The sequence below is a fragment of the Natrix helvetica genome (genome assembly GCF_964273705.1).
Source record: "Natrix helvetica genome assembly, chromosome: 5".
NCBI lineage: Eukaryota > Metazoa > Chordata > Lepidosauria > Squamata > Natricidae > Natrix > Natrix helvetica.
This window is the reverse complement of record NC_138551.1, coordinates 6945787-7089965: the sequence shown is the minus strand read 5'-3', so window position 1 is coordinate 7089965 and position 144179 is coordinate 6945787. Positions and strand designations below refer to the sequence as shown.

At 45.4% G+C, this 144179-nt stretch overlaps 2 protein-coding genes across 2 annotated transcripts in view; one reads left to right on the top strand and one right to left on the bottom strand.

Annotated features, from left to right (window-relative positions):
• Window positions 1-45326, bottom strand: part of ABCF3 (ATP binding cassette subfamily F member 3) — a 46062-nt gene extending 736 nt beyond the window's left edge. Inside the window, exons 1-21 of the mRNA XM_081955289.1 lie at window positions 45172-45326; window positions 41726-41873; window positions 40357-40436; window positions 36566-36618; window positions 34126-34223; window positions 31974-32096; window positions 30016-30282; window positions 28204-28284; window positions 25349-25408; window positions 24988-25044; window positions 22495-22517; window positions 20246-20301; window positions 19372-19572; window positions 16778-16854; window positions 15262-15306; window positions 13895-14027; window positions 7994-8082; window positions 5675-5766; window positions 4190-4322; window positions 1823-1910; window positions 1-504 (exon numbers count right to left, since the gene is read on the bottom strand). The exon at window positions 1-504 is cut by the window's left edge and continues 736 nt beyond it. Coding sequence (XP_081811415.1) covers window positions 346-504; window positions 1823-1910; window positions 4190-4322; window positions 5675-5766; window positions 7994-8082; window positions 13895-14027; window positions 15262-15306; window positions 16778-16854; window positions 19372-19572; window positions 20246-20301; window positions 22495-22517; window positions 24988-25044; window positions 25349-25408; window positions 28204-28284; window positions 30016-30282; window positions 31974-32096; window positions 34126-34223; window positions 36566-36618; window positions 40357-40436; window positions 41726-41873; window positions 45172-45247 — 2139 coding nt within the window. The 5' untranslated portion in view covers window positions 45248-45326 and the 3' untranslated portion in view covers window positions 1-345. The remainder of the gene's footprint in view (window positions 505-1822; window positions 1911-4189; window positions 4323-5674; window positions 5767-7993; window positions 8083-13894; window positions 14028-15261; window positions 15307-16777; window positions 16855-19371; window positions 19573-20245; window positions 20302-22494; window positions 22518-24987; window positions 25045-25348; window positions 25409-28203; window positions 28285-30015; window positions 30283-31973; window positions 32097-34125; window positions 34224-36565; window positions 36619-40356; window positions 40437-41725; window positions 41874-45171) is intronic.
• A 28679-nt stretch (window positions 45327-74005) lies between these two features.
• LOC309393805 (cytochrome P450 2J2-like) lies at window positions 74006-112111 on the top strand (the record flags this gene model as incomplete). The annotated part of the gene is made up of 8 exons (XM_081956300.1): window positions 74006-74111; window positions 83605-83754; window positions 86843-87003; window positions 89621-89797; window positions 106836-106977; window positions 108675-108859; window positions 109661-109802; window positions 111921-112111. The coding sequence occupies exons 2-8, from the start codon at window positions 83664-83666 to the stop codon at window positions 112109-112111; spliced, it is 1089 nt and encodes a 362-aa protein (XP_081812426.1). The 5' UTR covers window positions 74006-74111; window positions 83605-83663.
• Window positions 112112-144179: the final 32068 nt, after the last annotated feature.

The following is a 144179-nucleotide window of genomic DNA, read 5'->3' as shown; positions in this document are numbered from 1 at the left end:
CAGCTTGGAGCAGCGATGTCTCTTCCCCCATCCCTTCGCTAAATCAGCCCTGGGCGGAACCCCCCCCCCCACCTCTCCCTTCAGCTGTCCTTCCGTCCCCGCCCAGCAGAGACTTGGCACAGATCCAGCAGCGGAGTTGGCAACTTGGGTTCCTTCCGTCCTCTCTTTCCCAGCGGATGCTGAGTTTCCCGGGTGGAAGGAGGGGGATCAGCTCGGCGGCTGGCACGGCCGACGTTCGCCCGATGGCAGTGGAATCCCCCCTGGCGACTCCATGGGGCGAGCGGGAGGGCTGCTGCAAGGGCGTGTTCTGCTCCCCACCAGCTCACGCACCCCAGTCTGGCGGCTTTATAGGAAACCTTCTTTCCGGAACTGCTCTTGCAGGATGTCTCTGTACTCGTCGAAGCCGCCCTCGATGCGCTGGACTGTGCCATTGCCGCACACCCATAGCTCCTTGCACACCAGCCGGATAAACCGCTCGTCGTGCGAAACTAGGATCAAGCCGCCCTAAAACAAGAGGGAGGGAAGGAACCTCACTTTAGAACTGGGGAGAGTGTAGCCTCCAGGCCAACTGTTCCCGCACGACAACTTTCTTGCCATTTGGCTTTGAATACGATAAAAACCCCTTGGTGCTCTCTGAGCTTGGTTGATTTCTTGCAGATGTTTCGATACCATGGGTGGGATTCTACCTGTTCGGACCGGTTCGAGTGAACTAGTAGCTCTGCCGGTCAGATGGCAATGAACCGGTAGCTCCGATTAGCAGCTGGCCCCGCCCACTCGCCCCTGCTCTATCCTGTCCTTTATTTCCTGCTTTCTAGCTCATCGCAATTGCATGGCACAGCTGATCCCCCCCCAGCTGTTTTACGTACCCTTGCTGACTTGGAAGGTAAGCAGCGGAGCTTCTAAATCAGTGGTTCTCAACCTGTGGGTCGGGACCCCTTTGGGGGTCGAACAACCCTTTCACAGGAGTCGCCTAAGACCATCGGAAAACACGATGGCCTTTAGGAACCGAGACACCAATTTTATGGTTGGGGGTCACCACAACATGGGGAACTGTATTAAAGGGTCGCGGCATTGGGAAGGTTGAGAACCACTGGTCTAAATGCTCCATTTTCAGCACTGCACGGGTGTGCAAAGCACACACTCACCGAATCGGTTGTTCAACCAGCAGCATTCCACCACTGTTTGATACCTAAACCGGGTAACATCATCTGTCAACCTAACACTGATGATGTTATCTAGTTTGGGTAATGAAACGTCTGTAAGAAAACAGCTAGGCTAGAGATCACCTCATTTCAACCTTGAGCTACAAATATTCTCCTTTAGCAATAGCACTTAGACTTAGCTAGCTGCAGTTCAAATCTCACGGGCTCAAGGTTGACTCAGCCTTCCATCCTTCCGGGGTCGGTAAAATGAGGACAGAGATTGCTGGCCATGGGGGGGGGGGGGGGGGGGGGGGCGCTGTAAACTGCTTAGAGAGGGCTGTAAAACCATTATGAAGTGGTATATAAATCTAAGTGTTATTGCTATATACCGCTTCATAGTGATCTACAGCACTACGTTTGATAGCAGGGATGTCAAATTAGATTTCATTGAGGGTTGCATCAGGATTGTGTTTGACCTTGGGGGACTGGGTGGGTGTGGCCTGGGTGGGTGTGGCCAGCTCAACTTCACTCCTGTTAGGGATGCCTTGGGTGACCCAAGCGCTCTGCTAGCGAAAGCAGGCTCCCGAACTCTGTTTTCAGGTGCAATGGCCTCGTGCAACCCTGCCAGCAAAAATGGCGCTCGGCAATACTAACATGCAAAGTCAAGTCTGCAGACTTACCCGGAATTTGTTGAGTGCTTTCGCTAGAGCTTCAATGGTTTCCATGTCCAGGTGGTTGGTTGGTTCATCCAGTATGTAGAAGTTGGGGCTACAAGGGGAGGAAAATGGCAATTACAGTACAGGACATTCTTGATTTACAACTTTGAGGCTGGGATGATCACTAACATTCCATCATGTTGGTCATTAAGTGGGACATCCCAGGGGCCTGCCTGATTTTAACTCCCTTTTTGGAGGTGTTCGTTAAGGACACGTGATGGTCGCAAAGGAAATGCAGCTGTCGCCAAGCAAAGCCAATGTCTACAATGGGTGGGTTTTTTTTTTCTTTTGTCGGAAAATGGAAAACGAATGCCGGCTTCTGGCAAAAAAAAAAAAAAAACACTCTCTGCCCACTATTTGTTTTTTTCCATTTAAAAAAAAATACAAATATAATCTTTGCAAGATTTCCACATTGTTAAGCCTCCATTATACTCTTTTTATCCGTACATACATACCTTTATATATCTATATATCTATTTTTACACATTTTTCATCTACTCATATGATAATTTACACTGATATTTCTTCTATACAGATTACTCTTTCAATGTACTTATTTCTATAGCATCCAGCTTATGTCATTCTATGTACATATATTTCTCTTATAATTCTTATTGTGTACTATTTTATTTACAATCGATCTTACATATCCCCCACTCTTGTTAATTATGCAGTTTTATGATAGTTTTCAAATTTCTTAATCTTTTTTCCCCCTTTAATGCTTTCTTATTCCCCCTTTAATGCTTTCTTATTCTTTGCCTCTTTCCTCTAGCCATTTGTACCATAAATTCCATACTACCGTGTTTTCCTGAAATTACAACATGTCCTAATAAGGCCATGCTACACTTTTCTGGTGGGCAAAAATATAAGCCCTCCCCCGCAAATAAGCCCCCTGGACAACCCTCCACCTCCGGCCAGGCAGAGCGCGGCTCACCAACCTAGCGGGTATCCCGAAGGTGCCAAACCGCGGGAACTGGGGGGGGGGGGGAGGAGGCAAAGGTGATCGCGTTGCTTAGCGCCTTCAGGATACCGCTAGGTTGGTGAGCGGCTCTCTGCCCAGCTGAAGAGGGGGGTTGCTGGGCAGCTGCTCTCTTGTGAGCGGGCTGCCAAAGAGCCGTGCACAGCCTCATGGGTGAATGGCTGTGTTGCGCTGCTGCGACAGCGCAACACAGCAGCCATGAAGTGACCATGCTCATGAGCAGCCACCTGGCAAACCCCCTTTCCAGTCGGGCACAGCGCCATTCACTGACCTCTGGTATTGCCAAGCCGCGTGAGCACCTGTTCGCCGCCGCCTGGCTCCCACGGCTTGGTGCCTTCGAAATGGCGGTGAATGGCGCTCTGCACAGCTGGAGAGGGGATTGCGCGAGCGGCTGTTCTGCTCTCGCTCGCGCACCTCCCAGCCTCACGATGCCCTAGCCCAGCTTTCTCCGCAGAGCCAGGGGATCTCTGCTGCTGCCACCGCATGGCTTTTTCTGCGGCTTCCAAACAGAGTCTTCCGGCAGTGGCTGCTCTAGGCGTATGCCCTGCCAGAAGCTGGGCCACAACCATAGAGCATATGCCCAGAACGGCCACTGCCGGAAGACTCCATTTGGAAGCCGCAGAAAAAGCTATGCGGAGGCCCCCTGGCTTGCGCAACCCACCTCTCCAGCTGTGCAAAGCGTCATTCACTGGCATTTTGAAGGCGCAAGCCGCGGGAGCCGGGTGGCGAACAGGCGCTCACACGGCTTGGCAATACCCCTAGGTCAGTGAATGGCGCTGTGCCCGGCTGGAGAAGGGGTTTGCTGGGTGGCAGCTCATGAGTGTGGTTGCTTCATGGCTGTGCCCGGCTCCTTGGCAGCCCGCTCACAAGAGAGCAGCTGCCCGGTAACCCCAAAACAATAAACCCTCCCCTCAAAATAAGGCCCCAGCCGTATTTTGTGTGTAAAAAGAAAAGACCCTGTCTTATTTTCGGGGAAACACGGTAAGTAATACTCACTTTCTCCTTTGTCTTTTCTTTCTTTTATAAGTCTGTCCATTTCAGCGCATTCTAATACTTTTTAAATCATGTTTTCTTCTATTGGTGTATTTTTGTTTTTCCAGTTTTGTGCGTATGTGATTCTTGCTGCAGTTATTACATGTAATATTAAGTATTTAATTTTTTCCCCTCATAATTCCCTGTAATTATCCCTAATAAAAATAGTTCTGGTTTTGGTTCTATTGATTGTGGGGATATCTCTTCCAGCCAGTTTTTTTATTCTTGTCCAATATTCTTTTGCTTCTGTACCACTATTTGAATAATGCAAAACAACAATAACAGAAAACAAACCAACGATAACAACCCAGCAGGATTACCAAGGCATGGTCATCTGGGCAAAAGCCACTCTGCTCTTCTGCCCCCCGGACAGGCTGGCAACAGGGCGGACGGCCAATTCTCCAGAGACTCCGTAGCTCCCCAGCTGATGACGGTACTCCTCCTCTGTCTTCCCTGAATTGCGTGGGGCAGAAAGAGAGGCGTGAAATCCATGCCTAAAACGTTAGTTGTGGCCCGCCCTGCAGGCAGCCAGTGGAGCTGGCAGCAGAGTCAGATAATGAGGAAGTTGGGGAGGAACATGGGCCAGTCCTGGGGGCTGAGGAAAGCTCAGATGAGGGCTCTATGTCGGAGGCAGAGAGGGGACCACAGCCATATGCCAGGTATCAGCTGCCTTCAAGGTCAGACATCACTGAGGCAGATGAACAGCTGGAGCCTGTTCCCAGTATGCGCATGCACAGAGTTGCCAGACGAAGGGAACAGCTAAAGAACAGGGGCTGACTTGGGAGTAAGGCCACAGGTGGACGATGAATGGTCCCTCCCAGAGGAAATAAAAGAGGAGCAAAAGGGGAGTGGAGTTTCCAGGAGACCATTAGTTTGCTTAATTGGTTTGTGACTCTCCGAGACTCCTTGCCAATTTCTGCAGGTATCGGCCTGGCAGCTCTCCAAGCCAGATAAGGTCTGTGACTGAAAATCCTCCCTTGAAAGACTTGGATGTGAATGAGTAGAATTCACAGCAAATTAATAAAAGGGTTTTTTGTCGGGACTAGAAATTTGCTTCATGCTCTTGGGAAGCCTCGGTCAGAACATATATACAGTAGCTTGCCCTCCCCATGTTGGTAGGGTATGGTTTTCTCCTTGGTAGTGCCTAGTTTAGGCTATTGTTTTCTGCTTGGCTTTTTGTCTGGGGTTAATCCCTGCTTATCTGGGTGTTGGTTACAACCAACCAAATTCAGAGAGCATCAAGGGCTCCACAATTCAGCCCTGATTTCCTAAAGGAAATATTCTCCTTTATTGGTTTACAAACGCTAATGGGCAAATTTATTCACAGTGGTATGAATTTGGCCACAGTGGCTGATAGACCATGGTTTGTGGCTTGTTCAAGGAGATGCAAAAAAATGGGAGTAGAGGCCTATAAAAGCCCACCAGTATACTTTCTCTGCCTCTCAGATTCAATGAGAATAGATGAGCCAAAAGCAGAGTAATATCCCCAAATGAGGGCTTTAAGACCAATGCCATAACATCAGTACCTTTTGGACTATGGGTTTGACAAAACCCAGTGTGGCCCACTGATCAATAAAAGATGCTGCTGGCTTAACAGGTTCCAGGAACCCTTGCCAATAAACTTAGGATAAAAAGCCATGTTTTAGAATGAGGTTGTCACTCAAGTCATTGTCTTTAATCTTCAGTGTTCAATGAACAGAGCAGGGCAAAGTGCGCTCAAGGTATTTCTGATGGTTAACTGGGTAGGCCCTGAAACTGCGGGAGCTGAAATCTAATGAATTGTGAGAGGGCGTTTGGCAACTTACCTGGAAACTTTTTTGCTAGTAGTTCTGTGGCACTAATGTCCAAATCCAGTTGATCCACATGATGCTGGCTGAAATAGCCAATTTTAAGATTTCTGCCAGGCAGGAAAAAAAAACATTGTTGAAACTAGAGTTTAAAACAAATCAAAAGTTGGAATTAAGATTGCTGGGAGAAATATCAACCACCTCAGATATGCAGACGATACCACTTTAGTGGCAGAAAGCGAAGAGGAACTAAAGAGCCTCTGGATGCGGTTGAAGGAGAGTGCAAAAGTTGGCTTGAAACTCAACATTAAGAAAACAACGATCATGGCATCCGGCCCTCTCAATTCCTGGCAAATAGATGGGGAAGATGATTTTATTTTCCTGGGCTTCAAAATCACCGCAGATGGGGACCGCAGCCAAGACATTAAAATTTGCTTGCTCCTGGGGAGGAAAGCTATGGCAAATCTAGACAGCATACTAAAAAGCAGAGACATCACCCTGCCATCTAAAGGACGTATAGTCAAGGCTATGGTTTTCCCAGTTGCAATGGATGGCTGTGAAAGTTGGACCACAAGAAAGGCTGAAGGCCATCCAACCGGTCAGTCCTAGAGGAGCTCAACCCTGACTGCTCTTTAGAAGGCCAGATCCTGAAGAGGAAACTCAAATACTTTGGCCACCTAATGAGAAGGAAGGACTCTCTGGAGAAGAGCCTCATGCTGGGAACGATTGAGGGCAAAAGAAGAAGGGGATGGCAGAGAAGGAGGTGGCTGGATGGAGTCACCGAAGCAGTTGGTGTGAGCTTAAATGGACTCCGGGGGATGGTAGAGGACAGGAAGGCCTGGAGGAACATTGTCCATGGGGTCGCGATGGGTCGGACACAACTTCACAACTAACAAAAACATTATTTAAAACATTAGCCAAAGGAATAACTCCCTCTTTTGCAAGATAAATGTGCTCCCCTGCCTGAGAAGGAGAGAATAAGGAGGATAAAAATTGAACCTGGCTTCGGTTGCTTAAGGAGACATATTCCTTACTGCTGTTCTCTCCGAGCTGTGGAAAATTTCAGGATCCATTCCAAAAAGGGACTGACATAATATCTAATCTATAACTCTTCAAAGAATCCCCACATTTCCCCCCCCCCCCCTAGGATCACTCAACAGCAGCAAAGGGTTGCATTTTTTTCGAGGTCAGTCTTCCCTCCTGGTGGTTTCCGTCCACCCACCCACCCAATCCCAGGGAGGGGAGGAAGAGGAGAAGGCAAGACTGGCACTGCTCAGGGCTTGGTGTTCTGCAGCCCTTAATGGCGTTGTTTCTCAACCTTGGCCGTTTTTAAGATGGATGGACATCAACTCCCAGAATTCTCCAGCTGGCCACCTAATTTAAAGTTGCCATGGTTGAGAAACGCTGCTTTTAAGGGCTGCAGAAGAGCAGGAAAGTAGGGCAGAGACAGGAAGCAACAGCAGTGTTGCACCTCCCAGCTAACATTGAGAAGCTAAGAGTAGCAACTCCTCCCCTAAGGAAGGAAGGAGCAGCGGGGGGGTGGGGGTGGGGGAGAGGTAGCTTCATTCAGCTTTTGAGCCTACTAGGCCTTGGCCTGAGCTGAGGAGCTTATGTTGCACCCAATGTGGCCTTTAGTTAGTTAGTTTGCTTCATTGTCATTGCACATGGAGCAACGAAATTAAATGCTGTCTGCAGTGTATGTTATAACTATACAAATAAAAACACAAAACATACATCCTTTACATTCTATATAACTGAAATGGAAAACCTCAATATGGTTACTGCCCTGCAATAGCTGCTGTTTTTCAGCCCATTTGTCCTTGATTTTATTATCCTGCACCGTCCGCCAGATGGTGATAGTTCAAAAAAAAAAAAAAAAAGGGGTGGTGGTGCCCAGGATGAGATGGATCTTTAAGGATGTTTGGAACTTTCTTAAGGCAGCGGGAGCTATAAAGCTCTTCCAAAGAGGGGAGAGGGCAACCCGTGACCCTCTGGGCAATGACGTTGACCCTCTGGAGCGCTGTCCTATCTGCCACTATGCAATTGGCAAACCATACATAAGTGCAGCAAGTTAAAACTTTAAAAAATTAAGTTTAGCTTGTGAATTCAAAACCATTGTTCTAGTCCAATGTGCTGAGATTTTGCCAAAAGTTTCCCATCTTTACGGAAAGGTTAAAAGGTTATCTCCAAAGTAGACAGAAAGCAACGTAAAGGACATGTAACCCTCAGGGATCCAGGATGCTATGGATTACTTTGCAACAAGTCAGCAATTTTCTATGAGTGTGTTCTCTTCTTCTCATTCCACCCTATCTCTTGTGATGGTGGTTTGAAAGCTACCTGTGAGCGTGCCTAATCCCTTGTACAGGTGCCAGGTCTCCCATCAGGATCTTCAGCATGGTAGATTTGCCGGCTCCATTCTCTCCAACCTAGAAGTAAATGATATATATATATATAGCGTCACAACCCCTGGTATGCCCAAATGTGGGAGGGAACACACTGCTTCCCTTTTTCTGTCTTTCGGCTCACTCCAGGAGACCATCCAGGCAGAAAACCATTTTTTAATGTTGCCTTTGTTACATTTGTGTTATTTATCAGCACAAATACAACACACATACACACACATAATCACAGAAACATCCTGCCAAGCTCTATTTTAGGATTCCAGAACTCAGAGAAATGGGGGAAACCTTACTGTGATGCATGCATATTTACTTATAGCCCTTTTAATCTGCTTTCAAATGGAAGAAAAGTAGCTGATTTACAATCAAAGGAAGAAAAGTTATTTTAGAATAGAATAGAATAACAAGAGTTGGAGGGGACCTTGGAGGTCTTCTGGTCCAAGACCTTGAGGTGCAGGAGGCGGCGAGCGTGGTCACCTCATGGCTGCTGCTGTGTTGCAATATTTTTGGGGAGGGCTTATTTTCAGGGGAGGTCTTATTTTAGTGCAAGTGTTCAGCAATCCGCCTGGGTTTATTATCCGGGCAGGTCTTATTTTCAGGGAAACAGGATAAACATACCCAGTTCCTGCAACCGTTCTTTATATGTTTGAGCCTCCAGTCCCCTAATCATCTTTATTGCTCTTCTCTGTACTCTTTCTAGAGTCTCAACATCCTTTTTCCAAGTGTGGCCTTACTAAGGAATTATAAAGTGATATTAAATTAAATTTGCCTCTTCAAAAACCTTGGTGTATCTTATACTCCGGTGCGTCTTAAACTCTGAAAAATACAGTACTAATCCCTAAAAAGAATTTGTTTCGGCCAAATGAAATGATGATAAACTCTGTAATCTATTGATGCTATACACCTTGATACTTCCCTTTTTTTTACGCCAGAAAAGGTGCACATAGGTTGGAAGTAAATCAAAATGTACTGGCCAATTAAAGAAACTAGGATAAGCTATTTAAATTCAAGGAGACCTACGAAGTGTTAAACCATTATATGCCATTGGCTGAGATGGGCGGCCATAAAAACCAATCAATCAAGCCAACAAATGTGATGGGCAGTTTTATGAAAATTAGGTACATCAATCTGTCACATGCACCAGCCAAGTTCTTGGGATGTTTATTTGTCGCACAATTGTTTTGCATAAACCTTCCTTCATCAGTTAATTGAGCTTGTTTCTTAATACATAACACCACATTGGTTGCCAGTTTGCCTCCTGGGTCCAATTCAAAGTATTGGTTGAAGTCCCTTATGGCATGGGACCAGGTTATCTGAGGAACCATTTTGCTCCAAGGGGACACGCCTGCCTCAACCATGTGGGCAGAAAAGGCCTCGCTCGTGCTCTGTCGGCCAAGGAATTTCGGTTAGCGGGGGCAAAGATAAGAGTCTTCTCTGCCACGGCTCCTACCCTTTGGAACAGACGGATAGAATCAAGATCACGTGAAGGGTTAATACCACTTTATAATGCCTTAGTAAGGCCACACTTGGAATACGGCATCCAGTTTTGGTCACCACGATGTAGAAAAGATGTGGAGACTCTAGAAAGAGTGCAGAAAAGAGCAACAAAGATGATTAGGGGACTGGAGGCTAAAACATATGAAGAACGGTTGCAGGAACTGGGTATGTTTAGCTTAAGAGAAAGAAGGACTAGGGGAGACATGATAGCATTGTTCAATATCTCAGAGGTTGCCACAAAGAAGAGGGAGTCAAACTATTCTCCAAAGCACCTGAGGGTAGAACAAGAAGCAATGGGTGGAAACTAATCAAGGAGAGAAGCAACTTAGAACTAAGGAGAAATTTCCTGACAGTGAGAACAATTAATCAGTGGAACAGCTTGCCTCCAGAAGTTGTAAATGCCCCAACACTGGAAGTCTATAAGAAGATGTTGGATAGCCATTTGTCTGAAACGGTATAGGGTTTCCTGCCTAGGCAGGGGGTTGGACTAGAAGACCTCCAAGGTCCCTTCCAACTCTGCTATTGTATTGTATTGTACATCTTGCCTTCAGAGATGAGATCTGCCCTAAAATGGGGGGGGGGGGATCCAGAAGGGCCTTAAAATCAGGCTCGCTGGTTGACTTGCCCTGATGGGAATGCACTATGCCCGTGATGGCTAACCTTTGTGTTGTTCCGTGCGACAGCGCGCGTGCCCACACCCATAATACCCTATGTGCATGACACCCCCCCTCCCCGCGCCCTGCCCCCCTGCTTGAGAGATAGCTGGGGGCTGAAGTGTGTCAAGGAGCAAACTTCCCTTAATTAAGAAATACATCCAAACAGAGAGCTAATTAGTGCAAAATATTACTTTAGGTTATAAACTTTTTTTTTTTTTTTTTTTTCAAGAAGTTTTATTGGTTTTTTTAAAAACATTTATGCGGAAAAGGGTAAGTGGAATAGTTACAAATTTTGGCAGTTGCAAGTATGGCAGACGCCCCCTCCCTCCAGACTCCTAGGTTACATCAAAATATCAAACCTTATTACATAGTCATAAAAAAAATCAGCATATTAATTCTAGAAAAAATACTTTTCAATCAGTTTATATAATTATAATATATAGTCTAGTTGTAAATTCATTAATACTTTCGGTCTGTTTATAACATTGTGGTTTTCTTATTTATTTTTGTGATCTGAGCTTTCTTGGTGTTGCCCCTTCACCCCCCGCTGGCAGAGCTCCGGCCCCTCCCGTGTCCTGCATAACCGTTGTAGTGTCATCTGTTTTTTCTAGGTTCGCTTTGTTTTTTTCCATAAAGGCCTGTGCCTCTATGGGTGTGTTGATTCTGATTCTTGTCTCCTCCCAGAATATCAGCATACCTTCAGGCATCAACCATCTAAACCACACCCCCTTCTGGTATAATTTATTCGCCAATTGCGAATAGCTTTTCCTTTTTTCCCTAATTTTTTTGGGAATCTGCTTTAGAATGGTTATCTCCCTATCGTGGTATGTCAGTGTTTGCCCCCTTTGTACACCCAGAATTTCATCTCTTGTGGTTTTCCTAAGAAATTTAATATGAACCTCCCTGGGTACATTATGTGTTCTGGCATATGCTGAATTCACTCTATAAGCTAGATCTATCTCCCATTCCATCTGCTGTTTATCTTTGTGTATGTATTCAGCTAAAATGTTAGTCATAATGTCCCTTATATTTTCCCCATCTGCTTCTATTACATTTTGAAATCTAAGATAAAAGGACATTCTTTCAAACTCTGCTTTCATTTGTTGGATGTCAAGTTCTTTGTTCCCCTTCTGTAAGGCCTCTACCCCCCCCCTCGCCTCCGCCACCCCACCCTCCACAAGGTCCAGTCTCTGTGAGTTCTTAAAGATTTGGGCTTGATTCTGTTTAATTTCATCTTTCATTTCCCTTAACTGTTTCTTAATTTCCTCCTGGCCTTGTAAAATTTGTTGAAGCATTTGTTGGAAGTCTATCTCTGTAGTCTTGGGTTGCATCAGTTCTGATATCTTTGACTGTGTAGCTGGACTAGACGTTGCAGACGTTGGAGCAGAAGTAGCAAAGCCAGGCTTTCCAGGAGGTGGTCTTTTTGGAGACATGGTTTATGAAGCAAGGAGATCAGTCAAAGTAGAGACTGGGCAGCTGGAGAGGTAGAGCAGGCAGGCGAATTCAGAAGGCAGAGGATCCAAACAGATGGAGATTTCTTTAGTCACTCTAGCAGTAGATGAAAGTTTTTTTCTCCAAAGAGTTCAGAAAGTAGCAATCCACAAGGAATTCCTCTGGGTGACTCGGAGACAAAGACCGGAAGCCTGAATTTTAAAGGTGGAGTCAGGTTTCACAATTCATGAAGACAACGGAAGTGTGCCATCTTGCCCTGCCAGCTTTGGGCTCAGAGGCATAGTAAAATTTTTAAAAGTTCAAAAAGTTCTCAGTTCATCCATTAGTTCTGGAGCTAGGTCGAATGAAAATCACTTTTATAGGGGTGAGGCATCATTAGTTGGCTCTCCCCCCTCCTCCTCTCTGGGGATGGAAGGAAAGTCTTTTCAAGCCGCTTGTCCAAGGGAGGGGGGGAAATCCCCCTCCCTCTAGCCGCACCTCTAGCAGGGATCCGAAAGTTTAACTTTTTAAAAGTGCTGAAAAGTTCATCAATTCAAAAGCGAAGGAATGCAGAAAGGAAGCCTCTCACCATACTGCCGCTGCTTCGTTCGGAAGTGTGTTCTCCGATCGGCATGGGGCGAGACGCGTGCGCACGCACGTCCTCCAAAACTGCTCCCCGATGCCTAGAACGAAGCGGAGGAGCCCCCGCCAGCCGCCGCCGACGCCAGGACCCTCCGCGAGCCGTTCCTTCGGCAAGACGCCCCTCCAAGGCGTCTTGTGCCCCCCCAGAAGCGGGGGAAGCCCACCGGGAGAGCTGGAGCAGGCAGCGATCTGCCTGTCGCCGTAGCCGCCGGAACCGGAAGTCAGGTTATAAACTTTTGAGACTAAAGCTGCATGCCCGGAGCAGGCCGTGTACCGCCATTTAAGAAACTATACTGAATCGGCTCCTCAGCCTGGGGATCCTGCCATGATCAACCCTTAAATAGACTAGGCCAGGGGTCAGCAACCCGCAGCTCTGTAGCCGCATGTGGCTCTTTCATCCCTCTGCTGAAGCTCCCTGGCGCCAGTCGACATCACAATTTTGAGAGGAGCTTTTGGTTGGGGGGGGGGGGAAATAGGGCGCACCAGGAGACTCTATGGCAAAGGGGGGGGGGATTTTCAGCCAGCTCCACAATAGATAGGGCTTCAATGGCACGCCTTACAAAACTTGGATGGAGTTTTATCTTTTTTGCCTTTTACATAACCCTGCCTGTTTGGCTTATTTAGGCTCACTGAGGTGCTACTCCAAAAAAGGGTTAATTCAGGAACCAGGTTAAGCACATTGTATGCGCACAGACCAGAAATATTCCTGCTGAGCTGACAAGAGCATAGCAGCAGCAATAGTAATAGCACTTAGACTTATATACCGCTTCAGAGTGCTTTACAGCCCTGTTTAAGCGGTTTACAGAGTCAGCCTCTTGCCCCCAACAATCTGGGTCCACATTTTACTGACCTTGGAAGAAAGGCTGAGTCAATCTTGAGCCGGTCAGGATCGAACTCCTGGTGTGTGGGCAGAGTCAGCCTGCAATACTGCATTTTAACTACTGTGACAGCTCCTAGCTCTTATTAGGCCCCTCTGTTAAAAGCGCTTGTAGCATTTCTTTTTTCTTGGTCTATCCCAGTAATGGCGAAACTTTTGGTCATTGCATGCTGAAAGTATGCCCCCCCCATGCATAATGCAATGTGCGCCATGCCCCCATGCAGGGCACTCAACCCTGGTGCATGCAGCCCCGCCCCTGCCCCCTCACGCATGACCCCCACCCTCTCCCTCGCCGATTTTTGGCTTCTAGGTTGGAGCAGGAGGCTTTCCAGCCTAAAATGGGGGGGGCCTTGCACAGCGCCGCCGTGCCCCGTTTTGGCTTTCAGGTTGGTGGGCCGGAAGGCCTCCTGCACTAACCTGGAAGCCAAAATGGGGCCAGGGGCACTGTGCAAAAGGCCCCAAAATGCAATGTGAGCAGCCCCCCTGCATGCGCCCCCCCTCGCATATGCACAGCAGAGACCCGAAGTCCAGCTGACCGGCGGGAGGTGCACACGCATGCGTGGTGGAAGTGGGCTGGGGCAACAGCTGCTGTGCCACAGCTTCGCCATCACGGGTCGATCTACTGCAACAAAACAATTGCTGAAATATTGATTTTTTTGTTTGTTTGATTGCTTGTGGCGCTGAATGCTTCGTCGCTTCCACAGAATTCACCCTTTTGCCAAATATTTCATCTTACCACACAGATGCGAGAGTCCAGGTCGGCAGAGACAGAGAGGGAGCAGAAGATGTAGTTATTGGACTCGTAGTAAAAGTCCACTTCATCAAGTTGTAAGATGGGAGGAGAAAATTTCTCAAAGCCGTCTGGGAACCTACAGGGGGGAAAAAAGGGGGGGGGGGAATGAGCAAAAATGGAAGTGGTCAAAAGAGCTCTCCTTGCTTCTGTTAGATCAGGCGAATCAGCTTGGCATTAATTTCGTTTTATGAAGAATATCCTATGTTCGGAATACATTCCAATTACATTTACATACCGTATTTTTCGGAGTATAAGAGGCATCTTCCCTCCCATCCCCCCCAAAGAGGGTGAAAATTTGGATGCGTCTTATACACTGAATATAGCCCCACCCACCCACTGGCCACCACCCTTTGGTCTCTGCCTCCCTGTATCATTTCTGCCTTGCAAACTAGGCGCCCGAGGCTGGGTGATTTGCCTAAGGCAGTGTTTCTCAACCTGTCATTTTAAGAGGCATGGACTTCAACTCCCAGAATTCCCCAGCCAAATGGCAATCACATGACTGCAGGATGCTGCAAGGGCCAGAACTTTCAGGACCGCTTCCTTATGCAAATCCTGCTTCCATGGAAACCTTTCCAGGAGGCTTTTACGACCACTTATGCAGTAAGGCTTTTCTCTTATTTGGGCAAAAAAGAGGAATTGCAAAAAGAGGAATTCACTTCGATTTCCTGAAATAAGTTTTTCTTTCTTTGCAAAGCTGCTGCCTGCTTCCAAGCCATGTGCATTTGGCCTTCCCAACAGTAGATAAGTATCACTCCTTCAGCACTGTTGCAACCGTCGTTAAATGAGTATTTGCTAAGTGAGGCCTGTTTATACTGAATGTGAGAAGGCAGACGGGTGAGTAAGGAGACGTCTGGCCTTCTTTTTCTATGACAGACTAGAAAATAAGGCTTTCTTGTGCCCATCAACAGTCACTTCCTTCTGGGCATTCTCCCTGTCTGAGGGGAATGTGATCAAGAAAATTTTAAACTGCGCAGAAATGGATAGATTAACACTTGCTATTAAGGATAAAGACAAAAGTGAATACTTTTTGGTATGGGACCTATTTTATCAATGGCTAAATAATAGAAGTTAGAAAGGAGGAGATACAATTGGAAGAAATGGTAAAGGGGAGATTTGTTAAAGAAGATGATGTCAAATGTTAAATATCAATGTTATTATGTTATTATGTTATTAATATGGTGGCAAGGAATAATAACAACAAAAATGTATAATTAAGCACAATTGTACCCAGAACACACACTGTTTGATGAAAACTGAATGTTATATAAATAAAACAAATAAAACTTGAAAAAAAAAAAAGATTCACTTACTTCATTATCACTTCAGAATCTTTGTCCACTGGCTTCAGTTTTGGCCTGAAAGACAGACGCCGATCAATCTTGTTGCAGTAAGAGATAGGTATCAAATATCCAATCACTAAGCAGCCACTTAGGAAGCAGATAAACTGCCAGGACGGAGTACTTAAGAACTACTATAACTAGATTCCCTAGATCTTTTCTTCAAAAAGAGAGCTTATTTTCCTTTCCAAGTTATTTTCCCTCCTAATTCTGTCTTGTAAGTGTAAAGCAAGGGTCCCCAAACTTGGCAACTTTTAAGACGCGTGGACTTCAATTCCCAGAATTCTCCAGCCAGTCTTAACGTTACAAGTTTGAAGACCTATGGTGTAAAGGATTTCAAAGGCAGGGGAAAAAAAGGAGACCACCAATTCCTCTTGGTCAGTATGAAAATCTCTTAACACTATCATCTGAACTGTTCTTTATTTCACCTTTTATGGGAGACTAGAATTTTCTAAAATATAAATAAATTCAAATCTCCTAACTGTGGGGACAAGAGGAGGAGAAATCAAGAGAAATTATTGGGCTAAACTAGCCAATTAGCTATTTCTATTTTTTTTTTAATCAGATTTTTTTAAAAAAAAACATTTGTTGACAGTGGCTGGTGGAACTTAAAATCGGGATCTCCTCAAACGGAAGCAAACAGCTCAAGCTTTCCTGTTTCGACCAACATCGATAAGGTTTAAAGTAGGAGCCTTCAAACTTGGCAACTTTTAAGACTTGTGGACTTCAACTCCCAGAGATCTCCAACCTGCATGGCTGGCTGAGGAACTCAGGGAGTTGAAGTCCACAAGTGTGGAGAGCCCTGCTTTAAAGAGAGAAGCCTTTGCATTAGCACTGTTGATAACAGGTTGTTTCCTGCTCTAATGATAATGCAGTGATTTTTGAAAGATAGCCAGGGGCTGAAGTGTGTCAAGTAGCAAACGTCCCCTAACTAAGAAATACATCCAAGCAAAGAGCTGATTAATACAAAAATATTACTTTAGTTTATATAATTTGAGATTAATGCTGCATGCCAGAGGCAGGCCGTGTACCACCCTTTAAGAAAATGTTCTAAACCAGCTGCTCAGTCTGTAGATCCTGCACAGATCAATCCTTAAATAGATGAGGCCAGCGGGCAGCAACCTGCGGCTCTGGAGCTGCATGTGGCTCTTTCATCCCTCTGCTGCGGCTCCATCGGCAGTCGGGATCACAATTTTGAGGAGCTTACGGTTTTCGGGGGGAGGGGGGGAGCAGGGCGCACCTGTAGGAACTCTATGGCAAGGGGCAGGTTTTTCTGTCAGCTCCACAATTGATAGGGCTTTCGGTTAGGACAGGTAGAGGAAAAAGGAGGACGTGCTAGGAGGAGACTCTATGGTGGGGAAATGGCGCTTCCAGCTAGGGAACGGGGGGCTTCTGGTTAGGACCTTTGTGGCTCTTTGAGTGTTTAAGGTTGCCGACCCCTGGGCTAGGCAATCCATCCAGACGTTCATTTTTTGGGGGGGATACTCACAGCTTCTCCAACAGTTTGAGCTTGCTCTGAACTTGCGACGCCCTGTTTGCGTTATAACGGAATCGATCGATAAAGACCTGTGGGAGAAGAGCAGAGAGGATTCACGTATACAGAAGGATGCACCAGCTGCTGCAGGGACACAGTCTGGCAAAGGAAGTTGTGAGTCCGTGATTCAAACTGATTTATTTACATGAGTGTGCCACAGAGGTTTGAAGCAGAAGGGTTTTCAAACCTGCACACCCTGAAGTCAGCGGAACACAATAAGAAATGAGTCAGAGATTCTGTCCCTCTCTGATAGCCAACAAAAGCATTCGGAGGATATGCAGTGGAGGCTGAAGAAGATATACTCTGGGTGCATGTGGGTATAATATTCAAAATCATTAGTTAGAATGTTCTTATTCCTGGGTGCACAAACAAAAATCTACCGTATTTTTTCCACTATAAGACATACACCCCCCCCAGGCTGAAAATTTGGGTGCATCTTATACTCTGAATGTAGCCCCGCCCACCTGCCGGCCCCTACCCTTCGGCCTCCGCACGTCCTCTTCCTGGCTGCAGAGATTGCCACAGACAATAGCTTGTGTTTTGGGGCTCCAAATGCTCCATTTGGGACCCGTTCAAGGCTGCTGGGAACAACAGAGCACATCACCGCCGATCGCCACCTCTGCGCGTCCAATTTTTGGGTGGTGATCGGAGTGTTTGGAGGCTGAAAACGCGAGGCGTGGAGTCCAAAATGGCAACCCAGAACAGCTGCTGCCTTCTCTTACCCCTTCCGTGCTTCACCTGCTTTACTAATTGCAGCTCCCTGCGACGAGCAGCTGTGCTTTAGAAGCTTCTTTTCAGGCCCAACACACTCGCCCACAACCAGCGAACTAATGTGCTGAGGCTGTGCTGAAGGACGCTCGCCAGGTGGTGTGGCCCAACAGCGGCTGGCTGAGCTGTTGCTGGAATATGACAGCAATGAACACTATGGGACTGCCCTGGAGGCTGAGGAAGACTCTGGGGGATGTTCGGAGTCAGAGCAGGGACTAGAGAGGCCTGTTGGCCACCAGGTGGCGTCTGAGTCAGGGAGCAGTGAGGAAGAACAGAGGGAGGCTGTCCCTGACGTACGTATGCATAAGGCTGCGAAGAGGAGGGAGCAGCTTTGGAAAAAGGGTCACAGAAGGAAATAGGAACAGGTGGCTACTGATTGGCCCCTCCCGGAGAGCTTATAGGTGGGGCGACGGGAGGGGAATTTTGCAGGAAACAACAATTTACTGATCCAGCCGTAGAGAAAGATTGGGAGCATTTCGTGAGTTCAAGCCTTGCTTCATAGAGATAGCTTTCTGGGCTCCCAGCCAAGGGGTTGCTTATCCCCCTCCTTAGTTGTGGCAGACAGCCAAGTCTGCGTCCGCATATATTGTAGAGGCTTGGGACAGAACACCAGGTGAATACCTGGTAGGCAGAATTTATTTTCCTCCCCAAAAACTAAGGTCCGTTTTATACTCCGGGACATCTTATATAAAAAATAGGGTACGTTTGTGATCTGTTCTAATGAAGACAGAGAAATAAAGCTGAAACAGAATGAAAAAGAGTTACAGAAGCCTCTTTGCCATCTTCTGGAGACTTAGAACTTAAATTTGTCAGAGCCAGTTTGGTCTGATGGTTAAGGCACCATACTAAAAAATAAAGAGACTGTGAGTTCAAATCTCGCCTTAGCTATGAAAACCAGCTGAGGGACTTTGGGGCAGTCACTCTCCCTCAGTCCAACTCACCCTCACAGGGTTGTTGTCGTGGGTAAAATAGGAAGGTGCGTTGGATATGTTCGCCACCTAGAGTTATTTATAAAAAATGATGGAAGGCGGGAAGCAAACGAATAAAGTTTCAGTGTTTGTAAGCTGCCCATAGTAGTCTCGGGACAAGATGGCGGCACATACATTTAATTAATTAATTAATTAATTAAGCTGGCTCTCATGGTTATGTAGATTACATAGAGCAGGGGTGTCAAAATCGATTTCATTGAGGGGTGTATCAGGGTGGTGTTTGACCTTGGGGGACCAAGGTGGGCATGGCCAGCTCAACGTCACTGGTGCCAGACGCGCCTCTGGCAGCCCGAGTGCTCTGTCAGTGAAAACGGGCTCCTGAGCTCCGTTTTCGGCTGCAACAGCCTCTTGCGACCCTCTGCCAATGAAAATGGAACTTGGGAGGGTCACGCCTGGCCCTCGCAAACTGTTTTTGGCTGTGAAGGCATCTTGCATCCCTCTGCCAGTAAAAACGGAGCTCCATTTTTACTGGCAGAGGCACCGCGGACCAGACCTTCACTGTTTTCAGAGTGGCCCCGGGGATGAGATCTAAGCAACCCACAGGCTGGATCTGGCCCGCAGGCCTTGAGTTTGACACCCCTGACATAGAAGGAAGCATTTGAGAAGTGGCAGTCCCTTTTTTTGTGTGGTGCCCGGGATGAAAAGCCTTATTTTAAGGATCTGTTCTTTGCTTATCATATCTTATATCACATCATCTTTCATGTACAATACAGTATATCACATCATGTATCCTATCATATTTCATATGGCACTGTCAGATCAGCTGCCTCGCTAACCACTCCGCTCTCTGACCTGGATATGCTCCCGGTATTGCTGCTGGGCCTCGAATTCCCGCTGCTGGTTTTTCAGGCGTTCTTCTTTGATCTTGACAAAGTTCTCGAAGTCTCCACGGTAGCTCTCAAGGCGCTGGGAGTGCAGGTGGATGACATCAGTAGCCACAGCGTTTAAAAAGTTCCGGTCGTGAGACACTACAAGGATGGTGGACTGCCAAGTCTAGAAGGGCCCAGAATGGGGGGGGAAAAAAGTGAAGGGCAAGATTGAGGTCTCAGCCAGATCTGAAGGCCCCAAGCTCCTTAAACCAGTGGCCTTCAACCATGGCAACTTTAAGACTTGTGGACTTCAACTCCCAGAATGTGTCAGGGTTCCAAATAGCATCCAAAATTAAATCACAGTCCAAGGCAAAGGATTCCTCAAAGTTCCAATTTATTAAGAGAGCCATGTTGGCACATCTGAGAAAACCCGAATCTGAAAGCTTCCCGGTTTCCCCCACCCAGTTGAAAGTTCAAGATCTTGCCCCCATACCCACAAGTCCATCCCATGGTCCAATCTCCCACTGCCATGCTGGCAGTTCCACCCATCCAATTGCAGTCAGGTGCAGAGATGCAAAGACAAAAGGATGACCTTGGCTTTCTAGAAAGAATTTTGTTATGGCTGCATATCATCTAACTCCGTACAATCCCCCCTCCCATTTTCCCACAATAGAAAATGCCTAGTAGAATAATAGAAAGTGTGGCAGGCCAAAAATCCAAAAGAAAAGATGGCTGCAGGCCTGACGCTCTGGGAGTTGAAGTCCACAAGTCTTAAAATCGCCATGGTTGGGGACCTCTGCCTTAAACTATCCCTTGCCCCCCTCAACCGCAGATGTTTTTCCAAATTTTGGACAGACCTGCAAATAGTTTTCCAGCCAGATAATCGCCTTCACATCCAGCATGTTGGTTGGCTCTGGAAGTGAATTGAAAGGAGGCTGTTACGCAAAGCCCCTTTGGACAAAATTCACAGGGGAAAGATATAGAAGCAGTCCTCAATTTATGGCCACAATTGAGCCCACATTTTTGATGGCTAAGCAAGACCGTTGTTACATGAGTTTTGCCCCATTTTACAACCTTTTCTTGCCAGAGTTGTTAAGTGAAGCACTGCGGCTGTTAAGTTAGCATCACGGTTGTTACGTAAATCTGGCTTCCTTGTCAGAAGGTTGAAAAAGGGGATCCTGTGACACTGCAACTGTCGTAAATATGAGTCAGTTGCCAAGTGTCTGAATCTTGGTCACGTGACTGCGGGGATGCAGAATGCTTCTAAGTATGAAAAACGGTCGTAAGTCACTTTTCCAGTCCCACTGTAACTTCAAAAGGTCATTAAATGAATGGTTAAGTGTTTGTGATGCAATGGCCACATTTTGAATTAAACAGCTCAAAGAAACAAGGCTCCAGTTCTGATATGCCCAGAACATGATTAAAATCAAACAAAGAAAATGAGTTACCGTATTTTTCAGAGCATAAGACGCTCTGGAATATATTCCAAACTATATCTGGTTTTTACTCTGGAGTAAAAACCTTAGTTTTAGGGGAGGAAAATAGGGGGAAAAAAATCTGCCTCTGACTACCAGCATCCGTCGGTATTCATCTGGCTAGCCTCCTTAGCAAACAGCCTGGTCAGCTTCGGCACATTAGTTTGCTGGTTGAGAGCATGCGCCACCAGAAAACGTGACGCGCAGAGGCCTAAAAAGCGATGTGCGGAGGTGCCGATCGGCGCCGATGTACTCTGGTGATCCCCGCAGACTTGAACAGGTCTCAAACGGAGCGTTCAGAGGCTGAAAACATGAGGTGCAGACGCCAAAAACGCAAGCCACGGAGGGGGCGGTCTGTGGCAATCCCTGCAGCCTGGAACAGGCCTAAAACGCGATGGGTGGGGGCCGGTGGTTGGGCAGGGCTACATTCGGTATATAAGATGCACCCAAATTTTCACCCTGTTTGTGAGGAGGGGAGTGTGTTTTATACTCCGAAAAATACGGTAATTTAAGACAGAGATGGCCAGCTCCTTTGTAACATTAGCAAAACAGTTGAAGGAGAGAGGAGCGCCAACTTTATTTGGTGGACATTGATAAGGTTTTACTTGATGAAATGGGTGCCTAAAATCTTGCAAAGACTTCAGAATCCATCTTCCCTCTTTAACCTTTCTTTCCAATTAAGCTGGTTTTGGGATGGCGGGTTACTTTGTTAAATGGGTGCCTTAAATGAAAAGAAGGACTAGGAGTGGCATGATAGTGGTATTCCAGTTTTTGATGGGCCCGCAGAAACAAGAGAGGGCAAACTTATTTTCCAAAGCATCAGAAGGCAAGGCAAGAAACAACGGATGGCATTGAGGAGAGATGCACCCTGGAATTGAGGAGAAAACTTCCTAACAGTGAGGATAATTAACCAGTGGAACAGAAGTTGCCTTCAGAAGTTGTAGATGCTTCATCACTGGAGGTTTTTAAGAAAAGCAAGGACAGCCACCTGTCTGAAATGGTATGGGGTCTCCTGGTTGAGCAGGGGGTTGGACTAGAAGACCTCCAAGGTCCCTTAGAGCTGGAAGGAACCTTTATTCTATGCTCTATTCTGATTAATCAATTACATCTTCAAAGTTGCCCCGTACAACAGAGGCTTAAATTTTTTGGCCAACTTGTGATAGAGATGCCATGTATCTCTGACAACTCCCAATGGCAGGAAAATTGTCCACAAATCCTGGTGGGTCCTATTCATACATCTGCCAGGAATAGTTGTAGCAATGGTTTTCCAATCCAGAGAGCTTCCAAATGTTGGAAGTGCCTGACTAGGTGGCTCAGTGGCTAAGACACTGAGCCTGTCGATCAGAAAAGTTGGCAGTTTGGCGGTTCAAATCCGTAGTACAGGTCTCCTGCGTGAGCAGGGGGTTGGACTAGATGACCTCCAAGGTCCCTTCCAACTCTGTTACTGTTTACTCCACTTCCCAGAATTGGGAAGTGAAAACATGTGGAAACACTGGGTCAGAGCAATTGGGAAATAAGCAGTCCAGCAGGGGACGGAAATATGTCTACATCAGTATTCCCTGGAGAATTTTTTTGAGGTGGGTTTGCACCACCCCTTCCCTTCGGTCTACGTATGTCCAGAAAAGACTTACCATCCAGCAGAAGAAGGTCAGGCCTGGGAAAATTAAAATCAACAGAAGAGGAAAGGGAGACAGAAGTATTATTAGTGCAGCAATCACAAATTTTACTTTGGCATTGCTTTGATAGTAGATTTCTCACAAAGCTTTCTCTGCAATGACGCCCTCTTCATATTTTCATCCTCTCTGAAAGCCAATCGCAGCAAATCTTTCAAGTCCAGTTATTTTTGACAGGGAAATTCTTAAAATTTACTTAAACTGGCAATTTTTTTATACAAACCTGCACTTTTATTAACATTCGTGCAAGACTTGGCAAAAGGTTTCACTGCTCTAATATTTAATTATTACATGTATACAATGCTGATCAATCTCACAATCAAGTGACTTAGCCCCAGATTCAAATCTAAAATTTGAAGGGAAAAAAAAAAGGACTCTGCCCAACTTTTAAGTTGAGGAAAATTATTACACAGGAATTTTAAAAAGCTGAATGTATTATTCAATGAAAACGGGGTGATTTGGAAAAGTAAAGAAGAGACATTTACCGTATTTTTCGGACTATAAGACAAACCGGTGTATAAGAAAGATTTCGAAGAGGTAAGTAAGAAAATAAAGTTTTTGTCCTCCCCAGCCCCCAGGAGCACTCTGCAGGCTTCAGCAGGATCGGGGGAAGGTAAAAACGCCTTTTTTGTGAAAAACGGGCAGAAAACAGGCTGCTTTTCACAAAAACAGGGGCATTTTTGCCTTCCCTCAGCCCTGCTGAAGTCTGCAGAGTGCTTCTGGGGACTAGGGAAAGGCAAAAACGCCTCAGTTTTTGCAAAAATCAGCCCGTTTTTCGCACAAATGAGATGTGGGGGCAGGCTTCAGGAAGCCCAAAATGGCTGTACTCGGTGTGTAAGACGCACCAACATTTCCACACTCTTTTGGGGGGGGGGGGGGGAAAGGTGCGTCTTATACTCCGAAAAATACGGTAGATTAGTTTCATGCTGATGGATTAGACTGAAAGATTTTCTCACTGCCATGGAAGGCCTCTGTCCTTTTTTTTTATTTTAAAGTTTCCAATTTCACAGGAGAACCGGTGCCATGATTTAAATGTCTATAGAAATTCTCAGTCATCCAGTTATCCAAGAAGCTTCTTGGATGAGAAGCGAAATGCCTTCATTGAAAAACCAAAAGTCCAATTGCCCCTTGAAAAAAAGCACCTTTACGACTCCATGATGTAAGCATTCTTTTTCGTTTTGTCCTATAAATTCTGGAAAAACTTAACAACCATAAGTATCCCCAACTGATATGCATCTTTTTGTCAGGCCTGCGGCCATCTTTCTTTTGGCTCTCAGGCCTGCCACACTTTCTATTATTCTACTATGCATTTTCTATTGTGGGAAAACGGGAGGGGGGATTGTGCGGAGTTATATGCTATGTAGCCAAAGCAAAATTCCTTCTAGAAAACCAAGGTCATCCTTTGTCTTTCAACCTCTGCATCTGACTGGAACTGGATGGGTGGAAGCTGCCAGCATGGCAGTGGAAGGTTGGACCGTGGGATGGACTTGTGGGTGTTGGGGCAAGATCTTGAACTTTCAACTGGGTGGGGAAAACCGGGAAGCTTTCAGATTCGGGTTTTCCACAGATTGTACCAACATGTCTCTCTTAATAAATTAGAACTTTGAGCAATACTTTGCCTTGGACTCTGATTTGCTTTTGGATGCTATTTGGAACCCTGACACTTTTGTGCACAAAACACATACGGCTTAGTCCCCCACTTAATCATTCATTTAGTGAGTGTCCAAAGTTACAACGGCATTGAAAAAAGTGACCTATGATCATTTTTCATACTTAGGACCTTTGCGGTATCTCCACAGTCACATGATCAAAATTCAGGCACTCAGCAACTGGCATGTATTTAAAACTTCGTTAACTGTGAACGTTAACTAAACGAATGGTTGCAAGGCAAGGACCACCTGCAGTCCAAACACCAGTAATTTCATCTCCCCCCCCCCTCATGCAGTCGGACATCCTTCCTCAACAATGTCAGGGTTTCAAGTAATAAATCCATCGCAAGCAATATCTCTGAGGTAGATGAATTCCTCAAAGATTAGCTTGATTAAAAATGTTATATTGGCACAAAGCTGGTGAAAACTCTTATTTTCATCTAATTAAAAGTAAAAGTTTTTCCCTCAACCCCAAACAAACAGTCACATGGCCCAATCACTGCAGCAGCCGCTGGTCCAGTGACATTACTCCTCCTTTCTCCCACCAGGTGTGAGAATGTCCTTGGTTCCCAAGCGAAAGTATTTAATTTTGACTACACAAGCCCAGCTATCTCTAGTACCCTCCTCCCTATGCCTTGCTCCAGTGTGGCAACACTGAAGCTTCCAGGATGGCTTTGCCCAGGTCAGCTTCAGGATTGGCACACAGCTAATCAGGATGAAGACTTCATGTGAGGTTTCACTCCACCATTGTTAGCATCAACCCATTATCTGGAAAAGGATTTTGAGCGGAACGGAGACTCACCGGGCAAAAAGGGCACGAGCCAAAGCCAGCCTCATTCTCCAACCTCCCGAAAACTCTCTGAGGAAAAGGAAATAAAGTAGAGAGAGATCAGTTTCCCTGGGCCAGCCGGACCCCAGTTTGCCTGTAGATACGGAAGGTCGCCTTACATTTTTCAAGGATTGGTGTCAGAGATGGCCAAGTTCACTTCCCCCTCTATCAGAATTGTAATGTGAAGGGACAGCTACCAAGCTTCCTATCTCGGGAAGCGCCCCTCTGTCCCAGCACCTAGCGGTAGGCAAGATCAAAAAGAAAAAAAAATCTAGGATCCCATCGTTCAAATCACAGAAGGGAACAATTCAGTCTTGGCTTAAAGCCCACTTACTTGGTTGTCTGTTGCTGCATCTTTGCTCTGAAACCCAACCCGGCTAGGATAACGGACGCTCTGCAGGAGGAAAGGAAAGGAAAAAGAAAGGAAATGTAATTTCTGGATTCCAGAATCTGGACTAGAAGCTGACTCTGGAAGTGTCTATGAGAGTGTCAGGCCTGTAGTTATGTTTCTTTTTAGGATCTTTGGCCTGCCACACTTTTTATTATTTTCCTATGCTGTTTCATTACGGTAGTAGTTGGGAGGGGGGAATAGAAAGGAATAGGATTGTGGAATGTATTGTTATCATTCTTTTATAGAAGCCAAGGTCATCTTTTGTCTCCGCACCTCAACACCTGATTGGAAGCAGAGGGGTGTTGATGCCAGCATGGAAGATGATGATTGGAACATGGGATGGATTATGGGGTATGGGGATAGATCATGAACTTTCAACTGGGTGGAATTCCAAAAAGAACATCAGAGTTGGAATTCCATAGACGTGCTAACTTGCCTGTACAAATAAATTGGACCTTTAAGGATAACTTTGCCTTGGAAAGTGATTTAATTCTGCATGGTATTTAGAACGCCTGAAAAAGAAAGGAAATGTAATTTCTGGATTCCAGAACCTGGACTAGAAGCTGACTCTGGATGTGTCTATGAGAGACTGAAGAGTTTTAGGAAAGGCAGCGGTATCAGAACGTGAAATAAGAATTGATTGGAAGTAACGCGTTTCCCCGAAAATAAGACAAGGTGTTATTTTCTTTGGACCCCCGAAATAAGCACTTGGGCCTTATTTTCGGGGAGGTCTTATTAGTTTTGAGGTGCAGGAGGCGGCGAGTGTGGTCACCTCTTGGCTGCTGCTGTGTTGCAATATTTTCAGGGAGGGCTTATTTTAGCGCATGCACTCAAAAGCCCAATTGGGCTTATTATATGGGGAGGTCTTATTTTCGGGGAAACAGGGTAGGAGTATTTAGCTCAGGGCACTAGTCACAAAGGGCGGCATGGTGGCTGCTCAGTGATCATAATGCTTGGTTTAACCAGCTGGAAAGACCCTGGCAGCCCAGGTTCGAGACCTGAGCGCCATGCGACTGGTGAGCTCCCATCCTCGCTCCAGCTCCTGCCAACCTAGCAGTTCAAAAGCACGCAAATGCGAGTAGATAAATAGGTACCACTTTGGTGGGAAGGGAACAGCATTCTTCAACCTCATGCTGGCCGCATGACCGGAGAAATGCCTTCGGGCAGCGCTGGCTCAATGGCCTTGAAACGGAGATGAGGACTAACCCGTATAATCGGCAATGACAAGCAGAGTAAAATCTGCAGGGATTTTTTTTTTAGCTTTTTTTTTTAACTAGCCACAAACACTCCCTTCATCAAAGCACTTCAAATAACTGTGGAAAAATCTATCAAACTGCAGGAAGAGCAACTCAACACGACATCTCAAAGCTCTGATAGTGGACAGTCGTTTCTCACTAAAGCCTTCTGCTTTAACTAGGTTTCCATCGATGGAAAAGCCGAAGTAAGCTAACGGGTTTTGTATGTTCTTTAAATCAGATTTCAGGAAGATCTAACGTCCGTTCTCTTGATTTAAGATGAAAACCATTAATCCTCGACTTACAACCTTTTGTTTAGTGACCCTTTGGAATTACAAATGGCACTGAACTAAGTGATTTATGATCGGTTTTCACTTCATGACCGTTGGAGCATTGCCATGTCATGTGATCAAAATTCAGGTGCTTGTTCTGAGTCATGCGATCACCATTTCAAACTTCAATGTCTTTATTGTCATTGTACATCATGTATACAATGGAATTGGTTTATAATTTGTAATTTCAAATTTGCAACCTCCCCAGCCAGCATCTGACAAGCAACATCAATGGGAGGAGAGGGTAAGCAAAATTCACTTAACAACTGCAATATTCCCTTATTTTATTCTCCTTATGTACACTGAGAGCATATGCACCAAATTCCTTGTGTGTCCAATCACACTTGGTCAATAAAGAATTCTATTCTATCCTTTTATTCTATTCTCTTATTCCATTTTCTATTCTATTTTATTTTTCCATTTTCTATTCTATTTTTCTATTTTCTATTCTATTTTATTCTTTTTCTATTTTCTTTTCTATTTTCTTTCCTATTCTATTCTCTTTTTCTATTTTCTATTCTATTCTCTTATTCTATTCTATTCTCTTTTTCTCTTTTCTATTCTATCCTCTTATTCTATTCTCTTATTCCATTTTCTATTCTATTTTATTTTTCCATTTTCTATTCAATTTTATTTTTCCATTTTCTATTCTATTTTTCTATTTTCTATTCTATTCTATTCTTTTTCTATTTTCTTTTCTATTTTCTTTCCTATTCTATTCTCTTTTTCTATTTTCTATTCTATTCTCTTATTCTATTCTATTCTTTTTCTATTTTCTATTCTATTCTCTTATTCTATTCTATTCTCTTTTTCTATTTTCTATTCTGTTCTGTTCATATTCTATTCTATTTATATCCTATTCTATTAACAATGGCACTGATTTGTTTGTGCCAAAAAGGTCATAAAAGGGGGCGCAACTCACTTCACAACCGTTCTGCTTAGCAACAGGGCTCAACTGTGGTGGTGAAGTCAAGGGTTACCTTTGGAGAACTGGAGAAGCAGCCAATTTCCATTTGGGATTTAGGGAATTTTGAATTCTTGGTGGTGATGTATTACTCTGGGCTGATGGAGAAATTCCCTTTCCCCATCCGCATGTTATCTCCACAGACTCGTAATGCATCAGGATTTGCTATTTTAGACCTGGATTTTTGGCTCTTTTACCAAAACTCCCCGCCTACCAAGCATGTCAATTCAGAGGTGATTCTGCTCTTACAAGAGACTTTCAACTTACCTTGCTGGGGCCTTGTCTGCCTCAATCTCTTCTAGACCGGCATAGATTTCGGACAGTCGAGCACCTTCGGTGCCTACTCCCCTGGGGGGAAAAAAACGACAGAAAAGCAGCATGGTGTTTTGGAGATGGCCAAACTAGCTCTGCACCTGAATTAGATCAGAATTAGTTCCTTGGGAACAAGGTCACCTTCCAGAATGAATAGCAACAGCACTTAGACCAGGGGTGTCAAACTCAATTTCATTGAGGGCTGCATCAGTGTTTTTTTTATGGTCAATTTTTTTAAATGATACATATAATATAATCCAAAGTATACCAGTACATCTTAACAAGCATTTTATGAGTATTCAATAATATATCAATTCCTTTTGCCATTAAGCCTCTTCAATTTTTATTTGCTCTTCTGCTTTCCATGCACCATATTATAGTCTATTTCATCTTCAGCTCTCCTCCTCCCTCCCTTCTTTCTTCCCTCTGCCCTCTCTCTCTTCTCTACTTTCCCTTGCTCTCTCCCTCTCCTCTCCTCTTTCCACACCTTCCCTCTCTCCTACTCTTTACCTCCCTTCTACTTCCCTCTCTCCTGTTTCCTTTCCCTCTCTTTCCCTCTCTTTATCTTCCTTCTATTCTCTATTTTACATAGTGCATTTCCTCCTTTTAGCAAACCCCATTTAATATCAATGGCATTAATAATTGTATTCTCAAAGAAAAAAGAAAAAATATTTTCCATATTGCTAGTTTTTCTTTTAGAGGTATACCTTTATACAAATTCCATTTGTTTCCCCTCCCCACCGTAACAACCTCTTTTTTGGACGCAGTGCAAGACGGATTCAAATTTCCCGCTATCCTCATAATGCTGTTACATACTTTTACATCATTAAGTGCTCCTATTTTATCTCATCTTTTGATTTTAACTATATATTATTAGGCATATTGCCATCTTTTCCCTCCATTTTCCCCCCTCCTCTAATAACTTTCCCAACTAATGTTTTTCTTGTTTCTAACCCGGCATAATCATTTCACCTTCCATGATTGATACCTATCAGCTTACCTACTATCTTTATTCACCTTAATTCAGGGGTGTCCAAACTTGGCAACTTTAAGACTTGTGGACTTCAACTCCCAGAATTCCCCAGCCAGCTCTGCTGGCTGGGGAATTCTGGGAGTTGAAGTCCACAAGTCTTAAAGTTGCCAAGTTTGGACACCCCTGCCTTAATTAGTTTACCTTTGATTCTTTTTTTGCTTGCAGTCCTTTCTATACCACACACATATTGCATTTCAGTGTTACAGTTGAAGTTCACAATAGCCTATGCTTTACAAACAGGGCTGCATCAGTGTTGTGTTTGGGTGGGCGTGGCCAACTCAGCATCACTCGTGTTGGGGGCATCCCTCCCAGGCTCAGTTTTCGGCTGAGATGGCCTCATGCAACCCACCGTGGCCCTCCGGAGCTCTGTTTTCACAGGCAGAGGCACCGCGGGCCGGTCCTTCCATTTCCAGGGCAACCTTGCAGGCCAGATCTAACACACACACATAGCCCGGATCCGGCCCACGGGCCTTGAGTTTGACACCCCGACTTAAGACTTATATACCGCTTTACAGCCCGCTCTAAGCGGTTTTACAGAGCCAGCGTATTGCCCCCAACAATCTGGATCCTCATTTTATCAACCTCGGAAGGATGGAAGGCTGAGTCAACCTTGAGCCATTCAGAATTGAACTGCTGGCAGTGAGCAAGCCTGCAATGCTGCATTCTAACCACTGCGCCACCAACGCTCCTGAATTAGACTGAATTGGACAGTGTTCCTTGGGGAACCAAGTTACCTTCCGGAGTTAACCCGGGCAGTCAGCTCCTTTTCCTCCTTGAGCAATCCCTCACGAACCGTGTCACATTCCAGCACACTCTGCAGGGCCGGCGTCTCGTCTCCGGCCACTTCCTGCTCCACGTGAAGGATGCTGATGTGCGAGGGGATGCGCAGGTTGCGGCTGGCGATCATCTTCAACAACGTGGTCTTGCCCAACCCGTTCCGACCTACCAAGCCATATCGCCGGCCGTAAGCCAGGTTCAGGTCTGCTCCCGTGAGGAGGACCCTGAAAAGAAGAGATTAAGGAACAACTGTACCTGTGCTTTTATGAAACAAGGTGTGATGACCCAGGGTGAGACACAAAGGCAACACAGCCAGAGAACTGGTATGAGTGCATTTATTGGCACCCATTGTGCTCCCAACATCCCTTTCACACTCCAGCTTGCAGAAAAAGTCTTCCACAAACCTGCAGCCCAAACGCTGTAAGCAGAATGGCTGCAATCAATCACTCCAGTCAGGCAAGATAGGGAGTCCCAGGAATAAAAGATAATTCCAGCAAGACAAACACACAGAAGGTCGTAAATACTTCAAACAGTCGGGAGGAAGGCCAGCAAGGCAGGCCACAACTCTACACTAGATGAACACAGTGTTTGTTCCCGACAAACGGCCCTCCCAACTGCCTCTCCTTTAAACTCCATCCCCAGGTGTGCCTTGTGAAGGGAATTGGGCCCTTTCTTTCCTTGTAAGCCACGCAAAACCCGTTGCTCTCTTCTGCGTTCTTCCCTGCGTTCCCTAGGATGAGGAGGCGGGTGGGCCTTGGTCTTCATCTGAACCCCTTATTCTATCTATCCCCTGCTCTGCCCCACCCTTACCCAGTTTCCTCCACAGCCAACGGAGCCACTCTCCCGCTCTCTGTCAACTGTTCGTCTTCCATCTCAGAGTCAGACTCCGACGGGGGCATTGCAATTCACCCCTGTTCCTTCCTAAATTTCAACCTTTGACCGTGAAGCCACTGGCGACTACTGCCTTTCTTGTTTATTCATTTCCTAGGCAACATCCCTTCTCCTTATCCTCCGAGGTCATCTACACATTCTGTTACATCCCAACATGTAAATGCGCATCATAATTTCAAACAAATAAGGAGTCCAGCTTTAATGCTTATTCTATGCTCAGCTCCATTCAACAGAAATACTAACACCTTTCCTCTATAATGACGTTTGGGCTGGATACCACGGTAGGCATAACGGCGAGTTAGCTTACAGTGCTATACTGAAGAAGTGTGTTGTGGCCCGCCAGCAGAGCTGGCAGCAGAGTCAGACAGTGAGGAGGTTGGGGAGGAACATGGGCCAGTCCTGGAGTCTGGGGTAGGCTCTGATGAGGGCTCTGTGTCGGAGGCAGAGAGGGAGCCAGAGCCGTATGCCAGTTATCAGCTGCCTTCAGAGTCAGACATCAGTGAGGCAGAGGAACAGCTGGAGCCTGTTCCCAGTGTGCACATGCACAGAGCTGCCAGAAGAAAAGAACAACTCAGAAATCAGGGTTGACTTGGGAGTAAGGCCACAGGTGGATGGTGAAAGGTCTCTCCCATAGGAATTAAAAGAGGAGCGAAAGGGGAGTGCGCTTTTGCATGAAACAATTCATTCGTTCATTCGTTCGTTTCGGGAGTGTGAAGATCTGTCCGTGAATCTCAGAGACTCTGAGCCAAATCTTTCCTTGCACAGCACTGCGTTTGGAAAATATTGACATGGCAGCTTTCCAAGCTAGATAAGGTCTGTGGTCATAAATTCACCTCTGAAACATTGTTTGCCAGGCCTTTGCTGAATGTGAATGAGAGGAATTCACATTTGTTTAATAAAAGGGGTTTTGTCGGGACCAGGAATCTGCTTTGTGCTTTTTGGGGAAGCCTAGGTCAGAACAGAGCCTAAATCACCAAATCAAAAGATGCTACAAAGAGGCGTGACGCTGAACGTGGAGACTCACCGCTCGCCGAAGGACACATCAAAGTTTTCGATGCGTACATCATAGGACTTGTTCTTGCCTGACAGTTCAAGGCGGTTTTCTTTCTTACTGGCTGCTTGGCTGGCCGATGCTTCTTCAAGAACCCTGCCGTCCGGAACAAAATCACAAGCAACCGTTAAGAGCAGGGAGAGTACATGTTCCTTCCCTTTTTTTTGCAAGTGTCAGTTTCCCACGTGCAACAATGCTATTCTCTACCCTTCTGTTTCACATTTGTGTGAAATCCCTGGCTGAGGTCATCTCTTGGCTTGCAGATATGAGTATACTAGGTAAAGGTTTCCCCTCTCCTGTCAAGTCCAATTGGGTGGGGGTGGGGGGGAGTGCTCATCTCCATTTCTTATCCAATGGAGCCAGTGTTGTCCAAAGTTACTTCCATGGTCATGTGGCCACCATGATTATACACCGATGCACATGGAAAACTGTTATTTTTCTCCCAAAGTGGTACCTATTTATCTACTTGCATTTGCATCAGTGGTGGGATCCTGCCGGTTTAACAACCGGTTCAGTGATCGTGTGTTTCACATCCATGAAGTTTTTAACAAAACTTACCTTCCACGTTACTTCTGGGGAGTAAAACAGCTGAGGCGTGGCAACCTGCTCTACCACCCGAATCAGCTGAGAGGTTATAGGTAAATAAAGTGCAGGGGCAGGTGAGCAGGCCGACCTGATCATCCGAACGAACCAGTTCACTCCCAGCTGATTGCTGGAGCTACCTGTTTGCCCGAACCAGTCAGAACCGGCTGAATCCCACCCCTGATTTGCATGATTTAGAACTGCTAGGTGGACAGGAGCTGGGGCAAGGAATGGGAGCTCACCCCATTGTGTGGCACATGGGTCTTGAACCCAGGCTGCCAGAGTTCTAGCTGACAAACTCAAGTGTCTTTAGCCGCTGAGCCATTCTGCCCCCATTATCAGTATGCTGATGATACCTAATTATACATCTTGATCCTTAGTCCCTCAGGGGACATCAACATCATCTTGTTCCAGTATCTGAAAGCTACAATGATCTGGATGACGACTTACTTAATCCTGAAGATTGAATGGCTGTGGGTAGTTGGACACCCCCCCCCCCCCATGCCTAGGAACTCTCCATCTTTAGAGTTGGATGGGACAGCACTTCCTCACTCAAGACAGGTGTATAATTTGTTGGTTTTCTTGGATGTGTAGCTCCTGCTCAAAGAGCAGGAGGCAGCTGTAGCCGAGAAGACCTTTGCATAGATTCATGAACGGGCATGCCTTGGGATGCTGACCTGGCTCCATTGTTCTGCAAACTGCACAGGTTGTCAGTTGGTGCCCAGGTACCATTTGTGGCTTAGTGACTAGCTTATTTAAGGCATCACCCATCTCCCAATAGTTTCTGCCTATCCTGATGGTTAAGCAGAGTGGGTGCTGGGGGATTTCTTGGTGCTCTCTGAGCTCGATTGTTTGCTTACAGGTGTTTCAATCCCCAACCAGCAACATCATCAGTGCTAATAAGTAGCTTACCTTGCCAATGTTGGGGGAATAGTATGGTTTTCCAGCCCCTCGGTAGTGCCTGAATTAGGGAAATGCTTTCTTCTTGGACTGCTTGTCTAATGTTAATCCCTGCATATCTGGGTGTTGGTTACAACCCAGCTCAGAGAGCACCAAGGACCACACTTCAACCCTGAGCTACCGAGATTCTCTTCTGTTGGAGAATAGATGCTCTCTGCTCCCTTCAATTAAACAATGTCGTCTACAGGGACCTTGAAAGTGCACCTTCTCGATCATAGGTGCCTGCCCTCTGGAACAATTTATCCACCCAGAAATTCATATGGTTTATGGTCTGATGAAATCCAGGAACTCTTTCAAAATCTGGCTATTATCCGAGGGCTTTGGAGTTTAGATAGAAGCCAAAGTCCTGTTCAATTATATTTGGATGGAAAACGGTTGCTAAATGAGGAGAGGGTCTACTTCGATTCTACTCCATTCTATTCTCCTTTATGTCAGCCATACCCTGATCTCTTCTAGGTCCTTCCCCATAAGCAGTGGAAAGACTGATGCACTAAGATTTACTCTGGTAAAATTAGCCCTTTAGCAGACCCTCCCAATGTTGAGGAGCAGGTGCCCCACTCAAAGGTGATCCCCCTTCACTCACAATGGGTTCCCAGATTTGACGGAATCTCGCTCCTGCTTCTTGCACTGCTTTGCTTTCAGGCGGGCCTCTGCTTTCTCCAGCTTCCTAGTGTTCACCATCTGTAACGAAGGAGATGGACAGCAAGGAGTTATCAGAGAAAGCCACCAGGAGCCAGAGAGAAGACGTGAGAGGAAGTTAAAAGGAGGTACAGGTAATCCTTGACCCAAAGGTGCTTTTTCAAGAGGCAACTGGACTTTCCGGTTTTTCTTTGAAGACAGTTCTCTTCTCATCCAAGAAGTTACCTGCCTAAGCAGGGGGTTGGACTAGATCATCTCCAAGGTCCCTTCCAACTGTTGCTGTGTTTTGTTCTATTCTATTCTATTTTATTCTACTCTATTCTATTCTACCCATATTCTATTCCATTCCATTCTCTAGTCTATTCCATTCCCCATTCCATTCCGTTCACTATTCTATTTCCCTATTCTATTCTATTCTATTCCATATTCTATTCTATTTCCCTATTCTATTCTATTCCATTCTATTCCCTATTCTATTCTATTTCCCTATTCTATTCCGTATTCTATTCATATTCTATTCTATTCCATTCCCTATTCTATTCTATTTCCCTATTCTATTCTATTCCATTCCATATTCTATTCTATTCCATTCCATATTCTATTCTATTCTATTTCCCTATTCTATTCTATTCTATTCCATTCTATTCCCTATTCTATTCTATTTCCCTATTCTATTCTATTCCATTCTATTCCATTCCATATTCTATTCTATTTCCCTATTCTATTCTATTCTGTATTCTATTCATATTCTATTCTATTCCCTATTCTATTCTATTTCCCTATTCTATTCCATTCTGTATTCTATTCTATTCATATTCTATTCCATTCCATCCCATTCTCTATTCTATTCTATTTCCCTATTATATTCTATTCCATTCTGCATTCTATTCTATTCTAGTTTCTTCAGCTCTGTCCCAAAGCTGCTTCTTCAAAAGTTGGGACAACCATGACGTGGATGACTGAGAATCACCGTAGACATTTGGGTAATCCTTTCATTTAGGGATTGTTCAAAGTTACAACAAACTGAAAAAACCTGACATACGACCCTTTTTCACACTTCCAACCATTGCACCATCTCCCGTGGTCACACGATCAAACTTCAGATGCATGGCAATTAGCTCATATTTATGATGGTTGCATTGTCCCAGGGTCATGTGATCCCCTGTTGCGACCGTGACAAGCAACGTCGATGGGGGACGCCAAATTCACTTAACAACCATATGACTACCTTCACAACTGCAGTGATTCACTTAGCGACTGTGGCCAGAGGGGTCATAAAATGGGGTAAAAACCCCTCATTTAACAACCATCTCACTGAGCAACAGAAATTTTGAGTTCAGCTGTGGTCGTAAGTCGAGGACTACCTGCATTTGGTCTGCTCTAGTTACAAGGAATTTGATTGGGGGTTTTTTGGGGGGCCTCCGTCTGTATTGTGATTAAGGATGTCATCATAACTAAAGTCTGTATCTGTGGATAAGAGCTGTGGTGGCGCAGAGGTCAGAAGTATTACTGCAGGCTACTTCTGCTGACTGCTGATGCCGTCTGCCTTCAGTTCACGTTTCATCGGCTCAAGGTTGACTCAGCCTTCCATCCTTCCGAGGTGGGTAAAATAATACAATACAATAGCAGAGTTGGAAGGAACCTTGGAGGTCTTCTAGTCCAACCCCCTGCCTAGGCAGGAAACCCTATACCGTTTCAGACAAATGGCTAGCCAACATCTTCTTAAAGACTTCCAGTATTGGGGCATTCACAACTTCTGGAGGAAATTTCTGTTCCACTGATTATTTGTTCTAACTGTCAGGAAATTCCTCCTCAGTTCTAAGTTGCTTCTCTCCTTGGTTAGCCTCCACCCATTGCTTCTTGTTCTACCCTCAGGTGCCTTGGAGAATAGTTTGACTCCCTCTTCTTTGTGGCAACCCTTGAGATATTGAAACACTGCTATCATGTCTCCCCTAGTCCTTCCTTTCATTAAACTAGACATACCCAGTTCCTGCAACCGTTCTTCATGTGTTTTAGTCTCCAGTCCCCTAATCATCTTTGTTGCTCTAAGGATCCAGATTGTTGGGGACAAATATGCTGACTCTGTAAACCGCTTAGAGGGGGCTGTAAAAGCACTGTGAAGCGGTATATAAGTCTAAGTGATATTGCTATAAAAAGGTCAGGGCACAAGAGCAAAATAAGCTGTTTACTGGAGCGCTGAAGTAAATATTGGGAGGGGGGGGCATCTCCAGATGGTTTTGGACTACAGCTCCCAACATAGGAGCCAACATTAGCTGGGACAGCTAAGAGGGGCTCCAAAATGTGAGAGTTCCATCTTTGAAATCTACACAGACTCGATTGTTAGGGATCAAGAGTAAGAAAAATTGCTGTGATGATAGCCTTACCGAAGTCTGATCTCTCTTCAACAACAGTCCTGGCAACAGGTCCAAGTTAGAATCTGCAACCAGAAACAAAAATAAATAAATCTTGCTTCAAGAAGCATGAATTGAGACCCCTTTCCCCATTTATTCTATAAGAAAGTGCATATGTGTTTCTCAACCTTGGCCACTTGAAGACATCTGGACTTCAACTCCTAGAATTCCTCACTCAGCTTCACTTCTAGGAGTTGAAGTCCAGACGTCTTCAAGTGGCTAAGGTTGAGAAACACTGGCATATGCAATAAATAGAATACTTTATTGGCCAAGTGTGATTGGACACACACGGAATTTGTCTTTGGTGCATAGTGTACATAAATAAAATAGAATACATTCATCGAGAATCATAAGATACAACACTTAAGTGATCATAGGTTACTAATAAGCAATCAAATTATACTAGGAAACAAATAAAACAATATACATTTTAAAGATAGAAGCAACATGGTTATAGTCACAAGTGGAAAGAGATAGGTACTAGGAAGGAAGAGAAGAATAACAGTAATACAGTCTTAGTAGGTAATATGACAGTGTTGAGGGAATTAGTTGTTTAGCAGAGTGATGGCATTCGGAAAAAAACTGTCCTTGCATCTGGTGTGCAGTGCTCTATAGTGCCGTTTTGAGGATAGGAGTTGAAACAATTGATGTCTAGGATGCGAGGGGTCTGTAATTATTTTCACAGCCCTCTTTTTGACTAGTGCAATTTACAGGTCTTCGATGGAAGGGAGGTTGGTAGCAATTATTTTTTCTGCAGTTCTAATTATCCGTTGAAGTCTGTGTCTGTCTAGTTTGGTTGCAATACAATACAACAGCAGAGTTGGAAGGGACATTGGAGGTCTTCTAGTCCAACCCACTGCCTAGGCAGGAAAACCTATACCGTTTCAGACAAATGACTATCCAGCATCTTCTTAAAGACTTCCAGTGTTGGGGCATTCACAACTTCTAGAGGCAAGCTGTTCCACTGATTAATTGTTCTAACTGTCAGGAAGTTTCTCCTCAGTTCTAAGTTGCTTCTCTCCTTGGTTAGTTTCCACCCATTGCTTCTTGTTCTACCCTCAGGTGCCTTGGAAAATAGTTTGACTCCCTCTTCTTTGTGGCAACCCCTGAGATATTGGAAGACTGCTATCATGTCTCCCGTAGTCCTTCTTTCTATTACACTAGACATACCCAGATCCTGCAACCGTTCTTCATGTTTTAGTCTCCAGTCCCCTAATCCTCTTTGTTGCTCTTCTCTGAACTCTTTCTAGAGTCCCCACATCTTTTCTAAATTGTGGTGACCAAAGCTGAATGCTGTATTCCCAGTGTGGCTTTACCAACACATTATAAAGTGGTATTAACACTTCACGTGATCTTGATTCTACCCCTCTGTTGATGCAGCCTAGAACTGTGTTAGCTTTTTTGGCAGCTGCTGCACACGGCTGGCTCATATTTAAATGGTTCTCCACTAGGACTCCAAGATCTCTCTTACAGTTACTACTATTGAGCAAGGTATCACCTATACTGTACCTGTGCATTTCGTTTTTCTTGCCTAAATGTAGAACCTTACTCTTTTCACCACTGAATTTCATTTTATTAGATAGTGCCCAATGTTCAAGTTTGTCAAGATCCTTCTGTATCTTAAGCCTGTCTTCTGGAGTGTTGGCTATTCCTGCCAGCTTGGTGTCATCTGCAAATTTGATGAGTTCCCCATTTATTCCCTCATCCAAATCACTGATGAAGATGTTGAAGAGTACTGGGCCTAAAACAGAGCCTTGGGGTACTCCACTGCATACCTCCCTCCATGTAGATGCAGTTCCATTGAGAACTACACGTTGAGTGTGATTGGTCAGCCAGTTACGAATCCATCTGGTGGTGATGCTGTCCAAGCCACATTCTTCTACTTTATCTAGTAGTAGGTTATGGTCTACCTTATCAAATCCCTTACTGAAGTCCAAGTAAACTGTATCAACTGCATTCCTCTGGTCCACTAATTTTGTCACTTTGTCAAAGAATGCAATAAGATTAGTCTGGCACGATCTGTTTTTGACAAACCCATGTTGGCTTTTGGTTATTATTTTGTTTACTTCTAGGTGTTCGCTACTTCGTTGCTTGATTATCTTTTCCAGAATCTTTCCTGGTATTGTGGTCAGGCTGATAGGTCTGTAGTTTCCTGGATCTGTTTTTTCCCCTTTTTTGAAGATGGGAACCACATCAGCTCTTTTCCAGTCCTCTGTTAGTTCCCCGGTGCTCCAGGATCTCTGAAATATATAGTTCAGTGGTTCTGAGATCTCATCTGCCACTTTCTTCAGAACCCTGGGGTGTAATCCATCCGGTCCTGGTGGTTTGAACTCGTCTACGGTAGACAGGTGCTCACTTACCATTTTCTTCCCTATTTCAATTTGTGTTCCTAATCTGATTTTTGTGTGCTGTTTTTGATAGGTTGGACTGTATTATCCCTTTGTGTAAAGACAAGATGCAAAAAATGAGTTAAATAGTTCTGCTTTCTCCCTGTTGCTTGTCACCTTCTTGCCACTTTCTCCCAGCAATGGACCAATAGTTTCCTTAACCTTTTTCTTGTTTTTAAGAATGTTGGAAGAAGCTTTTTTTGGTTATTTTTTACTTTTGTGGCAAGCCTTTCTTCATTGTGAGCCTTAGCTTTCCTTACTTCATCTTTACAGGCTTGGGCTATTTGCTGATATTCTGCCTTAGTTATGTCCCCCTCTTTCCACTTTTTATACTTATCTTTTTGTCTTTCAATTTGTCAGAGAGTTCTTTAGCCGAAGCAGACAGTTATAGAGGTGCAGATGACAGACTCAATAATTCCTCTGTAGAACTGAATCAGCAGCTCTTTGGGCAGAACTTTCTGAGTTGGCGCAGAAAAAACATTATTTATGGATACATTAACTTTCTGGTACGTTTATCACATCAGATGTTTAACAGGTCACCCAATTCCGTGTTACCTTGATGTTTCTGGTCTCGGTATGCAGCACATCAAGGGTGTGGATCTGTATGTGTGTGTGTGTGTGTGTGTGTGTGTGTGAAATAACGGGTCAAACCTTTCCCTGCTTCTCCCACCATTTATAATTCTTATTGTTTCTAGAACTTGCTCTTCATAAAAGCGGTTGTAAAATCAAGTTCTGGTCACACAATGACTCAACTTACTGTCAAAATTCCAGACTTAACAGTGATACAAAGATTATCTGTATACCCCCCCCCCCCCCCGATTTATTTGGTAGTCTTGAAAAACTTGGGTTGTTTTTCTGAAAGCACTTTTTAAAAATTCGAAAGCATACAATCCCGAGAGAAGGAAACCACGTGCCTCTTGATGATGTCTGGTTGATGGTTGTTAAAATATTCATGACTGGGAGAGACATGGGATGAATAGGCATAGCAAATAAGTCAGCCAATGGGAGCCAAAACAGACCTGAGTCTGTGCAGAGAATTGAAACTGAAATTAGTCTGTAAATTCTGAGTCTGGTGCTCTGAGAAGTAAACTAGCAGTCTGTATGGGCTTGTCTGCTGATATAAAACTAACTACTTGTGTTTGCCTGTAACTCTCCTGCCCTGTGTTTACTTGGAAAAACCACCTGTTGGTACTGTACATTTATTCATCTGTTCTTATGTATATAAAGAAGTTAATGAATCCTGCTCCATCAGTTATCTGTTTGTGCTTCTGGATTTGAATTTATGCAACAAACTCTGTCAATAGAGGTATAGAAAAGAGTAGAATCTAGGCAGTCCTTACATTCTGAATCAACGCAAGAGACTGCTTCACTACTCACCATAATTGTCAGTGATCTTAGAAAGCTGAATTGGGGCATCCAGGAGAACCTGCCGGCTGCTCGGAGAGTTTTCATTCTCCCTGTCCAGAAACAATAGTTGTTACTTAACAAAACTCCAAGTTGTTCCCCCGTGTCCTCATCCCATCGTTGTAAACCTCTCTCACATTGGGGATGCTTATATAGTCAGTGTCATAATAGGTATCCTGGCTTCCCTGATGTTTAATTAAAATAAGGCCTGGTAGCACATTGGTTAAAGTGCAATATTGCAGGCAAACTCTGTCCACAGAGTGGAGTCCGATCCTGATGGGGCTCAAGGTTGGCTTTGCCTTCCAAACTTTTTGAGGTTGATGAAATGAGAACCCAGATTGTTGGGTGCAATATGCAAATGATGCTTACACACCCAGAGTGTGTTGTAAAGTGTTACGGGGGTGGTGGTGGGATAATAAGCCTAAATACTACAGATAGGCCTCAATTTAGGACAATTGAGCCCGAAATTTATGTTGCTGAGAAATTTGTTAAGTAAGTTTTGCCCCATTTCAAGACTTTTCTTGCCACGTTTGTTAAGTGAATCATTGCAGTTCTTGAATTAGTAACATGGTTGTTAAGTGAATCTGGCTTCTCCATTGACTTTACTTGTCCGAAGGTTGCAAAAGGGGATCACGTGACCCCGGGGCACTGCAATTGTCATAAATGTGCATCAGTTGCCAAGCATCCAAACATAAAACATGTGACCATAAAATGGTCCATAAGTCACTCTTTTCAGTACCGTTGCAACTTTGAACAGTCCCTAAATGAACTGTTGTGAGGACTGCCTGTATTGCTATAATATATAAAGGTTGCTTGCGTTCTCAAGTTCTACCCAAGGGTCTTGTTGAATTCTGTACCTCTAGTACCTGCCTTATGTATTACTAACTAATAACCTGGCGTTGCCTGGGTATTTATTTATAGGGGGGAAATACCCGGACCAAACGTAATTTCTAATGTTGGATTTTCCCCCTTACCAGGGGGAGCCCTCTTGTGGAGTACTGTGAAGCCATTACCATGGCAACCCCACTGCACTGTACAGTAGAAGCCATTTTACGGCAGTATAGTAGAAGCCATTTTATGGCACAACAGGCTGCATCTTAACAGAAGACACATACTGATGGGTGTGGGATGTCTCACCCCCACAGTATTTGTTTCCAGGGAGTAAGTCATCTGTGTACCAAGTATGGTTGAAATTGCTCGAGGTGTTCCAGAGTTATGCTGGAACATAGACACAGTCATTTATACATACATACATACATACATACATACATACATACATACAAGTGAAGAAAGCACATCTGTTTGGTTTCTCATGACCCCATTTTAATCAGAGGCAACTTACAGATGAAGGGTGTTGAACATACGCTGGCAGATGCCACGGATGTCCACATCATCTTTGGAGTCTCGGGACACGTCTTGCAAGAGCTCGCCGACAGCTTCAAATAGATCGTCCACCGTCTCAAAATCTGAGCTGCCACTGTGCAGGACCCCTGCCAAAGAAATCAATTGTTAACGCAAGGTTTCCAGCCGGGGAATTCTGGGAGTTGAAGTCCAGGCTTCTTAAAGTTGCAAAGATCGAAGAATGATTTTTTAGAGGCTGAGCTACCCAAAAGAATCTCATTTTGGCTTCCCCGTTGCCTTTGCTTGTCGGAAGGTCGCAAAAGGGGATTGTGAGACCCTGCCACCGCCATAAATACGAGTCGGTGGCCAAGCTTTTGACGTTTGGTCACGTGACCACGGGGGGATGCTGCAACCGTCCTAAGTGTGAAAAAAGGGTCTCAAGTTACTTTCTCCAGCCCTGTTGGAAACTTGAACAGTCACTAATCAAACAGTTTTAAGTCAAGAGCTACCTGCAGGCAGATTTGAAGTATAATGCTGATTCTAAAATGTAAGTTGCTACCAGTTATTTAATCCAGAATTAAACAATCTGATTATGCATAGTCTCTTGCTTCTGCCACACTTTAGCCACGTGTGATGTCTTCTATTGAAATACAAAATGGCGCATCTTGCAGAGCTTACTTAATGGAGTCATACCAGACTTGGGCTTATCCTACAATAGCTTGAAATGAGTCATGAAATGAGCCTGGCCTGTTAATTTTATCTAACTTTTAAAATGTTATTGTCATATTAATTGGGTTTGGTTTTTTGGATATTTATCTAATTTCCTTTTAACTTTTGTGATATGTGTTTTTTAATGTTGTACACCGCCCTGAGTCCTTTGGGAGAAGGGCGGCATATAAATCCAATGAAACAAACAAACGAACAAAATTAAACTTCAGAAGGGAAGCAAGAAGAAAAGGAGAAATGTTTTATCTTTGCTAAATGCCAGGCGTGGAAGAGCAGAAGCAAATCAAAGAGCAACATCTCAGGTTTTTAGTACCCTGAATTCAACTAAATAGTCACCCTAATTGAAATAATGTAGACTTGCTTCAGCGCAAATAACCTACTGAACTGTGGTGAAAATGAAATATGAAAAGAAATCTGCCAAATACTTAGCTGAGATCATCAGGTGAAAATATAGATGCAGGAAGAATTTGGGAACAAGGCCATTTAACAAGACATATATACTCTTTTTATAGCATTTCTTCCTTTATAACACGTGAGCTTTTCACGTTGGTGCTCAAATTTTTTCTGACAGAGGTCACAGGCTAAAAATACATGAGAACATCTACTCTGGAATGAGATATTGGACTTGTTTTATGAGCCCCCAGCAAATATCTGCTTACATTTATCCAGTGCTTTTGAGTATATAAATCATTTTACATTTATGACCTATAGCGTGATATGGCATTATTATCTCCATATTTCAGAGGGCTAGGAAGCAGCTGCTAAGAGTTGTGAGACCCGATGGCCAAAGAAAAGTTGGCAATAACTCTTTCCATAAGATGACCTTTGCTCCCAAACCCACACTTCCAATAATTATCCAATAAAATCTATTTTAAACCAATTTCCAATCAAGGTAGTTGAAATGGTGGATGGCAGAAGTTGTTCAATGCGCCTGTTGAAATGAAGGGAGTCTCTAATCTGAACAGGATCTTCCCTTTTTGAGCAGAATCTCTCAAATGTGGGACTTTTGGATAGGCCGCGAGAGAAACTGAGAAAGGTTAAGATACAGATTTTGTGGGACGAGCAAATTGCAGACATCAGGATCTGTCTGACTAACAACCGATCTGGATGGACACAAGCAGGAAAAAGACAGCTGCAGCCTAGGTGGGAAATATAATTTAAAATCAGAACAAGACAAAATCAAACCATTTCTGGACTGCTGGTAAGAAAACTGCAGAGCGACATCCATGAACTCATCTTGAGTCAAGCTCCTGTATAAAACAAATCCGATCTTACCTTTCTCAGGTATTTCTAAGCAAATACACAACTATGTATTTTCTTTAAGTAAATGTGAAATGGTTTGATACTGACTTCTTCTCAGGGGTCGTGGGTGGAGGGGTTGAATTCACTCTAAATTCCAGAACTAAACTAGAGAATGTTGCTCTATATCAATGTTTCTAAATTTTGGCAGGATATCAAGACTTCAAGTCCCAGAATTCCCTAGCATGACTGGCTGGGGAAATTCCAGGTATTTTAAAGTTGTAAAAAGGGATGCTTAGCTTGTCAATCAGGAAGGTCGGCAGTTTGGCGGTTCGAATCCCTAGTGCCGAGCTCCTGTTATTGTTCCAGTTTCTGCCAATCTAGCAGTTCGAAAGCACGTAAAAAATGCGAGTTTAAAAATAGGAACCACCTTTGGTGGGAAGGGAACAGTGTTCCATGCGCCTTCGGCATTGAGTCATGCCAGCCACATGAACATGGAGACATCTTTGGACAGCGCTGGCTCTTCGGCTTTGAAACCGAGATCAGCACTTCCCCCTAGAGCAGTGTTTCTCAAACTTGGCGACTTTAAGTCCTGTGGACTTCAACTCCCAGAATCCCCCAGCCAGCTATGCTGGGAATTCTGGGAGTTGAAGTCCACAGGACTTAAAGTCGCCAAGTTTGAGAAACACTGCCCTAGAGTCTGGAACGACTAGCACATATGTGCGAGGGGAACCTTTACCTTAAGTTGCAAGGCTGAGAAATGCTGCCTTATAATCTTGGAAAGTCTATAAATAAGAAGGAAGTTGGGTCATCGATTCCTCTAAATTGAGTTTTTAGGCCCTTGAGATCCAACCCTTTCCCCTCAAGCTCTGAATTTCACCCAATTTCCATCCTAAAGGTGGAAAAAATGTCCCAGGAATTGGAATTTCTTCAGAGCTTTTGAATGGGAGACCACTAAGAAATCTCAGGTATGGATGGATGCAGGAAGTTGCTAGCAGTTGGAACTCAGTAAAAATGGTGCTTTTACCAGGATTAGAGCTCGGGGAAGAAAAGCTTTTTCGTCCCTTTAGCCCGATTTAGGTTTCCCAAACCAGTCTTCCATCCTGGGAAGCGCAAACTTTCATTGATCAGGACAGCAAGCGTCACCTGGCAAAAGGCGCCCCCCCTTTCCACACATGGACTAGTCCAGGGACGCGCTGACCACAAGGGCAATGCTTCTAAGGGGATGTACCAATGCAATGGGGAAGGGGGGGGAAGAGATCCAGAAAGCTCGTGATCCTCGGAGCCCCTCGTGCGATGTTCGAGCGGTTCCTTCCTCCCCCCCCGAGCCCCCCCCCACGAGCTCCTTTCAGCTGCCCTCAGGCGGCTCCCGCCGCCCTCGACCCTCTTCAGAAGCAGGAACAGCCACCCTGGGAACGGGGCGCCGAGGCCCAGCCCGACTCCTCTAGGAGCTTAATCCTTCGCCGCCTCAGCCTCACCCACCGGTCACGTATTCGAAGACCTCTCCGTCGAGCTCCGGGAACTCCCTCCGCAAAATCTCCGCGCAGGAGACCGCCATGGCAGCCCGGCCGCTGGGCCTTCCTCCCTCAGCCGCCGGCAGCCGACTCAGCGTTGGCCGCCGCGGTGGTTCTTGGGAAACGTAGTCCTCCGTTGTAGCCGTAGGCCGGGCGCAGAGGTTTCTGGGAAACCGAGGCCGTTGGAAACTGGCGGAAAGACCCTGTTGCTTCTTTTTGGGGAGTGGGGGTGGGGGTGGGGGAGTTCAGAACAAAATGGCTTGGTGGACATCGACGTTAATAACTAGACGAGGCCTCTGTGTGTGTCTGGTGGCAATTCTTGGTGTATATCAAGGGGACTGGAGACTAAAACATGAGGAACGGTTGCAGGAACTGGGTATGTCTAGTTTAATGAAAAGAAGAACTAGGGAGACATGATAGCAGTCTTCCAATATCTCAGGGGTTGCCACAAAGAAGAAGGAGTCAAACTATTCTCCAAGGCACCTGAGGGTAGAACAAGAAGCAAGGGGTGGAAACTAATCAAGGAGAGAAGCAACTTGGAACTAAGGATAAATTTCCTGACAGTTAGAACAATGAATCAGTGGAACAGAAGTTGCCTCCAGAAGTTGTGAATGCCCCAACACTGGAAGTCTTTGAGAAGATGTTGGATAGCCATCTGTCTGAAACGGTATAGGGTTTCCTGCCTAGGCAGGGGTTTGGACTACAAGACCTCCAAGGTCCCTTCCAAGTCTGCTATTGTATTGTATTGTATTGATTAGGGGACTGGAGGCTGAAACATATGAAGAGCAGTTGCGGGAACTGGGGATGTCTAGTTTAATGAAAAGAAGGACTAGGGGAGACATGATAGCAGTCTTCCAATATCTCAGAGGTTGCCACAAAGAAGAGGGAGTCAAGCTATTCTCCAAGGCACCTGAGGGTAGAACAAGAAGCAATGGGTAGAAACTAATCAAGGATAGAAGCAACTTAGAACTAAGGAGAAATTTCCTGACAGTGAAAACAATGAATCAGTGGAACAGCTTGCCTCCAGAAGTTGTGAATGCCCCAACACTGGAAATCTTTAAGAAGATGTTGGATAGCCCTTTGTCTGAAATGGTATAGGATTTCCTGCCTAGGCAGGGGGTTGGACTGGAGGACCTCCAAGGTCCCTTCCAGCTCTACTATTGTATTGTATCCAAAAGCCAAATAAGCTCAAAGATGATGTAGTGCTAGGTTGGGAGACCATCAGACCAACATAGCAGAGGAAGTGTTAGAAGAAATGTCCTTCTGGGTTCAGTTCCAAGTGGGGAAAAAGACACTGGAAACATGGAGGCTGCTTGGAAAGATGGTTTAATGGTGGACAGGACCACATGACTTGAGGTCCAGCACAGAAAAGGTGATCCCATGCTTCCAGATGTTGGGCAGTGGTGGGTTTCAAATTTTTTTAGAATCTCTTCTGTAGGTGTGGCCTGCTTTGTGGGAGTGGCTTGTTGGCCATGTGACTGCGTGGGCGTGGCCATCTTGTAAAATGTGGTGAAACTCACTTAACAACGCTCTTGCTTAGCAACCAAAATGTTGGCTCAGAAACTCTGGCATTTGAAGCACGCAAGTCTTAAAGCTGTCAAGTTACAAGACTCTTGCACCGCTAACCCTTTAGAAAAAAAAACCCCAGGGCTGTTCAAACTTGACAGCTTTAAGACTTGTGGACTTCAACTCCCAGAATTCCTCCTCCAGTCATGTTGGCTCAGGAACTCTGCCATTGAAGTGTGCAAGTCTTAAAGCTGTCAAGTTACAAGACCCTTGCACCTCTATTCCTTTAGGGAAAAAAACCCAGGGGTGTTAAAACTTGACAGCTTTAAGACTTGTGGACTTCAACTCCCAGAATTCCTCCTCTCGCTCTTCGTCTTGATGATGTGAGGACGAGCGGGGGGAGGGAGCTGGAACCGGTTCTAAACGCACTGTAGATTTGTGGACCCTCTTCTATAGAAGAGGTTAGAACTGGCAGTAACCCACCCCTGATATTGGGTGAAGAAGAAGAGAGAGAAGAAGGGGCTTTCTGGGTTTTTTAATACTCCGTTTGGCTCCACCTGTTCCTGTGTAAGAAATGTATTCTGATTGGTTGTCAGACTCCAATGGAGCCATGCAGGGGCAACTCTCTGAGCTGTGTTTTGAGTCCCAATTTTGGTTGAGTTCTCAGATGCCCTGTGGTGAGTTGGATAAAGGGCGAATACTATCATGCCTTAACCCCATCACCCTGGAGCTGAAGGGGAGAACTCTTTATTATGTAGAATAGACTGGCTTGGGCATCTTAATGGCCCATTGACAAAGGAGGATGGGCAGGAAGCTGCTTTGTCTTTAAAACACGTTTCTCTCTTTTCACATCCAGGGAAATATAATATTCTGCCTTTTCAATATTTTCTAGGATATTTCATTTTTCTTGGAGAGGACTGGGTGCTAACTTCCTACAGATGTTAGCACCCACCCCTCTCTTAGAAGAATGAAATATTCTTGAATTAGTAACAAGGTTGTAATATGATTGGTTGTGTGGTTGTATCATGATTGGTTGATTGGTGCTGATTGGTGCTGACTGTGTGTCCGTTGTTGTTTCGTGTTGTAATGGCCTGGGTGATGGGCCCTAACCACCCAACCAATCATTCCACTTACTGAAACAAAGCCAGGACTCCACAACCCCCCACCAAGATTTATAGAAAGACGGCAGCTCTGACCATGCTTTAAGCCCAAAACCCAGCCTGAAGATGGCAAGTGAGACCTCGCCGAAACGTTGCCAAGACAATCTCAATCTTACATGGGAAAAGACCTGAATACAACAAGACCAGCATACCTACACCCGTGAAAATCTACAAACACACAGACACACACACACATATATATGTATGTGTATGTGTATGTATGTATATGTATGTATGTATGTATATGTATGTATGTATATGTATGCTGGTCTTGTTGTATTCGGGTCTTTTCCCATGTAAGATTGAGATTGTCTTGGCAACGTTTCGGCGAGGTCTCACTTGCCATCTTCAGGCTGGTGTTTTCGGCTTAAAGCGTGGTTGGAGCTGCCGTCTTTCTATAAATCTTGGTGGGTTGATATATATATATATCAACCAAACTTGAATTGAAAAAAATTGAATTTCACCACTGCCCCTCAGGGAGTGTGTTTTGTTGAGATGCAGCCTGTTGTGCCTTAAAATGGCTTCTACTGTACTGCCTTAAATGGCTTCTCCTGTACAGCGCAGTGGAGTTGCCATGGTAACGTCTTCACAGTACTCCACCAGGGGGCTCCCTCTGTTAAGGGGGAAAATCCAACGGTAGAAATTACGTTCGGTCCGGAGTTTTGTGAATGTCTAATACAGGATTGGGATAAACAAATACCCAGGCAATGCTGGATTAACAGCTAGTTGGTAATACAAAAAGACAAAATGTCTGGATAGAGGATGTGGCAGTCTCCGGAGACAGCAGAATAGAAAAGAAAGAGCCGGAGAAAATCGCAAAATACAGAAAGAGCTGTAAATGAAGGTAGAATGACTTTGGCAAAAAAAGTGGACGTTAACATTAATAACCAAGCAGACGAGACTTCTGTTTCGAAATATTGTATCAATAGTGGTAGATCCCTTGGGTGCAATCCCAAAACATCAAGAACACCAGTGGAACATTATTGGCATTCTAAACAACAGCTGAGAGACACAGACACTGACAAACACACACACACACACCCCTCATTCCAAAGGGCAGGTTTTGCTATTGAAAAAGTGCTTTGGGGTACTGAGAAATGACATTGTTCAACTCTACGCATATCAACCCCGCAAGGATCGAATTGACTGAGCGAGCAATCCCTTGGGTAACCCTGACCTATGTTATGTACTGCATATGATGATTTTTAAAAAAATCAGTAAAATATAAATTATTTCAGCAAACGATGTAAAGAAAGACATAGTGCAAACTCTAAATCAGGGGTGTCCAAACCTGGGAACTTTAAGACTTGTGGACTTCAACTCCCAGAATTCCCCAGCCAGCATGGCTGGCTGGGGAATTCTGGGAGTTGAAGTCCACAAGTCTCAAAGTTCCCAAGTTTGGACACCCCTGCTCTAAATAATAGTCTAATTTTAAACCTAAGAAAAGGTTTGTGGCCATATTTGTGTTTAAGCCACCAGATGGCAACAATGGGATTGCTTTGGCTGTGCATTTCATTTACTGTTTCATTAGCCTAGTGCAGTGATGGTGAATCTTTTTCTTATGGCGAGACAAAATTGTGCACCAACACCAATTAAATTCTCCCCGCCCATCTGCACATGCATGCGCGACCCCCCATGTATGCGCACATGGTTCCTCCCCAGCCTCCGGAGGCTTTTCTGAAGCCTGGGGAGGGCGAAAATGGCCTCCCCCGGCCAGGGGTGGGTTCCTGCCAGTTCTAACCTCTTCTATAGAAGAGGTTCCACAAATCTACAGTGCCGTTTAGAACCGGTTCCAGCTCCCTCCCCCCGCCCGTCCGCACATCATCAAGATGAAGAGCGAGAGGAGGAATTCTGGGAGTTGAAGTCCACAAGTCAAGTTTGAACACCTCTGGGTTTTTTTCTAAAGGGTTAGGGGTGCAAGGGTCTTGTAACTTGACAGCTTTAAGACTTGCACACTTCAGTGCCAGAGTTCCTGAGCCAACATTTTGGTTGCTAAGCAAGATTCAATTTTCAATTTTTTTTTCCAATTTATTTGTGCTTCTAGACCGCCCCCTCTCCCAGAAGGGACTCGGGGCGGTGTACAGTCCATAGAGAATATCACAAAAATACAATAAAAAATTAAATATGTACAGTTTGGAGGAGGTTAAAATGCAATTAAAAGAACTGTACAAAGCTAAATAAATATAATTTTTTTAAAATCCCTAAAACAGACACAACAGATTAAAAAACCCTAAGATAACCAGATAATAATACATTTGCCAGGAGGGACAGTTGTAATTATGCCAGGCCTGCTAATCGGAACAGGTGAGTCTTCAATTTTTGCCGGAAGGAGCGGAGGTCAGAAGTGGTTCTAATGTCGGGGGGGAGGTCATTCCAGAGGGTTGGGCCCATCACAGAGAAGGCCCTACTCCTTGGTGTCGCCCGTTGGCATTGCCTAGTGGACGGCACCAGGAGAAGTCCCTCCCTGTGTGAGCGAATTGGCCGCAGGGATGTATGTGGGAGGGTGGGAATGTGACCGGGCATTGTTAAGAGCATTGTTAAGTGAGTTTCACCACATTTTACAAGTTTGCCACGCCCACCCAGTCACATGGCCGGCAAGCCACTCCCAACTGGTCACATGGCTGGCAAGCCACTCCCACCCAGTCACATGGCCGGCAAGCCATTCCCACCCGGTCACATGGCTGGCAGGCACTCCCACCTGGTCACATGGCCAGCAAGCCACTCCCACAAAGCAGGGCACACCTATAGAAGAGGTTCTAAAAATTTTTGAAACCCACCGCAAAAAATCAGCTGAGTGGCGCACACAGGCGTGCCATCCGCTCGCCATCATACGTGTAGTGCCTAAGAATAAGCAAGCTATGAATTGGGCTGGTGATTCAGAAAGATCAGATTTGCGTGATATGCTAGATGAAATCCAAGTAAAAACACTGCCCAGAGGGCCCCCCCCCGAAAGAGGTGGGCAATTAAGAAACATGAAATACAAAAAGAAAGAATGAAAGAAAGAGGTGAAGAAAAGAAAGAAAAAGGGAGAGAGAGAGTGAGAGGGAGGGAGTGAGAGGGGGGGCGGAAAGTAAACTGAAAAGCAGTGATTGGTGGATTTCCCTCCTCGTGGGAAAAATGTCCAACAGTTGTTTTTCCTGATATGATACGAGACTAAAACATACGAAGAACAGTTGTAAGAACTGGGTATGGCTAGTCTAGAGAAAAGACGGACTAGGGGGGACACGATAGCCTATTCCAATATTTGAGGGACTGCTACAAAGAGGAGGGGGTCAACTTATTGAGTTGACCCCCAAAGCACCAGAGGGCAGGACAAGAAATAATGGATGGAAACTAATGAAGCAAAGAAGCAACCTGAAGGAGAGACTTCGTAACAGTGAGGACAATTAACCAATGGAACTTCTTGCCTTCAGTCGTGAGTGCTTCCTCACTGGAGGTTTTTAACAAGAGACTCAACAACCATTTATCTATGTGGTATACTATGTGCAAATGTGCGCGCCTCCCCCTGGCCAGCTGGTGTTCAGTTCTCTGCTGCATATGCTTGGGGGGGAGGGGTGCATGTGGGAGGCATGCATGCATGCAAGGGGGCGGGGCGCACCCTGAGGGTCACCTGTGCATGGGGGGTGTCACACATGCATGTGGAGGAGAGGCACATGCAGGGGGAGAAGCGCATGTGGGGGTCTTGTGCGCATGTGCAAGGGGCTGGGGGGAGTGTGGGGTCACATGTGCATGCATGGCAGGCAGGGGGGGGTTGTATGCACATTGCATTATGGGCGTGCACACACTTTCGGCATGTGACGACAAAAAGGTTAGCCATCAATGTCCTAGCATAGCGATGGTGAACCTTTTTTGGCTCACATGCCACAAGTGGGGGGAGCGCAGGGGGGGCGTGTGCGGGCGTGCTGCACCCATAACGCAACGCGCGACCCCCCCAGTGCGGATGCGCGCACAACGCACGACCCCCCCATTTTTACATGCTTTTTTCACCCTCCCCAGGCTCCAGAGGCTTTATAGGAGCCTGGGGAGGGTGAAAAGAGCCTCCCCCACCCCCCCGGAGGCCCTCCGGAGGCTTCATGGACCATCCTGAGGCTTCCCTGAAGCCTTCGGAACGCTTAAAACCACCCTCTGAACAAACCGGAAGTGACTTCCGGGTTGCTCGGAGGGTCGTTTTAAGCGTTCCGAAGGCATCAGGGAAGCCTCCGGACGGTCCCTGAAGCCTTCGGAATGGTTAAAACGACCCTCCAAGCAACCAGGAAGTCACTTCCGGTTTGCTCGGAGGGTGATTTGAAGCGCTCTGAAGGCTTCAGGGAAGCCTCCGGACGGTCCCTAAAGCCTCTGGAGGGCCTCCGGGGGAGCAGGGGAGGCTCTTTTCGCCCTCCCCAGGCTCCTATAAAGCCTCTGGAGCCTGGGGAGGGTGAAAATGGCTTTTAAAAAGGTGAATTCAGCTGGCCAGCGCGCGCATGCGCGCTGGCCAGCTAACAGGGCAGCACCTCGTGTGCTCTGACAAATGGCTCCACGTTCCACTTGTGGCACGCGTGCCATAGGTTTGCCATCACTGTCCTAGGATTTGTACATGGCCCCATGTGAGTATGACAACAGCCAATAGAATACATGTTCTTGCACAGGAACAGGAAATTCAAGTGCAAAGCCCAAAAGAAGGTATAAAAACCCCTCACTCTCAACTACATGTGGTCAGCTGCCCAGAATCACATGTAAACCATCATTAAACCATCTTTCCAATCAGCCTATATGTTTCCAGTATCTTTCTCCCAGCTTGGAACTGAACCAGAGTGGATATTTCTTCCAACACCTGCAATTAGGATGCAATTTATTATTCTGTTGCACCAAAAAGAGGCAGATCTTTCTTTTCTTTTCCCCTTTACCTTGCACTTTTTCCCCTCTTTCCCTCCCCCTCTCCTCTTTTCCCATTACTTTCACTTTGGGTTTTTGTATTTTATATTTAAGCTATTAAAACTTTGAAACTCTGGGACTTGCTGATCAGGTTTTCCACCCGTCTGCAGTGGGCAGTGCAACAATTATAGGAAAGAAAGAGATTGTTAAGCTGTAGGTCACAACTAATAATTGCTGAATTCACAGATGTTTTACATTCCAGGCACCATGGAGCAAGATGAGATCCTTCTCCTGGTTGACCTTAAGAACATCTTTTTTTAAAATTTTCTTTTAATACAAACATTTAATCATTCATTAAACAGTGGGTCGCCTGGGTACAATTTTTTTGTGTCATAATAATTAAAGCTTACTATCATATTCATTATGTGTATCTCTTCTTATTTTAATACTAGTACTTAAAACTCAACATATCTATTGCTATAACACTCTCTTCTTAATTTATTTAACTTTATAATATATTACTTTTATATTTATTCTCTAACTTTATTCATATTTATTCTCTAAAATAACTCCCATATATTATAATAATCAGATTCTTCCTTTCCTTTAATTGCGAGTGTTAATCTATTCATTTCTGTACATTCTTTCTTAATCTCATTTTCATCTGTAGGGATCTCTTCACCCTTCCAATTTTGTGCAAATACAATTCTAGCTGCAGTTTTTACATAAATAATCAAATATACATTTTGTTTACTATAATTTTCTGACAAGATATCCAACAAAAAACAGTTCAGGTTTTAGATCAATATGTTGCTACATCATCTTCTCCAACCACATTCGGATTTTTGCCCAATATTTTTCTGCTTCTACACATGTCCACCACATATGATAATACAACTCCGGTATCTGGTGACATTTCCAACATTTAGTTGATTTGCAGTGACGTGCGGTGAGGTTTATGGCTGGTGAGGCACTGACACAGTGGTGGGTTTCAAATATTTTTAGACCTGTGGACTTCAAATCCCAGAATTCCACATTCAGGCATGCTCAGTTCCGATTTAAAATGATAGCATTGTTTTTCTCCTTTGTGAAACAAGTTTCCTTTTTTCATTTTCTTTTTCTTCTCCCTTCCCCTCCTTCCTCCCTCTCTCCCTTCCTCCCCCTCTCTCAAATACACACACACACACACACACATCGGATTGGATTATCTCTCCTACCCCTTTCCCTCACTCACTCTCAAACAAACACACACACACACACACACACACAAGTTGGATTGGATATCTTTTCCAGTGGCTTGAAAGCAGCTCCTCTGCCATTCCCCCCATTCCCCTGCTGCCTTCCCCAAACACCTCCACCATTGCAAATGCAGCCTGCTGTCTGGGTGGGAAATGCCTGGAATGCAATAAAGCCCACCCACTCACCTCCTGCTGGCAGGCTGGGGTGAGAGGAGAGGCAGGGAAGCTGGACGGGAGCTGATCCGAGCCTTCCAAAAGAAAGAGGCTGGGGGAAAGTGTGTGTGCTACAGCATGGCTCTTTACCTGGCTTCCGTGGATGACTCTGCTTAACTGTTAAAAAAAGCCTCTAAAAAAAGCACCCTCTACTATGAGACAGGAGAACTGCGTGCCTCACCTATGTCAGGAATTTTTAGGCTTTTAACCCTTGCTTAACTCTGCTCGAGTGATCATAAAACGCCTAAAGTCAGACTAGATGAGGCATGCAGTTCTCCTGCCTCGTAGTAGAGGGCGCTTTTTAGAGGCTTTTTTTAACAAGCAGAGTCATCCACGGTGAGGCAGCAACTAGCTCAGCTTTTTCCTTTTACATGTTTTTTTCTTTTCATGATGAGAGTGGTGAGGCTATGCCTCACTTGCCTCACCTGACTGCACGTCACTGTGATTTGTCTTTAATCATTTTTGCCAATCTTTTGGGTGACATATGCCATCTATAAAATATTTTATACAAATTCTCTTTTTTATGCAGTTAACATTGTTAGTTTATAATTTCTATCGTGAGATATCGTGTTGGACCGTCTGTTACACAGGATGCTGACCGAATGGGGACATCAGGCTGAGCCAGTAAGGACTTTTTGGACATTTGGTTTTCTTTCTTCTCTGTGTCATCAAACCAATCTTTTAATAACTGGCCATTGGGTTCTTAGGGCAATTAACCTCTCACTACTTGTTCAGCCATAAAACTGAGCAGCCATAATTGTATACATATCTGATCTTGCAAACTATAAAAGAATATGTGATCAAACGTTATTTTCTAATTGTAATACCTCCCCCCCACCCAGAGTGCTTATGAAATCACAGGTGACATCAAACATGTAGTCAATACTTGGTGTTAATTTTAGTGAATTTAATTGTCCTTAGATGTTTTATAACCAGGACCGGATGTGTCCTTTCCCAGATCAGGTTAATGAGGCATAGTTACACAAAGGCAACGTAGTTAATTGTTATGCGTTTCATTTTGATTACAACATCTGGCTCTCTATGTTATCCAGATAACATTTTCTGCTGTGTGATTTGCCAAGTACCTCCGTGGAAATTTTTGTTCATTGCTTCACATTCTATACTTCATGGGAATATTTTTAATAGCTTTGATGATGATGATGATGATGATGATGGGTTGTCATGATTTTATTGAAGCTTATCTTAATATAAAGCACAAATGGTGTTTAAACTCAACAAGGAGGAAATGGAAGGACACTTTGATTCCCACAATGGATGAAGGGCTGCAAAAGTTGGTGGAGTTAGCAGAGCTGGCTAAACTGACTGCTTTGATTAAAGAAAAAGAAAAAACCCAATTACTTTTGTTACTACTTGGAAACCACTTCTGAACTTTGTGCTTGAGGTTGAAAAAAAAAGAGGAAACATTGATGTTGGGGTTTACCGATGAGATAGGTTTGTTGTTATAAAAATGGCTAGTTTATACTATTACGTAAAAGTAAAAAGTTGAGGATTGATATTACTATTTTATTCTACTGCACCAAAGCAAGTTAGAAGTCAACACCTTTTCTACCCCCACCCCATTTTTCCTACACTTTTCCCTTCCCTTTTCTCTCCCCTATTTCTCCTGCTATTTTATTTTGTATTTTTATATTTTATATTTTAAACTAATAAAAAACAAACAGGAAATTGGATTAGTTTGAGAATTTATCTTCCTTGGATCGAAAATCCAATTAAAAACCTTAGAGGTTTTTAAGAAAAGACTGGGCGGCCACCTATTTGAAATGATACAGGGTCTCCTGCTTGAACAGGGGGTTGGACTAGATGACCTACAAGGTCCCTTCCAACTCTGCTATTCTATTCTATTCTATTCTATTCTATTCTATTCTATTCTAGTTTTCAACTCTCACACGCATATATCATTATAGGGAAGACTAATGCTCTACCTAGCCTGCTTTTTATATTTATATCAATATCTCTGCTTTTCCAGATCTTATTTATGGTTGCAATGCAATGCACCTAAGGTTATCTTGCCTTTAATTTCAGAGGAAGAACTGCCTTATGTCAGGACACTCTCAATGGTGCTGCGATAGTAGGACAGAAGTAGATGCTGAGATAGATTTACCTTCCTGAGCATTCTCGGGAAGTACAGCCTCTTCTGTGCCTTCTTTTCAAGTATGTTAGCATTCATAGTCCATGAGAGATCCTCTGAGATATAAATGGCCAGAAATTTAAAATTACCAACCCTCTCCACCTCCTCACCGTTTGTTTATGTACAATGGTAAATGTACATCTCTCTTCCTCCTGAAGTCAATTATAAGTTCTTTAGGTTTTTTTTGATGTTAAGTGTAAGATTATTTTCTTTACACCACAATGTCAGCCCATGTACTTTCTTTCTATAAACAGACTCATTGTTCTTATTAATGAACCCCACCACTGTCGTCTCACCCGCAGATTTAAAAAAAATTGTGTTGATGTTATGCAACGGGGTGCAGTTATGTGTGTACAGAGAGTACCCGTTAGCATTTCAGACAAATGCTTGTCCAAACTTTTCTTAAAAGCCTCCAGTGTTGGAGCATTCACAACTTCTGAAAGCAAGCGATCCCACCGATTGAGTGTTCTCACTGTCAGAAAATTAATCTCCCCCTAATTCTAGACTGCTTTTCTCCTTGATTAGTTTCCACCCATTGCTTCTTGTCTTGCCTTCAGGTGTTTTGGAGAATAGGTTGACTCCCTCTTCTTTGTGGCAACCGCTGAGATATTGGAACACCGCTATCATGTTTCCCCTGGTCCTTCTTTTCATTAAACTAGACCAGAGATCGGCAACCTTAAACACTCAAAGAGCCACAAAGCCCCCTAACCGGAAGCCCCCTGTTCAATTCTGGAGCCAATCGGAAGACCAGTTTCCCCACTATAGAGTCTCCTCCTAGCTCGGCATCCTTTTCCCTTTACTTGTCCTAACCGAAAACCCTATCAATTGTGGCAGTGACGTGCAGTCAGGGGAGGCAGAGCCTCACTGCTCTCATCATGAAAAGAAAAAAATATATAAAAGGAAAAAGGTGAGTGCTGAGGTGAGGCTTAAAAAAGCCTATTAAAAAGTACCCTCTACTATGAGGCAAGAGAACTGCATGCTTCCCCTACCTCAGGATTTTTTAGGCTTTTAACCCTCGCTTAACCAAATCTTAACAAGCGAGGTTAAAAGCCTAAAAAATCCCGAGGTAGGGGAGGCATGCAGTTCCCTTGCCACCTAGTAGAGGGCGCTTGTTTGGGTGGAGCTTCTTCAGAGAAACTTTGTGTGTGTGTGTGTGTTTGTTTGAGAGAGAGTTTGTTTGAGTGAGAGAGAGAAGGGGTTAGGAGAGGCAGGGTGGCCAGCCCGCCTTACCTGGCCGGAGGGGCGTCGCCTCCAGCTCCAGTCCAGCCTGCGGCACTTACAGCCCCCGCCAGCTCCTCCAGGGACTCCCAGGCTCGGCGCTGGAGAGCCGCCGCAAGAGAGGCCGGCCAGGTTGCCCGGGCGGCGGCAGAGGTACCCTTTGTTCTTTCGGGCGGGGGAAGCGGGGGGGGGGAAGATGCTTCCTCCGCTCCGTCCGCACCCCACCTGCGCTGCCCGACAAGTGCGCCCTGGGTGCCACGCAACTCGGGCGGGTGGTGCTGTGGCCAAATCCCGGGGCGGAGGGCAGCAGGGAGGCCGGGCTGGACCCTTCATGTGGTGGCTGGCCTCCCCCGAGCCGGACCAGCCTTGGTTGACCCCGACCGGAGGGCTTGTGTGCCGAGGACACGGTCTTCTCTGTGGAACAAAAGGCAGGTGGCGACAGGTGGACGCTCAGAGCCCCAGGAGCCCTTCCGCCGAGCACGGCGTTCCCTCACAGCTCCTGTTGCCCCATCTGTGTGTGTGTGTGTGTGTGTGTGTGTGTGTGTTTGTTTGAGAGAGGGGGGAGGGAGGGAGAGAGGGAGGAAGGAGGGGAAGGGAGAAGAAAAAGAAAAAGAAAAAGAAAGAAGGAAAACAAATGCTGTTGCTTTAAACCAGAACTGAGCATGCCTGGCTGTGGAATTCTGGGAGTTGAAGTCCACAAGTTTAAAAAAATTGCTGCCTCACCAGCCATAAACCTCACCGCACGTCACTGAATTGTGGAGCTGACCAGAAAACCTGCCCCTTGCCATAGAGTCTCCTCCTGGCATGCCCTGCTTCCCCCCTCCAACCAGAAGCTCCTCTCAAAATTGTGGAGCCGACTGGCGACAGGGAGCCACAGCAGAGGGATGAAAGAGCCACATGTGGCTCCAGAGCCCCAGGTTGCTGACCCCTGAACTAGACATACCCAATTCCTGCACCTGTTCTTCGTATGTTTTAGCCTCCAATCCCCCAGTCAGCTTTGTTGCACTTCTCATTCCTGTTGCACCAGGAACTCTGGTGGCGCCTGGGGAGAGTTCACAATATTTAATTAATGGCCAATTCTAAGGGTCACCCGGTTTTGTTTATTTGTTTATTATCTCAGGTGTGTCTCCTGACTAAATGTGCAGGCCACAATTAGAGATGGCAACTTCCTCAAGGCTAATTAATGGAGAGACGCGCAAAGTCAGCTACTCACCGATAGTTAATGCCACAGGGATAGATTGTGATATGACAGGTGGCACTTTGATCACACCATGGTGATCACGCTCTGGTGGGTTTTGTGATAGCTCATCACATCCAGAGAAAAGCCAACACAGTCCTAGGCTGCATCAACAGAGGGATAGAATCAAGATCACGTGAAGTGTTAATACCACTTTATAATGCCTTGGTAAGGCCACACTTAGAATACGGCATACAGTTTTGGTCGCCACGATGTAGAAAAGATGTTGAGACTTTAGAAAGAGTGCAGAGAAGAGCAACAAAGATGATCAGGGGACTGGAGGATAAAACATATGAAGAACGGTTGCAGGAACTGGGGATGTCTAGTTGAATGAAAAGAAGGACTAGGGGAGACATGATAGCAGTCTTCCGATATCTCAGGGGTTGCCACAAAGAAGAGGGAGTCAAACTATTCTCCAAAGCACCTGAGGGTAGAACAAGAAGCAATGGGTGGAAACTAATCAAGGAGAGAAGCAACTTAGAACTGAGGAGAAACTTCCTGACAGTTAGAACAATGAATCAGTGGAACAGAAATTGCCTCCAGAAGTTGTGAATGCCCCAACACTGGAAGTCTTTAAGAAGATGTTGGATAGCTATTTGTCTGAAATGGTGTAGGGTTTCCTGCCTAGGCAGGGGGTTGGACTAGAAGACCTCCAAGGTCCCTTCCAACTCTGCTATTGTATTGTATTGTAACTCACGGAGGAAACAGGATACCAAGTGGGGTGCCACACAAGGATTAGTCCACAGAGTCCAGCACTGTAACATATTTCACTATAAATTTGGATGAAAAGATGGCAGGAACTTTGGTCATATTTGCAAACGAGAAGATACCTGAGTGGGATAATTAACAGAAGAGAGAAACGGTTTAAAGCAACCGAATGAACTTTTAATGGGTAGATCCCGAGTTCTTAACTTAGAAATAGAAAGCAAATGCACCGCTGTAAGACGGGACTATATACAGTAGCTCATTCATGGTATTTCTAAAAATCACTTTGGAAGAGAAACTGATTGTAAAATTAATTTGAGCCAGCTATTAATTTGATAGGGCTGATTCATGCTTTTGATAATGTCAACATGTAGAGAACTGAAGGCTAAAACATATGAAGAATGGTTGCAGGAATTGGGTACATTGAATTTAATGAAAAGAAGGAGTAGGGGAGTGACACAATAGTGGTCTTCCAATATCTAAGGGGCTGCCACAGAGAAGGGGGTGGGTGGGTCAACCTATTCTCCAAAGCACCTGAAGGACAAGAAACAATGGATGGAAACTAACCGAAGAGAGAAGCAACCTGGAATTAAGGGAGACATTTTCTAATAGTGAGAACAATTAATCAGTGGGATGGCTTGCCTTCAGAAGTTGTGGGTGCTTTAACACTGGAGGTTATTAAGAAGAGACTGGACAGCCACTTCGGTTGAGTTGTATAGGATCTCTTCCTTGAGCAGAGGGTTGGAGGAGAAGGCCTCCAAGGTCCCTTCCAATTCTGTTATTCTGTTAATTGTTCATTGATTTGCTGAGGAAAATGATGAAAAGCAACATAGTTCTGTGTGTGTCAAAAGTATATGAACTTCTAGGACCGGGATGGCGAATCTATGGCACGCATGCCACAGGTGGCACAGGGAACCATTTGTCAGGGCACGTGAGGTGTTGTCCTCACAGCTGGCAAGCACACATGTGCGCGCTGGCCAGCTGAGTTCAGCCTTTTTAAAAGCCATTTTTCACCCTCCCCAGGCTCCAGAGGCTTTATAGGAGCCTGGGGAGGGTGAAAAGAGCCTCCCCCGCTCCCCCGGAGGCCCTCCGGAGGCTTCAGGAGCTTCCGTGAAGCCTCCGGAGCACAAAAAAACGGCCCTATGGGCAAACCAGAAGTTTGGGAACTGACTTCTGTTTTGCTCATAGGGTCATTTTTAGTCCTCCAGAGGCTTCCAGGAAACCTCCTGAAGGTCCCTGAAACCTCCAGGGGGCTTAAACCGACCCTACGAGCAAACTGGAAATGACTTCCTGTTTGCTCGTAGGGTTGGTTTGAAGCCTCCTGAAGGTACGTGAAGCCTCCGGAGGGCCTCGGGGGTGGGGGCTGTTTTCACCCTCCCCAGGCTCCTATAAAGCCTTTGTGGCCTGGGGAGGGCGAAAAAAGCATGCCAAAAATGGGGGGGAGCGCCTCTCATGCACGCATGCGCACTGGGGGAAGGTGTGTCACACATTGCATTATGGGTGTGGCATGCCCATGCACGACCCCGCCCCCTGCGCTCCCCCCACTTATGGCACGCGAGCCAAAAAAGGTTCGCCATTGCTGTTCTAGGATGATCTGTTCATTTAAAGGGAAAATTAAGTCAGGTGTTTTAGTCAGTGGGATGATAATCAGGTATAAGTGTGAGAGATCCCACCTTAGTTAAAGGACAGAATCTGGGGATCACATTCTGATCTTTACAACATGCAGAACTACCATATTTGATCACTCAAACAAAGGAGATTTCCGAGGACCTCCCGAATACAAAGTGATGCTGATCAGGTGGAAATTCTTTCCAAGAAGTTTGGACTCCACCGGTTCGCTGTCATTGAAAGGGAAGTGATTGATTTTTATAGTCTTATGTTTATGTTATTAGAATAGAATAGAATGGAATGGAACGGAATAACAGAGTTGGAAGGGACCTTGGAGGTCTTCTAGTCCAATCCCCTGCTTAGGCAGGAAACCCTATACCATTTCAGACAAACGGTTATCCAACATCTTCTTAAAATCTTCCAGTGTTGGAGCATTCACAAGTTCCCGAGGCAAGTTGTTCCATTGATTAATTGTTCTAACTGTCAGGAAATATAATAAATTAGGCTTTATACCGTTCTATCTTTTAATAGAAAGAAGAACGGGACTGGATGGAGTCACCGAAGCAGTCGGCGTGAGCTTAAATGGATTCCAGAGGATGATAGAGGACAGGAGGTCCTGGAGGAACGCTGTCCATGGGGTTGCGATGGGTCGGACAGGACTTCGCAACTAACAACAACAAATCTTTTGATATTGTAAGCAGCTCACAGTTACTGTGAAGTAAGATGGGTAGCTAATAAAAGTTATAAATAAAAAATAAAAATAAAACAGCACCATTGTTACTCTCCCCAGGACCAGTTGACCAATCAGAATTGTATTATACAATACAATACAATACAATACAATACAATACAATACAATACAATACAATAGCAGAGTTGGAAGGGACCTTGGAGGTCTTCTAGTCCAACCCCCTGCCTAGGCAGGAAACCCTATACCAGTGATGGCGAACCTTTTTTGGCTCGCGTGCCACAAGTGGGGGGAGCGCAGGGGGGTCGAGTGTGGGCGTGCTGCACCCATAATGCAACGCGCCCCCCCCAGTGTGCATGCGCGCACAACGCGCGACCCCCCATTTTTACATGTTTTTTTTCCCTCCCCAGGCTCCAGGGGCTTTATAGGAGCCTGGGGAGGGCGAAAAGAGTTTCCCCACCCCCCCGGATGCCCTTCGGAGGCTTCAGGGACTGTCCGAGGCTTCCCTGAAGCCTTCGGAGCGCTTAAAACCAGCCTCTGAGCAAACCGGAAGTGACTTCGGTAGCGCTCCGAAGGCTTCGGTAGCGCTCCGAAGGCTTCAGGGACGGTCCCTGAAGCCTCCGGGGGGGGGGGGAGGCTCTTTTCGCCCTCCCCAGGCTCCTATAAAGCCTCTGGAGCCTGGGGAAGGTGAAAAATAGCTTTTAAAAAGGTGAACTTGTGCCCTGACAAATGGCTCCGCGTGCCACTTGTGGCACGCGTGCCATAGGTTTGCCATCACGGCCCTATACCATTCCAGACAAATGGCTATCCAACATCTTCTTAAAGACTTCCAGTGTTGGAGCATTCACAACTTCTGGAGGCAAGGAGTTCCATTGATTAATTGTTCTGTCAGGAAATTTCTCCTCATTTCTAAGTTGCTTCTCTCCTTGATTAGTTTCCACCCATTGGTTCTTGTTCTACCCTCAGGTGCCTTGGAGAATAGTTTGACTCCCTCTTCTTTGTGGCAACCCCTGAGATATTGGAAGACTGCTATCATGTCTCCCCTAGTCCTTCTTTTCATAAACTAGACATACCCAGTTCCTGCAACCGTTCTTCATATGTTTTAGTCTCCAGTCCCCTAATCCTCTTTGTTGCTCTTCTCTGCACTCTTTCTAGAGTCTCCACATCTTTTCTACATCGTGGCAACCAAAACTGGACGCCGTTTTCCAAATGTGGCCTTACCAAGGCATTATAAAGTGGTATTAACCCTTCACGTGATCTTGATTCTATCCCTCTGTTTATGTAGCCTAGAACTGTGTTGGCTTTTTTGGCAGCTGCTTCCCACGGCTGGCTCATATTTAAATAGTTGTCCACTAGGACTCCAAGATCCCTCTCACAGTTACAACTATTGAGCAAGGTACCATCTATACTGTACCTGTGCATTTCGTTTTTCCTGCCTAAATGTAGAACCTTACTCTTTTCACCATTGAATTTCATTTTATTAGATAGTGCCCAATGTTCAAGTTTGTCAAGATCCTTCTGTATCTTAAGCCTATCTTCTGGAGTGTTGGCTATTCCTGCCAGCTTGGTGTCATCTGCAAATTTGATGAGTTCCCCATTTATTCCCTCATCCAAATCATTGAAGAAGATGCTGAAGAGTACTGGGCCTAAAACAGAGCCTTGGGGTACTCCACTGCATACCTCCCTCCATGTAGATGCAGTTCCATTGAGGACTACACGTTGAGTGCGGTTGGTCAGCCAGTTATGAATCCATCTGGTGGTGATGCTGTCTAACCCACATTCTTCTACTTTATCTAGTAGTAGGTTATGGTCTACCTTATCAAATGCCTTCCTGAAGTCCAAGCTTGCCTCCAGAAGTTGTGAATGCCCCAACACTGGAAGTCTTTAAGAAGATGTTGGATAGCTATTTGTCTGAAACGGTATAGGGTTTCCTGCCTAGGCAGGGGGTTGGACTAGAAGACCTCCAAGGTCCCTTCCAACTCTACTATTGTATTGTATTGTAAGTAAACTATACTGACGGCATTCCTCTGGTCCACTAATTTTGTCACTTTGTCAAAGAATACAGTAAGATTAGTCTGGAATGATCTGTTTTTGACAAACCCATGTTGGCTTTTGGCTATTACTTCATTTACTTCTAGGTGTTCGCTAATTCGTTGCTTGATTATCTTGTCCAGAATCTTTCCTGGTATTGAGGTCAGGCTGATAGGTCTGTAGTTTCCTGGATCTGTTTTTTTCCTTTTTTGAAGATGGGAACCACATCAGCTCCAGGATCTCTGAAAGATATATTTCAGTGGTTCTGAGATCTCATCTGCCAGTATTAGAGCAAGCTGTGTAATACTCCAGGAGGTCTCAAACAACCGTGATGAACAAATATAATGTTTTTGACTCATTTGTTTAATTGGATTCTGTTTGTCTCATCTTAGGACCTATGTGTGCAACAGATAATGCTTTAGGTCAGAGTTCCCTAACTTTTCCAACTTTGCGGACCAGCTGGGAGGGAGAGAAAGGATGATTCTTTTTTTTTATTCAAGTTTTTTATTTTTTCAATTTCATAATATATAATCACATGTGTACTATTACATAACCAACATCATATTGTATTATTAATTGTTTACATCAATTCATCTTACCAACAACTCCCCAAAATCAATTGGCTCTTCTGCTCTCCATACACCATATTTGTACTTTATCCATCACTTTCTTCTCCCTCTCTCCTCCCTTCCCCTCCCTCCTTTCTTCCCTCTGTCATCCTTCCCTTCTCAACTTCCCCTTCTTCTCTCCTTCTCCTCCCTCCCCTTTCCACTCCTCATTTTCTCCTCCTCTTCTCCCCCCTTGCCCACTCTTCTGTCCCTCTCTTCTTCCCTTACCTGAGAAAGGATGATTCTGTGTGAGTGGCTGGCAAATGGATGCCCATAGGCCCATGTGCTCTAGGGATGTTCAGACACACCCACCCCACGCACAAGTAGAGTGCTCTCCCACTGCTTCTCACACAAGTGGGATTGCGTGTGCCCTTGCCTGGCACTTCCGTGACCCGGTTGCGAACAGCTCACAACCCAGGGAGTTTGGGACCTGTGTTTCAGATCTGCGTACTTCATGAGATATTCTCTACCCTATGCCATTTTTCTGGTTTCTTTTTCAGTGATATTCTTCCCTGATTGTTGTAGCAATAACATTTCAGCAATTGAGGGTTCTATTCAGTGGTGGGATTCAGCCAATTCACACCTCTTTGGGAAAACCAGTTGTTAATCATTTTCTAAGCCGTTCGGAGAACCGATTGTTGGAAGAAATCTCATTTTGTTCCCCCCCTCACTTTACAGGGCTAATCCTTTAAGGATGGCAGGAATGTGCCCTGCCACCTGCACATGGATGCATGACTCCCCCATTCTCCCCCATGCATGTGTGCAACCCCCCTGCATTCCCCCTGTGCATGCACGTGCCCCCCACCCTATTTTGGGCCTAGCAGGGCCCCCTGAAGCCTCCTGAAACAAAAAATGGGGTGTGAGGGAGGACACCGCACCCCCCTGCATGCCCTGCCCCTGCGCATGCATTTGCAATCTCCCGCCCCCCATATGCATGCGTGACCCCCTGCCCCCCACACATGTATGTGTGTTTCCCACATGTGCAGCAGAGACACAAAGACCAACTGGCTGGTGGGAGGTGTCTGTGCATGCATGGTGGACCTGGGCTGGGGCGACAGCTGGTGTGCCCGCAGAAGGGGCTCTGTGTGCCACCTGTGGCACGTGTGCCATAGGTTCGCCATCACGGCCATAGACTCATAGGGATGGGCAGGACCTTAATACAATAGCAGAGTTGGAAGGGACCTTGGAGGTCTTCTAGTCCAACCCCCTGCCTAGGCAGGAAACCCTATACCGTTTCAGACAAATGGCTATCCAACATCTTCTTAAAGACTTCCAGTGTTGGGCATTCACAACTTCTGGAGGCAACTTCTGTTCCACTGATTAATTGTTCTAACTGTCAGGAAATCTCTCCTCAGTTCTAAGTTGCTTCTCTCCTTGATTAGTTTCCACCCATTGCTTCTTGTTCTACCCTCAGATTCTGCCCTGGAGAATAGTTTGACTCCCTCTTCTTTGTGGCAACCCCTGAGATATTGGAACACTGCTATCATGTCTCCCCTAGTCCTTCTTTCTCTTAAGCTAAACATACCCAGTTCCTGCAACTGTTCTTCATATGTTTTAGTCTCCAGTCCCCTAATCCTCTTTGTTGCTCTTCTCTGCACTCTCTCCAGAGTCTCCACACCTTTTTACATCGTGGCGACCAGAACTGAATGCCGTATTCCAAGTGTGGCCTTACCAAGGCATTATAAAGTGGTATTAACCCTTCACGTGATGTTGATTCTCTCCCTCTGTTGATGCAGCCTAGAACAGTGTTGGCTTTTTTGGCAGCTGCTGCCCACGGCTGGCTCCTCTTTAAATGGTTGTCCACTAGGACTCCAAGATCCCTCTCACAGTTACTACTGTTGAGCAAGGTGGACACCTTCTAGTCCAACGCCCTGCTCAAGACAAAAAGTCTTTAGTCCATCCCAGACAAATAGTTGCCCAATCTTTTCTTGAAAACCTCTACCGATGGAGCACCCTCAACTCTGGGAAGCAAGCTATTCCATTGATTAATGGCTTTCCAAACAACTGGAGCACCATTTGAATACCCTCAGCATTGATTAGATGATCCCTATCAGTCACGTGCAAAATGCAGCTCTACTTGAGCCAGTTTACACCTTACCAGGATATCTTGAATGCTGTCAGTCAACGACATTTGCCTATCTCAGGCCCTTGAAAGGGATCAGATAGCGGGCTACAAATGCCAAATCTTAAGCATAGTACATAAGTGTACATCTTAAGTAAGCATAACCTAAGCATAGTAGATAAAATGATCTGCTACAATGTCCTACCTTCAGCTTCAACCACAACAATAGATGAGCACACAAACTCAAGGTAAACCACTCTTAACTTGATTGCAGAAAATATGAGTTCAGCAACAGAGTGGTCAACGTCTGGAATGCCCAACCTGATTCCATTGTTACGTCCTCAAACCCCCAAAACTTTAACCTTAGACTGTCTACTGTTGACCTCACCCATTCTTTCCATTTTTTCCCCTTCTCTGAGATGGTGGGAAGTTAACAAGGCTGTTGCAGTGGTGGGTTTCAATTTTTTTTACTACTGGTTCTGCGGGCGTGGCTTGGTGAGCCTGGTGGGCGTGGTGTGGCTTGGTGGGCATGGCAGCGGGAGGATACTGTAAAATTCCCATTTCCCTCCCCTCTCCACTAATGTGCTTTCCAGATCTCTTCTCCTGTGCAGGGCAAGAAAAGAAGACTCAGCCAATCAGCTGGGACTCCAATCAGCAGCAAATAGATGGAGGCGGGACCAGCCAGAGGAGGTATTTGCCGGTTCTCCAAACTATTCAAAATTTCCATTACCGGTTCACTAGAACCGGTCAGAACTGGCTGAATATCACCTCTGATGCTGTGGCTTGCTGTGACTGAAAGAATTTGAGTTTGGCTCATCCTGTGTTGAAATAGGGGATTTTTTAAAGTCCTGCTAATAATACCAAAGGCACCTTAGACGTATATACCATTTCGTAGTGCTTTACAACCCTTTCTAAGCAGTTTACAAATGTCACCCTATTACCCCCGACAATCTGGGCTCTCATTTTACCGACCTCGGAAGGATGGAAGGCTGAATCCACTCAGAGCTGGTCAGGATCGAACTGCTGGCAGTTGGCAGAGTTAGCCTGCAGTACTGCATTCTAACCACCAGGGCTCTGATAGGCAGTTGCTGGTCATGTTGCCCTGATAAAGGGGGATCAGTTCTCCTGTTGTCTGCTTCTGCAAATGAGCTGAGCTGTGGCGGCGCAATGGTTAGAGAGCAGTACTGCAGGCCACTTCTGCTGATCACTGGCTGCCAAGAGTTTGGCAAATCAAATCTCACCAGGCTCAAGGATGACTCAGCCTTCCATCCTTCCGAGGTGGGTAAAATGAGGAGCCAGATTGTTGGGGGCAAATATGCTGACTCTGAGAAGGTTGCAAAGCACTGTAAAGTGGTATATAAGCCTAAATGCTATTGCTAAGTTGCTAAGGAAGGAAGGAAGGAAGGAAGGAAGGAAGGAGGGAGGGAGGGTGGGAGGGAGGAAGGAAGGAAGGAAGGAAGAAAGGGGAGGGAGGAAGAGGCCTGGTGGCCCCGTGGTTAGAATGCAGTATTGCAGGTTGACTCTGCCCACTGCCAGAACTTCGATCCTGACTGGCTCAAGGTTGACTCAGCCTTCCATCCTTCCGAGGTGGGTAAAATGAGGACCCAGATTGTTGGGGGCCAATATGCTGACTCTGTAAAACAGCATAGAGAGGGTTGTAAAGCACTGTGAAGCAGTATATAAGTTTAATTGCTATTGCTATTCTTCTCCTGCCTTCAGATGCCTTGGAGAGTAAGTTGATCCCCTACGATGAATGGTTGCAAGTACTCGGCATGGCTAGTCTAGTGAAGAGAAGGACTAGGGGCAGGGGTAGGTTGCTGCTGGCGTTACTGCCAGTTCGGTGCGCACGCGATTTGCTCTGCATGCATCCACACTTGCCTGTAAATAGGTCAGATGATTAAAAATGCCAAAAAAAAAAAAAAACCATGCTGCAGCGACCAGGGAACTGGTTTGGGGTGTGGCCAGCCTGCCACCTCTACCGGTTCAGCGACACAGTCGCAATTTCCACTACCGGTTTGCCCGAACCGGTGCGAATTGGTAACAACCCACCTCTGACTAGGGGAGACATGATAGCAGTGTTCCAATATTTGAGGGGCTGCCAAAGAGTGGAGGTGGTCAAGCTATTTTCCAAAGCACCCAAAGGCCAGACAAGGAATGATGGATGGAATCTGATCAAGGAGAGATTGAAGCTATAAATAAAGAAATTTTTTTTCTGACAGTGAGAACAATCAACCCATGGAACAGAAGTTGCCTTCGGAAGTTGTGGGAGCTTCATCACTGGAGGCTTTCAAGAAGAGACTGGACTGCCATCTGTCAGAAATGATGTAGAGCAGTGATGGCGAATCTATGGCACGCGGAGCCATTTGTCAGGGCACGCGAGGCGCTGCGCATGCGCGCGCTGGCCAGCTGACTTCACCTTTTTAAAAGCCATTTTTCGCCCTCCCCAGGTTCCAGAGGGTTTATAGGAGCCTGGGGAGGGCAAAAAGAGCCTCCCTCGCCCTCCCAGAGGGCCTCCGGAGGCTTCCGGGAACGTCCGGAAGCTTCCCTGACGCCTTCGGAGCGTTTAAAACCACCCTCCGAGCAAACCGGAAGTCACTTCCGGTTTGCTCGGAGGATCCTTTTGAGCGCTCCGAAGGCTTCAGGGAAGTCTCCGGACGTTCCCGGAAGCCTCCGGAGGGCCTCCGGGGGGATGGTGGAGGCTCTTTTCGCCCTCCCCAGGCTCCTATAAAGCCTCTAGAGTCTGGGGAGGGCGAAAAAAGCATGTAAAAATGGGGGGAGGCGTGCGTGTGCGCGCATGCACACTGGGGGGGGTCACGCATTGCATTATGGGTGCGGCACGCCCGCACACGACCCGCCTGCGCTCCCCCCACTTGTGGCACGTGAGCCAAAAAAGGTTCGCCATTGCTGGTGTAGGGTCTCCTGCTTATGTAAGTATAAGCAGTATATAAGTCTAAATGCTGTTGCTATTGGAAAAGTATTCCCTCCCCTCCTGGTTTCTGGGCTCAGTGAAAACAGAATCTCACCTTTTTCCCACTAACCCACGTTGCATCCCTGCCCAGCTGATCATAGGCTGTTCTATCGTATGTCCTTTGTTTTCAGCTTCTTTCAAGAGCCTTATCAGATTTATCCATCTTCCTAACCACAAATGTCTTTTGAGCCTCGCAAGGAGGAACACATTCCTACACAAATTATATATGGTACAAGCTTTTATGTTGCAAACAATTCCTGAGTGGATTATATAAAGCACGCTTTAAAAAAAAAACAACCCAACAACCCAACAACGCTAGTCACTTCTCGGTGGAAGGGATTGGAGAAAACAGAGATTTGATCCACCCTGCTGTCGTGGAGACGTTGGAAGAGAGAAAAGGAAAAGTGGAAACAATGGAGCAACTCTGGGTATTTTCAATGCTTCTGCTTCTGCTGCTGAGTCTTTCAGGGGTGTACTTTGTAAAACAACTCCGGTTACTCAGGAAATGCCCACCTGGACCTTTGCCACTTCCTGTAATTGGAATCAGCTGGCTGACTGGTTTTAGGCTTACTCCGGATCTTCTAGTTCAGGTATTTTTTTTTCACTTGTGTATTTTGTTTTTTGATTATGAAGCTTGTTTGTTTGTTTGTTTATACTTATTTTATTTATTAAATTTAATGAAGAGAACTGCAGTCATTTGACTTCGGTGGCAGTGATGGAGACCCTGTGATGTTGGGTCTGTAAAGTCTGGAGAATGAATACATGGCATTTAGGGGATTGAGAATTTGTTTAGGAGAGAAATGGATGATAGAATAGAATTAGAATTAGAATAGAATAATAGATATTTGAGAATGGAATGGAATGGAATAGAATAGAATAAGAGTAGAATAGCACAGCACAGCACAGCACAGCACAGAATAGAATAGAATTCTTTATTGGCCAAGTGTGATTAGACACACAAGGGATTTGTCTTTGGTGCAGATGCTCTCAGTGTACATAAAAAAACAAGATACATCTGTCAAGAATCATAAGGTACAACACTTAAGGATAGTCATAGGGTACAAATAAGCAATCAGGAAACAATCAATATCAATATCAATCGTAAGGATACAAGCAACAAAGTCCTAAGTGGGAGGAGATGGGTAATAGGAACGATGAGAGGACTAATAGTAATAGTAAAACAGTCAGTGAATAATTTGACAGTGGTGAGAGAATCATTTGTTCAGCAGAGTGATGGCGTACGGGAAATAATTGTCCTTGTGTCTAGTTGTCTTGGCGTGCAGTGCTCTATAGCGTCATTTTGAGGGTAGGAGTTGAAACAATTTATGTCCAGGATGCGAGGGAGTCTGTAAATATAATGATCCTGGTAGTCCTCCTTTAGTGACCACAGTTGGGACGGGTCACTGAGTGAACTGCTGATTGTGCTGATGGGCTTACTTGAGATTTCCTTTGCTTTACAGTCCAAGCCAAGTTCTTAAAGGCAAAGCTCAGTCATAAAGTCACTGGGGTCTTACCTGGGAATTGTGGTTAAACGAGGCAGTCTCTATACGAGGTCTATGTTTATGTGTGATCAGGAAAACTCCTGCTGATTTTACAAGCTGTTTCTCTGTCTCTTGGGAAGGAATCTTGCTGGACCTACAAGAGCCGCGGTGGCGCAGTGCACTGGTGGGTTCGTACCGGTTTGTACCAGTTCGGCTGAACCGGTAGCTTGGCGGCCTGGATCGCAGGAACCAGCAGCGACCCAGGCCTGCCATCCCCCTGAACCAGTTCTCTCTATAGTGCCGCCATCCTGCTTTTGCGCATGCGCAGAGCAATTTTAGTTGTACTGCACATGCATGCGCAGCACACATCAAATTGCAGGCAGCCGGTGATCAGCAGTAGTAGCCTGCAGTACTGCACTCTAACCACTGTGCCAGTGAACCGGCAGTAGTCTCTGCCGGAACCCATCACTGGCGCAGGAGTCAGATTGTTGGGGGCAAAAATGCTGACTCTGAGTGGGTTGCAAAGCACTATAAAGTGGTATATTAGTCTAAATGCTATTGCTAAGTGCTAATGAAGGAAGGAAGGAGGGAGGGAGGGAGAGGGGGAAGAAAGGAAGGAAGGGGGGAGGGGAGGGGAGGGGAGAGAGGAACAGGCCTGGTGGTGCCGTGGTTAGAATGCAGTATTGCAGGTTGATTCTGTCCACTGCCAGAAGTTCAATCCTGACTGGCTCAAGGTTGACTCAGCCTTCCGTCCTTCCGAGGTGGGTAAAATGAGGACCCAGATTGTTGGGGGCCAATATGCGGACTCTGAGAAGGTTGCATAGCACTGTAAAGTGATACATAAGCCTAAATGCTATTGCTAAGTTGCTAATGAAGGAAGGAAGGAGGGAGGGAGGAGGGAGGGAGGGAGGGAGGAAGGAAGGAAGAAGGAAGGAAGGAAGGAAGGGGAGGGAGGGAGGAAGAGGCGTGGTGGCGCAGTGGTTAGAATGCAGTATTGCAGGTTGACTCTGTCCACTGCCAGAAGTTCAATCCTGACTGGCTCAAGGTTGACTCAGCCTTCCGTCCTTCCGAGGTGGGTAAAATGAGGACCCAGATTGTTGGGGGCCAATATGCTGACTCTGAGAAGGTTGCAAAGCACTGTAAAGTGGTACATAAGCCTAAATGCTATTGCTAATTTGCTAATGAAGGAAGGAAGGAGGGAGGGAGGGAGGGAGGGAGGGAGGAAGGAAGGAAGAAGGAAGGAAGGAAGGGGAGGGAGGGAGGAAGAGGCGTGGTGGCGCAGTGGTTAGAATGCAGTATTGCAGGTTGACTCTGTCCACTGCCAGAAGTTCAATCCTGACCGGTTTAAGGTTGACTCAGCCTTCCATCCTTCCGAGGTGGGTAAAATGAGGACCCAGATTGTTGGGGGGCAAATATGCTGACTTTGTAAACCACTTAGAGAGGGCTGTAAAAGCACTGTGAAGTGGAAGATAAGTCTAAGTGCTATTGTAATGTGTTCAAAAGGATGCTAGAATAGAAAACGATAGATGGAGAGAAACCAGGGAAATTAAGGAAAGGTGAGAGGGCAAAAACAGCAGGAATCTTGGCTGAAAAGCAAAACCAGGAGGAGGAACAGACTGAGAAAGGCGGTTATGAGTCCAATGCGGAAAGCGAAGAGCAGCTCTTTGGAATGATGATCATGGTTTGTTGCTGATGATGATGATAATTTTTACCTCTTACTTGCTGTGAAAGAAGGAACCAAATAGAGTCGCAAGCACAATTGAGCCCGGAATTTCTGTTGATAAGCGAGACGTTGGTTAAGTGAGTTTTGCCCTGTTTTACAACCTTTCTTGCCACCATTGTTAAGTGAATCACCGCAGTTGGTTAAGTGAGTGACAGGGCTGTTAAGTGACTTCTCCATTGACTTTGCTTGTCAGGAGGGGGTGAAAGGGGATCACATGACCCCCCCCGAGACCCTGAAACTGTCATAAACACGAGTCAGTTTCCAAGTGTCTCGATTTTGAACACATGACTGTGGGGATGCTGCAATGGTCGTAAGTGTGAAAAATGGTCATAAGTCACTTTTTTCAGTGCCGTTGTAACTTCGAACAGTCACTAAATGAACTGTGGTAAGTTGAGGACTATCTGTAGTCCTCCACTTAACAACCATTCATTTAGTGACCGAAGCGACAATGGCACTGAAAAAAAAACTGTCTTATGGCCGTTTCTATACTTGTAACCGCTGCAACATCCCCATGGCCATGGGATTAAAATCGAGACGCTTGGAAACTGACTCGTATTTATGACCATTGCAATGTCCTGGGGTCATGTGATCCCCCTTTGCGACCTTCTGACAAGCGAAGTCAATGGGGAAGCCAGATTCACTTCAGAGCCCTGTTACTGACTGAAAAACTGCAGCGACTCACTTAACAACTGTGACAAGGAAACAAACTACTACTCCCCCGGACGAATTAATGATAGAAAAAACACTGGACTGCGCAGAGATGGATAAATTAACCCTAAAATTAAAAGATAAAGAGGAATCGGAATATTATGAAATCTGGAATAATTGGTATGAATGGTTAGAAAACAAGAAAAATAATTTAGCCAAAAACAACATATATAAATACGTATAGAACTGTGTATAAAAGTATGTAAATATAGAAGCGGAATATTATAAACAGATATATAGATAAGATGATATAACAAGGTACAAATGTTAACATTATGACTATAATATATGGTGAAAAGAGAAAAACATGTATAGATAAGACCATATGACAATGTACAAAATGTTGACATAACGACTGTAACATATGTTGAAAAGAGAAAAACAATAAAAATTACTAGGCAAAAAACCCAACAACAACTGTGACAAGAAAATTCGTAAAACAAGGCAAAACTCCCTTGGCAACCATCTTGTGGAAATTTTGGTCTCATTTGTGGTTGTGAATTGAGCACTACCTGTATTCTTCTTCACCTGAATGTATTGTTGCTTCTTCTTCTTCTCTCTCTCCCTCCCCCCCCCTCACCCCCCCGGCAGCTTGCGAAACGTTACGGAAACATTTACACGTTACTGGCGTGGAATTTACCTGTAATAGTGCTATCAGGATACAAAGTTGTAAAACACGGGTTGATCGACCATGCTGATTACTTCTCTGAGCGAGTAGAGACCCCATTTTTAAGAGACCTGTCCAAAGGAAAAGGTAAGTTGTGAAGTGTACTTTTTCCACTCCCCCCCTTTCCTTCTGTTTATTTATTTGCTACAGTAGGTCTTCTAGTGCAACCCCCTGCTCAAGCAGGAGACCCTTATGGAATCACAGAATAACAGAGTTGGAAGGGACCTTGGAGGTCGTCTAGTCCAACCCTCTGCCTAGGCAGGAAACCCTATATCCAGGATGGCGATCCTATAGCACGCGTGCCACAGAGGGCATGGGCAGCCATTTGTCAGGGCGTGCGAGGCATGTGTGGCTGGCCAGCTGAGTTCAGCCTTTTTAAAGCTATTTTTCGCCTTCTCCAGGCTCCAGAGGCTTTATAGGAGCCTGGGGAGGGCAAATAGAGCCTCCCCCGGCCCTCCAGAGCGCAGAAAAATGGGCCTACGGGCAAACCGGAAGTTCAGGAATGGACTTCCAGTTTCCTCATAGGGCCAGTTTAAGTCCTCCAGAGTCTTCAGGGAAGCTCCTGAAGCCTCCAGAGGGCCTCCAGGGGTCAGGGGAGGATTTTTTAGCCCTCCCCAGACTCCTATGGAGCCTGGGGAGGGTGAAAAAAGCACGCCAGAAATGGGGGGTCGTGCCTGTCATGCACATATGCGTGCTGGGGCATCGCACATTGCATTGTGGGTGTGGCATGCCTGCGCACGACCCCCCTGCGCTCCCCCCGCTTATGCATGCGAGCCAAAAATGGTTCGCCATCGCTGCCCTATACCGTTTCAGACAAATGGCTATCCAACATCATCTTAAAGACTTCCAGTGTTGGGACATTCACAACTTCTGGAGGCAAATTCTGTTTCACTGATTAATTGTTCTAACTGTCAGGAAGTTTCTCCTTAGTTCTAAATTGATTCTCTCTGATTAGTTTCCTCCCATTGCTTCTTGTCCTGCCCTCAGGTGCCTTGGAGAATAGCTTGACTCCCTCTTCTTTGTGGCAACACCTGAGATAGTGGAATGTAGCTTGACACTCCTCCTCTCTGCGGCAGCACCTCAAATATTGGAACGCTGCTATCATGTCTCCCCTGGTCCTTCTCTGCACTAGACTAGCCAGGCCCAGTTCCTGCAACTGTTCATCCTATGTTTTAATCTCCAGGCCCCTATAATACAATACAATACACTACAATACAATAGTAGAGTTGGAAGGGACCTTGGAGGTCTTCTAGTCCAACCCCCTGCCTAGGCAGGAAACCCTATACCGTTTCAGACAAATGGCTATCCAACAGCTTCTTAAAGACTTCCAGTGTTAGGGCATTCACAACTTCTGGAGGCAACTTCTGTTCCACTGATTAATTGTTCTAACTGTCAGGAAGTTTCTCCTCAGTTCTAAGTTGCTTCTCTCTTTGATTAGTTTCCACCCATTGCTTCTTGCTCTACCCTCTGGTCCCTTGGAAAACAGTTTGACTCCCTCTTCTTTGTGGCAACCCCTGAGATATTGGAACACTGCTATCATGTCTCCCCTAGTCCTTCTTTCTATTAAACTAGACATATCCAGTTCCTGCAACCTAATCATCTTTGTTGCTCTTCTTTGCACTCTTTCTAGAATCTCCACATCTTTTTTATATCGTCATGACCAGAACTGAATGCAGGATTCCAAGTGTGGCCTTACCATGGCATTATAAAGTGGTATTAACACTTCACGTGATCTTGATTCTATCCCTCTGTTGATGCAGCCTAGAACTGTGTTGGCTTTTTTGGCAGCTGCTGCACACTGCTGGCTCATATTTAAATGATTGTCCACTAGGACTCCAAGATCCCTCTCACAGTTACTACTACTGAGCAAGGTACCACCTATATACTGTACCTGTGCATTTCGTTTTTGTTGCCTAAATGTAGAACCTTACTCTTTTCACCATTGAATTTCATTTCATTAGATAGGGCCCAATGTTCAAGTTGGGCCTAATCATCTTTGTTGCTAAGATGCTAAGCCTAATCACCTTTGTTGCTCTTCTCTGCACTCTTTCTAGAATCTCAACATCTTTTTAATAGCGTGGTGACCAAAACTGGATGCAGTACTCTCGGTGTGGTCTTACTAAGGCTTTATAGAGTGATATTAGGAGTGACATTAGTACCTCACATGATTTTGATTGTATCTCTCTGTTAATGCATCTTAGGATTGCATTGGCTTTTTTGGCTGTTCCACACACTGCTGGCTCATAATTAGCTGGTTGTCCGCTAAGTCTCCAAGATCCCTCTCACAATTACTGCTACTAAGTCTGATTTCAACCAGTCTATATATCTACTTCTGGTTTTTCTTGCTTGAGTGTAAGACTTTACTCTCCATGGAATTTCATTTTGTTAGACAGGGCCCAGTGTTCAAGTTTGTCAAGATCCTTGTAGCTCTGCTAGCCCTGATGATATTGTGCAGTTTGAGTCGTGAAACGTCTGCAAGAAAACAACTCAGCTCAGGGGGCACCCAGGAACGCTCAAGCCGATGATTTCATAACTTTGATGCAACTCTCTTATACGAGTAACCATTTCTCACTTTTGTGAGATATTGAAACCCAATTCTTATACTCACAATGCAAAATTAAAATTAAAAGGTTTATTGCAAAGAAATGAAACAGCGGTTGCAAGAGCGGCCTCCCAGACTCTTCCCAATGCCTTGAGGACAAGGAGTGCAAAAAACAGGTTTCAAGCAATACAATTTATACTTTTCTAATCATTACACGTGACACTGTTGGAAGAAATGCCCTTCTGGGTTCAACTCCAAGTAGGGAAAAAGACACTAGAGACTGCTTGGAAAGATGGTTTAATGGTGGACAGGACCACATGGCTTGAGTTTCTGAACAGAAAAGGGAAATCACCTGCTTCCAGATGTTGAGTGAAGAAGAAAAGAGAGCGAGATGCTGAAAGTTGCTGGCTTTATACTCTCTGTTTGACCCTACCTCTCTGTTTCATGTTCCTGTGTAAGAAATGTATTCTGATTGGTTGTCAAAATCCCATGGGGTCATGCAGGGGCAACTCTTTAGATTATTATTATTATTTTTTTAATGTTAGCCGCAACCCTCTCCCGAAGGACTCGGGGCGGCGTACAATCAAAACAAATAAAATACAAATAATGACAAACATACATACATAAAACAAAGACATATACATGTGCATGGAGGAGGTAGACTAATGAGTGAAAAACAATTAAAAACACAATTTAAAATCCCATTGAATAAAATTACCGAATTAAAAAACCCGTCAGAAGCGTTATGAAGTTATGGTTGAGCCAGGCCAGCTATTTGGAATAGGTGGGTCTTGAGCTTTACACGGAAGGAGCGGAGGTCAGTGGTGGTCCTAATATCCGGAGGGAGGTCATCCCACAGGGCTGGGCCCGCCACAGAGAAGGCTCTGCTCCTAGGCGCCGCCCCTCGGCACTGTCTGGTGGACGGCACCTGGAGAAGTCCCTCTCTGTGCGAGCGGCTGGGTCGTAGGGATGTATGGGGCAGAATACGATCCCGCAGGTAACTAGGTCCTGAGCCATGGAGCGCTTTAAAGATCGTAATCAAGACCTTGAAACGCACCCGATAGACCACAGGAAGCCAGTGCAGCTCGCGCAGGAGAGGTGTCACATGGGAGTACCTAGTACTCCCCATAATCACCCGCGCGGCCGCATTCTGGACCAACTGCAGTCTCCGAGTGCATTTCAAGGGAAGCCCCATGTAGAGAGCGTTGCAGTAGTCCAGGCGAGACGTCACCAGCGCATGAGTGACTGTGCGTAAGGCGTCCCGGTCCAATAGGGGGCGCAATTGGCGCACCAGGCGAACCTGGTGGAATGCCCCCCTGGCCATGGCTGTCACATGGTCATCCATGGACAGCCTGGCATCCAGGAGGACGCCCAAATTGCACGCCCGCTCCACGGGGGCGAGTTGAATGCCCCCAATGGCCAGAGATGGGATTAACTGGTTGAACCGGGGGGCCGGAACCCACAGCCACTCCGTCTTGGAAGGGTTGAGCTTGAGTCGGTTGTCATCCATCCAGACCCGTACGGCTTCCACACACCGGGACATGACTTCGACGGCCTTGTTGGGGTGGTTCGGGGTGGAAATGTACAGCTGAGTATCATCAGCGTACAGATGATATCCCACCCCGAAACCACGGATGATCTCGCCCAGCGGCTTCATGTATGTGTTGAACAGGAGTGGCGAGAGGACCGACCCCTGTGGCACCCCACAAGTAAGGGGGCTTAGGGTCGACCTCTGCTCCCCTGCCAACACACGTTGCGTCCGGCCAGAAAGGTAGGAGCCGAACCACCGCAAAACGGTGCCCCGGACCCCCAACCCCTCCAGTCGGTGCAACAGGATACCATGGTCGATGGTATCAAAAGCCGCCGAGAGGTCTAATAGGACCAGGATAGAGGAACAACCCCTATCTCTGGCCCTCCAGAGATCATCAACCAACGCGACCAAGGCCGTCTCTGTGCTGTGCCCGGGGCGAAAGCCGGACTGGCGCGGGTCTAGATAATCATTCTCCTCCAGATGTCGTGGGAACTGAGAAGCCACCACACTCTCTACAACCTTCGCCAGAAAGGGAAGGTTGGAGACAGGACGATAATTGGCCAGCTCCGTAGGGTCCAGGGAAGGCTTCTTGAGCAAGGGTCTCACCACCGCCTCTTTCAAGGTGGCCGGAAGAGACCCCTCACCCAACGAAGCGTTCACTAGGCCCAGGAGCCAGTCGCGTGTAAACTCCCAGGATGCCAGTACAAGCCAGGAGGGACACGGGTCCAGTAAACATGTGGTAGGTCGCAGTCGTCCACGCAATCTGTCCAAATCCTCGATGACAACCGAGTCAAACTCCTCCCAGAAAGGTTTCTCAAGACTCGCCACGGACGTCTCCACTAGGCTGCTGAAGGGGACCCAATCCTTCCGGATTTGAGCGACTTTATCCTGCAGATATTTCCCAAATTCCTCTGCCCTACCCTGTAAAGGGGCCTCCCGCGGCCTCTGAAACAGGAGGGAGCGGGACACCCGAAACAGGGCAGCAGGGCGGTTCTCTGCGGATGCAATGAGAGCGGCGCAATATTGGCGTTTCGCCGTTCTCAATGCCACTAGGTACGTCCTTAAATGGGCTCGTACCTGTGCTCGATCAAATTCGGACCGGGAGGATCTCCAACGACTTTCTAGGCATCTCTTGCGGCGCTTCATCACCCTTAGCTCCTCGGTGAACCAAGGAGCCAGTGTGGATCGTTGCCGCCGGAGAGGCCGCAAAGGCGCCACCCGGTTCAAGGCCCCGGTAGTCGCATTGTTCCACGCGGCCACCAGGTCCTCTACCCGAGGGCGGGTCAGGACTACAGGAGGTGGCCCAAGCTCCGTTTGGAACCTATCTGGCTCCATCAGGCGCCTGGGGCGGAACCATCTCGTGCTTTCCGGTTCCGCCTCCCCGCAGCGGGGGGTAGCACCAGGGAAGTCAAGTCGGAGGAGTGAGTGATCTGACCATGACAGAGGAGTGATGGTTAAGTTCACTCCTCCCAGATCACTCAACCACTGGCCAGAGACAAAAACAAGGTCCAAGGTGTGACCTCCCTCGTGTGTCGGGCCCTGAATCAGTTGAGTCAGGTCCATGGCTATCATGGAAGCCATGAACTCCCGAACCCCCTCTGATGCTTCTCCCACTGATGGCAGGTTAAAATCCCCCATCACTAGAAGTTTGGGGGTCTCAACCGCCACCGATGCGATCAGCTCGAGGAGCTCAGGCAGGGTCGCTGATGTATGGCAGGGAGCCAGGTATACTATCAGCAGGCCCAACTGCCTCCCAGGGCCCCATTTCACAACAAGGGATTCACACCCGGACGTCTGTGGTACAGTGGACTCCCTCGGCTCTAAGTCCTCCCGGATAATCACTGCTACCCCACCGCCCCTTCCCCGGGCCCGGGGCTGGTGGAATGCTTGGTAACCTGGTGGGCACATTTTCACGAGGGGTAAACCTCCCTCGTGGCCCAACCAGGTCTCCGTTATTCCCGCGAGGTCCGGCTCCCCCTCCAAAATTAGATCATGAATGAGGGGGGCCTTATTGACAACGGACCTCACATTGCATAACAGCAGCCTCATGCCCTGGGCCTGCAGATCCTGACCACCTAGAACGTGGGGGTTGGTACAAGCGACCGGGTGTAACCAGCACTCACGGTCTCCCAACCGACTGCGAGTTGTTAATCTGTCCTCGTATCTGCCCCTCCCTACGACTGTTCAAATCAAGGAGCCCCGTATGGGAATGATATCCTCCCCCCCTCCTCCTCTCCGCTCCTTCTGCTCATGACCCCACCTGGTGACCTGGCTCTGTCATCGCTCCTGATCTGACCCACCCGCCCCCCCAACCCCTAAACCCCTAAAAGTATTTAAAAAACATTTAACTAAAAACCCCCTAAGTCTCCGCTTCCTCCACCTCTCGAGATTAATAAATCCGTCATCAAGGTGGGCCCTTGAAAGGGCGGAGGGCCACACCTGCGAGAGGGGGGACTCCCGCAGTAGGATTAGGTCTAACCTTGAATACATATGTTATTAAAAATTCATCAGGGCCTAGGCTATGTGCTGAGGATGTTCTGGCCAATAAGCCATAGTCCAATAAAATTGAAAAAGCCGGGTTCCGGTGCGAAGAAAATTGTCCAGTCCTAGATGAGGGGGGGGGTAGTGATGGTAGTAAGCTGGTCAGGTGCCAGTCAATAAGTGGGGGCTGATGGGTGGTCAATGGTGGATGGCGAGGGATAGTTGGATTATTGCTTGGTGATGGGCAAGGGGCAGATGGTCAATCAGACGAAGATAGGGAGGTAATCCTCCAGGGCGCGCACAGGGGCAAGTTGTTAATCCAAAAGTCAGCAGGGGGGGGGTAGATGGTGCAGTCATGGAGACAGGTGGCAGGAGGTAAAAACTCCCCTGCCAAACCTGATGTTAAAGCCTCCTGCCAGTTCCCAGCAAACCTCCCCCCCCCGGCCTCTAAGCAGCCTCCTGAAACACAGCCCTTCTCCTACCAGGCCTTCTGCATTTAAGTCCTGCCTTGGCCTGCATCCATGTTCTTGGCACCCAAAGCCACCATTCCAAGCCCCAACGCTGCTCCTACCGGCCTCCAGTCCTTCCTGCTCCAGTCCTACTGGCCTCCAATCCTTCCTGTTCGACCTCCAGCATCTCCAACAGTCTGCTGCAGGCCGGGGAATTCGGCGTTCGGCCTTTCCAGCCGTCGCCACCGCCGCCACTTGGATTACCGCCGCCCCAGGGCCGGCCATTCCATTCGCCGCCGCCCCAGAGCCCAGCTCCAAGCCACAAGCCTCCAATATCGACAGCAGCATGCCCCCGCACGCTCCGGACGCCATTTCCTCGCCTTTCGCCATTCCTCCGATCTCCTCTAATCTCCTCCGATCCCAGAATGGCGAACTCAAGCTCCTCCGGTCTCAAAACGGTGTCTCAGGGCGGCGTCTCTCATCGGCAGATCTCCGGTCCATTCTCCGAGCTTTTCCAGGTCTTCAAACCACCCTGGAAGACCCTCTTGGGTCATAAAAAGATCCAGGGTGGCTATTTATTGGACACCTGGCCCCCATGGTGTAAAAGGGGGGCCGGCAGCACCCCTGCTCCCTTAAAAGAGCCCCGTGGATCTAAGGAGCTCAATGTCAGACCGCCATTTCTCCAGGAAGCTCCTCCTCCTTTATGCTTTAAGTCCATGTTTGGTTGAACATTGCTTAATCCGATCACCCTGGAGCTGAAGGGGGGAAATCTTTGTTATGTACAATACAATACAATACAACAGCAGAGTTGGAAGGGACCTTGGAGGTCTTCTAGTCCAACCCCCTGCCTAGGCAGGAAACCCTATACCTTTTCAGACAAATGGCTTTCCAACATCTTCTTAAAGACTTCCAGTGTTGGGGCATTCACAACTTCTGGAGGCAATTTCTGTTCCACTGATTCATTGTTCTCACTGTCAGGAAATTTCTCCTCAGTTCTAAGTTGCTTCTCTCCTTGATTAGTTTCCACCCACTGTTTCTTGTTCTACCCTCAGGTGCCTTGGAGAATAGCTTGACTCCCTCTTCTTTGTGGCAACCCCTGAGATATTGGAAGACTGCTATCATGTCTCCCTAGTTCTTCTTTTCATTAAACTAGACATACCCAGTTCCTGCAACCGTTCCTCATATGTTTTATCCTCCAGTCCCCTAATCCTCTTTGTTGCTCTTCTCTGCACTCTTTCTAGAGTCTCCACATCTTTTCTACATCGTGGCGATCAAAACTGAATCCAGTATTCCAGGTGTGGCCTTACCAAGGCCTTGTAAAGTGGTATTAACACTTCACGTGATCTTGATGCTATCCCTCTGTTTATGCAGCCTAGAACTGTGTTGACTTTTTTGGCAGCTGCGGCACACGGTTGGCTCCTATTTAAATGGTTGTGTAAAATAGGCTGGCCCAGGCTTTTTAATGGCCCATTAAGGAAAGTGGGGACTATTCAGAGTTAGTCTGTTTCCTGTGTTAAAACATGTTTCTCCATTTCTTATCCAGGGAAATATAATATTCTGCCTTTTCAATATTTCCTTGGATATTTCATTCCTCTAGGACAGTGTTTCTCAAACTTGGCGACTTTAAGTCCTGTGGACTTCAATTCCCAGAATTCCCCAGCCAGCTATGCTGGCTGGGGGATTCTGGGAGTTGAAGTTCACAGGACTTAAAGTCGCCAAGTTTGAGAAACACTGCTCTAGGAGAGGGGTGGGTGCTAACTTCCTACAACACCTAAGAAGAAGTTCTCCCCATCTCCCAAGTCATTCTTTGAAGTTAATTCTCATTTCAAGACATCATCCTGACCTTGCCTGCAGACCCCTTTATCTTATCTGTGCTACTTAGTTATTCAATTTTAGGCGGCGGAGGTTCCCATCTCACCAACTGGTGTCCTTGTCTTCAGACTTATTTTACTGTAGCTCAATATCAAAGGAATTTTAGCAAGTCATCCTGTATTGTCTTTACTGCTTACATTTGTGTTTACAGTATTTTTTAGAGTATAATTCACACCTTTTTCTCTCAAAAAGGAGGCTGAAAATCTGGGTGCGTCTTATACACTGAATACAGCATTTTTGGCATCCTGAAACCCCGGCCCCTTTGCAAAAATGGCCGTGCATAGCCTTTAGGAGGCTTCCAGAGTGCTTCTGGGGGCTGGGGAAGGCAAAAATGAGCAAAAAACAGGCCATTTTCTGCTCATTTTTTCCCTCTTCGGCCTCCAGGAGCACTCTACAAGCCTCCTAAAGGCTATTCATGCCCTTTTTTGGGGACAAAAACCGGGCCCATTTTCGCAAAAAAAAAAAAAAAAATGGCCATTTTTGGGAGGTCTGCAGAGTGCAAAAACTTTCTTTTCTCTAATTTTCCTCTTCAAAATCTTGGTGCGTCTTACACTGCGGTGCATCTTATACTCTGAAAAGTACGGTAATTTACAACAGGAAAAACAGCGCCGAGATTCTCACACCTTCATGTTACATTTTGCGCTGTTATATAAAAGAGTAACTTATTATTTATTTATTTCCCTCCCTTGTTTCTGTTTGATTGAGGCATTATTCTTTCCAACGGACACACCTGGAAGCAGCAGAGGCGATTCGGCTTAGTTGCTATGCGGAAACTTGGAGTGGGGAAGACAAGCATAGAGTTTGAAATCCAAGAAGAGGCCGCTCAGCTAGTGGAGACCTTCACTCATGCCAACGGTTGGTGAGACCAGCTGTCAGCTCAAGAGCTAGTTGACCTCAATCTTTACAAGAAGTCCTTGACTTATGACCTTTACCTTTACCTTTTATTTCGATTTTTATACCGCCCCCTCTCCCCAAAGGGACTCGGGGCGGTGACAATGATTGAGATTGCAATTATGATCATAAAAAGCAGGGACCTGCGGTCAGGGGAGGCAGGGGAGGCAGAGGAAATAATAGTATATAATATTATATACTATATATATATATATATATATATATATATATATATATATATATATATATATATATATATATATATATATATATATATATATATATATATATAATACTGGTATTATAATATTATATACATATATATATATAATACTGGTATTATAATATTATATACATTCGTCCGGCCGCGCCCGGGAGCTGAGGAGGCAGAAATGTTGTCGGCGCTGTCGGATGACGTCATCCAGCAGCGCCGACCTTTCTGCCTCTGCCCTCCACAGCTCCTGGACGCGCCTCGATGGAGGTAGCCAGAATGGCGCCGAGGCAGTCCGGCTACCTCCGTCCGGCCGCGCCAGGGAGCTGTGGAGGGCGGAGGCAGAAATGTCGGTGCTGCCGGATGACAAAGGCATGAAAGTGCAGCTGCCTGAATGGGAAAGCAACGAAAGGGGCTGCGCTTTCACCCCGCTCAAGCCTTGCCGCCTGCATGGGAAGCCGCCTGCATGGGAAATGGGAATGGGAAGCGCAGCCGCCTGAATGGGAAAGCAACGAAAGGGGCAGCGAGGGCGGGCGGGAAAGCAATGAAAGGGGCAGCGAGGGCGGGCAGTGGCTGCAGGCGGCAAGGCTTGAGCGGGGTGAAAGCGCAGCCCCTTTCGTTGCTTTCCCATTCACCCCGCTCAAGCCTTGCCCGAGGGAGCTGGAGATTGGGCTTTGGGTTGGTGGGAGACCTTAAAGGAGTGGGGGGGGGAAGGGACTGGCGCCGGTGGAGGAAGCAATGCTACGCGGATCAGTACACTCCGCTGTCCCCTTAATGTTCACTCAGGAAGGCGGAGAATGGGACCACGTGTGCTGGAGGCTGAGGCTGCCTCAACCTCCTGCACACATGGTCCCATTCACCGCCTTCCTGATGACGTCACCAGCCTCACCAGCCATAACCCTCACCGCACGTCACTGATAAAAAGTGATAGTCGTTAAACAGGTTACCACATGACTCTACTTGATTTTACCTTTTTTTGTGTGTCTGTTGGCCATTAAGCAAATGCATAGGTTGGAAAGTGGACACCGCAGTCATTAAGCAAACCTGTTGCTTTCTATGGAACATTTTTTTGTCAGAAAACAGAAGTGGAGGTAGACCTTGAATTACGACCACAATGGAGACCCAAATTTATGTTGTTAAGTGAGAAATTGGTTAAGTGAGTTAATTTGATGACTTTTCTTGCCACAATTGTTTAGGGCAGTCACACGGTTGCAACGTCCCTGCAGTTGTTAAGTTAGTCACACGGTTTTTAAGTGAATCTGGCTTCCCCTTTGCTTGTCAGAAGGTCGCAAAAGGGGATCACGTGACTCTGGGACACAGCAATGGTCATAAATGCGAACTAGTTGGCAAGCATCTGAATTTTGATCACACAATCATGGGGATGCTTCAAAGGTCATAACTCTGAAAAACGGTCATGTGTCACATTTTTCAGTGCCGTTGTCACTTTCGACAGTCATTAAGTGAACTGTTGTAAGTCGAGGACTACCTGTAACTACCTTAGGACTGTTTGCAGCATTCCCATGGTAACAAGATTAAAATTCGGGCACTTGGCAACTGGCATGCATTTATGATCATTGCTCAGTCACAAGTTCATGTACAATACAATACAATAGCAGAGTTGGAAGGGACCTTGGAGGTCTTCTAGTCCAACCCCCTGCCTAGGCAGGAAACCCTCTACCACAGGGGGGTGTCCAAACTTGGGAATTTTAAGACTTGTGGACTTCAACTCCCAGAATTCCCCAGCCAGCATGGCTGCTCTACCATTTCAGTGATCACCACTGTGCTTTCATCCTGCCAGCTCAATGGGGGAAGCCAGATTTGCTTAACGACGGCACGAGTCTCAACCACTGAAGTGATTCGCTCAACAACTGTACTTTAAAAAAGGTCGTAAATGAGATGCAATTCACTTAATGACTTAGCAATGGACCTACCTGTAAATGCTGGTCCTTGCAGTCATGTAACCGCCGTATTGCCGAATGCCGAAAATGCACAGATGTTACCAGGGATGGTTTTCAAATTTTTTTTACCACCAGTTCGGTGAGCATGGCTAGATGGGAGGGGCATGTGGGCGTGGCCAACTTGATGTCACTCACGCACACTCAATCACATGACCCCCTCACCAAGCCACGCCCATCGAAACAGTGGCAAAAAGTTTTGACAGGGGGGAGGGGGCCTCCAGCCTCGCCGGAGCTAAGGGAGCGCCTGCAAACTACCCAGTAAGAAAAAAAAACGTTTTTGTCCTCCCCGGCCCCCAGGAACACTCTGCAGGCTTCAGCAGGGCTGGGGGAAAGCAAAAACGGCCCCGTTTCTTTGCAAAAAATGGGTGGACAATGGGCCCCTTTTCCACAAAAATTGAGGCATTTCTGTCTTCCCCCCCCCAGCCCTGCTGAAGCCTGCAGAATGCTTCTGGGGGCTAGGGAAGGCAAAAACACCTCCTTTTTGCAAAAAAACAGCCCGTTTTTCACCCATTTTCTGCCAAAACGGGGGCTTTTTCCCTTCCCCCCTGCCCTTCTGAAGCCTGAAAAGTGCTCCTGGAGGCTGGGGAAAGGCAAAAACACCTCCATTCGTACGAAAAAACAGCCCATCTCTGGGACCTCTCTGGGACTGGCATGCGAACCGGGCCGAACCGGTAGGAACCCACCTCTGGATGCGAGTGCGTGAGTGGTGTACGTTGGAGCATCAAATCCAGGTCATAAATAGCTTTTCAGGATGAAACATGTAATCTTGACCAGTTGCTAAGTGCTTAACGTTGTAAGTCAAGGATCTATTACATTTCTGCAGACAATGGGATGCGATACTTTCGTATCTTGTTCATTTGACAATCCATTTCTTAATTTTCAGGTCAGCCCTTAGATCCTTTGCTGCCGGTCACCAACGCTTTCTTCAATTTGATAGCCATCTTGGTGTTTGGGTACCGATTCTCTCTCGAAGAGGAAAACTTTCAGAAACTAACCGATGGCATAAATTATGGTACAAGGTTTATGGGCAGCTTCTTTCATGTGGTGAGTGAGCTTTTGTTTTCTTATCAGGTTGATTCACATTCTACACGGGTAATCCTTCACTTACGACCACAATGGTTCCCAAAATTCCTGTCGCAAAGCAGGACGGTTCTTAAATGAGCCTTGCCCCCTTTGATGACCTTTCTGGCCACAGTCAGTAAGTGACTCACCGCAAGTCATTCAATGAGCAGCATGGTTTGTTAAGCAGAACTGGGTTCCCCACTGACTTTGCCCATCAGAAGGTTGCAAGAGGTGGCCATTTGATCCCAGACAGGGACGTGTGGTCAGGGGAGGCAGGGGAGGCAGAGCCTCACCTCTCATCATGAAATAATAATATATAATAATAATATCCACGAGGGAGTTTCATATATATAAGAGGAAGAGGAGGGAGGAGGAGGAGCGCGCGCGGGGCGGTGCCAGCTGGGCAACCGGCGGAGGTAGGAGGGTTCTTGGAAGCGCCAATAACCTTCCTGCCTCCGCTGTACTTTGCGCGCTCCTCGCGACTACACTAGACGTCCAGAAGTGGCAGGGGCTTGATGACGTCGCCGCAACTGTCATGCGCGGACGGACGGAGGTAGCCAGAGTGGCACCGAGGCAGTCCGGCAGACGAGCGACTGAGGATCAGGCTGCCTGATCCTCCATCGCTCGCTCGCTTGCTCTTTCATCCGCCCGGACCCCTCGGCGCCACTCTGGTTACCTCCGTCCGACCACGCCCAGCAGCGATGTCGGCGACATCATCAAGACGAAGTGGCTTGGAGGCGAAGTGCTTTTCAGTGCTTTTCTGTCCATCTGGCGTTTAGGTAGATAGCCGGATGTCCTAAACGCCAGACGCACAGAAAAGCACTGAAAAGCAGCTGCTGTTGGGGATCGCGGAGCGCGAGCCGGCGGAGCACATTCAGGAAGGCGGGGAATGGGATCACGTGTGCTGGAGGATGAGGCAGCCTCAGCCTCCAGCACACGTGGTCCCATTTCCCGCCTTCCTGATGACATCACCAGCCTCACCAGCCATAAACCTCACCGCACGTCACTGATCTCAGAATACTACAACAATCCCTAGTTGATCATCCCATTTTGAATGCAGGGCCATTGGGATGCTGCAATGGTTGTAACTTTGAACAGTCATTAAATGAATGGTTGTAAGTCAAGGACTACCCGTATTGTAGTCTGGTCTTTTAAGAGCACAGGTCTTTTAACAAGAGAGACCGAGTATAAATGAATGTGTGGAGTAAATGGTGTAGAGTGGCGGGGGAGAGCAGAGGGAAAGGAGAGGAGCCACAGTAGAGGTAGACCTCAACTTACGACCACAGTTGAGCCCAGAATTTATGTTGCTAAATGAGAAACTTCTGAAGTGAGTGCGTTTTGCTCCATTTTACAACTTTTCTTGCCACATTTGTCAAGTGAGTCGCTGCTGTTGTTAAACGAGTAACATGGTTACTCAACAAATCTGGTTTCCCCCGTTGACTTCGCTTGTCAGAAGGTCGCAAGAAGCGTTCACTTGACCCCTGGACTCTGCAGCTGTCATAAGTATGAGTCAGTTGCCAAGAGCCTGAATTTTGACCGTCGCATGCTGCAACGGTCATAAGTGTGAAAAATGGTCACAAGTCACTTATTCCATTGCCATTGTTAACTTCAAATGCCCACTAAGCGAACTCTTGTAAGTTGAGGACTACCTACCTAGTTTTTTGCGGAATGACTATTCACTCAACTATCAGTTCAAAGTTACGACAATTCTGCATGAGTGGGACTTACGACTGGTCCTCCCAGGATCAGGTGATCGCAATTCGGACACTCAGTGATCAGCTGGCAATAACAACAGTTGTAGCATCCCATTTTCCCATGATCACTGCTTGCAACTTTCTACAAGCCGGCTTCCAACAAGCAAAGCCAATGGGGAAACTGCAGGGCTGAAATCCAGCAGGTTCTGACAAGTTCTGGAGAACCGGTAGCAGAAATTTTGATTAGTTGGGAGAACCGGCAAATACCATCTCTGGCTGGCCCCAGAGTGAGGTGTGAATGGAGATTTTACAGGATCCTTCCCCCAGGAGTGGGGAGGGAATGGGGCTTTTGCAATATCCTTCCCCTCTAGTGGGCACAAGCAATGGCCCGATCCATGTCCGCAAAGTGTTAATTGTAAAGAGTGGAAAATAGATTTTGTTATTATAACAGCGATGATGATTTTACTGTCAGGGTTCCAAATAGCATCCAAAAGTAAATCAGAGTCCAAGGCAAAGTATTGCTCAAAATTCCAATTTATTAAGACAGCCATGTTGGCACATCTGGGAAAACCCAAATCTGAAAGCTTCCCGATTTTCCCCACCCAGTTGAAAGTTCACGATCCTGACCCAACACCCACAAGTCCATCCCATGGTCCAATCTTCCACTGCCATGCTGGCAGCTTCCACCCATCCAGTTCCGGTCAGATACAGAAGTGCAAAGACAAAGGATGACCTTGGCTTTCTAGAAAGAATTTTGTTATGGCTACATATCATCTCACTCAGTACAATTCCCCCCTCCCATTTTCCCACAATCGAAAATGCATAGTAGAATAAAATAGAAAATGCGGCAGGCCAAAGATCCAAAAGAAAAGATGGCTGCAGGCCTGACATTTGCTTTCTTTCAGCTGTACGAAGTATTTCCCTGGCTGATGCGTCGCATTCCTGGGCCACATCAAAAGACACTGTCCCATTTTAAGTTTATGTATGATCTGGTGAAGGAGGAAATTGAAAAGCACAAGGAAAACCAGCCCTTGCATGAACCCCGAGATTTTATTGATTACTATCTACTTCAGCTGAAAAGAGTGAGTATTATCTCTCCTTGGAATTCCTCCGTTACTTATTTTGCAACCCCGAGCAACAGCCCAGCCATTTGAACAGTCTATTTAAAGCAGGGGTGTCCAAACTTGGGAACTTTAAGACTTGTGGACTTCAACTCCCAGAATTCCCCAGCCAGCGATGTTGAATTTCGATTTTTAAGTCCTGGTATTTCACGACTTTTTCATATTCCTTCTCGGCGACCCTGCTATCACCTGGTATTGCGATGTCTATGATTGTAACCTTATTTTTCTCAACCAGTGTGATGTCTGGTATGTTATGCACCAGTATTTTATCCGTTTGTATGCGAAAATCCCACAAGATCTTGACCATCTGATCCTCGATGACTTTTTCAGGCTTATATTCCCACCAGTTTGTTGTTGTTTTAATATTATAATTTTTGCACAAATTCCAGTGGATCATTTGTGCCACTGAATTGTGCCGCATTTTATAGTCAGTCTGCGTGATTTTTTTACAGCAGCTGAGTATGTGGTCAACAGTTTCATCAGCCTCTTTGCAAAGTCTACATTTGGCATCATCAGAGGATTTTTCGATTTTGGCCTTAATGGCATTTGTGCGGATAGCTTGTTCTTGCGCAGCCAGGATTAGTGACTCCGTTTCTTTCTTTAAAGTACCTGTTGTTAACCATAACCAAGTTTTTTCACTGTCCACTTTATCTTTTATTTTTTCCAGAAATTGGCCATGCAATGCTTTGTTCTGCCAACTCTCCATTCTTAATTTTATCACATCTTTTCTGTATTCTTGTTTCGTCTGTTGGGCCTTCAATAGATTTTTGTTCTTTACTTCGATTAATAGATGTTCTTGACTTTCTTTTAAATAATCAGCCAGTGCATGTTTTTCTTCTTCAACTATTTGCTTCACTTGTAATAATCCTCTGCCACCTGATTTTCAGGGTAGGTATAGTCTATCAATATCACCACGTGGATGTAAACTGTAGTGCATTGTCATTAGTTTCCTGGTTTTTCGGTCCAAAAAGTCCAAATCAGCTTGTGTCCAGTTAACTATACCAGCTGTGTATCTTATAACTGGTATTGCCCATGTGTTTATGGCCTTGATTGTATTTCCACCATTCAATTTAGATTTCAAAATTTTCCTAACTCTGTTGGTGTACTCTCCCCTGGCAATAGTTTTTACTTCTCCATGCTTGATGTTATCCAACTGCAGAATGCCTAAGTATTTGTAGGCTTCATTTTCGTTGCATTTAATTAGTTGGCCATTGGGCATTTCAATTCCCTCACACGCAGTGATTTTGCCCTTTTTTATGGATACAGTGGCACATTTTTCCATGCCAAACTGCATTGAAATATCAGTGCTGAATACTCGGACTGTGTTTGTCAGTGATTGGATTTCTATTTCTGACTTACCATAGAGTTTCAAATCATCCATATATAATAAATGCGATTTTTTTTCAGCTTCTTTGGCTGTTTGGTAGCCTAATTTCATTTTTTTTAAGATTACCGATAACAGGATCATCGCGATGATGAAGAGAAGAGGTGAAAGTGAATCACCCTGGAAAATTCCTCGCTTGATATTAACCATTCTGTAGTTCTCATTCCCTACTGCCAACTCAGTTCTCCATTGTTTCATCGCTTTTTCAGTGAAGGATGTAATATTTTTGCTAATGCCAGTTGTTTCTAAGCATTTTATGATCCAATTATGTGGCAATGAGTCGAATGCCTTTTTATAATCAATCCAGACCATATTCAAGTTCGTTTTTCTTTTCTTACAATTTTCTAATATCATTTTATCAATTAGGAGCTGATCTTTTGTGCCCCTACTCCTTCTTTTGTTGCCTTTTTGCTCTACTGGCAAGATGTTGTTTGTTTCCAAATAATCCATAATATTATCTGCAATAATGCCTGTGAGTAATTTTAAGGTTGATGGCAAGCATGTTATTGGTCTGTAGTTTTCAGGTATTGTTCTTTTAGTTGCATCTTTCTGAATCAAGTATGTTTTTCCAGTTGTCAACCATTCCATCAATTTGACCATTTTGTAAAATTTCATTCAGTTGCCTGGCCAATGTTGCATGTAAACTGGTCAGATATTTGAGCTAGAAACCATGTAATTGGTCATTTCCAGGTGATGTCCAATTCTTTACTTTTTTTACTCGATTTTTGACCATCTCAGTTGTTATTTCTAATACTTGCATTTGTTTGTTACCAATGCTTTTCTCAAAGTCATGTATCCACTTTGCTTCCTTATTGTAGTCCTTTGCATTTTCCCACAATTCTTTCCAGAATTCAACTGTGGCCTGCTTTTCTGGTTTTTGACTTTTGGTGTCACCATTCGCATTAAGACTTTGATAAAAACGCCGTTGGTCTGATCGAAATTGCTGATTTTGTTTATATTGGATGATTCGTGCCTCATATCTTTCAATTTTCCTAGCTGTTGCTGTTATCTGCTGTTTTACAATCTCTACAGCTTCATTGATGTTTCTTGTATCCAATCTATACCTTCTGATTAGCTGATCTATAATTTTGTTGTTTTTAAGCCGTTGCTCACACATGTTCTTCAAGTTGCTAGCATCTGCCCTTAATTTTTTGACTTTTTGTTCTAATCGGATTTTCTACTTTGGCTTTGATGCTTTTTCGGTTGTGTAACTAGGTGCTTTGATTTTAATGCCTAGTTCATTAGTGACTATTACAGCTGCACTGTACATTAACTGATTCATTTCCAAAATGGATCCCGATTCAATTGTTGAAAGTACTGCATTAACCATTTTCATGATAGGGGCCAAAATTTTCTTAGGGACAGTTTTTAATGATGGTAAACGTTGCCTTTCCTCACTAGCCAGAAAATGCTCCATGATCTTGGCCTTCAGTTCTTTTTGTTTTTGAGTTGGTTCATCAGTTGGTTCAATGGTAACTGGTTCTGGTGGTAGTGTTGTTATTTCCTCTCCCACAGCTTCCTCTGGGAGTTCTACTACGATTTCTTTACTTATGTCTTGAGTATCAGTTAATTCTTCTTGTGATGTTTTTTTTTTCCAATTTGCCTGAATTTCCTCAAGTTCAACTTCACTAAACACTTTATTCCGTATAATAAATTGCCTTTGATCTGCAAGTCGTTGTTCACTAACATTTAATCTGGATATTGTTGTTTCCATAATTCATACATTCGCTTTAAATAACCTCTTTTTCCAGGCTCTGAGTTGTAGTAACAAGCCATTATTGCACGATTTTCATCTGCACTATATTTTTGTCGTTTTGTTGGCTGGTCCACTTGTAGCCCACTTGTCGACGGATGTCCAGGGACCTCAACATCCGCTGCGGCCCTTGTTAACCCGCACGACGACCGATGCGGTATAGAATTTTTATTTGTTTCTTTCACCATGTTATATGGGTTGGCGGGTTTTTTTTATGGGGCCAGGTTACCAAACTGACCCCAACCCTCCTCCTTTCTCATCCGGGCTTGGGACCGGCAATGGCGGAGTTGTTGTTGTTGTTGTTGTTGTTGTTGTTATTATTATACGATTGTATCACAGCGGCCAGTTGTTTCGCTGAATTTGGCATTGATTACTAGTCGGGCCCCACCCAAGGGCCTAGGACGTCGTAACGTATTTTCGTAATATACGTGCGGATCCAAGCAGTGCAGCTTTTTGCATTTGACTGATGGTGATTTTGTCAAGTTTTAATTGTTTTAAATGTAATTCCAGTGCTTTTGAAATAGCACCCAGTGTGCCGATTACCACTGGAATTACCACTGCTGGTTTGTGCCATAATAGTTGAATTTCAATTTTTAGGTCCTGGTATTTCGCGATTTTTTCATGTTCCTTCTTGTCGACCCTGCTATCACCTGGTATTGCGATGTCTATGATTGTAACCTTATTTTTCTCAACCAGTGTGATGTCTGGTGTGTTATGCGCCAGTGTTTTGTCCGTTTGTATACGAAAATCCCATAGGATCTTGACCATCTGATTTTCGGTGACTTTTTCAGGCTTATGTTCCCACCAGTTTGTTGTTGTTTTAATATTATAATTTTTGCACAAATTCCAGTGGATCATTTGTGCTACTGAATTGTGCTGCAATTTATAATCAGTCTGCGTGATTTTTTTACAGCAGCTGAGTATGCGGTCAACAGTTTCATCAACTTCTTTGCAGAGTCTGCATTTGGCATCATCAGAGGATTTTTCGATTTTGGCCTTAATGGCGTTTGTTTGGATAGCTTGCTCTTGCGCAGCCAGGATTAGTGACTCTGTTTCTTTCTTTAAAGTACCTGCTGTTAACCATAACCAAGTTTTTTCACTGTCCACTTTATCTTTTATTTTTTCCAGAAATTGACCATGCAGTGCTTTGTTCTGCCAACTCTCCATCCTTGATTTTATCACATCTTTTCTGTATTCTTGTTTCGTCTGTTGGGCCTTCAGTAGATTTTTGTTCTTTACTTCGATTAATAAATGTTCTTGACTTTCTTTTAGATAATCAGCCAGTGCATGTTTTTCTTCTTCAACTATTTGCTTCACTTGTAATAATCCTCTGCCACCTGATTTTCGGGGCAGGTATTGTTCTTTTTGTTTTTGAGTTGGTTCATCAGTTGGTTCGGTGATAACTGGTTCTGGTGATAGTGTTATTTCCTCCCCGACAGCTTCTTCTGGGAGTTCTACTACAATGTCTTTAGGTGTGTCTTGAGTATCAGTTATTTCTGCTTGTGATGTTGTTTTCTTAGTTTTGCAATTTGCCTGAATTTCCTCAAGTTCAACTTCACTAAACACTTTATTCCGTGTAATAAATCGCCTTTGATCTACTAGTCGTTGTTCACTAACATTTAAATCTGGATATTGTTGTTTCCATAAATCATACATTCGCTTTAAGTAGCCTCTTTTTTTTGGCTCTGAGTTGTAATAACAGGCCATTATGGCACAATTTTAAACTGCACTATATTTTTGTCATTTTGTTGGCTGGTCCACTTGTAGCCCACTTGTCGACTGATGCCCAGGGACCTCAACATACGCCGCGGCCCTTGTTAACACGGACAATGACCGATGCAGTATAGAATTTATTAATAATAATAATTTGGATTTATTAGCCGCTCCCTTTCCAAGTAGGACTCGGGGCGGCGTACAATGGAGCATAAAACATAGAAGATAAATAACAGCACATAAACGTACATAAATACAAAACACACATACACGGAGGAGGTAACAAATTTCATCATTTAGACAGTTAAAAATCAGCATTAAAATACCCCAATTGTAAAAACCCAATATGCAATTAAGAATTAATATTTAAAGACAATTTAAAAAACAGTTAGGAGGAATAAGAGAAAAATTACGATTGAGCCAGGCCAGATAATTGAAAGAGGTGGGTCTTCAGCTGTACACGGAAGGAGCGGAGATCGGAAGTGATCCTGATGTCACGGGGGAGGTCATTCCACAGGGCTGGGCCCATCACAGAGAAGGCTCTGCTCCTGGGTGTCGCCCCCCGGCACTGTTTGGCGGACGGCACCCGGAGAAGTCCCTCTCTGTGTGAGCGAATTGGTCGTAGGGATGTGTGGGGCAGGATGCGATCCTGCATATAACTAGGCCCTGTGCCATGAAGCGCTTTAAAGATCATAATCAAAACCTTGAAACGCACTCGGTAGACCACAGGAAGCCAGTGCAGCTCGCGCAGGAGAGATGTTACAGGGGAGTATCTAGTTCTCCCCATAATCACCCGCGCGGCCGCATTCTGGACCAACTGTAGTCTCCGAGTGCATCTCAAGGGAAGCCCCATGTAGAGAGCATTGCAGTAATCCAGGCGAGACGTCACTAGCGCATGGGTGACTGTGCGTAGGGCATCCCGGTCCAATAAGGGGCGCAATTGGCGCATCAGGCGAACCTGATGGAACGCCCCCCTTGCCACGGCTGTTACATGATCATCCATGGACAGCCGGACATCCAGGAGGACGCCCAAATTGCGCACCTGTTCCATGGGGGCTAGTTGGACGCCCCCGATGGCCAGAGATGGAGGCACCTGGTTGAACCGGGAGGCCGGAAGCCACAGCCACTCCGTCTTGGAAGGGTTGAGTTTTAGTCGGTTGCCATCCATCCAGACCCGTACGGCCTCCAGACACCGGGACATCATTTCGACGGCCTCATTGGGGTGGTTCGGGGTGGAAATGTATAGCTGAGTATCATCAGCATACAGATGATATCCCACCCCAAAACCACGGATGATCTCGCCCAGCGGTTTCATATATGTGTTGAACAGGAGAGGCGAGAGCACCGATCCCTGTGGCACTCCACATGTGAGTGGCCTCCGGGTCGAACTCTGCTCCCCTGCCAACACACGTTGCGTCCGATCAGAGAGGTAGGAGCCAAACCACCGTAAAACGGTGCCCCTGACTCCTAGCCCCTCTAGCCGGTGCAACAGGATACCATGGTCGATGGTATCGAACGCCGCCGAGAGATCTAATAGGACCAGGATAGAGGAACAACCCCTATCTCTGGCCCTCCAGAGATCATCAACCAATGCGACCAAGGCCGTCTCCGTGCTGTGCCCGGGTCGGAAGCCGGACTGGCGCGGGTCTAGATAATCATTTTCCTCCAGGTGACGTGGGAACTGCTGTACCACCACACTCTCTACAACCTTCGCTAAAAAGGGAAGGTTGGAGACTGGACGATAATTGACTAGGTCCGTTGGGTCCAGGGAAGGCTTCTTGAGCAGGGGCCTCACCACCGCCTCTTTCAAGGCGGCCGGAAGAGACCCCTCACCCAGCGAGGCGTTCACCAGGCCAAGGAGCCAGTCACGCGTAACCTCCCAGGATGCCAGTACAAGCCAGGAGGGACACGGGTCCAATAAACATGTGGTGGGTCGCAGACGTCCACGCAACCTGTCCAAATCCTCGATGGCAACCGAGTCAAACTCCTCCCAAAGCGGTCCCTCAAGACTCGCCACGGGCGTCTCTACTGAACCACTGAAAGGGGCCCATCCCATCCGGATTTGAGCGACTTTGTCCTGTAGATATTTCCCAAACTCCTCTGCTCTGCCCTGTAGTGGGGCTTCCCGTGGTCTCTCAAACAAGAGAGAGCGGGTCACCCGAAACAGGGCGGCAGGGCGGTTATCTGCAGATGCAATAAGAGCGGCACAATGTTGACGTTTGGCCGCTCTTAATGCCACAAGGTACGTCTTCAAATAGGCTCGTGCCTGTGCTCGGTCAAATTCGGAACGGGAGGATCTCCAACGACTCTCTAGGCGTCTCTTGTGGCGTTTCATCACCCTTAGCTCCTCGGTAAACCAAGGTGCCAGGGTGGTTCGTCGCCGCAGGAGAGGCCGCAAAGGCGCCACCCGGTCTAGGGCCCCGGTAGTCGCACTATTCCATGCGTCTACCAGGTCCTCCACTCGGGGGCGGGTCAGGTCCACAGGAGGTGGCCCAAGTTCCGTCTGGAACCTATCCGGTTCCATCAGGCGCTTGGGGCGGAACCATCTAATACCTTCCAGTTCCGCCTCCTCGCGGCGGGGGGTAGCACCAGGGAAGTCCAGCCGGAGAAGTGAGTGATCCGACCATGACAGGGGAATAATGTCTAGATCCCCTCTTCCCAGATCACTCGTCCACTGGCCAGAGACGAAAACAAGGTCCAGGGTGTGGCCTCCCTCGTATTGTCGTTTCTTTCACCATATTGTATGGGTTGGCGGGTTTTTATGGCCCCAGGTTGCCAACCTGACCCCAACCCTCCTCCTTTCTCATCCGGGCTTGGGACCGGCAACGCCGGAGTTGTTGTTGTTGTTGTTGTTATTATTATTATTAGGTTAATCTTTGGTGAGATTCACAGCCTTTGGGGCTGGTTGGTAGCCTAACAGCTCGAGTCCTAACCAAGGACCTAGCAACTGTTAAGGTAATGTCGGAGGATATAAGTTCTTCCAAGTAGGGTGGTTTTTTTGTAGAGTCAGAATATTCAAGTCAGGTAAATTTAGAATTTTCAAATAGTGAGGTAGCCCTTTAGGTATTGCTCCAAGGGCTCCAATTACAACTGGGACAACACTCGATTTCTTTTTCCACAGTCGCTCAACCTCAATTTGCAAGTCCCGGTATTTTGTGATTTTTTCTTGCTGTTTATCTTCAATTCGTGCATCTCCAGGTATTGCAATGTCAATGAACCATACTTTTTTCTTTTCAATTATTGTTATGTCAGGTGTGTTGTAGGCCAAGTGCCTTTCAGTCTGGATTCTGAAGTCCCACAAGATCTTGACTTTCTCATTCTCTAAAACCTTCTCAACCTGATGGTCCCAGTGGTTTTTGCTGTACTCAAATCCAAACTTTTGGCACAATTTCCAGTGAATAATCTTAGCAACACGGTCATGGCATTGTAGGTAGTCAGTTTGTGAAATTTTGCTGCACCTGCTGATCAAGTGGTCGACTGTCTCATCTTTCTCATTACAGAGGCGACATTTGCTGTTGGTGGTAACATGTTGAATTTTTGCCTTCATGCAGTTTGGGAAGGTCATTCCAGAGGGTTGGGCCCATCACAGAGAAGGCCCTTCCCCTAGGCGTCGCCCGCTGGCACAGCCTAGTGGACGGCACCCGGAGGAGTCCCTCTCTGTGTGAGCGAATCGGCCGAAGGGATGTATGGGGCAGGATACAATCCCGCAAATAACTAGGTCCTGTGCCATGGAGCGCCTTAAAAATGATGGTCAACACCTTGAAACGCACCCGAAAAGCCACAGGCAGCCAGTGTAGCCCGCGCAGGAGAGGTGTTACGTGGGAGTAGCCAGAGACTCCCGAGACTGCCCGCGCGGCCGCATTCTGAACCAGCTGCAGCCTTCGGGTGCATCTCAAGGGGAGCCCCATGTAGAGAGCATTACAGTAGTCTAGCCGGGACGTCACAAGCGCATGAGTGACTGTGCGAAGGGTGCTCCGGTCCAATAGGGGACGCAATTGGCGCACCAGGCGAACCTGGTGGAACGCCCCCCTGGCCACGGCTGTCACATGGTCATCCATGGACAGCTGGGTATCCAGGAGGACGCCCAAATTGCGTACCCGATCCACGGGGGCCAGACGTTCGCCCCCAATGGCCAGTGATGGAGTAAGCTGGTTGAACCGGGGCGCCGGTAGCCACAGCCACTCAGTCTTGGACGGGTTGAGCTTGAGTTGTTCTTCTTCTTCTTCTTCTTCTTCTTCTTCTTCTTCTTCTTCTTCTTCTTCTTCTTCTTCTTCTTATTATTATTATTATTATTATTATTATTATTATTATTATTATTATTTTATTCATTAAACATGAAACTCAGCCATCTGAACATTCAAAAATGCATTACAAATATCAATGACTGGTGCTAATGGTTGATATGGTTTGCTGCCAGCGTCCTAGGTATCAACCAAGTATTATTACTATTATTATTATTACTATTATTATGGCTGTCTCCATTATTATTATTAACATTATTATTATGGTGTGTCTCATAGTCAGCCAGATGTTTAGCATCGAGTCCTTACCAAGAATCTGGGATAGGTAGATGTGGATGTTTGATGGTGTTAAAGCTATCATTAGTAGTATTATTAAATTTATTTGCCACTCATCTTGTGGTTTGAGGTGACTCTGAGTGATTTACAGGGTGGCAAAATATACAGATACCCAAATATAAAAACAGATTAAAATTACAAAAAATTAAAGCAAACTAAAATATCATGGGAGCAAAGAAGTGGAGATGCCTTTGCTGTTAATGCACCAACTACCTCCAGCCACCAGTTTCTCTTTTAGGACTCTAGTGCCAGCTGGCATAGCCACATTTTTTTTCAAGTTTTTTATTTTTTTTATAAATATATCAAATCAATGCATGAACATTGTGGCACTTGGGTGTCATACAATCTAATACAAATAAAGTTAATCATAATTATTATATTCATTCAACTATGTATTTTTAATTATAGTACACATTTGCATTAGGTTACAATCTATCATTGTTCAATTATTCCATGTTTTCTCTTGTTATTATTTTTATTTTGTTATATAAAAGTGTATAAATTAGTATTCCCCCTTTTCTTCTCTTGTTTCTATCACTTATTCTAGCTTTTAATCATGTCACTTTTTATTAAAAGACTTTTTCCTTCTATCCTATGTAACTTCTAATCATGTCATCTACCTAAAAGAGAGAGGGAGGGAGAAAAGGAGGAGAGAGAGAGAGAGAGAGGGAGAGAGAGAGAGAGAGAACAGCAAAAGCAAATCAGAACAACAAGAAATAGAGGTGATCCATCCATCGTCTCTTGCCCGCTTCAATGCTTTAATTACTAAGGCATAGCTAAATTTAAAGGCTTTTCCAGAAGGTTAAAAGAGGGGCAGATCTCCCCTCCTTTCACAAGACAGGAGCCATGGCATTAAAGGCTTTTCCCCTCCTGGATCCCATCATCTAATATTCCTTGGCTGATGGGGTCCTGAGAAGGCCTTTTCTGTCAGCAGGAGTGGGGTGGGCCAATCCCATTGGGGAAAAATGTTCCACAGATATCCTGGACCCATGCCATAGAGGTCTTTAGCCAGTGGTGGGTTGCACTTTCCTTCACTACCGGTTCGCTGATCGCGGGCACGTTCCATTCACTCATATGCCTGACACATATATAAGTCTAACTGATATTGCTATTGCTATCAACCAACATTGTTAGTACTGCGTTGTAAGAAAAACCTAGACATCTCTTTGATTTTAAGTAATATTCATTGCAATTTATTTATGGTTGCTTACATTGAATGATCATTATCTGCAGAAGGCAGGCTATCAATCAGTTTATTAAGTATATGAACTCAGCTTGGAATGAATCATGAACATCTGGGATAGCTATAGAGAAGAGAACCACGAGTGATACCAACAGCTATTCAGGTGGAGCTGTTCAGATCACCTGGGAGATAATTAAGGAAATGATGGCTTATAGCCATAAGGTCACAAGGATTTGAGCTTTTTACTTTCATATTATACTCAAGTTTCATCACTTGAAACTTACAAGAAGAGATTGGACTGCCATTTGTCAGAAATGGTGTAGGGTCTCCTGCTTGAGCGGGGCCCACATAGGTGAGCAAGATCAAAGAAGGAAGAACTGCAAAGATTTTAGCCAGGTTCATCTGGGTAAATGTTATAGACCAGGCGTCAGCAATCTGTGGCTCTGGAGCCGCATGTGGCTCTTTCCTCCCTCTGCTGCGGCTCCGTCACCGATCGGCGCCACAATTTTGAGAGGAGCTTCCGATGGGTGGGGGGAGAGAAGCACGGTGCGCCAGGAGAAGACTCTATGGCAAGGGGAGGGTTTTCCAGTTGTCTTTCGGTTATGACAGGTAGAGAAAAAGTACGCCGTGCTAGGAGGAGACTCTATGGTGGGGGAAGTGAACTTCCGGTCAGTTCCAGAATTGAACAGGGGGCTTCTAGTTAGGAACTTTGTGACTCCCGGTGGTTTCTTTTCTGTGGAAAACGGGTCCAAATGGATCTTTGAGTGTTTAAGTTTGCTGACCGCTGTCATAGACCCTTAGAAAAGTATAAACAGAATTTCCCAGCATTCTTTTTACTAAGTCTCTTTAAAAGATCTGAAATCTTCTTCTCAGGTACAGTATCTTGCACCTGGACTCGGTGGATATGTATGAGATAAACTGCCTATTGCCTCACCTACTATCTATTTTTATATCTGACTTCCCTTCCAGTTTTCTCCAAGCTTACTCACAATTTCTTGCATCACCTTGTAGCAATCGTAATAGCGTTTAAACCAGTGGCTCCCAACCTTTTTTTTGGCCATGCCCCACCTAAGCATCCTTAAAATCCTGATGCCCCCCACCCCCGACATATAATTCTTACTTGACTCAAAAAGTAAACTCTACTCACGCGGAGGAAGCCCAAAAGGCCATTAACTTGGTTTAAACAAGGTTCAAATCATTTAAAATCAATTTGCCCCCCTGTGAGGCCTGGGCCCCATGTTGGGAGCCACTGGCTTAGACTTTATATACTGGGGAAAGAACCATAGTCATTTTGGTAAAAGGCACAAGTATAGTAAAAGAGTGGAATTCATTGTGCAGATCAGAATGGGGATAAAAATAGAATGGCAATAACCCTTAGACTTATGTACTGCTTCACAGTGTTTTGTAGCCTTCTCCGAGCGGTATGCAGGGTCAGCCTATTGTCCCCAACAATCTGGGTCCTCAGTTTACAGACCTTGGAAGGATGGAAGGCTGAGTCAATCTTGAACCACTCAGAATCCAACTCCTGGAGCGAGCAGTGAGTTAGCCCTGCTGATCACTGTGCCATCACGGCTTGTATAGGCTGTAAATGTCCTCCTAACCAAGAAGCGAGGTCTGATGTCCCTTTCTAGACAGCAGAAGAATGTGGACTTCTTCATGCTCCTTGATATCTCAGTAGACCTTGCTACAACTTACTTCGATTTTTCTTTAGAGCTCTTGATAGGGAAGGAATGGAAGGTTTGTACTATGCTTTTGATCCAGGAGTAAAATTCAGCAGGTTCTGACAGGTTCTGTAGAACCGGTAGTGGAAATTTTGAGTAGTTCGGACAACCGGCAAATACCACCTCTGGCTGACCCCAGAGTGGGGTGGGAATCGGGATTTTGCAGTATCCTTCCCCTGGAGTGGGATGGGAATGGGGATTTTGCAGTATCCTTCCCCTGCCACACCCACCAAGCCACACCCACAGAACTCGTAGTAAAAAAAATGAATTTCACCACTGTTTTGATCCCCTCGTTGCATCACTTTGAGAAATAGGGACAAAGAAATGTTGCTTAGTCTATTGGCAATTGAAATCTATCTTAAGGACAATCCTAGTGGTGTGTCCTAGTGGACAAGACCTAGTGGGCAATCACTTACATGCAAGTAGTCCTCAATTTACAACTGTTCATTTAGTGACTGTTCAAAGTTAAATCACAACACTAAAAACGTGACTTATGACCGTTTTTGATAGTTACAACCTTTGCAGCAGCCCCATGATCATGTGCCCAAAATTCAGATGCTTAGCAGCTGGTTCATCTTTATGACCTTTGCTGTGTCCCAGGGTCATATGATCCTCTTTTGCGACCTCCAAGTCAATGGGGAAGCCAGATTCACTTAACGGCCAGGTTACTAGCATTAACTGCAGTGACGCATTTAACAATTGTGGGCAGGAAAAGTCGTAAAATGGGATAGAACTTACTGAGCAAATGTCTCACAACATAACAGCAGAAATTCTGGCCTCAATTGTGGTCGTAAGTCGAGGACTACCTGTATAAGTCAGTAGAGTTATTATTATTATTATTATTATTCAACATCTTCATCAATGATTTGGATGAGGGAATAAATGGGGAACTCATCAAATTTGCAGATGATACCAAGCTGGCAGGAATAGCCAACACTCCAGAAGATAGGCTTAAGATACAGAAGGATCTTGACAAACTTGAACATTGGGCACTATCTAATAAAATGAAATTCAATGGTGAAAAGAGTAAGGTTCTACATTTAGGCAACAAAAACGGAATGCACAGGTACAGTATAGGTGATACCTTACTCAGTAGTAGTAACTGTGAGAGGGATCTTGGAGTCCTAGTGGACAACCATTTAAATAGGAGCCAGCAGTGTGCAGCAGCTGCCAAAAAAGCCAACACAGTTCTAGGCTGCATCAACAGAGGGATAGAATCAAGATCACGTGAAGTGTTAATACCACTTTATAATGCCTTGGTAAGGCCACACTTGGAATACTGCATTCAGTTCTGGTCGCCACGATGTAAAAAAGATGTGGAGACTCTAGAAAGAGTGCAGAGAAGAGCAACAAAGATGATTAGGGGACTGGAGACTAAAACATATGAAGAACGGTTGCAGGAACTGGGTATGTTTAGCTTAAGAGAAAGAAGGACTAGGGGAGACATGATAGCATTATTCCAATATCTCAGAGGTTGCCACAAAGAAGAGGGAGTCAAACTATTCTCCAAAGCACCTGAGGGTAGAACAAGAAGCAATGGGTGGAAACTAATCAAGGAGAGAAGCAACTTAGAACTGAGGAGAAATTTCCTGACAGTGAGAACAATTAATCAGTGGAACAGATTGCCTCCAGAAGTTGTGAATGCCCCAACACTGGAAGTCTTTAAGAAGATGTTGGATAGCTATTTGTCTGAAACGGTATAGGGTTTCCTGCCTAGGCAGGGGGTTGGACTAGAAGACCTCCAAGGTCCCTTCCAACTCTACTATTGTATTGTATTGTATTATTATTATTATTATTATTATTATTATTATTATTATTATTATTTATTCACATTTCTAAACCGCCCCCTCTCCCAAAAAGAGACTCGGGGCGGTGTACAGTCCACAATAAATCACAGATAAAATACAAATATAAATAGAACTATAAATATATGTATGTATGTGGAGGAGGTTAAAATTAAGAGTACTGTACAGAAGAATAAATATGAGGCTAAAAGCCCTAAAAACAATTAAAACTAAAACATTACCCTTAAAATAACCAGATGAGAATATACTACCAGGAGTTCATAGATGTAACATTTATAATCATGCCAGGCCAGCTAGTCGGAACAGGTGAGTCTTCAATTTTTGTTGGAAGGAGCGGAAGTCCGAGGTGGTTCTAATGTCGGGGGGGAGGTCATTCCAGTGCAGCCGCTCCCAAAAAAGCTAATGGAATCCGTGGTTGCATAAACAGAGGGACAGACTCAAGATCACGTGAAGTATTAGTACTGCGATATAAAACCTTAGTAACACCACATCTGGAATACTTCATCCAGTTTTGGCCACCTCGTTATAAAAAATATGTTGCGACTTTGGAAAGAAAGTGCAGAGAAGAGCAACTCAGATGATTAAGGCCTGGAGACTTAAAACATATGAAGAACGGTTGCAGGAACTGGGGATGTCTAGTCTAGTGAAAAGACTAGAAAACCTGCAAGGTCACTTCCAATTCTATTATTCCATGTTTTGTATTGTGTTTATCATATGAATAACCTTTATGAAGTCATTTTCAACCATGTCTGTCATCGGATCTTAGCTATCTCAGCAGAAGCTAGATAGGGCTTAGTGCTTGGATGGGAGGTCTCTGGGAGATCCTGGGTCGGTGGGCTACACTGAAAAGTTGAAAAAGAACCCGGAAGAAGACAGGGGTTTACCAATATCGTTACAAGAAAAAATATGTGCCTATGTAATCACTTAATTACTACACGGTAGCAAAATAATGTTTAGGATCATTCAACGCAGATTACAATTCAAACTGGAAAAGAGGTGCCAAGTGTTTCAGCTGGCTTTAGTGAAGGCCAATGTTCTCACCTACCGTATTTTTCGGAGTATAAAATGCACCGGAGTATAAGACGCACCAAGATTTTGAAGAGGCAAATTAAAAAAAAAAGTTTTTGCACTCTTCAGAGCTCCAAAAAATGGCTCGTTTTTTTGCAGAAGTGGGCCTAATTTTTTTCCAAGAAAAGCACATGAATAACTTTTTAAGGAGGATTATAGAATGCTTCTGGGAGATGGGGGGGGGGGGGCAAAAACAAGCAACGAACAGCCCATTTTTCGCTCATTTCTGCCCTCCCTGGCCCCCAGGAGCCCTCTGCAAGGCTCCTAAAGGCTATGCATGGCCAGTTTGGTAAAGGGGGCAGCGTTTCGGGAGGCAAAAAATGCTGCATTCAGTGTATAAGATGCACCCAGATTTTCAGCCTCTTTTTTGAGGGAAAAAAGTGTGTCTTATACTCCGAAAAATATGTTAGGTTTCCTAAGACAGTAAAAAGCACACACTTAGTCCCCAAAACCCACTTTTTATTTCAACGGCTGTGAATTATGTTCATTTGCAACCTGTAATGAATCACAAATAGTTTGTAAAGAGTCTGACAGAAGTCTGCCAAAGTCTTTTGGGGTAAGGCTGATTAGCACTCGCTTTTTGTCCCTTGAAACTCAGCCAAAGACCTAATTGGCAATTAGCTTTGCAAGACCATACGGAGTCAAAACGGAGTCTCAGACTTTAAATTGACCAGAACGAACAAAGTTGCTTCCTGCAAAGTCTCATGTGCTTTTGCTCCTCCTTTATGTCTTATGGGAGGGGCCAATCATCTCCAAGCCTTACTTCCGAGTCGCCCCTTTTGTCTTAACTGTTCTTGCCTTCTGGCAGCTCTGCGCGTGTGCGCACTGGGAACGGGCTCCCCCTGTTCCTCTGCCATGCTGATGTCCGATTCTGGAGGCTCCGGAGGCAGCACATAACTCTCAGATGGCCCTGGCCCCATCTCTGCCTCCGATGCAGAGCCCTCATCCGAGCCTTCCCCAGACTCCAGGACTGGCCCAGGTTTCTCCCCAACCTCCTCACTGTCTGACTCTGCTGCCAGCTCCGCAGGCCATCGGCGGATCATAACAGCCAAGGAATATGAGACGTTACAGATAGTCCTTGATTTACCGAAGCTCGTTTGAAGTTACAGCCGCACTGAAAAAACAACATGACTGTTTTTTTCACACTTGCGACCGTTACAGCAGCCCCCTGGATGCATTACAAAAGGCGGGGCTTTGATCGTGTGGTTGCTTCCATCATTTTGACTTTTTTTTTACTCCCTGAAAAAAATAAGTCCAGTTCCAAAAAGGGATCCTAGAAGAGTTTCAAAATAATATTTTCCGGTCTCCCCATTGATGGGCATTATAGATTACTGTCCCGGCTCAAAACTCTTTCCAGAAATGCTTACCCACGGAAAAGTTTGGGCTACACCAGTGATGGCAAATCTTTTTGTTGTTGTGTGCATAATGCAATGTGTATGCAATATCACCCCGCTCCCCCCAAGCATGTGTGTGCGACCCCCCCCGCTCCCCTTGCCTCCGTGCTCCCCCCTGCCCTCTGTATGCATGCACAAACCCCGCACATACACACGTGACCCCCCCGCCCCACCTGTGCACACACACACACGTCTCCTGCATGTGCCCCGCCTCCGCGCATGTGTGGCAGAAGGCCACAAATTAGCTGGCTGTTGGGAGGCGTGTGGGCATGTGTGGTGGAGCTGAGCTGGGGCTTGTGTGCCCGCAGAGAGGACTCTGCATGCCACCTGCGGCATGCTTGCGATAGGGCCACCATCTATAACTTCACTCGAATGCTATTTCTTTTTAATAATCTCAACAGAGCAAGAATGAAACCAGCAATACCTACGACGAAGATAATCTGGCTGCGTGCATTGTCGATTTTTTTATAGCCGGGACAGAGACCAGTGCCACCAGTTTGCAATGGGCCCTGCTTTTCATCACCAATCATCCAGATGTTCAAGGTGAGGAGAAATGTAATTAAAGAGGTGTACTTCATCCCATGGGGAGGAATTTACATTTTCTAGCAGGGAGTTGTAATCTGTCTTTGAATTCATACAGGGCGGAATGATGATGAACAGCTAAAATAAGAAAATCCGGCCATATCATACAATTTAGATCCTTAATGGAATCTACCATAATTTTTTGGAGTATAAGATGCACCAAGATTTTGAAGAGGCAAATATAAAAAAAAGGGTTTTGCACTCTGCAGACATCCCCAAAATGGCCTCTTTTTCACGAAAAAGGGGCTGGTTTTTTGTCAAAAAAGGGCATGCATAGCCTTTAGGAGGCTTGTAGGGTGCTCCTGGGGGATGGGGGGGGCAAAAATGAGCAAAATACGGCCCATTTGTCGCTCATTTTTGCCGTCCCCAGCCCCCAGGAGCACTCTGGAAGCCATTATTGCAAAAGGGGCGTGGTTTCAGCAAACAAATGGCAAAAAAATGCTGTATTCAGTATATAAGACGCACCAGATTTTCACTCTCTTTTTTGAGGGAAAAGGTGCATCTTATACTCTGAAAAATGTACTTCAAGCAGGATGTGTTCATTTTTTATATTTGAGAAGCATTAGGAGACAGAGGGACATCTTTGTTGTACTGTACATCCAAAGAGGGAAGGGGTACACCACATCTCCTTCTGTGTAGTCAACTTTGATGCATATTCTGAGTAACTACGTTTAGTGGAATTTTAGACATGTCTACTGACATGTAAGGGCCCGGTGGCTCAGTGGCTAAGACACTGAACTTGTTGATCAGAAAGGTTGGCAGTTTGGTGGTTTGAATCCCTAGTGCTGTGTAACGGAGTGAGCTCCTGTTTCTTGTCCCAGCTTCTGCCAACCTCGCAGTTCGAAAGCATGTAAAAATGCAAGTAGAAAAATAGGGACCACCTTTGGTGGGAAGGTAGCAGCGATCGGCATTTAGTAATGCCGGCCATATAACCACAGAGACGTCTTCGGACAGTTCTGGCTCTTCTGCTTTGAAATGGAGATGAGCACTGCCCCCTAGAGTCAGGAACAACTAGCACATATGTGCGAGGGGAACCTTTACCTTTACCTATCAACTCCAGGCTGGTGACTCATTTAACTCCACACTTCTAGCTTTGCCTGCTCTTCTCTTACATTATGTAGGTCCAAGCAGTAGAGAAATATCTGTCACCCAATTTATGCCTATAAAGTAAGACACAATGAAAGTGAGTGAGTCTGATCAGTTATTTCCCCAGTGTCCTGGAACCATTCTGACAAGTGAAAGTGAAATCGTTTAACAGAATAACAGAGTTGGAAGGGACTTTAGAGGTCTTCTAGTCCAACCCCCTGTACAAGCAGCAGACCTTATACCAATCCAGACAAGTGGCTGTCCAGTCTCTTCTTAAAAGCCTCCAGTGGTGAAGCACCCACAACTTCTGAAGGCAAGTTGTTCCACTTATAAATTGTTTTAACTGTCGGGAAATTTCGTGCTCACGTTTGCGAACCGGTAGGGAAGGTAAGGGAATACCACCCCTGCCTCACAAAGTTATTGTGGGGGGAAAAAAAGGAGGAAGAAGTTTTGTGGGATATGTTCACTGCTTTCAGTTATTTATCAAAATAATAATTGTGGGATACAAACAAACACACAAATAAATTGAAGTCACAGGTAAAGAAACCACTTTGTTCTCTTGTTTTTCTCAGATGAAGTATACAAGGAGATACAAACTAATTGTTCCTCCGGCTTAATTTGCTACCAGGATCGAAAGAAACTGCCCTATACTAATGCTGTGATTCATGAGATCTTGAGGATAAATTATATCTTAAGTTTTGGTATTGCCAGAAGATGCAACAAGGATATGAACATGCTTGGTTTTTACATTCCAAAGGTACAAAGAGTTTATACCAGGGGTGAAATTCAGCAGATTCTGACAGGTTCTGAAGAACCAGTAATGGAAATTTTGATTAGTTTGGAGAACCGGCAAATACCACCTCTGGGTGATTGCAGAGTGGGGTGGGAATGGAGATTTTGCAGTATCTTTCCCCTGCCACGCCCACCAAGCCACGCCCACCAAGCCACACCCACAGAACCGCTAGTAAAAAAAAATTGAATTTCACCACTGATTTATACCATTGCAGCCCTGTATCGAATGGAGCTCTTTTAGATATATATATATATATTTCGATATTTAATATTATGTTCATAGATACATCAATCTATCTTTGAGATACTTGAGGAATTTCTGATCTGGCACAGATGAGATTTTCTTTTCCTTCTCCTCCCAAAGATCTGAAGAACAAGAAATTATGGTGTGGTAGCTGTAAGTCATCAATTTGTGCAAACTTGATACCCGAATTAAAAAGGTTGGAAGATGGAATTGCTAGTTGTCAGGAAGCAATCTAGCTATTATTGTACCGTCTCTTCTTGGTCAATAAAATAATATCACCATGACAATTTGAAAGGGAATTTAGCTGTCGCAAACACTGTAATTTCAGTCATATCCCTGAAACACATTCTGGATAGAACGGAACAGAACAGAACAGAACAGAACAGAATAGAATAGAATAACAGAGTTGGAAGGGACCTTGGAAGTTTTCTACTCCAATCCCCTGCTTAGTCCAACTCTCTGTTAAGAATAGAATAGCAGCGTGTTTAGAAGTCTTCTGATTGAGTTGATTTTTTCTTACAGGGATCTATAATTGTACCCGATCTCCGTTCAGTTCTTCTGGATACCACGCAGTGGGAGACCCCTGAAAAATTCAACCCCAATCATTTTTTGGACAAAGATGGAAAATTTATGGCGAGGGAAGAATTTATTCCTTTTGGAGCAGGTAAATGTATTTTATGCCCTAACTATCACTCCTGGAAGCAGCGTAAATAACATCTTGCTCTTTCAAAGCTTCCCTTAGTGGCCACCAGGCAGCCTCCGAGCCCTGTCTTTATGGCTCTAGAACAGTGGTGCAATTCAGCTGGTTCTATCCGGTTCAGACGAACCGGTAGCAGTGGTGGCGGGAGGCTGCGCCCACCCGCACGGACGTCAACATGTCCTGTTTTTGATGCTCTGGGCATGCGCGGAAGGTTCTGCACATGCGCAGAGTGGCGCGTGCGCTCACATTTGCGAACCGGTAGCGAAGGTAAGTTGATTTCACCCCCTGCTCTAGAACCAACATGTTGCCACAAATGTATTACCAGTTAGTCCTTGATTTATAACTATTTGTTTAGTTCGAAGTGGACAACATCACTGAAAAAAGTGACCTATGGCCGCTCGTCACACTTCACAACTGTTGCAGCATCCCCGTGGTCACATGCTCAAAACGGAAGCGCTTTTTCTACTGGCATGTATTTATGATCGTTGCATGGTCCTAAGAGTCATGTGATCAACCCACGTGACCTTCCCCAGCTGGCTTCTGACCGGCAAAATCAACAGGGAAGCCAGATTCACTTAACAACGGCAAGATTCACTTAACAACTGCAGTGTTTCGCTTAACTACTGTGGCAAAATAAGCCATCAAATGGGGCACTTAACTTCCATTGCTTAGTCATGGAAATTTTGGGCTCAGTTGTGGTCATAAGGCAAGAAGCATCTATTGATAGAGGCAACGACTGTATTTTTGGGAGTATAAGACGCACGGAGTATAAGACACACCAAGGTTTTGAAGAGGCAAGTTAAAAGAGGCAAATTTTTTTTTTGCACTCTGTAGACTTCCCAAAAGCGGCTTGTTTTTCATGAAAAGAGGCCCGTTTTTTTTAAAAAAGGCATGAATAGCCTTTAGGAGTCTTGGAGAGTGCTCCTGGGGGGTGGCCCTCCACAAAATGAGCAAAAGCAGCCCGCTTTTTGTGAAACCGAGCCCGTTTTTTGTCAAAAAAATTGCATGCAGAGCCTGTAGGAGGCTTATAGAGTGCTCCTGGGGGCTGGAGGGGGGGCAAAATTGAGCAAAAATGGCCCCTTTTCCGCTTATTTCTGCCCTCCCCAGCCTGCAAAAGCACTCTGAAAGCCTCCTACAGGCTCTGCACAGCCATTTTGGTGAAGGGGGAGCAGTTTTGGGAGGCAAAAAATGCTGCATTCAGTGTATAAGACACACCCAGATTTTCAGCCTCTTTTTTGAAGGAAAATACGGTACTCAGCACAATATATTGGTTAAGAGTCCGTAGAGATCCTCAGCCATCCAGATCATGGTTGTCCCAAAGCTGCTTTTCAGGAGGCAACTGGGACTGTCTTCTTTTTTTTCTTTCGAAGATGTTTCGCTTCTCATCCAAGAAGCTTCTTCAGCTCTGACTGGATGGTGAGGAATGGAAGGATTTATATTCCTTGCAGACAGCTGGTCATTTGCATCCTTTTAGAGGGTCGTAGGGGCCACTTGGAGGTTTATCTGTGTCCTTAGGGTCACCTGAATGGCGCAAATGGTTCCTGTAGTTTGCAATTTTTCCCTCTGGAAATCCATTCCTATCCCACACCATTCCAAGGGTCTTCATCCCAAATTTGCATAGCTAAAGTCCATTAACGCCACTCAGGTGACCCTGAGGACACAGATAAACCTCCAAGTATTTCAATGACCCGCTAAAAGGATGCAAATGACCAGCTGTCAGCAAGGAATATAAATCCTTCCGTTCCCCACAATCCAGTCAGAGCTGAAGAAGCTTCTTGGGTGAGAAGCAAAACATCTTCAAAGGGAAAAAAAACACCCAAGAAACTCCAGTTGCCTCCTGAAAAAAGCCCCTTTGGGACAACCGTGTCCTGAATGACTGAGAATCTCTGCAGACTTTTAGCTATATAATTTGGGATGAACACCGCTGGAATGGTGTGGGAGTAGGAGTGGATTTCCAGAGAGAAAAGAAATTGCAGACTACGGAAGCCATTTGTACTTCTCCGGTGACCTTGAAAAAGCACCTTTGGGACAATATATCGCTTAATTTCTTACTTGCTGCTGTCTTCTGTTTCCTCTTCACAGGGGCGCGTATATGTTTGGGAGAGCAGATAGCGAGAATGGAGATTTTCCTTATCTTTACCAACCTGCTGAGGAACTTCCATTTTCAGCTGCCTAGAGGAGTTAAACAATTAAGTGAAGAACCTATGAATGGACTTACAGTGCACCCCCATTCCTATCAAATCTGTGCTATTCCCCGCCACAATTCGTTGTAAATATCCAAACAATGATATTTGCTTATTTATGACCGTGAACTTCTAAATGTCTGATGGGTCTTCGAACTGAACTATTAACTGTGTTTAATAGGGTGCAGCTGACTACAACATCCTTCCATTCCCTTTAGGTTCCAGGCACTGGAGTCAGGAATATCCTTGATTAGTCATACCCAAAATCGTTGCGCAGAAGATGGGAGGCTGGCATCTCCCTTCTTGTGTCTTGATGCTTTCCTTTGGAGCAAAAAAATAATAATAATTGGAAAAAAAACAACCCCACCCACAGTAGTATGATGGGGTTAAGATGACCTCTGGCAGAGTTGCAGAGGCTGTACCCAATCTCTACCCATTCCAGACCTGTTTTGACCTTCCAAGTGGTTGCTCGAGGTGATAATGGTAACGGCCACAAAGACGGAGCGCCTAGAGATACCTTTTGGGGAATTGTTTATGACAAGCCTTTCAAAGTGGCGGCCTGCAGGCTGGATGCGTCACGCAAAGGCCGTGCCCATCCTGGCTCTGCGAAGGCAAAAAACCAAAACCGTGATACTTCACGATATGTCAGGTGACGCAATCGAGTTTGACACCCGTGGTCTGTGGAGTTTCTCAGTCATCCAGGTCCTGGTTATATTAAAGGTGCTTTTTCGAAAGGCCATTGGACTTTTTTCGTTCATTTTCCCTTGAAGGCACTTCACTTCTCATCCTCAGTTCTGACTGAAGGCTGAAGACTTTTCGCTTCTCATCCAAGAAGCTGAAGAAGCGAAATGCCTTCAAAGAAAAACCAGAAAGTCTCACCTTTGACCTGAGAGAGAAACAGCTACCGCTACCTAGTCCAGGTAAGGCTTTATATGCTTTGCAGTCATCTGGTCGTTAGCGCTCTTTCTGAGAGCCCCTGAGGCCATCGGGTCACCTGAATAATGCTGATGGGTGTGCAGTTGCCTTTTGGAAAAATACCTTTGGGAAATTGTTCTTGCCAGAGGTCGGGAACACTTCATCTTGCTTGGATGATATGACTAACCTGGGAGAGTTAGTCCAATCCACTAAAGCAGGGGTGTCCAAAGTTGGCAACTTTAAGACTTGTGGACTTCAACTCCCAGAATTCTGGGAGTTAAAGTCCACAAGTCTTAAAGTTGCCAACTTTGGACACCCCTGCACTAAAGTCTTATGGTTCTGCAGAGCTAAATGTAAGGCCATCAGAGTTAATGAACTGGGTCAGTTGATCTAGCTTTTACCGTCTTCCCTTGGCCAACTGGCCATGATGTGCAAACAGGGCTTTATTTAAGGTTCGAATCAATCAATGTCACTCAGAGTCTTTTCAGAGGACCCGATGCACAGCTGAGTCAACCGGAGTGCCTTCCAACCAGGGCTTAATTGCTGACCATTCCACTCTCCCAGCCGATGTCCACTTTGCGGCTTATTTGGTCACCAGGTGCCTCAGGAAGGAACGTCACAGTCGCGTCTGTCATTTTATAATCACAATTGTGATTGTTTTTTAAGTGAATTTTCTTCAGGTGAAGAAGGTACTATCTCATTTTTGAATTGGGGAAAGGATTTTGAAATGCAGCCTTATAATTCTTGGCATGTGAGCCATGGTGGTTAGAATGCAGTATTGCAGGCTAACTCTGCCGACTGCCAGCAGTTCAATCCTGACTGTCTCAAGGTTGACTCAGCCTTCCATCCTTCAGAGGTTGGTAAAATGAGGACCCAGAGTGTTGGCGGCAATATGCTAACGCTGTAAACCACTTAAAGAGGTCTATAAAGTACTATGAAGCAGTATATAAGTCTAAATGCTATTGCTACTTAGCGCAATTCTAGAAATGTTCCTTACAATTCCAGGTCAATAGCACCCACATGTAGCCACACATCCTTCCTGTTGCATGAATTAAGTCACATGTAACATGTCATTAGTATTGTTGCTGACACACAACTAATTGATTTCCAGAATACCTACTTTTCAACTACACCATTGCAGTCAAAACTGAACCAGAATTCAGGGCAAACTGATCGTTTAGTAGCAAGGAATTCTTCAAACAATGTTATATATGTTCATTAAACTAAGTTGAGTTACAAGCAGTTTATTTACTTCATTTTATTTTAAAAGTTTCATTTACCGTATTATTGTGTTCAGGATGATTAATTGAAGCCATCTATAATATTAAATCTTAAGAAACAACAGCAATTTTAAACATGGCGATAAAATAAAAAATATTGTAACTTGAGTTCACCCACTCTGCTACTCCTGATAGGTATCATTATCTTCTCTTTCCTATTTCCCCAGCATTTTAGACTTTTCAGGAAAAGCTGGTTGGCACAGGATGTATCCAAAATATGATAATTGGAACCTGGTCTTTGGTACAACAAGTAAGAACTTGGGTTGAGTTGGTCAGTGATGCCATTGGTTTGTTTTCTTGCTTCTCCATGGCATTTTTGACAGCTGGCTGACAGGATTCCAAGTAACACATCCCGTTTAATAAGAACTCTGAGGCAGGCAAATCCCTCAAAGAACATTTTATTGGGACATATCAAGTTGGCATGTTCCTGGTGAAAAACTGATTCTAAGTGCTGCCCGGTTTTTCACCCAATTAAAGGTAAACCTCCCCCCCCCCGAGTCTCCAGTCACATGGCCCAATCAGCATACAGTCCAGTTGCCAGATGACCTCAGTCTCCACCATCTGAACATCTGCAGCCATGTCCTTGATTCCCAGGTGAAAATTTTTTATTTAAGCTAAAATTCCCCACCTATGGGATGTGGTGGCTCAGTGGCTAAGACACTGAGCTTGTTGATCAGAAAGGTTGGCAGTTTGGTTGGAAGTGTAAAAAAACACCAGGCACTTTCTATCATATGTGGTGGATGTGCAATGAGGCAAAAAAATATTGGAAAATGATTCAATCGTGGTTAGAACAAATGGTGGGAGAACAAATTATGTTTAAACCAGAAACTTTTCTCCTAGGGATAATACCGGAGGGGTTTAAGAAAGATACACTTTTATTTAATTATACATATACTAACTGCAGCGCGCATAACCTATGCACAGTATTGGAAAAAAGAAAATACACCATCAGAGCTAGATATAATCAGAAAAGTGTTGGCCTGTGCGGAAGCAGATAGGTTCACTCTTGAACTTAAAAATAAAGGGGAATCAGAATATTTTGAGGTATGGAATAGATTTTATGATTGGTATAAGACAAGATGACAAGACGGGAACAAATGTATATATTGTGATTGGACAGAAGGATAGACAATGTATCAAGTAGTTTAACTGTTAATGGTTGAAATTAGCTGTATATAATGTGAATGTATGGTCACTCCGACTCCGCGGTATTACATTGTTTTTAAATGTAAAAATAATAAAAATATATTTAAAAAAGAAAGAAAGGTTGGCAGTTTGGTGGTTCGAATCCCTAATGCTGTGTAACGGAGGGAGATCCTGTTACTTGTCCCAGCTTCTTGCCAACCTAGCAGTTCAAAAACACGTAAAAATGCAAGTAGAAAAATAGGGACTACTTTGGTGGGAAGGTAATAGTGTTCTGTGCGCCTTCAGCATTTAGTCATGCCAGCCACATGACCATGGAGACCTCTTCGGCTTTGAAATGGAGATGAGCACCGCCCCCTAGAGTTGGAAACAACTAGCACATATGTGCAAGGGGAACTTTTACCTTTACCCCATTGTACAGGAATCTATAGAATGAGTGACATTTTTGGGCAAAGAGTGAAATGGCTGTGTTATTTTGATATGCTGTATCAGTGGTTCTCAACTTGTAATCCATGGACCTCGTGGGGAATCCACAAAACTTGAAGAAATTATTTACCTATAAAACTTATTCTGCTTTTATAATTGATTTATAACTAAAATTATAATTGCCAAGCGGTAATACTGAAATTTAAACTGTGCAACCTGCTGACAAAAGAAAAAACCTCAAGCTTGCAAATGCATATGAGAAGGACTATGAAAATATGTATTGGGTTATTCCCAGCTACCCCAGAATTACTGGAGATTTAAATACGAAAATAAGCAACCTACTTAATTAAAAAGACTCTTGAAAGACTTCTAATAACCTCTGGGACTATTCAAATGGAACTGACTGTTTACCTTTGGGATATAAAGAACTGTGGATAGTGCATCCCTTGAAGGGCAACCTAAGGACTGAATAAATAACTCTTGGACTGTTGAACAAATGTGGAATTTCTTTTTAAAAACAAAATAAGATGCTTTATAAGGAAGAATCAAAGGAAACATTGAAGGAGAGGGTGCTACTTTTCCAAAATACAAAGGACATTAGGGATAAAGGATTTAAGGAGATTACAGAAAAAAATGGAAAATGCTATACAAGGGATGATGAGCAAAGACCAAGACGGCGAAGAAAGGAAGGAACAGGTAGGAGAAATGGAGGAAAAGACGGAGATGAAGAACCAGAGAATAAAAGAAGAAGACGAGGAGACCACAAAGAAAATAACAGTGACTGATGAAATAAACCAGGGGAAAATATATATTAAGAGAGTCGAAAAAAGAATTGAAGATACTGGAAGATACTGTACCTTTGAAAGGGAGATAGGGGCATGGACTGAAATTCTGGAAACTAAGCAGTAGAGGAGGGGAGAGGGGAGAAAAATACTCAGATTTGAACAGCCAAGAAGCAATAATAATACAATAATACAATACAATAGCAGAGTTGGAAGGGACCTTGGAGGTCTTCTAGTCCAACCCCCTGCCTAGGCAGGAAACCCTATACCGTTTCAGACAAATAGCTATCCAACATCTTCTTAAAGACTTCCAGTGTTGGGGCATTCACAACTTCTGGAGGCAAGTTGTTCCACTGATTAATTGTTAAAAGCAGATGCAGATTTACAATTAATTGTAAAAAGCAAATGTAGAAAGAGAGAAAAGACTTTAGAGAGTAATATGGGAGACAAGTCAAAAAGAAAAAAAAAGCACAGCAATTAAAGTATTGAAGCGGGCAAGAGATGATGGATAGACGATTTTTCATGTTTGGTGTTGTTTTGATTTGCTTCTCTTTTCTTCTCTCTCTTCTTTCTTTCTTTCTTTTTTTTGTAGGTAGGTGACATGATTAAAAGTTAGGTAGGATAGAAAGAAAATGTTTTTCAACAAAGGAGGATATGATTAAAAGTTAGAATAAGAGATGGAAATAAGAGAAAAGGGGAATATTACCGTGTTGTGGTCTGCTGACGGCCTGCGGAGCTAGCAGCAGAGTCAGACAATGAGGAGGTTGGGGAGGAACATGGGCCAATTGTATACACTTTTATATAATAACATGAGAGCAACAATAAGAGAAAATATAGAATGATCAAATAGTGACAGATTGCAATTTTATATAAATATGTATTACTATTAGAAATATATAAGTTGAAAGTAATAACTATGCTATTAGTTTTATTTGTATTAGAATGTATGACACCCAGGTACCACACTGTTCACACAATGCTATATTTGTAAATAAATAAATAAATAAAAATCTTTAAAAAACCTTGAAGAAATGGTATGATTTAAACTTTGTGTTAAGTCTTGGGGGTCTGTGGCCCTGGTCCGTGGCCACAAAAGGTATTTAAAAGTGAAGAAAAGTTTGAAAACGACTGTGTTATATACTTTCCCTAGGAATTGTATACAATGTCTAGGCATTATGCAAAATGACAAGAACTATTCAGACAAAGTATGAAAAGAGAGTCATGAAATGGGTTAGGGTTAGGGTGAGGATTAACCGTAATAATGCTGTACTTTAATGTATCATAATGCTGTATTTCATTTTGCATTTTTTTTCTTTCATTTTGATATAAGTATTTTCAATAAAGGGTTAGAGTTAATCCTAATCCTAATCTTAATGCTAACCTACTCCTTTATTGAAAAGACCTACCATATTTTTCGAAGTATAAGACGCACCTTTTTTCCTCAAAAAAGAGGCTGAAAATCTGGGTGCGTCTTATACACCGAATACAGCATTTTTTTGCCTCCTGAAGCCCTGCCCCCTTCACCAAAATGGCCGTGCATAGCCTTATGGAGGCTTTCAGAGGCTTTCCTGGGGGCTGGGGAGGGCAGAAATGAGCAAAAAATGGGCCGTTTTTTGGCCCCCAGCCCCCAGCAGCACTCTGTAAGCCTCCATAAGGCTATGCATGCAATTTTTTTTTACAAAAAACGGGCCCGTTGTTGCAAAAAACGGGCCATTTTTTGCTCATTTTTGCCCCCCCCAGGAGCACTCTGCAAGCCCCCCCCCCCAAGGCTATTCATGCCTTTTATTTGAAAAAAAAAACACAGGCCCGTTTCCATGAAAAACGGGCTGTTTTGGGGAGGTTTGCAGAGTTCAAAAATCCCCCCCCCTTTGGAAAGCTTTTTAACTGATTGATGAGAATTATTTTCTATTAAACAAAGTTTTATTGGTTTTTATGAATATATAGGGAAAGGGAAAGGGATATACAAAATTTTTTGGCAGCTTCCACACTGGTGGTAGAAATCCCTCCCAAGAAACTCACAAATTTAACAATCTTAAAAACAAAATATAAAAGAAAGCAGTAGACAAGGTCTCATTCTATATTGTCAACCCCGTGTTCATTCATTTATCTTTGTCACTTTCTAGAATATCACCAATTGCAATTATTTCAAACACTTTTATTTTTGTGATCTGAGCCTTTTCAATATTGCTCCTTCCTCCCTGCCCCCAGAGGAAGCCTCAGCCCCCCCTCCCTTTTATCTTGCGTCTTGCTGTCTCTTCCACTACTCTTACTGTACTCTTCTTCCCGGAAAGAAAAATGCTTTTAGATGAAGACTTCCGCCTCCTGAACTGTGTTAATTCTGATCCTATTTCTCTCCCAGAAGACTAACATTCCCTCTGGTAACCGCCATCTAAACCAGATTCCTTTATTGTATACTTTTTTTGATAAAGAGGAATATTTCCTCCTTCTCTCTCTTATTTTTTTTGGAATCTGTTTAAGAATGATAATTTCTTCCTCTTTATATTTTATATTTCCTCTTTATATTTCAGTGGTCTCTCCCTTTGGGCCCCAAGTACCTCATCCCTTGTGGTTCTCCTGAGAAATTTAACATGTACCTCTCTTGGAACATTGTGAGTTCTAGCATATATTGAATTTATCCTATAAACTAGAGCCATATCCCACCATAATTGTTTTTTAATCTCTCTTAATATAATCTGCTAATACTCATAATATCCTTAAAGTCTTCATTTTCTATCTCTGGTAGGTTCTGGAATCTAAGAAAAAAGGTCATTCTTTCAAATTCTATCTTTGAGAATTATATTGATCAAGTGCTGTGCCAGCAGAAACACCTACCTATTCTCTCTCTTTCTCCCCCCTCTACCTACCTACCTACACACTCTCTCCCTACCTACCTACTGTATTTCTCTATCTCTCTCTATTTCTCTCTCTATCCCTTTATCTACCAACCTACCTACCTACTGACCTACCTACCTACTCTCTCTTTCCCTATCTACTGTATTTCTCTCTCTCTCTATATATATATATATATTTCTCTCTACCCCTCTCCCTTCCTACACACACACTCTCTCTCTCTCCCTTTATCTACCTATGTAACTACCTACCTAACTACTCTCTCTCTCCCTCCCTCCCTACTGTATTTTTCTCTCTCTCTCTTTCTATTTCTCTCTCTCTATCCTGCTACCTATCTACCTATACACTCTGTCCCTACCTACCTACTGTAATTCTCTATCTCTCTCTATTTCTCTCTCTATCCCTTTATTTACCAACCTACCAACCTACCGACCTACCTATCTACCTACTCTCTCTCTCCCTATCTACTGTATTTCTCTCTCTATATATATATATATTTCTCTCTATCCCTCTCCCTACCTACACACTTTCTCTCTCTCTCTTTCTCTCTCTCTCTCTCTCTATCCCTTTATCTACCTATTTAACTACCTACCTAACTACTCTCTCTCCCTACCTACCTACTGTATGTCTCTCTCTATCTCTTTCTATTTTTCTCTCTCTATCCCTCTACCTACTTATCTACCTACCTACACATTCTCTCTCCCTCTCCCTCTCCCTTTACCTACCTACCTACCTACCTACCTACCTACCTACCTACCTACCTAACTACTCTCTCTCTCTATCTACTGTATTTCTCTCGCTCTCTATTTCTCTCTCTCTCTATCCCTCTACCTACCTACCTAACTACTCTCTCCCTCTCCCTACCTACCTACTGTATTTCTCTATCTCTCTATCTCTCTCTATTTCTCTCTATCCCTTTATTTATCTACCAACCTAACTACTCTCTCTCTCTCCCTACATACCTACCTACTGTATTTCTCTCTCTTTCTCTCCCTCTCTATCCTCTACCTATTACCTCTTCAAAACTTTGGTGCGTCTTATACTCTGGTGGGTCTTATACTCTGAAAAGTACGGGTATATGAAAATGAAAGAAGAAATGTAAATAAAGTACAAAACTTTCTTACTGAAAAAAGAGAAAAAAAACAGTACTGACCTATTAGTTGTTTTGATTTGCTTCCCTTCTAGAAGGTTAGAATGGCATTTTATTGGAAGTATTTTATACTTTGCTAGACTGCTTTTTGGCCTTGCATAAAACGCCTATGAAATATTAAGGGTTTAATACTTTGAAGTCCTATTTTGTGCATTCTATAGATTTCCTAGGCATTCTGTCAAATGCCTAATTTTACACATGATGGTAACATGGAGATATCAACTTAATCAGAATAGAGCTGGAAGGGACCATGAACGTCTTCTAGTCCAACTCAAGCAGGAGACCTATACCATTTCAGACAGCTGCCCAATCTCTTCTTAAAACTCCTAATGATGGAACAGCCATAACCTATGAAGGTAAATCATTCCATTGGTTAATTGTTCTCACTGTTAGGAAGTTTCTCCTTAATTCCAGGTTTCTTCTTTCCTTGATGAGTTTCCATTAATACAATACAATAGTAGAGTTGGAAGGGACCTTAGAGGTCTTCTAGTCCAAACCCCTGCCTAGGCAGGAAACCCTATACCATTTCAGACAGATGGCTATCCAACATCTTCTTAAAGACTTCCAGTGTTGGGGCATTCACAACTTCTGGAGGCAATTTCTGTTCCACTGATTAATTGTTCTAACTGTCAGGAAGTTTCTCCTCAGGTCTAAGTTGCTTCTCTCCTGGATTAGTTTCCACCCATTGCTTCTTATACAATACAATAGCAGAGTTGGAAGGGACCTTGAAGGTCTTCTAGTCCAACCCCTGCCTAGGCAGGAAACCTTATACTGTTTCAGACAAATGGCTATCCAACATCTTCTTAAAGACTTCCAGTGTTGGGGCATTCACAACTTCTGGAGGCAATTTCTGTTCCACTGATTAATTGTTCTAACTGTCAGGAAGTTTCTCCTCAGGTCTAAGTTGCTTCTCTCCTGGATTAGTTTCCACCCATTGCTTCTTATACAATACAATAGCAGAGTTGGAAGGGACCTTGAAGGTCTTCTAGTCCAACCCCTGCCTAGGCAGGAAACCTTATACTGTTTCAGACAAATGGCTATCCAACATCTTCTTAAAGACTTCCAGTGTTGGGGCATTCACAACTTCTGGAGGCAAGCTGTTCCACTGATTAATTGTTCTAACTGTCAGGAAGTTTCTCCTCAGTTCTAAGTTGCTTCTCTCCTTGATTAGTTTCCACCCATTGCTTCTTGTTCTACCCTCAGGTGCCTTGGAGAATAGTTTGACTCCCTCTTCTTTGTGGCAACCCCTGAGATATTGGAAGACTGCTATCATGTCTCCCCTAGTCCTTCTTTCTCTTAAGCTAGACATTCATTGCTTCTTGTCTTGCCTTCTGGTGCTTTGGAAAATACAGTAAGTTGACCCCCGTTGTCTTTGTGGCAGCCCCTCAAATACTGGAATATTGCTGTTAGATCGGGCGATTGAAGGTACACTCAGGCTTCAGAGTAACAAACAGCTCTTTATTAGCACAAGTCAACTATGTACAATCCAGCGAAGGTTCAGTCTGACAGCAGCCCTTTTATAGGGAGCTGTCAGACCCTTCGACCAATCAGATTGAATCTCTGTTCCTGCCGGAACAGAGGACCTTGGTGTAAACCATTACCGAATGTTCTTCTTTTCTCTAGACTAGCCATACCCAATTCCTGCAACCGTTGTCCGTATGTTTAAATCTCCAGGCCCTAAATCATCTTAGTTACCCTTTGCACTTTTTCCAAAGACTCAACATCTTTTTTATAATGTAGTAACCAAAACTGGATGCAGTATATCACTATATCTGAATATCTTTTCCATGGCCTTAGTTGCTACCCTATTAAAATACTTCCCTATAGGATTTTCCTTTACTGATGACAGTGGATTTAAAATGTAGAAATTATCTACCTCTTTAATATCAACACTTTCCTAATCTTTATTACTTAGAGTCAGAGAACATAATATGCATCAAATCTGTTTATCAGATAAATAAATGCATACGCCTATAATCTAGGGATACAATTAAAAGTAAGCAGAACATGCAATAGCACAGCAATAGTAATCCAATCAATGGTGATAATAACCAAGATAGTTATATCTGAGATGAAAGGAATAATAAAACTCAACTTAAAAAGATACACGAGAGTCCAGGTCAGAAAGAAGAAACAGCAAATAAATTTCCAAATATATTTTTTATTCATTTTTTTTTAAAAAGAAACTTTAAAAACTCACAATCCAAATGATTGTGACAGATTTGAATAATAGGTCTTATCCAACAACACGAAATTTAATGTGGAGAAAAGCAAGGTTTTACACCTGGGCAGGAAAAACCAAAGTTACAAGTAGTACAGATAATGTGAAACCTCACTCAAAAAGAGTGTGAGAGGAACCTCGGAGTCCTAGTGGACGATTACTTAAGCAGTATGCGGCAGCAGCCAAAAAAAGCGAATACAATCCTTGCATTGTGTAAACATAGAATCAATATCATGTTAGACCTGCTTTATAAAGCCTTAGTAAGGCCTCACCTGGAATACGGCATGACCACGAATACGGCAACTGGGGTGACATGATATGCCATATGCTTAAAAATAAATATGTTCTAAATATAAATGTCAGTTTTAATATAAAGTTAAAACATAACTCCTTTCTGTAATCTCTTCCATAATCATCAAAATCATAGTCATTTTTTCCCCCTGTTTCATGCAAAAAAGTATATAAGGGTTGTCAGTCAACACTGATAGTGTGTGTTTTCTTCGATCAGAGGTTTAGACATCTTGATAAGTTCCTCCATTCCTCCATTGTGCGTACTGCTGAATGTTTCCATCTTTCTGCGTATAGTAATTTTGCTACTAGTTGTCATGTACAAAAACGGCGATGAAAACCTTAAAAAAAGCTATCTGGGTTGGTGGGATTGATGGCCGATGATCTAATGAAAAGAGGCACTGGATTACCTAATCCAACAAGGTTGAGAAACCGGCTTAGTTTTAATGATGTATTGTAAAGAATTATGCTGCTTGCTGCTGATTATATCAGTAGCGGAAGTTCTCTATGTAAACAAAGATCCTTTATCATGCTATGAATGTCAATCACTCATTAATGTAATAACAGAGGTGTCATCCTCACGATGAGTAGCTACTGGCATTGACAGAATGTCACACTGAAATGAAAGCCACATATTTGTTGATTTCTCAACATAAAATAAGTCTTAGCTGAAGTGAGCCACTCTGGATAGAACTTTAGGTACCATATTTTTCGGAGTATAAGACGCACCGGAGTATAAGATGCAGCAAGCTTTTGAAGAGGAAAATTAAAAAAAAACAAAGTTTTTGCACTCTGCAAACCACCCCAAAACGTCCCGTTTTTCAAAAAAAGGGCATGAATAGCCCTTAGGAAGCTTGTAGAGTGCTTGGGGGGGGGGGGGGGAATCAGCAAAAAATGGCCTGTTTTTTGTCAAAAAAAAGGGCATGGACAGCCTTTAGGAGGCTTATAGAGTGCTCCTGGGCAGTGGCGTAGCGTGGGTTGTCAGCACCCGGGGCAAGGCAAGTAATTTGCGCCCCCTAAAGCGAGGGCGGCCCGACTGCAGCTGCCCCTGGGTCAGCATCAGTCAAGTGAGGCTCTCCATGCTGGCCTCCTGCCTTCCTCCCGAGGAGGAGCTCGAAGGGCAGCGGGAAAAGGCTCGACTGAAGGGAAGCAGGTGCCGCGGGGGTGGGAGGCGCACCAGGGGCTTCGGGAAGGCGCCGGCTTCCCGGGGCGCTCCAGGCGGAGCGGGAGGACGCAGTGGCGTTGCAGCAGCGGGCAGACGGAGCGCAGCGCAGCGCCGCTCTCCTTCGGCTCTGCCTGGAGCGCCCCGGGAAGCCGGCGCCTTCCCGAAGCCCCCGGTGCGCCTCCCACCCCCGCGGCACCTGCTTCCCTTCAGTCGAGCCTTTTCCCGCTGCCCTTCGAGCTCCTCCTCGGGAGGAAAGAGACGGCCACAGTCCGGCAAAGGGCGGCGCAGGGCGAGTCAGGGCGTCCCCCCAGATGTTGCGCCCGGTGCGGCCGCCCCCCCTGCACCCCCCACGCTACGCCACTGCTCCTGAGGGCTGGAGGGGGGGGGCAAAATTGAGCAAAAATGGCCCATTTTCTACTTATTTCTGCCCTCCCCAGCCTGCAAAAGCACTCTGAAAGCCTCCTAAAGCTATGCACGGCCATTTTGGTGAAGGGGCTGAGTTTCGGGAGGCAAAAAATGCTGTCTTCAGTGTATAAGACACACCCAGATTTTCAGTCCCTTTTTTGAGGGGAAAAAGGTGCGTCTTATACTCTGAAAAATACAGTATATCTGTAATTTCTATTTTTAAATACTTTGTTATGGAATTGTGGTATGATTTGGAGCACAGTTCAAATAAAAAATGTTAAAGGTGGTCCTCATCGTACAACCCCAATTGAGCCCCAAATTTCCATTGCTAAGCCCCATTTTACGACCTTTCTTACCACCATTGTTAACTGATTCACTGTAGTTCTTAAGTTAGTAACACAGTTGTTAAGTGAATCCGGCTTCCCGGTTGACTTTGCTTGTTAGAAGGTTGCAAAAAGTGATCACATAACCCTGGGGACACTGCAACCATCATAAATATGAGCCAAGCGTTCGATTTTTGTTCATGTGACCATGGGAATGCTGTAATGGTTGCAAGTTATTCCCCCCCCCCCCCCGTTCTGTTGTACCCTTCAAACAGTCATTAAAAGAATGGTTGTAAGTCAAAGCCTACCTGCATTATTCTTGTGTTCCACATTTTCTCTTTCACACTAGATATCTGTAAAAAATTATGAAAGTGATTCAGCAGCGCCTTTGGGAAACTAAATCTGGCTCAAAAACGATAACTGCGAGAGGGACCTTGTAGTCTTAGTGCACGATCGCTTAAATATGAGCCAGCGGTATGCGGTAACAGATAAAAAAAAGCTAATACAATCTTTGGTTGTATAAACCAGGGACGTGCGGTCAGGGGAGGCAGGGGAGGCAGAGCCTCACCTCTCATCATGAAATAATATATAATATATAATAAATAAATAAATAAATAAATAAATAAATAAATAAATAAATAAATAAATAAATAAATATTTATTTCTTAGCCGCACCCTCTCCCGAAGGACTCGGGGCGGTGTACAATGAAACATATGAAATAAATATGGACAAAACAAACATATTTATTTATTTATTTATTTATTACTTGAACTTATTAGTCGCCCCCTCTCCCCACAGGGACTCGGGGCGACGTACAAAAGTATTATATAGCGTACAGAGGAGGTAAGAATAAATAAATAAGTTACAATACCTAAAAAAGTTAAAACCCCAGTGAAATTAACCCTTAAAAACTAAAATTACCAATTAAAAATGCCCTGGGCTGGAGAGGTTGTAGAATTATGCCAGGTCAGCTAGTCGAAACAGGTAGGTTTTCAGCTTCATACGGAAGGAGCGAAGGTCGGTTGTAGTCCTGATGTCTGGGGGGAGGTCATTCCAAAGGGTGGGGCCCACTACAGAGAAGGCCCTACTATATAACAGAGACATATACCGAGACATACACAAGGAGGAGGTAATAATATATATATCCTCTCATCCCTTTTACACGGCTCCCGCTAAGCTCCGGTAAGGAGAAGAGCCTTTGGGGAATGAAGAGGAAGAGGAGGGAGGAGGAGGAGGAGGTGCGTGCATGGGGCGGTGCCAGCTGGGCAACCGGCGGAGGCAGGAGGGTTCTCGGAAGCGCCAATAACCTTCCTGCCTCCGCTGTACTTTGTGCGCTCCTTGCGACTGCAATAGACGTCCAGATGTGGCAGGGGCTGTTGGGCTGGAAGCCCAAACCCCATTAGCCACAAAAGCCACTTCTGGACGTATATTGCAGTTGCGAGGAGTGCACGAAGTCCAGCAGAGGCAGGAAGGTTCTTGTCATTCCCCAGTCCCTTTCGTGGCTTCGTCAGTCCGGGAGCGCCGACAACATTTCTGCCTCTGCTGGACTTCATCTTGATGACGTTGCCGCAGCTGCGGGGCGCGGACGGACGGAGGTAGGCAGAATGGCGCCGAGGCGGAGCGCGCTCAGGAAGGCGGGGAATGGGATCATGTGTGCTGGAGGCTGAGGCAGCCTCAGCCTCCAGCACACGTGGTCCCATTCCCCGCCTTCCTGATGACATCATCAGCCTCACCAGCCATAAACCTCACCACACGTCACTGTTGATACTATAAACAGAGGCCTAGAATCAAAATCGGGTGAAATATTAGTACCGCTTTGTAAAGCCTTTGGTAAGATCACACTTGGAACACTGCATCCAGTTTTGGTCACCACATTACAAAAAAGATGTTGAGGCTTTGGAAAAAGTGCAAAAAAAAAGGCAACTAATATGATTAAAGGCCTGGAGACTAAAACATATGAAGAATGGTTGCAGGATTTGGGTTTGGCTAATCTAGAGAAAAGAAAGACTAGGGGTGACATGATAGCATTATTCCAGTATTTGAGGGGCTGCCACAAATTTAATTTAATTTAATTTAATTTAATGCTTCTAGACCGCCCCCTCTCCCGAAAGGGAGGGGGGCAAATTATTTTCCAAAGCACCAGAGGTAAGGACAAGAAACAATGGATGGAAACTAATCAAGGAGAGAGGCAACCTGGAATTAAGGAGAAAATTCCTAACGGTGAGAACAGTTAGCCAGCGGAACAGCTTGCCTTCAGAAGTTATGGATGCCTCATCAATGGAAGTTTTTAAAAAGAGACTGGACAGTCATTTCTCTGACATAGACTAACAGAGTTGGAAGGGAGTTAGAGGTCTTCTAGTCCAACCCGCTGCTTAGGCAGGAAACCCTATACCACTTCAGACAAATGGATATCTAATCTCTTCTTAAAAAGTTCCAGTGTTGGAGCATTCACAACCACTGAGGCAAATTGTTCCACAGTTGTTAATTTTTCTGTCAGAAAATTCTTCTTAGTTCTAGGTTGCTTTTCTCCTTGATTACTTTCCATTCATTGCTTATTGTCCTGCCTTCAGGTGCTTTGGAGACTAGATTGACTCCTTCTTCTTTGTGGCATTCCCTGACATATTGGAACACTGCTATCATGTCTCCCCTAGTCCTTCTTTTCATTAAACCAGACACATTCAATTCCTGTAACCGTTCTTCATATGTTTTAGCCTCCAGTCCCCTAATCATCTTGGTTGCTCTTCTCTACACTCTTTCTAGAGTCTCAACATCTTTTTTACATCGTGGTGACCAAAATTGGATGCAGTATTCCAAGTGTGGCCTTACCAAGGGATTATAAAGTGGTATTAACACTTCACGTGATCTTGAGATGCTATAGCAGTGACGGCGAACCTATGACACGCGTGCCACAGGTGGCACGCGGAGCCATTTGTCAGGGCACGCAAGGAGCTGCCCTGTCAGCTGGCCCTTTTTAAAAGCCATTTTTCGCCCTCCCCAGGCTCCAGAGGCTTTATAGGAGACTGGGAGGGCGAAAAGAGCCCCCCGGTCCCCCTGGAGGCCCTCCGGAGGCTTCATGAGCTTCCCTGAAGCCTCTAGAGTGCAAAAAAAAAAAAAAAAAAACGGCCCTAAGGGCAAACCAGAAGTTCAGGAATGGACTTCTGGTTTGCTTGGAGGGTCGTTTTGACTGCTTCGGAGGCTTCAGGGAAGCCTCCTGAAGGTCCTTGAAGCCTCCGGAGGGCTTTCGGGGGGGGGAGGGGAGGCTGTTTTTGCCCTCCCCATGCTCCTATAAAGCCTCTGGAGCCTGGGGAGGGCGAAAAAAGCATGCAAAAATGGGGGGTGGTGTCGTGTCTGTAGTGCGCGCATGCGCACTGGGGGTGTGTCACGCATTGCATTATGGGTGCGGCATGCCTGCACACAACCCCCCTGCGCTCCCCCCATTTATGACACGCGAGCCAAAAAAGGTTCGCCATCGATGTGCTATAGGGTCTCCTGCTTGAGCAGGAGACTAGAGTAGAAGACCTGTCAGGTCCCTTCCAACTCTATTCTGACTAATTGATTGAGATCCTATGAATATTGGAGCCAAAGCAGAGGAATGAAAAATAATGTTGGAATGCTGATGAGATGATTTGTATGGCATTCTTGGGAACAATGGTCAGGAATGAAAAACCAGGTTCATAATTCCATTGAACCAGGAGTTAAAGACAGGAACTTAGGCATCCCGGAAGAAGATCCAACCAAGTTATTTTTGGTGAAGATATTGGTTCAGGAATGCATTATTGTCTCTGGGGGCGATGGGTGTGTTTACCTGCAGTGAGTCATTAAAGGAAGAGGCTGAGATGTTTCTCAGTGGTTTGAAATGTTTATGTGTCAGGGAATTGTGCAGCAGGTATCCAAATGAAGTCAGAGATACCGACACAAACTTGCAGGTTTATATAAACATATTTAACATAATAATAATAATAATAATAATAATAATAATAATAATAATAATAATAATAATAATAATAATAATAATAATTTTTATTTGATTAGCCGCAACCCTCTCCCGAAGGACTCGGGGCGGCGTACAATCAAAACGGATAAAAATACACATAAGACAAACATATATACAAAAAGAACAGAGACATATACATATGTGCATGGAGGAGAGTTGACTTATAAGTGAAAGACAATTAAAAACACAATTTAAAATCCCCTTAAATAAAATTACTAAATTAAAAAACCCATCAGGAGCGATACGAAGTTATGGTTGAGCCAGGCCAGCTATTTGGAAAAGGTGGATCTTGAGCTTGACACGGAAGGAGTGGAGGTCAGTAGTGGTCCTAATATCCGGGGGGAGGTCATTCCACAGGGCTGGGCCCGCCACAGAGAAGGCTCTGCTCCTAGGCGCCGCCCCATGGCACTGTCTGGTGGACGGCACCTGGAGAAGTCCCTCTCTGTGCGAGCGGATGGGTCGTAGGGATGTATGGGGCAGAATACGATCCCGCAGGTAACTAGGTCCTGAGCTATGGAGCGCTTTAAAGATCGTAATCAAGACCTTGAAATGCACTCGATAGACCACAGGAAGCCAGTGCAGCTCGCGCAGGAAAGGTGTCACATGGGAGTACTTAGTACTCCCCATAATCACCCGCGTGGCCGCATTCTGGACCAACTGCAGTCTCCGAGTGCATTTCAAGGGGAGCCCCATGTAGAGAGCGTTACAGTAGTCCAGGCGAGACGTCACCAGCGCATGGGTGACTGTGCGTAGGGCGTCCCGGTCCAATAGGGGGCGCAATTGGCGCACCAGGCGAACCTGGTAGAACGCCCCCCTGGCCACGGCTGTCACATGTTCATCCATGGACAGCCTGGCATCTAGGAGGATGCCCAAATTGCGCGCCCGCTCCACGGGGGCGAGTTGAATGCCCCCAATGGCCAGAGATGGAATTATCTGGTTGAACCGGGGAGCCGGAACCCACAGCCACTCCGTCTTGGAAGGGTTGAGCCTGAGTCGGTTGTCATCCATCCAGATCCGTACGGCTTCCACACACCGGGACATCACTTCGACGGCCTCGTTGGGGTGGTTCAGGGTGGAAATGTACAGCTGAGTATCATCAGCATACAGATGATATCCCACCCCGAAGCCACGGATGATCTCACCCAGCGGCTTCATGTATGTGTTGAACAGGAGTGGCGAGAGGACCGACCCCTGTGGCACCCCACAAGTAGGGGGGCATAGGGTCGACCTCTGCTCCCCTGCCAACATCTATGTTTACAGCAGACAAGGTGGTCAGGAACATCATGAGGTAAATCTTAACAGCACACTGAAGAAAACGGCGGGAAAAAAGGGAACCTCCCCCTTTACACTCACAGTAACCAATCATAGCATAGATTGCCTCACGCAGGAGCCAGTCTTCTCCAATCAATCAAGGACAACTGTGTGTTCTGGCCCATTGTCCACTTTACTGTTCCAGCTACTAAATTTAATATCCTAACATTATGGAATTATGGAATATAGGACAAAGATGGGTTGGAAAAGAAAGGCAATGGGTTAAGAGAGGGGTCAACAATCTGTGGCTCTGGAGCCACTTGTGGCTCTTTCATCCCTCTGCTGCAACTCCCTGTTGCTAAAAATATGTGTCACAACTGCCAATGTGCGACACCCGTCAGCACACAATTTATTGAGGCCAACCATGGATAAATCCAAGAAAAGAAAAGTTTCAGAAGAAAACAGAACCTTTCATTCAAATACATATACTGGTTTTGGGGGCACTCAGGAAATAGTCAGGCAAAGGAAAGGTTTTGTAGTTCCCAGTGTTTTCTTTTCTGTGGGAAACGGGTCCAAATGGCTCTTTGAGTGTTTAAGATTGACGATCCTTGGGTTAAGATAAAAATAAAATAAAAATAAAGATGGAATTTAGAAGGAAAAGTGAAGAGGAGCTGAATGGAGAACAGAAATGGAAAAAACAAGAAAGTGAAAGTCTAGAAAAAGGTCTGGAATCACGCAACAGGTTTTACTCAGATGAAAAACCCAGAAGCGGCGTTTGTGTAAACTGTCAGCTTAAGTTCTATCAATCTTAGCTTTCGTTAAGCAGTACGTTAAGCTTGCTGCGCAAAGCGGTCTCTTTGGTTGAGGTTTAAGTTATTAGCCCAGTCGTGAAAAAGCAAATAGGTTAATTCAGTCACCTGGTGAAGTGTGGTGTGTGAATGGAGCAATGCTAATGAATTCTCCCGCCACCGCAGCCTGAAAAACCTATGAAGATTTAATCAGGTATGGTTTAAGGTGAGGACTGCTTATGTTTCTTTTGTTGTGGGTTATTATTTTTTAGTCAATGGAAACCATGTAGATAATTTCTGAAATGGATGTCAAAAAGTTCCATCTTATTCCCCTCTCCAAATTCTCAAACAGTGTTTTTCAATCTGGGCAACTTTACGATGTGTAGGCTGGGGAATTCTGGGAGTTGAAGTCCACACACGTTCAAACTCTCAAGGTTGAGAAACACTGTTCTAAGATATTAATCAGCCTCCAATCTTCTTAAGGTTGTGAGGAGGTGTGGAAAGGGAACAGTTTCACAGCTCTAATTTAAAACCTGTGCTCCTGATTCTTTACATAATTATTTACCTCCTACATTTCCAAGTACTCTTTGTGACGATTTAACACAATATAAAGGCAGACAGTAAGGAGCTTGAACCAGAAGATTGTCTTTACTCATCCGCAGCCATCTCACATCAACTTTCTGCCCCCAGATCATTTGACTAGAAATGTTAACTGTTTCCTAACATGCATAAAGAACTGGGCATAACAATTGAACTTGAGATATAACGTAAAAAACATACACATCATTACATCTTCCCTCTTAAGTATAAAACATCTAATATGATACAAAGTCTTTCCATATTTTTGGTTTAATAGCTCGACCATAGCAAGAGAAAGTAACCGCTGTCTCATCAGCAGTAGGGTTGCTGCCAAGTTGAGAGTCACTCCCAGCATTGTCACATGCTGATACGCTTGCGTTATCCTTGGTGTCCTCGGTAGACTGTATATCCGTGTTCAGGAATTCTGTACCATCACGCCTTTGTGCTTCATTTTCCTTGTTATTTGCTTCTTCTGATGAAGTATCAGCAGCAGTGTCTGGACAAAGATGATGCCCGTTTCGTCTCAGTTGCTGTCCACACTTGGTTTCAGCTACATATAATTTTGGTGAATTGGCTTCTCTGACAGTTCGAGCAGGTTCCCATGTTCTCCCAGTGACTCTGTGTTTCACAGCTTGCCCAGCACACAGTGGACGAAGAGATTGATCAAAATACAGTTTTTGCTTTCTCATGTTTATGATCCTCTGAGCTGTTACCCGGTCATGTGGGATAGAATGAGGCTGCAATTTACATGGTGCAGTAGGCATTGTGGTCCCCATTAGCAGCTGTGCAGGTGAGCATAAACTCTCAATGGGTGTTGCATGATAGTTTAACAGGACTAAGTACACATCCTGCCCTGGTGATTGTGCTTTCTGTATGATGGATTTGGCTATGCCAACATACTTCTCTGCTAGGCCTTTGGCCTGTGGGTGATAAGGGCTTCACGCAGGAAGCACTGGAATTCAGCACATGAGAATTGTGGCCCATTGTCAGACACAAGTTCTTTGCACACTCCATGTCTTGAACGTATTGTCTTAAAAGCCCATATGACTGTTGATGCTTTTAGACTTCCCAGCTGCACTAATTCAAAGCATTTGCTGTAGTAGTCTACTACCATTAGGTAGTGAATGTCTCCAGTAGCCAGTCTCTGCCACACCCGTGAAGGAGCATTCCACAGTGTAAGAGGTTATTTCGCATTGTTTTTTTTGAAATGTCTGGCAGGTTTAAAACTTCTTCACAAGTGTCTCAATATCAGAGTCCAAACCACCTCCCATGCTCTGCGCTTACACAGAGTAATGCCCAAATGTCCCTGATGAATTTGTTCCATTATTTCTGCCTGCTGTGACTTAGGAATAAGGAAATGGTCACCCATTAATATGATATCCTCATGAATGGATAGTTCATCTTTCACAGGCAGAATTCCTGCAGCTCAGGACACAGCCTCTTGCGTTTTTCTGGCCAACCATTGCACATGACATGAATTAGTTTCTCTACTACTTTATCCCTGTTTGGTGTCTTGTCTTATCTTCTCCAGCCATACATCTGATATTGGCATGTTCACTAGTACTGTATGTACCTGCTCTTCCAACTCAAGTTCATTCCTGGCTTCATGTCCTTCTGGAAACACCCTTGACAGGCAATCTGCCACTGGAATTTCCTTCCCCAGCTTATACTTTACTGTGAGATCATACTGTTGTAATTTCATAATCATTCACTGCAAGCGTGGAGGTGTAGAAGCTAGCGGTTTTTGTAGTATGTACTCCAACGGCTTGTGGTCAGTTTCCACAACTACTGGGTGACCATATATGTACTGGTGAAATTTCTCACATCCATTCACAATGGCCAGCATCTCTGTCTCAATTTGAGCATAATTGGCTTGTAACCTGGTCAGTGCACATGAAGCATATGCCACAGGATGTCCTTGTTGAGTCACTACAGCACCTAACCCAAACTGGGATGCATCCACTTGAAGCACAGTGTCAGCATTTACGTCAAAATATTTCAGTATTTGCCCCAGATGTTTGGTGATCAGTTTCTTCACTTTGTCAGAAGTCTTTTCCATGGTGGTATCTCAACACCAAACAGCATCCTTCTGAAGCAATGAGCATAGTGGTGCTGTCTGTTGAGTGAGGCCCTGAGAGAATTTGGATAGATAGTTGAAAATACCCAATGATGTCTCCAGCTCTTTTCTGGAGGTTGGGGCCTTCATGTTAAGAACTGCTGTAATCTTCTTTGGATCAGGTTTCAAGCCCTCTTTGGTTAGTAGGTGTCCAAAATATGTCAGTTCTTCTACCCCAATTTGCATTTTGCTTGGTTTGAGTTTAAGATTTTTCTCACGACATCGATTGAGCAAAGCAGTAAGGTTTCTGTCATGCTCTATTTGATCCTTTCCATAGACCAACAAATCATCAACTATTACTGCAGCACCCTGTAGACCAGCAATCAGTTCGTGTGATTACTTTTGAAATATTTCCTGTGCAGACGCTATGCCGAAAGGTACTCTTGTGAAGCGCCATCGACCCACAGGGGAGTTGAAAGTGGTGAGGTAACTGCTGGCTTCATCAAGAGGCAATTTCCAGTAACCAGACTGGGCATCTAGTACACTGAACACTGTTGCTCCTACTAGCTTGTGTGCTATGTCCTCCATGATGGGGAGTTTGTAGTGTTCTCTCATTATTATTTTGTTCAAATCACATGGGTCAATACATATGCGAATTGCACCTGTGTTCTTCTTCTCCACCACAACCAAAGAACTGACCCAATCCGATGGTTCAGTGACCTTCCTTACTACTCCCAGCTTCTCCATCCTAGTGAGTTCCTGTCTAACTTTATCCACAAGAGTTAGAGGTATTTTCCTTGGGGCATGAATGACAGGTGTGTGTGCATGCATATATGTGTGTATGTATATGTATGTGTGTATGTATATATTATACATATGTTTGTGTGTGCCTACCAGACATCTGGAAACCAGCCCTAGTCAACAAACAAGCCCTACCCACCACCCAGCCATTACAACACAAAACAACAACGGACACACAGCCAGCACCAATCAGCACCAATCTACCAATCATGATACATCCACACAGCCAATCAACCCACTTACTGAAACAAAGCCAGCACTCCACACCCACCCACCAAGCTTTGTAGAAAGACAGCAGCTCCGACCACACTTTAAGCCGAAAACACCAGCCTGAAGATGGCGAGTGAGACCTCGCCGAAACGTTGCACATAAAAGCTATAAGTGATAAACCATGATCATAGTCATCATAAAAATACACTTGGGCCATAAGGAAGGAGCACTGAAGAAGTGATGCTTTCAAATTGTGGTGTTGGAGAAGACTGTTGAGTGTCCCTTGGAGGGCAAATCAGTCCATCCTAAAGGATATCAGCGCTGACTGTTCTTTGAAAAAACAAGGTGAAGCTCAAATCCTTTGGCCACCGAATGAGAGAGGGGACTCAATGGAAAAGAGCCTGATTTTGGGAAAGAAGGAAGGCAAAAGGAGAAGGGGGCAACAGAGATGAAATGGTTAGATAGTTTTATTGATGCAATGAATATAAATTTGGGCAAACCTCGGGACACATTGGAGGATGGGGGCCTGATATGCTGTGGTCCATGGGGCTGCAAAGAGCTGGACATGATTTAGTGACTGAACAATAACAGCAGCAGAGAACAAGGCTGTGTAATAATATAGCTTTGCAAGAATGTCACCAAATTGCCTCTGACAGGAAGAGGAGGGGTCCAGAAGATATGAACACACATAGAAACAAAGCATATCTTAATTAATAGGGATCATATGAGCACTGCAGAAGGGCTTAATTTATTTTTGTGTATGAAATTATAACAAACTTGTAACAAATGACAACAATTCTTTTTTTAAATAGTTTTTATTGTTTTTAAAATACAAATGGCATATTTATGAACAATGTTGTCCAGGTTTTTTTCCTTTTACATCCTCTTGTGTACATAATCCATTTTCCATCATAAATCTATTTCCAATTTCAGCTCTATTACTCTCTTTCCATATTTTCCATCAAACTTATTTTCTTCTTATTGCATAAACAATATCACTAATTGCCCCTTCAAAGTTATATCAAATTATCATTTCATGAGTCCTCTTTTCATCTATTTTACCCTAATGAAACCATCCAATTATTTTTTAGTCCTTTTTCTTCTATTCCTGTTCTTCTATTCTTGTTCTTCAATCAAGCCCTCTTTTACTCTCTTCTCTTCCATTTCCTGGTCTAAGTGCTCCATCTAAATTTCTAATTTATTCTTGCCATCTAAAATTTCACACACATTTTTAAACATCTCAAATAGTTCATTATACATCCATAATACCAATTTAACCAAATTAACATGTTTTTCCTCATAGTTCTGTTTCCATTTCCAACCCTTTATTTTCTTTCCACTTTTTCATCTTAAACTTATTTTCTTCTTAGTATCCAAACAATATCACCAATTTCCCTTTCAGACTTGAACCAAATTATCCTTTCCTCTTTCATCTATTAACCTATTTTACTGTAAATAAAGTACATACTCAATGAAATGACAACAATTCTTATACCACAGGAAGCTCCTTTGAGTCCTTAAACTTCAGCTGGCTTTGCTTATACCTAATTTGGTTCTGCTGAACAATCTGCTCAGGAATTTACATAGAAACAGGCTCAAATATCCTGTTTGAAAATCAAAACCACACAGTTTAAAATAAGTAGTTATTATCTCAATGGGTTGGGAGGGGCTGCAAGAGCTGATCCATTTCAATTGATAAGAACCTCTGAAGGCAATCATAGAGTTTCTTCCTACAAAACGTTTTGATGTCAGGAATTCACTTTGAGACTACAATCCATTGCGTGTCATATCTCTTGTGCTCCTTGTGTTTATCCAAATAAGTTGCGATCAGGGACAGATGAGCAGAATTATTTGAAGGAAAATGCTAGAAGTTTGACTGGGAAGATTTTGTTTTCATGACTCTAAAATTTAGTTCAAATGTTATGACAGCCCTACATCCGTTTTAGAATGCATGAACTCCATTGGGTGTAGTGTTGGAAGAAATGTCCTTCTGGGTTCGGCTCCAAGTGGGGAAAAAGACACTGGAGACATGGAGGCTGCTTGGAAATATGGTTTAATGGTGGACAGGACCACATGGCTTGAGCTCCTGAACAGAAAAGGGGGATCACATGCTTCAATGTTGGGAAGAAGAAGAAGAGATGCTGAGATGCTGAAAGTCCCTGGTTTTATGCCCTCTCTGGACTTTGATCTTGATCTTGTCTTCTGATTGGTTGTCAGACTCCCATGGAGCCATGCAGGGGCAATTCTCTAGGCTGCGTTTTGAATCCAGGTTTGGTTGAGTTCTCAGATGCCATGTGGTCAGTTGAGTAAAGGCTTATATTATCATGCCTTAATCCCATTCCCCTGGAGCTGAAGGGGAGAACTCTTTATTATGTAAAGGGACAGGCTTGGCCACCTTAATGGCCCATTGACAAAGTGGGTGGAGGCAGGAAGCTACAGGGAGCTATTCTCAATTTAAAACATGTTTCTTCCTTTTCACATCCAGGGAAATATAATATTCTGCCTTTTCAATATTTCCTAGGATATTTCATTTTTCTGGGAGAGGGCTGGGTGATAACTTTCCACAGCAGGACCTGAGCATTAGTAAATCACAGGCACTTGCCGTTTTCCTCATAACTAGTTTATTCCCTAATTACAGAAATTATCACTAGGCATTTAGCCTTCTATCAATTGTTATAACAGGATCCTTCGTGCTCTCTTAGCTTGTTTGTTTTCTTGCAGATGTTTCATTACCAAACTAAGTAACATCATCAGTGCTAGTAGGGAGAGGGGTTTGAGCAAATCCGACTCCTTACTGGCACTGATGATGTTACTTAGTAGAAACCCCTGCAGTTGGTGTGGCAAGAGTTAGTACATTCCAACGACTTTCTACCTAAGTAATTTATTTTTATTTTTAATGGATGAAGTTACTTGGATGAGTAATGCAATGTCTCAGATTAAGAAACTTTGGTCCAGTTGCCCTAATTCAGTGCTTCTCAATTATTTTCTGTCATGCCCCCCCTAGGAAGAAGAAAACATTTCACGCCCCCCCCCCCGCGCGACTGTAAATAGTATCATTTGTCTATAAAATTGTTATTACACCTCTGCATAACATAGCACACCGTTCTTTCCTCGTCTCCCACCGTAGTCACATGCTTTCTTTCCTCTTTCCCTCTTACTTGTCTATCCTTCCTTCCACCCTCCCTTCCTCCTTCCCTTCCTTCCTGCCTCCCTTCCAGTTCCCTCCTTCCTCTTTCCTCCTGCCTGCCTGCCTTCTTTCCCTCCTGCTTATCTATGCTTCCTTCCTTCCTTGCACCTCCCTCCCTTCTGCCTGCCTGCCTTCTTTCCTCTTTCCCTATCCTCCTATCCTTCCTTTCTCCCTCCCTCCTTCCCTGCCTCCCTTCCAGTTCCATTCTTCCCTCCTTCCTTCTGCCTCCTTCCTGCCTGCTTGCCTTCTTTCCTCTTTCCCTCCGGCGTGTCTGCTTTTCTTTCCTTCCTTCCACCTCCCTTCTGCCCTCCTGCTTTCTTTCCTCTTTCCCTCTTGCTTGTCTATCCTTACTCCCTCCTCCCCTTCTTCCCTCCCTCCCTGCCAGCAGCTCCTCCAGCATCCCAGCTGGAAGCAGCAGCACAACAGTCGCCGTTACCAGGGGCGAAGGGGTGGCGGTGGCAAGATCGGGCGACCGCCGCCCCTTTGTCCCTTCCCCAACAGCGGCTGTTGCACTTCCGCTTCCAGACAGAATGCTGGTGGTGGAGCTGCTGGCGGGGAGGCGAGCTACACAGTGGCGAAGACGGGCGGTCCCATGCTTCCCTCCCTCCCACCCCCGCCCGAGCAGGCTTCTTGCACAGCTCCAGCCCGCGGCTCCAATGAAAATCCACAGTCCGAAGTGCTGCCACTTCCAGGCGGGATATATTATGCCTCGCCCACGCCTTCGCCGCCGTTGCACCCAGATGGAAAGGGAGCCTTCGCGCCCCCCTTTACGGAGCCTCGCGCCCCCCCAGGGGGGCGCGCCCCACTATTTGAGAACCGCTGCCCTAATTTAACCTTTTACACAAACCATTTTTGTGTAGGGTTTTTGTTTAAATCATTAAAAAAAACATGTTTCTTATCAGGGCAATTTAAATAGGTGCCCTATTATTATAGAATTATTTCTGTGATGCCGGGAAAACATCAAGTGCATCACATTAACATAGAAGTAGCTCTTACCAAGTTGGATGTTCTAAAAGGGACTGAGTCAACTTTTTAATGCTATACTTCGTCGAAATACATCTCGCTCAGAAATAACAAAGGAAGTACACAATTTGATGAAAGAATTTCCTACAGACAAACTTCCAGAGACAAAAACCACAGGTATGTGCTATCTAAAATATGCTAACCAGACAATCTGGATAGTATAGATCAGGCATCCTCAAACTATGGCCCGCAGGCTGGATACACCTGCCAATTCAAAGTATCTGGCCGGTGGAGTGGTGGGATGAAAAGCAGCTGCCAGCTTGTAAAGTCGTGTGTTAAAAGTCTTTAAAAGTGCTTTAAAAACAGCCTTTCAGATGGTTTTCACAGCCATGTGATCCAGGGACATCCTGGGTGAGTAGGGAAAGGGTAAGGTGACCAGACGTCCCGCTTTGGTGGGACAGTCCCGATTTTTAACAATTTGTCCCGCGTTGTTTTAAAAAAGTCCTGATTTTTGGTAAGGTGTGCGCCTGCGCACCTGGCAAGAAAACACCGTGCAGCAGTTTGCAACTGCTGCACAGTGATTTCTACTGTCACAAGCTCCGAAGCAGGGGAGGTCCTTTGCAGGTGGCTAGAATTGGCCGCCCGCAAAGGACCTCCCTGGACTTGTTTTGATGAGCATGAGGCGACTGACAGTAGTTTGCACCGGCTGTGCCCGCTCAAACTATTGTCAGTTGCCCCGCGTTCAGCAAAGCAAGCCTGGGGAGGTCCTTTGTGGGCAGCCAGTCCTAGCCACTTGCACCTGGCACTGTGGCTGAAGTGAACCCCCAAAGCCCCCGCCGTCACTAGAATAACTGCTGCTGCCGCCTCCTCCTCCTCCTCCAACAGCACCACCACATTTGCTGCCTGACGCTGTGGCTGAGGTGAAGCCGCCAAAGCTCCCGCTGGCGCCTCTGCCCATGGTAGCGGCGCCTTCCCCTCCTCTCGGAGCACATGAGCTGGGCCCCGCATTACCCCTGCCCCCTCCTCCTCTGCCGTGCTTTTGAGGAGCCATGAGGCCGCATGAGCCAGTAGGAAGGTGGCGGAGGGGGCAGGAGCAGGAAAAAAACGCCTCATGGTTTCTCAAAAGCACAGCGGAGGAGGAGGAGGCGGCAGGGGTAACGCGGGGCCCAGCTCAGGTGCTCCGAGTGGAGGAGGTGCTGCCCCCGCAACGGGTGAAAGTGTCAGCGGGAGCTTTGGCAGCTTCACCTTAGCCGCAGCGCTGGGTAGCAAACGTGGTGGTGCTATTGGAGGAGGAGGAGGAGGAGGAGGAGGAGGAGGAGGAGGAGGAGGAGGAGGAGGAGGCAGTTATTCTAGTGGCAGCGGGGGCTCATCGGCATCTTCAGCGGCAGCCCTGCCCCCAGTGAAAAAAAGCAAAGATGGAGCAGATCCATGCAGATGATGTCACCGCAACATGACTGGAGGAGGAATTCTGGGAGTTGAAGTCCACAAATCTTAAAGCTGTCAGGTTCGAAGACTCCTTGGTTTTTTTCCCCCTAAAGGGTTAGGGGTGCAAGGATATAGACCAAGTTTTTAATCAAGAACCCCCCCCCCTCCGGTCAATGGTGTCCCGCTTTACCAATGTTAAAATCTGGTCACCTTAGGAAAGGGCTGCTTTTAAAGTAGCACTTCAAAAGTGGGTGGATGCGTGGGGGGACATGTCTCCATGTCTTCTATCTTTTTCAAAATCAGCTGAAGTTCGCTAACACTAATTCAAATGAAACATCAACATAATGCCTGAAGGAGAATTCCCCCACTGCTTTGAGTCTTCCCATATATAAAGCACATCCACCAAATTAGTTGCTGAATAATTTTGGTAAATATTGTTCTTCATTTTAAATATTGTATTATTTCATTTTTTTTGCACTACAAATAAAGACATGTGCAGCGTTCATAAAAAAATGTTCATGTTTTTTAATTCACTATTGGAAGCTGTGCGTGTGTATTGATTCTCACCAGCTTCCAATATCTCTCAATGCTCATTGTTAGATATTTGTTCTAACTACAGTGGTTTCCACCAAGGTCCTCTGTTCTGGCGGGAATAGAGGATTAATCCTATTGGTTGAAGGGTCTGACAGCTCCCTATACAAGGGCTGCTGTAAGACTCCACTTTCGCTGGATTGTTCTCACTTGTACTTAATAAAGAGCTGTTGTTACCGTTAAGCCTGTGTGTGCCTATCCATTACCCAATCTAACACTGGTGCTGAGGATGGGATTGGAAGGCAACTAGGCGATCTGAAAGAGCATATCAATCCAGCAAGAACATCCAGCCTGGAGCTCAGCGTGGCTCCAAGCAGCCATTTTTGAGCGGCAAAGTCAAAACGCTGTCTGAACACAAAATGGCCATGCATGTCCCGCCGACTCCATATTGTTATATTCCTTTCCTCCCCGACTTACGACCGGGGATTCCCCCTGTTGTCAGCCAGCAACAGCCATGCTGCGCCTTAGCCAATCAGGCGCGGCATGGCTGAAGGCGGGCTGATCTGCTATCCTGATTGGTTCCTCGGCCTGACAGCTCTTCGTATAAATAGCTGTCAGGCTAAGGAACGGGTGATTCTCTCCTGTATTGCTTGTTGTTGTTAATTCAAATAAAATAGAGTTGGACGTTCCTCAGTGTGTCAAGCCTCGTCTTTCCCCACACTTCTTCTCTGGCGACGAAGGTGGGATCCTTCTGAGGCGACGACCCTGATGGAGCCCGACCTCTACATACAGCCGCTTGAGTTCGCTCCCCGAGCCGCACAACTTCAAGCCGCTATGTCTTCGCTTCCCCCGTTCGCTCCTTTCGGAACCGACGGAGAAGGATGGACGGGATTTTTGGAGCGCTTCGAGTGCTTCCTGCAAGCCAACGGGAAAAGGGGTATTCCGATGGAGGAAAAGTGCAGTTTCTTCCTCAGTAGCTGTGGAACCCCGATGTTCAACGCCGCTCGGGCGTTGGCAGCCCCTTTACCCGTCCACGATCTCGACTGGGATACGCCAAGCTGAAGGGACATTACGCCCCGACCCCATCGAAAATTGCCCGGCGGTACGCATTCCGTCAGTGCGTCCAGAAGCCGCACGAAGACGTCAGCCAGTTCCTCCAGTCCTTGCGGACCACAGCGATACCCTGCGAGTTCCCGGACTTGGAGGACAACCTGGTGGAACAATTTGTCAGCGGAGTCAAGGACCGCCGGCTGAGGAGGCGTCTCCTGGCTCGGCCAGAAGTCACCTTGGCCGAGGCGGTCGCTGAGGCACGGGCGGTGGAGTTGTCCGAACAATCCGCCGCTGAGATGGACCGCCACCCGTTTCCATCTTCCCCAGCGCGCACCTGCCTCATTGATCAGCTGGTGCCCATGCCGAGCCCGGCTGAAGAGGAGGAAGAGCTCGTGGCTCGCCTGGCAGACCTACAGAGACGCCGCAATCCGCGACCTCCGCGCCAGGCTTCGACAGCCTGCCTTGGCTGCGGGGGCAGCCACGACCGGTCAACCTGCCCATTCCGGGCGTCCATCTGCCGCCGGTGTTCAAAGAAGGGGCACTTGGCCCAAGTTTGCCGGGCTGTGCTGCCTCCACCACCACCCCAAGGAGCCACGGGCCAGCAGATGACAGCAGGACCGCAGCAGCCCCGCCGCCAGCCGCGCACGAGAGCCAGCTGCTACGCCGTGGAGCCAGGCCCAGCAGCCGCCCCTGCTGAGGCGATCTACCAGGCCTCCGCAGGTGCGGACAGGATCAAGGCGGCAGTCCTCATTGAGGGCGCGCCTTGCGAAATGGAGGTGGACTCCGGCTCGTCCCGCTCCATAATTGCCTGGGCTGACTTTAACAAACTTTGCCCCGGCGTCCTTAAACGCCAATTGACTGCCAGCCCCGTGGCCCTAAGAGACTATCAAGGGTCACTTATCCCAACCCTAGGCTGCTATACGGTCCGGGTTGAATACGGGGGGTTTTCGGGTTGCCTGCCAGTCCTAGTAGTTGAGAAGCCCCTCCCCGCATTACTGGGGCTGGATTGGTTCCCCGCCCTTGGTCTCTCAGTGCAGGGGGTGCACTCCATCGCAGACACGCCCCCTGACGTAGCTGCTGTCATCTCCGCCTATGCGGACGTTTTTGACGGCCAGCTGGGACTATACAAGGGCACCCCCATCTCTCTTAACTTAGATCCCCAGGTTGCTCCCATTAGGCTGAAGGCCCGCAGGGTGCCTTTTGCCTTAAGGGCCAAAGTTGATGAGGAGATTGACCGCTTGCTGGCGCAGGGCGTATTGGAGCCTGTTGACTACTCGCGTTGGGAGACCCCAATAGTGGTCCCTGTGAAGGCCGACGGCTCCATACGCCTCTGCGCCGATTTTAAATCCACCATCAATTTGGCCCTTCAGGCAAACCCCTATCCAGTCCCTGTCGTACAGCACCTGCTCCACTCCCTGGGGCAGGGCTGTATTTTCGCGAAACTGGATATGGCGCAGGCCTACCAGCAGCTCCCGGTGGATGACGAAGCGGCGGCTGCGCAGACTATCGTCACCCACCGAGGGGCTTTCCGTTGCCGCCGCCTCCAATTCGGCATTTCCGTGGCCCCGGGGATCTTCCAGAGCCTCATGGAGCGATTGCTCCATGGGCTCCCTGGCGTTGTACCCTATTTCGACGATGTCCTGATCGCTGCATCCAGCCGCTCAGGACTCCTCGAAGTACTGGGGAAGGTCCTCGACCGTTTTAGGGGCGCGGGTCTCAAATTGAAGCGCAGCAAATGCTCATTTGCTGTGCCTAAAGTGGACTTCCTCGGCTTCTCCATAGACGCCCATGGAATCCACCCCACCCCTGCGAAAGTCGCAGCCATTAAGAACGCCCCCACCCCCGCCTCTAAGGCGGAGCTGCAGTCGTTCTTAGGGCTTTTAAATTTCTACGCGCCATTTTTGCCGCACAAGGCGTCACTAGCCGAGCCGCTGCATCGGTTGCTCGACCGATCGGCGGCCTGGCGCTGGGGCAGCCGCGAAGCGCATGCGTTCGCGGCTGTCAAAGACATGCTGACGTCAGAGGCAGTCCTAGTCCAATATAGTGACAGGATGCCCCTGACTCTAGCGTGTGACGCCTCCCCCGTGGGTTTGGGGGCTGTCCTGAGCCACGTCCTCCCCAACGGCTCGGAAGCCCCCATAGCTTTTTATTCCCGGACACTCTCTCCAGCGGAGAGGAACTACAGCCAGATCGACAAGGAGGCTCTGGCTGCCGTGTCCGGGGTTAAAAAGTTCCACGAGTACCTCTACGGACGGCATTTCACGCTCTTCACTGACCACAAGCCGCTCCTTGGGCTTCTGGCCGGTGACCGTCCGACTCCCCCCATTCTGTCACCCCGGATGACTCGCTGGGTGGAGTTCCTAGCGGCATACTC